The sequence below is a fragment of the Sorghum bicolor genome, chromosome 2 (assembly GCF_000003195.3).
Source record: "Sorghum bicolor cultivar BTx623 chromosome 2, Sorghum_bicolor_NCBIv3, whole genome shotgun sequence".
NCBI lineage: Eukaryota > Viridiplantae > Streptophyta > Magnoliopsida > Poales > Poaceae > Sorghum > Sorghum bicolor.
In genome coordinates, this window is record NC_012871.2 from 5,418,528 (window position 1) to 5,527,045 (window position 108,518).

The 108,518-nt window shown below is 43.1% G+C and overlaps 7 protein-coding genes and 2 long non-coding RNA genes across 11 annotated transcripts; 4 read left to right on the top strand and 5 right to left on the bottom strand.

Moving 5' to 3' along the window:
* Positions 21,375 to 24,140, top strand: LOC8056630. The gene is made up of 4 exons (XR_002450375.1): positions 21,375 to 21,531; positions 22,900 to 22,972; positions 23,076 to 23,232; positions 23,762 to 24,140. It is a non-coding gene; the product is annotated as an uncharacterized LOC8056630 (long non-coding RNA).
* LOC8060758 (40S ribosomal protein S15) lies at positions 25,119 to 27,088 on the bottom strand. Its single transcript, XM_002461515.2, has 4 exons — positions 26,975 to 27,088; positions 26,736 to 26,887; positions 26,598 to 26,655; positions 25,119 to 25,573 (listed from the first exon to the last, which is right to left on the bottom strand). Exons 1-4 carry the CDS (start codon positions 26,975 to 26,977, stop codon positions 25,325 to 25,327), a joined length of 462 nt encoding a protein of 153 aa, XP_002461560.1. The 5' UTR covers positions 26,978 to 27,088; the 3' UTR covers positions 25,119 to 25,324.
* LOC8056631 (histone H1) lies at positions 43,927 to 45,303 on the top strand. The gene is made up of 2 exons (XM_002459400.2): positions 43,927 to 44,219; positions 44,407 to 45,303. Exons 1-2 carry the CDS (start codon positions 44,037 to 44,039, stop codon positions 45,004 to 45,006), a joined length of 783 nt encoding a protein of 260 aa, XP_002459445.1. The 5' UTR covers positions 43,927 to 44,036; the 3' UTR covers positions 45,007 to 45,303.
* LOC8060759 (ATP-dependent DNA helicase 2 subunit KU70) lies at positions 46,674 to 59,190 on the top strand. Its single transcript, XM_002459401.2, has 19 exons — positions 46,674 to 46,901; positions 47,048 to 47,125; positions 47,481 to 47,597; positions 48,365 to 48,479; positions 51,464 to 51,569; positions 51,881 to 51,998; positions 52,093 to 52,176; positions 52,242 to 52,300; positions 53,320 to 53,453; positions 53,539 to 53,582; positions 54,766 to 54,842; positions 55,385 to 55,532; positions 56,192 to 56,253; positions 56,790 to 56,850; positions 56,955 to 57,047; positions 57,114 to 57,231; positions 57,998 to 58,100; positions 58,344 to 58,536; positions 58,822 to 59,190. The coding sequence occupies exons 1-19, from the start codon at positions 46,839 to 46,841 to the stop codon at positions 58,933 to 58,935; spliced, it is 1,887 nt and encodes a 628-aa protein (XP_002459446.1). The 5' UTR covers positions 46,674 to 46,838; the 3' UTR covers positions 58,936 to 59,190.
* LOC110432842 lies at positions 67,190 to 68,714 on the top strand. Its single transcript, XR_002450111.1, has 2 exons — positions 67,190 to 68,276; positions 68,375 to 68,714. It is a non-coding gene; the product is annotated as an uncharacterized LOC110432842 (long non-coding RNA).
* On the bottom strand, positions 69,028 to 72,461 carry LOC8060760 (probable serine/threonine-protein kinase WNK3). 2 transcript variants are annotated; one of them, XM_002461516.2, is made up of 5 exons: positions 71,868 to 72,461; positions 71,667 to 71,704; positions 70,883 to 71,540; positions 70,293 to 70,788; positions 69,028 to 70,137 (listed from the first exon to the last, which is right to left on the bottom strand). In XM_002461516.2, exons 1-5 carry the CDS (start codon positions 71,994 to 71,996, stop codon positions 69,611 to 69,613), a joined length of 1,848 nt encoding a protein of 615 aa, XP_002461561.2. In that variant the 5' UTR covers positions 71,997 to 72,461; the 3' UTR covers positions 69,028 to 69,610. The 2 variants fall into 2 exon arrangements, with proteins under 2 accessions (XP_002461561.2, XP_021309451.1); XM_021453776.1 differs by having other exon boundaries at positions 71,863 to 72,003.
* Positions 78,586 to 82,624, bottom strand: LOC8056632. 2 transcript variants are annotated; one of them, XM_021453056.1, is made up of 6 exons: positions 82,068 to 82,624; positions 81,449 to 81,611; positions 80,849 to 81,025; positions 80,692 to 80,775; positions 79,660 to 79,741; positions 78,586 to 79,523 (listed from the first exon to the last, which is right to left on the bottom strand). In XM_021453056.1, exons 1-6 carry the CDS (start codon positions 82,466 to 82,468, stop codon positions 79,087 to 79,089), a joined length of 1,344 nt encoding a protein of 447 aa, XP_021308731.1. In that variant the 5' UTR covers positions 82,469 to 82,624; the 3' UTR covers positions 78,586 to 79,086. The 2 variants fall into 2 exon arrangements, with proteins under 2 accessions (XP_021308731.1, XP_002461562.1); XM_002461517.2 differs by having other exon boundaries at positions 81,449 to 81,608; positions 82,068 to 82,617.
* On the bottom strand, positions 83,390 to 90,692 carry LOC8056633 (actin-related protein 2/3 complex subunit 2A). The gene is made up of 11 exons (XM_002461518.2): positions 90,354 to 90,692; positions 89,853 to 89,976; positions 89,665 to 89,731; positions 88,681 to 88,888; positions 87,624 to 87,793; positions 87,450 to 87,527; positions 85,908 to 86,040; positions 85,741 to 85,832; positions 84,568 to 84,624; positions 83,944 to 84,015; positions 83,390 to 83,865 (listed from the first exon to the last, which is right to left on the bottom strand). Exons 2-11 carry the CDS (start codon positions 89,912 to 89,914, stop codon positions 83,833 to 83,835), a joined length of 972 nt encoding a protein of 323 aa, XP_002461563.1. The 5' UTR covers positions 89,915 to 89,976; positions 90,354 to 90,692; the 3' UTR covers positions 83,390 to 83,832.
* LOC8056634 (ylmG homolog protein 1-2, chloroplastic) lies at positions 92,862 to 98,129 on the bottom strand. Its single transcript, XM_002461519.2, has 2 exons — positions 97,450 to 98,129; positions 92,862 to 93,291 (listed from the first exon to the last, which is right to left on the bottom strand). The coding sequence occupies exon 1, from the start codon at positions 97,996 to 97,998 to the stop codon at positions 97,468 to 97,470; it is 531 nt and encodes a 176-aa protein (XP_002461564.1). The 5' UTR covers positions 97,999 to 98,129; the 3' UTR covers positions 92,862 to 93,291; positions 97,450 to 97,467.

The window sequence follows — 108,518 nt, forward strand, 5'->3', positions numbered from 1 at the left end:
TTTCTTCTTTAGATACGACTACACTAATAGCGTGAATTATATGTTATTCACATGTATTAACAAGATGAGAATCTATAACATTCAAAATCGTGAAAGTTCAAAACTGGGTTCAAGTATGTAAGATAACACTAACAAAGACAGAAAAATCAATATTTTCCACCAATTATTAGCCCAACAAGAATTGCTTAGACTAAACCTAGCTCTAGTTTTGAGTTGTTAGCGAGGTTTAGGAATAAAAATAATAGAACGATAGAAATTCTACATGCATGAGACCGAGATAATAAATCTAAATGCTAGTACTTCAAGCTATGGCTAGATGTATACAAAGTTTAGGTAACAATTATGCAAATGTAACCTACTCATCTTAATGATAGACATATTAGTGGTAGCTGTTAATTATAGAAAACATGTTACTTGATGTTATTAAGTGTAAAACCCTTGCTCTCACCACTGCTATTTTTTTAACAAAAGCAATAAAGCCTTGTCAAAAAAATGTGGGTTACTTGTTTGTATTAGAGCGCAAGATGGCCGCTCACCGGATCCACTGCGGCCGCACGAGCACCACTGGATCTGAGCTCCTCCTTGCCAGACCCGCTGCTGCCACACGAGCACCGCCAGATCTGAGCTCCTCCTCGCTGCATCCGGGCTCGTCCTCGCGGGATTTGGAGGAGTTGTTGTTGTTGCTGCTGCCGGAGGAGGGCTCGTCCTCGCTGGATCTGGAGGAGCTGCTACTACCAGTTCTAGAGGAGCCGCTCGGAGAAGAAGAGGGCTAGCCGCACCTCCAGCAGCAGGGGAGGAGGAGGGCAGGAGGAGGAGGAGCGAGGCCGCACCGCCGAATAGCCAGGCCACCGCGCCCGTGACCTCTTCCTTTTAGCCTCCAGATCCGTCCAGTGAAAGAGAGGAAGAGGGAGGGGAGGGGTGGTGCCACCGGAAGAGGCGAGGGCCGATGAGGGAGGGAGAGAGTGGAGGAAGGGTCTCAAGCCATGCGACCGATGGTGGAGAGAGTTGTGCCATGCGCCGCTCCTTTGGGGGCATGAGAGAGGCTGAGAGAGTGAGGGGTTGGTGGAGAAACCCTAACTCCTCAATTTATATAAGCCTGGTAGAGAGCTGGATAGGGCTTTGGTTGGGCCTCAGGAATATTAACCGAAGCGGGCCTTATAAGAGATCTGCCTCCGAAGATGAGGGTATTTTTGGAGGCGGGCCCCTTATAAGGTTTGTCTCCGTTAAAGGATTTTAGGTGGCAGTTATTTTTTAACCGTGATTTTGTGAGGTGATTGATTTTGACTGTCTCAGTTAATAAAAAATAACTGCCTCGACTAATCCCAGGTATATTAACTAAGGCGATTCAAATGCCTGTCCACCTCCAAGGCCATTTATCAAACGCCTCGTTAAGTTTTTCTGTAGTAGTGACTATAACTTCCATCAAAGTCCACATCATGCAGCTCCTTTCCTTCTGGCCTGGTTGCAACAGAGAGGGGATAGCATATTCTTGTCCAGCGCAAGAAAGTGAAGGCGGCGATGGTTGCCTGCATCTCCATCTCTAGGTGGGCTAGCTAGGAGAGGACGACACGGGGTGTGTACACCACCTCATCCTCATGCTGCACGTTATGAGGATGAGGATGAGGTGGTGTACAAGACGAACAAGTTCTTGGTGATGTCCTCCGACGGGCTCAACCAATACATCATAATCTGTATGTTCTAAATGTTTCTGGTAAATTGTGGATGTATTTTATCTAGATGTTACATATAGTGCCGTGATTATACACATATATTGTAAGTGTGTATTCCACATGTTGACGCAAGGGTATGCGCGTGAAAGCCCTAGTTTGGTTTTGGATAATTGATGAAACCCTAGTACTAACCTCTATGCTAAAGTGTGTGTAGACTTAATGAGGTTGGTACATGCCAAGTGATGGAGCAAGTGATGATCATGGTGATGATGGTGATGACCACAAGGTGATCAAGTGCTCAACTTGGAAAAGAAGAAAGAGAAAAACAAAACCCTATGGAGATCAAGGCAAAGGTATTGCTTAGGGTTTTGCTTTTCGAGAAAATGAAGTGCATATTTTCTATTGCGCCGGTGGGAAATTTGGAGAAGTCGCGGGAGTGTTTCTCTCTGAGAAAACACTCACCGGACGCTGGCTTCTGGAGCACCGGACGCTGAGTCTGAGCGTCCGGTGCAGACAGTGCCTGGCCCAGTTAGGGTAAGGCACCGGACGATAGGCACCGGACGCTGGCTTGAGCGTCCGGTGGTGTGCGTCCGGTGTGCGGACGTTTTGCGACCCTCTCTGCGCATGGGTCCGGTGAGCACCGGACGCTGAGGGTGCGTCCGGTGGCTTGCGTCCGGTGACCCTGCGAGTTTGCGGAGCTCTCTGCGCATGAGTCCGGTGTGCACCGGACGCGTCCGGTGCCAACCTGCTCAGCGTCCGGTGCTCTGCAGGTTACCGTTAGACTCTGACACGCGGCTGACGTTGGAGCACCGGACGCTGGTGTTGAGCGTCCGGTGACCCCGAGTTTTGCCTAGTGAAAGAGCCAACGGCTCTATTTGTTTGAGGGGCTATATATACGTGTTTGGCCGGCTTAGGACTCATACGCTTGGCATTCTAACATACTTGACATCCTTGTGAGCCTAAGCAAACCCCTCCCACTCATCTCCTTCATAGATTAAACATCTTTGTGAGATTGGGAGTGATTCCAAGTGCATTTGCTTGAGTGATTGCATCTAGTGGCACTTGGGGATCGTTCTAGCTGCGGTTTTCTTGTTACTCTTGGTGGTTGCCGCCACCTAGACGGCTTGGAGCAGCGGAGGAGGATTGGCACGAGTTGGTGATTGTTCGTGGCCATCTCCCGGTGATTGTGAGAGGTTTGTGCCTACCTCGGCGGAGTGCCAAAGGCAACATTAGTGGATTGCTCGTGTCATTGAGTTACCTCACTTGTGGGTAGGTTCTTGTGGTGTCCTAGTGAGGACGAGGTTCGTGCAACATCTCTTAGCCACCGAACCACCAAGTGTTGGTCGACACAACGGGGACGTAGCGTGCCGGCAAGCACGTGAACCTCGGGAGAAAAATTGTGTGTCTCCATTGTGATTGTTCATTGGATTTCTCCCGGTGATTGGACTTCATATTATTGATTGGTTCATCCCCTCTACGCGGCGGTATAAAGACCAAACTATCTCTTTTTACATTCCCGCAAACTAGAGTAGCTTACTTGTATAGAAACTTTTAGGTAGCTTTCTAGTGTAAGTAGTGACATAGCTCTTGTGTGTCTAGTGATTATATCAACTAGAATTGTTGGATAGGTGGCTTGCAAACACCCCATTAGAGCTAGAGCAAAAAGCTTCGCTTTGTTATTAACTAACCTCTTGCTCTAGTGAGTTTGTAGATTTTTTAAATAGACTATTCACCCCCCTCTAGCCATATTAGGACCTTTCAGCGCGTTGTGCTCCCTCTCTCTGTGTGTCTCATGCACGCACATCCTCTCTCATGCAGGCACGGGTAGGCGTAGTAACAGCACGTGTGGACCCAACAACAATAGCAGGCATGGGGCGTAACGGAAGCAGCACGCTAGTACACGGGCGTCCAGATGCATGCATATGTCCAGAACGTCCGGGCACTAGCATGGCCCATTAAAAAACATGTATAGCATATTAGTAAAATATGTTATAGGATACAAATAGCAAATATTCTGAGACATCCGGCTCCGAGTCCGCCACCTCAGACTCACCATTAATGTAAGGTCCAATTAACTGCTCCTTGTCTGTGCCACGCACTCGCGCCTCTATGATGAGCGATCTCTGCTATAGTTCTTTGTCGGAACTGCCTCCAAACTCCAACTCGGGTCACCACGCTATGGCCGCCAGCCACAAGAACCTATTGAGCCGATAAAGGTCTCCTTCAGCGGTCGGGATTACTGCTCACCGCCAAACAACAAGGTGGAGTGGGCTCACGGCATGGTTGGCGAGGTCCGATTCCATGTCGTGGTGTCCGAGGAGCATGGCTAGGTGTTCCTCAGAATCTACGACGGGTTCAATGGTCCCAAGGTGACCGATTACCTCTTCGCCAACCTCTATGTTGTCGTGGACAGCGAGCTCAATGGCATGCTCTAGGACGACATCCAAGCCGGAGACAATGCCAGGTGCGGTCAGCAAGAAGTGGGCGTAGGCAATGCCGAACGCCTCTGTCTTGTTGGGGCCAACAGTGACAACGTGGAGGCTAAGTACAGACGGAAAGAAGTGTCCAAGCCAGGCAATAATGCCACGTCAGTGCACCACGACGTCCTAAGGACGCTGGCGCAGGCATTGAAGACGACGGAGGAGGCGTTCTTTGCTGCGGCGAGAAAACATGCGGTCGAGAGCCTCAAGCTAGGGATAATGGGCTCCTGCATGCTCGTCATGGTGATGAAGGGCAAGGATGTTTATGTCATGAATGTCGGGGATAGCCGCACCGTGCTAGTGCAGAGGCTGCAGCCTGACCTGAAGAACGTCTTCGGCAAGGCATCGTAGGACATGCAGCAGTTCAAGGCTGAGATCATATACGAGATAGAGGCGCACGACATTGACGTCTGGCAGGCCGTGCAGCTCACCGCAGAGCACAGCACCATGGTCCAGGAGGGGTACTTCACACATCAAGTATGATGTGGTGTTTACACAATTTACATTTTCTTATTATTTTGTGAGATTCCTCATAGGTAACATGCTATATAATGATGACAAATGTAGATGTAGGTAAGTGTAATTGCATATCTTAAATTAAACATCTAGGAAAATACCCACCACTCATCTTGTAACGTGTCATCCATAACACTACTTTATAACACGAGGGGCACTTCACACATCAGTTATGATGTGGTATATACACAATTTACATTTTCTTATTAGTGATATATTCCTAAAAAATTGGTACATAATTGCATATCTTATATTAACCATCTACGAAAATACTCACCTATGAACTTGTAACGTGTCATCCATATCTTTTCTTTGGATACAACTACACAAATAGTGTGAATTATACGTTTTTCATATGTATGAACAAAATGAGAATCATATCTATAACTGTCAAAATCGTGAAAGTTTAAAATGGCCGGGTCAAGTAGGTAAAAGAACAGAAAAACCAATATTTTCCACCAAGTATGAGCCCAACAAGAATAATTGCTTAGACCAAAGCCAACCCCAACAAGAATAATTGCTTAGACCAAAGCCAACCGTACTTTTAGGTTCTTTGTGGGGTTTATAAATAAAGATTAAAATTGAATGATAGCAATTCTAGATGCTAAAGATCCAAATAATAAACCTTAATTGCTATTACTTCAAGCTATGGCTACATGCATACAGAGTTTATTTAACAGTCACGCATATGTATCCCCCCATCTTAGTGATAGTCATGTTAGTGGTAACTGTTAATTAAAGAAAACATGTTACTTGATGTAAAACATTTGCGGTTGCCTAGAGCCAGATGGCATATCTCCTACCGATCGAACATATGAGTTATCGTCCTAACCACCAAACTTTGTCGTGTAATAAGTTCCTAAGAATTGAATCGACGTGCCTACACCTAGATATAAATGTGCCACTCATCATTATACCCCCAAGATAAGCTTCAATATTGTGTCATAGTAAATTAAACATATTTGTTCTTTGGAATACAACTAAACTAATAGTGTGAATTATACGTTATTCACATGTATTAACAAGATGAGAATCTATAACATTCAAAATCGTGAAAGTTCAAAATCGGGTTCAAATACGTAAGATAACACTAACAAGGACAGAAAAACAATATTTTCCACCAAGTATGAGTCCAACAAGAATTGCTTAGACTAAAGCTAGCTCTAGTTTTGAGTTGTTAGCGGGGTTTAGAAATAAAGATAAAAATTGAATCATAGCAATTCTAGATGCTTTAAACCTAAATAATAAACCTAAATGTTAGTACTTCAAGCTATGGAAGTTTAGGTACAATTATGCAAATGTAACCCGCTCATCTTAATGATAGCCATATTAGTGGCAACCATTAATAATAGAAAAGTAATCATGCCAATTGCTAATTTTTTAATAAAAGTAATAATGCCTTGTCATAAAAATGTGGGTTACTTGTTAGCATTAGAGCACAAGATGGCCGCTCACCAAATCCATTGTGGCCGCACTAGCACCGTCGGATCTGAGCTCGTCCTCGCCAGATCCACCGCCGCACAAGCACCGCTGGATCCGAGCTCCTCCTCGCCGGATCTGGGCTTGTCCTAGCTAGATTTGGAGGAGCTATTGTTGCTGCTACTTGAGGTGAGATCGTCCTCGTTGGATCTGGAGAAGCTGCTACTGTCGGTTCAGGAGGAGCCACCCAGAGTAGGAGAGGGCCAGCCGCGCCTCCACTAGCAGGGGAGGAGGGGTGAGGTCGTGCCGCAGGACGGCCAGGCCATCATGCCTGTGAGCTCTTCCTTCCAGCCTCCAGATTCCCCGGTGAGGGAGAGGGAGAGGGAGGGGAGGGGTGGCGTAGCTGGCAGAGGCGAGCTCCTCGGAGCGAGCGTCGACGAGGGAGAGAGAGAGAGAGAGAGAGAGAGAGAGAGAGAGAGAGAGAGAAAGAGAGTGGAGGGTCTCGTGTTGTGCGGCCGGTGGCGGAGGGAGTCACGCAGTGCGCCGCTGCTTTGGGGGTGTGAGAGAGAGCTGAGTGAGGGGTTGGTGGAGAAACCCTAACAGCTCAAATGCTCAATTTATATAATCCCAATAGAGAGCTAGATTTTGCTTTGGCTGGGCCTCGAGAATATTAACCGAGAGCAAACCTTATAAGAGAACCGCCTCTGAAAATTGAGGGTGTTTTTGGAGGAACGCCTCCATTTATGGATTTTTGGAGGTGGTTACCATAAATTGATTTTGTAAGGCGGATGATTTTGACCGCCTCCCACCCGCCTCCGAGACCATTTCTCAAACGCCTTGCATAAGTTTTCTCCGTAGTAGTGGCTGTAACTTCCATCAAAGTCCACATCATCCAGCTCCTTTTCTTCTGTCCCCTGGTTGCAACAGACGAACCGGGCAAGGAAGTGGGAAAAAAATGGGTGTGGATGGTCCTTACCCGGCATCGTGCGGACATGTCTAGTTAAATGGCGACACGTGGACGTGTATATCTATGGCTCGATGTCTCAGCGCTGGCTTGCAATCAAACTCCTTGGCTCGTACCCCTGGGCCTAGATGGATGGCGGTTGGCTCACAGCCGCAGGCTCGTAGGGATATCTGACGGGCTCCAGAAACTCTTCTTTCTTACGGGAGAAGGATCACGCCATCACGGCTGCCACCATCACACGGATGACGGATCGAATGTTTCTCTGAAGGCTGAAGCTGCTGCATCTGTGAGCTGTTTTGTATCTGTGGCAACATCGAATCGGGCGAAGTGAACAGGCATGCACGAGGATAGCTGTTGCAGACACGAGACACAGGACGAGGACGCGTCATCGGAGGATAGCGAGCAGCAGTTTCTGGTGGGAGGCGGATGATGACGACGTAGCAGCGCAGCTGTGGCGGAGGCGGGCTTTCTTAACTTGTGCCCTTCTTGGATGCGACAATGAGCTTGGCATTGGACGACCATGTGGGCGGCGCCGCCAGGGGCTCTCATGGGGCAGACATTCATCGTCACGACTCACGAGAGGAGAAAGGGCATGTAACATGGAGGAGAGAGAGATAGAGCAGGTGAATGGAGGAGAGAACGGCTAGCGGTGGCTGATCGAAACACAGCGGTGTTTCGATAAAAAGAAACGAAAGGCAACGGCGTTGGGATGAGGAGACAGGCGAGATTAGGCCGAGCCATCAGCCGCGGGCGTCGCCTCAGAGCAAGTATTATAATACAGTCAGCTGCTTGGTATAAGATTTCTTTACAGCCTTCTTGCAGTCCACTCATATAATGGTTAGCTCATCACTATTAATACATGGTCCACTTGTATGTCTCACAGATTTTCTTTGTTTTTGTGTCTGAGCCGGCTGTAAGCTTACATACAGCCCGTTTTTACTCTCTTTCCTCTTCTCTCTCCTCCACCTCAGCATTTAGCTGACTTATAGCCTGCTATAATACTTTGCTCTCAAGCCGAGTTCGACAGCAAGCCAGCGAGCGGTGCTGGGAGGGGAGGCGGAGTCAGTCGTTTCCATACGTCCACGTGTTGCAATTTGACTGGACGTCCGCACAATGCCGTGTAAGGACCATCCGCACCCTTTTTTTTCCAACAGGAAGTGTGAGACGCCCTATGCCGTTTTCCACCAGATGAAATAGGGGCAGTTGCCTTATTGGAAGAACTGCCATGCAGGGTGTTGGTCCCAGATGCACCCCTCACATTCAAAAGCGCTTCTCGTCTCAATCCATCAGGCTTCATCTTAATGCTTTGCGGTGAAGCTTGAAGAATTGTGACGGAGCGCTTTTGCCGGATCTCTGCTTGCTTTCGACTCGGCAAGCTCTTGCAATACCAAATCCTAACTGAAAAGGCAGATAGGCAGCAAGGACGGTGATCTCGTTGAGATGCTGCCTCTGTCTTTATAGACCCAAGAGGATCATCTTTGTCGATACAATTAAAGATGAAATCAACAGCTTACCGCAGAAAGCACGGGCTGTTCCGCGAGTTGCGCCGGTGTTTAGGAGACTTGCATGGCCCGTGAATAATGCAAGCCTGTACGTGTACTGTTAGCTTCTTCCCTGAAAGCTAGCAATACACTCAACATACATCTCTTGAGCTGGCTTATACCTGTACGTACCGCTGCGGCAGTATATGCTTTTTTTTAACGGGGATAGAACTTGGACGCCCACAATCCACACACTTCAGGCTTTGTTTGGATGTTGTCGGATTCACTTCAATCCATATGTGTTGGTGTGGATTGGGGTGGAATTTAGTTCAAATTCCACTACAATCCACTTCAATACATGTGGATTGAGGTGAATCCAACTACATCCAAACAAAGCCTCATAGTTCATACACACACGAGTGTGTCGTACACATGCGTGCGCGTCGTACACACTCATAGAAGGCTCTCTAGCCTAAAGTTTTGATCTGTAAACAGCTTGAAATGTTTTCTAATCGCTGAAGAAGGGAAGCACTGCTACTGCCAACCTGAAGTCCGGCCAGAAGCACCTATTATACAGAGCCAACCTTATTGTTGACGTGAGGAAAAAAGCAAAAGGAAAATAGGAAAGGAAATGCATGGTTATTTGCTTCGGCAAAAGAACTTGTAGGCCTTGCTCGGTCAATGCATTGCAGATCGGATAATGAAAGAATCTACAGGATTGAGAAGATCAACGTGGCCGACAAGTTATACGTGCCAACGTATCCATTTAGGCCTTGTTTGGTTGTTTAAAAATCAAAAGGATTGATAAAGGGGAATGGAGGGTGTTGAAGTGGATTTTGACTTGTAGGGAATTTGATCCCCCGGGATCCCTCCCGGCCCAATCCCCATGGTTCTGGGATTAAATGAACAGGGCCTTAGGTTTCTCACGTGCCTGCATTGCATTGATGGGATATCACGTATCCATTTAGGATTTCCCATTATAAGGTTTGATGCAGGACAACCACGGAATCAATTGGATAGTTTCCGATGAAAGACTAACCATCCTATAAATATAAATGGTGACGACCGAATGAGGCATCCAACAACCAATCCTCATTTTATATCGGCAACTCCGTTTTGTCCTTTTCGACCTCATTGTTTCTAGATAACCTCATTACAAGTTTAAGAGCAACTCCAATAGAGTTGGTAAAAATAGATGGCTAAACTCATGATTTAGCTAACCTTTAAAATAGAAACTCGAGCCAAAAAAACACAAAACTCCAACAGTCTTTCCAATAGGGTGAAGTGAATGGCTAGTGGCACATGCAAGTTATATCTAGCATGCAAGAATTCTGGGATACATAACTTGCTATTTTAGAAAACCAGATACGATATTATAGTTGTTTGACTCTCTCTTTTTTTCTAACATAGCTAAATATAGATTACACAACATGGATAACTCTTCTTTTAAAATTGCTCTAAGATGTAATAACTATTAAAGAAAAGATAATGCTCTCGTGAGGATGTTCGGACGGACGGACCTGGCTTCCCACTCGTCGCCGCTTCCCACTGGCCTGCACAGGTCAACGTCTGTAGACACACTCTCGTCCAAAAAAAAAACGTCTGTAGAGTGTAGACACGCACACACATGCCTCCCCAATACGGTACCATTACCCTCTATCCTACTTCCTCTGTCTCAAAATAAGATTTTCGTGTCATAAGTTTAAGTAGATTTATATAAAATATGTGTAACATTTGTATCTTTCAAAAAAAATATAAAAATACTAGATTTAAAGATCTGGTGATACTAATTATGTGTCATAAGTATTAATATTTTTTTAATATATATTAGTCAAAGTTGTTTCTTGAGAAACAAGAATGATAGTTATTTTAGGACAGAGGAGTACGTGAAAGGACGGTGCAGTAACCATGCATATGCACACCCAAGTCGTGCGGCCCCGGCCCACACTAACCTGCTACCGGTCGGCTCCACATGTTGCAATGGCTACACGTGTATGTTGCTAGAGAGCCTCCTAAACTCTTATTTACCTTGTTTACGGATGTGCACGCGTGTGTGTGCATACGGTACAATGTGAGTGTAGAGTGTGTGGTTGTGCGCATCCAAGTTGTATCTGATTAAAAAGCATCAAAATTCGCTTCGCAGGACAAGTTCCTAGTGCTGTCCTCCAACGGGCTCTAACAATACTTCATTTGTATATTCTAAATGTTTCAGTTGTTTTTCCAAAGCATATTGAAGTAGTTCTTTCATCTGAATATATTGCATATGTTTCATCTAGATATTGCAAATTATGTAGTGACTATACACGTGCGTGCATTACAAGTGTGTGTTGTTGACACAAGGGTACGCGCGTTGGAGCACCACACGGAGACCCAGCAGCAGCAGCCACATGCGTGCGCGCGGCATTCAGCCGCGCACATCCGTCCAAACATCCAGGCACTAGTATACCCATTAAAAAACATATATAGCATATTAATAATTAAAATATGCTATATCAATGATAGTGGTACCTATAAATATAGTAGGTTCTTCATCAGGGTCACCTCCAAACTTCGGCTTGGGTCGCCGCGCTATGGCTGCTGGCCACAGGAACCTGCTGAGCTGAGAAAGGTCTCCTTCAGCGATGGGGACTACCGCTCACCGCCAAACGGCAATGGAGAGTGGGCTCAAGGCATATATGGCCAGCGAGGACCGGTTCCACGTCATGGTGTCCTGAGGAGCACGGTTGGGTGTTCATCGGAATCTATGATGGGTTCAACGGCTCCGACGTGACCGACTACCTCTTCGTCAACCTCTACATCGCCGTGCACATCAAGTTCAAAGGCGTGCTCTGGGACAACATCCAAGCCAGCGACAGCACCAGGTGCAGTCAACAAGAAGCGGTCGCAGGCAATGCTGAACGCCTCTGTCTCGCTGGGGCCAATGGCGATAGTGTGGAGGCCAAGCGTAGATGGACAGAAGTGCCCATGCTAGGCAACAATACCATGCCAGTGCACCACGACATCCTAAGGACGCTGGCGTGGGCGTTGAAGAAGACGGAGGAGGCATTCTTTACTGCTGCGAGGGAACACACGACCGAGAGCCCGAAGCCAGGGATTATGGTTTCCTGTGTGCTCGTCATGGTGATGAAGGGGCAAGAACATTTATGTCATGAATGTCGGGGATAGCCACACCGTGTGCTGGCGCGGAGGCCGGAGCCTGACCTGAAGAACGTCCGCGGCAAAAGCATTGCAGGACCTGCAGCAATGGGTTGAGATCATGCACGAGCTATAGACGCATGGCCATGCCGCTCACCGCAGATCACAGCACCGCGGACTGCGGTCCAGGAAGGGCACTTCACACATCAAGTGTGATGTGGTGTTTACACAATTTACATTTTCTTATTATTTGTGTGAGATTTCTCATAGGTAACATTTGCTTTGTAATGATAACATATATAGATGTAGGTAGGCCTAATTGCATATCTTATATTAACCATCAACGAAAATACCCACCACTCTCATCTTTTTTTCGCTCTCATGCATGTTGTAACATACTCCCTCCATCTTAAATATAAGTCATTCCAAAAATCTTGGAGAGACAAAGGATTTCAAATGTGCGTTTCCTTTACTAAATTTGTTCTCTCTATGTCAACCTCCTCACTTTCTCGTAAGAATGAGATATAGATAGGGCTAAAAAAGAACAAGTCAATTATCACACCATCTCTATAGTAAATGCCCTTTTTCGCAGAGGTTGTTGAAATTATTTGCAATAAAATATTGGCTACAATCAAGAAAGTCTTATCAATGAAATTTCTATTTATACGGGATCCAAATGTAAAGATTTGTTGAGTGGGCTCATTACTTTTTTTGTGTGACTTTGGGCTCGTACTTCCGACTCTTGAAAATCTTACATTGAGAGAATTGAATGCATGCAACTCTATATGCATGCTATGCAACGTTCATGTGAGAAGAATCATTAAATTTATGTGGACTGCTACCTGGCAATTTCGCATGAACAGGATAAAATGGGAAATAAACTAAATCAAGGCCTTGTTTAGTTCCAAAAAAATTCTGCAAAATCGACATTGTAGCACTTTCGTTTGTATTTGACAAAAATGGTCCAATCATGGACTAACTAGGCTCAAAAGATTCGTCTCGTCAATTTCGACCAAACTGTGTAATTAGTTTTTATTTTCATCTATATTTAATACTTCATACATGCGTCTAAAGAAAATATATGGTGATGCTCAATCTGAAAATGTGGTCACGCTTAATCTTGTCAATCTATATTTGATATACTCCCTCCATCCCAAATTGTAAGTCATTCCAAAAATCTTGAAGAGTCAAAGCATTTTCACGTTTGACCAAAATTATAAAGAAAAATACTAAGATTTGTAACGTAAAGTGAGTATACTATGAAAATATAATCAAGAAAAAATCTAATGATACTTAGTTAGTACCATAATAATTATTATTTTATAATATAAATTTGGTCAAATTTAGAAAAGTTTGACTCTTCAAGATTCTTGGAATGACTTACAATTTGGGATGGAGAGAGTACATTTTTGCATGTGCAGCCACACCTACAATGAGGGGAAATTCTCACGAAGTAGTAGTGGAAACTAGTGATAAAGAGGGAGAGAGGGAGGAAGGTGTCCTCACACTATCATGTGGCCGATGCCTCCGCAGCAACGACCTTCAGCTGAAGGCATGCAACTATAATTTGATGATCTACTCTGTATAGCAAATGTGATCTGGCCCCTTCTTGATCTTATCCTCTGTTGTACAATTGACAGGGCTACAAACATTCAAACAAGGGAGCACTTAATTAACTCCATATATGTTGTAGGGTAGCTGATACATAGGAAAGATATGAGAACATAACATCGACCAATGACCTAAAGCAGAAATTATGAAAAGTATAGACATTCCATTGCGAAAAATCAAAACCGAAATTAGAAAGGAATCTAGAAGGCAAGAATGGATACCCAAAAAATATAAAGGTACAGTAGATGGTTGCTAGAGCAGACAATTGGATTCAGGTGGTTGTTTCAAAGCAGAGGAATATGTGGGGCCTATATTAATAAAAATCTAGTGGATCCGATAGCATCCAAAATGTTTGACATTTTGGTTTTCCTCTTTTTTCCATTTTTATGTGATTTACTTCTATTTCAATCTAGCTAGTTTCGGAAATACCATTACCATTAGAGCAAGAATTTATATTTGTCTACTTCACTTGGTTGATAATTCATGGCTGAAAGTATTGTTCGGTGATTTATTGTGAGAGAAAAATATTATTAAATGGCTATCAAATTAAGGGGTGTTTAGTTCTCCTTCTATTTCAAAAAAAATGGTTTGATTCATTATTTTTGCATAATAAAACTAAACACCATACAAAAATTTTGGAAAAAAAATATGGCTATTCTCTATTTTAGATTTTGGTCTCATGAGGCCAAAAAAAAGCCCAAAAAAGCCTCATGGGGACAACAAATTCTGTATTTTAGATAGAACTAAACATGAACCTGAAAATTTTAGCATTTTGCATCCCATCATTTCAAAGAAGTTGGCATTTTGTATTTGGCATTTTAGGCCTTGTTTACTTCCAAAAAATTTTGCAAAATAGAAATAGTAGCACTTTCGTTTGTGTCGACGAAAGCTGGTCGGCAGTCTACCTTGGGGTATACCCACGGTAGTAGTTTATCGGTAGACGGTGCGCAAACTACGAACTCGATGGTGACGCAAGACACGGACAAGCTTTTTATCCAGGTTCGGCCGCCGAGTTGGCGTAATACCTACGTCCTGCGTCTGGTTGTATTGATTTGTGTTGAGAGAATATGATGTATGATCTGTCCTCTAGGGGACCCCTGCCCCTCCTTATATATCCTGAAGGGACAGAGTTACAAGCAAAGTATCCTATTTGGTACAATATCTTGTAGCCTTGCGGTGCACGCCGACCAGTCGTGCGCCGCACGTCTTCATCTTGTGGGCCGAGCCACCTCTGACGGTGCGGCCCATATAGGCCCACGAGGGTATAGGGGTTTATACCCCCACAGCTAGTCCCCGAGCACCATGTATTGTGATGTGACACGCCGTCTTGAGCTTCTTCGATTAGTGAGGCTTGACGTCTTCAATAAGCAGGAAAGTCGCCCAAACAGTTGCAACGGTATTTTGACCAACTCAAAAGACAGTTGATCAACATTGACATCGAAGAAGCAGGTTGTTCGAAGAATGCATGGTGCTCTTAATTAAAAAAGATTTCTTTCCTGGTGAAGTGTGCCCACTTTACTTTTCTGAAAAGTATAGACCTCAAAATAGCAAGCATATTCACCGCAAGGTGAAGTGTGCCCACTTAGTCCCCGAGCCTGGTAGTAGGTGACGTAGGCACGTGGTGCCAGGGTCAAAAGAAAATTCCCCAAAGTAGTTTTGAGACTGAGATGCATCGCTAGATGCATCGTACCGATGTAGTCCCCGAGCTTGCTGGAAGGCGAAGTATGAGCCTTGTAGCAAGGTCTAAAAAATTGAATTTACCAGTCCCCGAGCATATCATGCTCGTCTGCAATTGAATAGACTAATCGACCAGTCTCCGAGCATATAACGCTCGGTGGTCGGTACAGTCCCCGAATTCTCAAATTGGTGGGCTGGTCGACCAGTCCCCGAGCGTATAGTGCTCGGTGGTCGGTGCAGTCCCCAAGTTCTTAAATTGGTGAGCTGGTCGACCAGTCCCCGAGCGTATAGTGCTCGGTAGTCGGCACAGTCCCCGAGCACGGCGTAGGGACCGGTGGACAAGTCCCCGAGCGTGGTTGGGAACGTAAACGTGCTCGGTGGTCGGCACAGTCTTCGAGCACAGCATAGAGAGTAGTCGACAAGTCCCCGAGCGTGGTTGGGAACGTAAACGTGCTCGGTGGTCGGAGCAGTCCCCGGGCACAGCGTAGGGAATAGTCGACGAGTCCCCGAGCGTAGCTTGTCGACTGGGCCAAACCCCTGAAAAATAAATATAAAGAATAGGTAGTACATGATGTATAAATAAACTTTAGATAAAAATCAGTACTGAGATAAGTTTTAGATTTTTTGTTATAAAATTAGCACAAGTAGTTAATTCATCCTAGAGCTTGTACCAGCTCTGGTCTAGCCAACAATCAGCATGAGGTGCGGAACCTAGACACGCGTGGGATTGCCAGCCTCGCCAGAGAGCTACTGCCGACCACCCGGAACGCAGAGGGCGGATCTCGTGCACGTGTAGGGAGGAGTCGGAGACAGTACCGGCTCTGGAAAGCTCGTGTAGGAGAAAAAACTAGTGTGGCTAAACAAAAAGTTGTTTTTGAAGTATAATAAAAAATATTATGCCAAAAATAAATAAGATATTAGAAGTGTACTTATCTTTGGATGAAAGTCTGGTCGGTGACGACAAAATTGTCTGGCCCTCGAGCTTTTGGACTTGTTATCGTGACGGTGGTCGCGGTTGTCGTAGCGCCGTTCTTCGCGGCGATTATTATTGCGACTCGTGGTCAGAGCAAGTAGGCCAAACAACTTGGTTGATAGGCTGAGCAGGTCGGTGTCGTCGATCTGCCTCCCTTTGTAGCAGAGAAGCGGCGACGCGTTGTCGGCGTGGTCGGAGACGCTGCTGGTGTGGTCGAAACCGTAGCCAGCGTGGTTGAAGCCGCCGCCGACGTCGATGAAGAAGTGGTTGGCGCAGATCGGATCAACACCTCCTCCGTGGTCATGGCGGTGAAGTTGTTGAAGCTGACGGTGAACGTGAAGTCGCCCGCCAAGACCGCGAAGTCGGGGATGATGGCCATCTTGTTCGTCGGGAGAGCTGTACGCACACCCCCTACCTGGCGCGCCACTGTCGACGAAAGCTGGTCGGCAGTCTACCTTGGGGTATACCCACGGTAGTAGTTTATCGGTAGACGGTGCGCAAACTACGAACTCGATGGTGACGCAAGACACGGACAAGCTTTTTATCCAGGTTCGGCCGCCGAGTTGGCGTAATACCTACGTCCTGCGTCTGGTTGTATTGATTTGTGTTGAGAGAATATGATGTATGATCTGTCCTCTAGGGGACCCCTGCCCCTCCTTATATATCCTGAAGGGACAGAGTTACAAGCAAAGTATCCTATTTGGTACAATATCTTGTAGCCTTGCGGTGCACGCCGACCAGTCGTGCGCCGCACGTCTTCATCTTGTGGGCCGAGCCACCTCTGACGGTGCGGCCCATATAGGCCCACGAGGGTATAGGGGTTTATACCCCCACAGTTTGTATTTGACAAATATTGTTCGATTATGGACTAACTAGGCTTAAAAGATTATTCTCGTCAATTCCGACCAAACTGTGCAATTAGTTTTTATTTTTACCTATATTTAATACTCCATGCATACGTCTAAAGATTCGATGTGACGGGAAATCTAAAAATTTTTGCAAAATTTTTGGGAACTAAACAAGACCTTATAGGGAAAAACACCCCCTAAAGCATCTCCAAGAGTATCCTATTTTTTCCTCCTAAAAATTATGTAGTTTAGCAACTTCTAAAAAGATATTGAGAAGAGAAAACAAGGTCATCTTTAAGTGTTTCTAAGAAATGACTTCTAAAATATCAAATTAGCCATATAAAGTTTTTTTTTTCGCGGCAACATGGTCGTGGTCGTCTCCTTCCATGCCGCGGCCGGCCGGCTCGCACTCAAGCTCTCTCTGCCGGCCACAAGAAGCGAGTATCACTGTCTAGAAGAAAGCAAAGCTAGCGGATCTCAGTTGCTTTGGAGTCATCATCTTGTTGCTTTGGAGTCGGTCGGGCATGGTGAAGATCTGTTGCATTAGCACCGGCTACGTCGATGGGTCGTCCATGGCCGTTTTTTTAGATCAAAGCGTAACAAACACTCCGATCCGAAACTGGGTTTTCCAGTTTTACAGGATAAAGTGCCAACCAGAACAGAACCAGCTCTAGAAAGAGCAACAGAGAAACAAAAGACTCTAACCAGTTTCTCACAAACCAACTCAACAAAACTTAAGAACTCTACTACGAGACAACTAAAACGCAGCGGATGTGTTCGACGAAATTAAGTTCATCATATCATCTGCCATTGGCTTCATTTTGGACTTCAGCAATGGGCGCCAGGACTTGATCAGCATCAGCGTCTTGTGGATCAATGCAGCCGGTGACGCCATGACTTTCTTGTTGAAGACTAAATCATTCCTGGACTTCCAGACAGACCACAAAGCACCTGCAGATATAAAAAGGGTTAACACTTGTTTCTTACCTCGACTCTTTTCCACAATCTCTAAAAACAGTGCCACGCAGCTTGTTGGAGCCACTTCCCATCCAAGACATTCTCGCAAGAATGTCCAGAGAAAAATAGCTAAGGGACATTGGAAGAGTATATGATCAGAAGTTTCAAGTTTATCAGAAACAAAACATTTTTCAGGGCCAGACCATTTTTTCTTTTTCAGCTGAACTCCACATTGAATCCTATCGTGCAAAGCCATCCAGAAGAAGATCTTAACCTTTAAAGGTATTGGACTATTCCAAATCAGCATAGCTCTAGTATCTTTCACACCACCAAACGTCAGTGCTTTATACAAGGAGCTCGTACTATATTTACCAGATTTTTCCAATGCCCAGCGAACTACATCAGTCCCATTTGACAGCTGAACCTCCTCTAACAAAGCTAGTAATTCTTGCCACTCAACACTGAAACTGTCATTGAGTTGTCTCCTGAATGAAATATTTCATTGACCCTGTTCAAAAGCCCTATCAACCTCTATATCCTGATCTGAAGCAATTCTAAACAGGTTGTGGAATCTGATCTTTAAGAGACACTCACCCAACCAGCAATCATGCCAGAATCTTGTTTGGTGACCTGCTCTGATCTCAACTATTCTCCCCTTTTGATACCATTGTCTCATGTCCAGCAATGATCTCCAGAATTGGGAGCCCTTTCTATTTTTGATTTGGAAAATGCTTTTCTGTCCCAAATATTTCTTTCTTAACAGTGAACAGCACAAACTATCATTCCCCCTTTCTAACTTATCAATCCATTTTGCCAACAAGCACTTGTTCATCACTCTCACATCTAAAAAACCCAAACCTCCAAACTCTTTAGGTCTACTAAGAGCTGGCCACTTAACCATATGATATTTTCTCTTCTTACCCGTACCTTACCAAAAGAATCTAGCTCTAATAGTTGTCCATGGCCGTGATCACGCTCAAGTGCCCAGCCATCGAGGTGACCATCGTGGACATCTCCCGATTGACCACGCATCAATGCATGGAAAAGCAATCGTCTCTCAGTCCTAGAGCCAAGCCTAGATGCCATCGTTAGAGTTGGTACAATAATGGATTTCTAGTCAAGCTAATGTTGATGTAGAGGAGACGAGAGATCCAAATAGCAAGTGCTGTGAGAAGAAATAGAAAAGAAAATGTGTTTTAGAGATAAGTATGAGACAACTTAGGGTTTGTTTGGCACAGCTCAACTTCACTAGTAAAGCTATTTTTTTATAAAATAGCTTCATGAGTGATTTTCTAAATGAAGTTGAGCTGTTTTGAGAAAAGTGTTTGGCAAAATAGCTTCACCAACTACTTCATGCATAGTTGAGAGAAATGAGAGAGATGCAATAAGCTACTTTTTTCAGCTTTATCCCAACTTATATCTTTGTGAGAGGAGAAAAACAGCTTCACCCATAAAGCTGTTTTGGAAATAAGTGTTTACCAAACAGGCCCTTATTACATAACTTGTCTCTAATTATTTAGCTTATATCCAAGCACTTGGCTCTATTATTGACTTTGCTCTTAGAGCCTGCCGCGGCCACGACCTCACCTTCAGCGCCGACGACGACATCATCTTCATGTCCGACGGACCTCGCCTAGTGGGAGAGCACGCTGCACGTGGTCGCTGCCGCTGCGCCCTCCTCCTGCCCTAGCACGGCGCAAGATCGTCGTTGATAAATCCTCTGTCTCTGTCCGGACCGTCAAGGTCATGGAGAGGATCCTACAAGCGTCGCCTGTGGAGGTCCGGGAAACCTGCCGAGCAGATCCGCACGATGCCCGTGCGCGTAAAGTTATGCGGTAGTTTTTACCAAGTGTTAAAATTTTAGGAGGTTGGATTGGGAGTTGTTGAAGAGGGTTTTTTCCAATCTTGTTAAAAAAACAAGGATTAGGAGGAGATTTAGGATACGAACAAGCAACAAGCGAGCAGGCCTAGCGCACTTCCTAAAGCTAGTACCATCCGAAGCGCCCACTTTAGGGGCCGTTCGGTTAGGGAGATTTTCGGCCAGGAATCATTCCACTCGTTTACGGATATATAAATTTGAATATCATTCCTGACCGGAATGGTTCCTGGCCTCTGTTCCAGGTCAAACGAACGAGCCCTTAGTAAGGCTTGTTTGCCAAGTTCAGGGCGCGTGCTGCGGCGCTCCATGCCTCTGTGTCTGCAAGACTGCAACACAGCGCAAGGACCTAACAATGAACACTGTCCTTCTCGGTGAATTGAAAGAAAATCGTAGGATTGTTCTTCCTTGTCTCGCTTGCTTCCTTGCGCTCTCGCTGTCATGTCCAAATGTCCCATCTGATTAAGTTAGCCGCAGCTTGGACTTTTGAGGATGCCATCTATGGGCTCGTCTTGGAATTTCTTTTTCTTTTTCTTTTCTTTTGGGTACTATTTATTTTACATTCACTGATCTTCCTGCACAGAAACAGGAGTAAATGGAGATGAGAGGAAAATAGGTTGAAACAGCATTGCTGCATATATGGAACATTTTTCTTTTTTCTGGGGCCTTATTTAGTTCCAAAAAATTTTGGGAAAATTAACACTGTAGCACTTTCGTTTGTATTTGACAAATATTGTCCAATCATGAACTAACTAGGCTCAAAAGATTTGTCTCGTCAATTCTGACTAAATTGTATAATTAGTTTTTATTTTTATCTATATTTAATACTTCATGTATACGTCTAAAGATTCGATGTGACGGAGAATCTGAATTGCAAAATTTTTTGGGAACTAAACAAGGTCTATCGGACGTGCCTTCTACTTCTGCATGCCTTAGAGCATCTCCAAAGGCTTTGACAAATTGACTTGGCATTTGTTGTTATTTGCAAACTCCCATAACAAAATACAAAGGACAAAAATAGGTCATCTCCAAGGAAATTGGCATTTGGACTTGGCAAAGGATAAAAATATGAGGTCTCCGGGCGCGCGCCCTTTCCTCGCGCGTGACTTTGCTCGCGTGATCGGATTTGCAAAGCCGTCCACAGCTTGGCATTTTTGCCAAGTTTGCTCCCTCATTTGCCAAGTTGCCCAAATTGCAAACTCCAAATGCAAAACCGTTGGATACCTCTTTTGGAGCTTTTTGGCAAATTACTCAAATGCAAACCTCAAACCCTTGGAGATGCTCTTAGTAGTCTTTTGATTTGCTTCTCTTCTCAGAATGTACATTCCTCTAGCTCTGATTCTTCTCCAGTTCTCCTGTAAATGGCTCTTCTGATTCTTCTCCAGTTCTCCTGTAAATGGCTCTTCTTGCCAAGAGAGGAGCAAATCGAGTACATTGACTGATTGCTTGGACATTTTTTGGTGGAATGTTTTCAGCCAGTGAGGCCTCATGTTTTCAGCCAGGGCCATCCGCTGTCGGCTCGAAGCGAACTGCACAATCGGGGTGAAGAGATTGACAGCTATTTAAGGCCTCGTTCGTTTCGGCCGGAATGGCCCGTTTCGCTGCTCAATCCGTGTGGATTGCCACCGGCCCGTTTTGAAACCAGATCCGCCTCAACTTGTCGTTCGGTTTGAGCTGGCCCAGGAAAGAAATCTGGCCTGGTTTGGCCATTCCACCCCTTTCCACGTCTGGAACAAAGCCCGACCTCCTACCCTCCGGAACGGAGTCAGGCCTGAGACGGCGCAGTCGAGCACCACGAGCAGTCGAGACCCCGCAGCTGCAGGCCGTAGTGGAGGCGACGGCGGCGACGGCGGGGCGGTGCGAGACAACGGCGACGCGACCGACTCCAACCCTACGTCCTTCCCCTTCTTCGTCCTTCTCGCCGGTGATCCCTCGCTCTCCCCTTCGTCCTCGTCTTCTCTCCCTCCTCTAGGGTTCTTGGATCTTGGGCATGGTGGTTGCGATTGATCGCTGGGCGACGACGCGCGCGTCGGCGACTCTTGGTGCGTTCGCGCTGAGGTCGAGCACCCGCAGGCTCCACAGGCGGGCCAGCTCCTTCGGCGCGGCACCGCGAAGTGCGTTCCGGTAGTTGTGGTACACGGGGTCGAATGCCGACTCCACCACGAACGCGCCGTCGTGGAAGTAGACGAGCACGGGGAGCCTCCTCCCGCCTCCGCCTCCGCCACTGGCGGCCACGGGGCGACGGCTCGGCCGGTACAGCCGCACCGCGAGGCCCGTCCTGTGGTCCACGACGACGTCCCTGGAGGCCACCCCGGTGCGCGAGTCCATGGACGCCGGGACGAACGTCGTGCCCATTAACCGCTGCACGCGGCCGCTCTTGTACTGGATTAGGAACGGCGAGAAGTCGAACTTCACCTCCATGTTTGGGTCCGTCGCCCTGCTGCGGAATGCCGACGACGCTGCTGCTTCCACCACCGCTGCTCCTCCCCTCGTCGCCGCCTCCCCTGCTCTGAGCAACAACGCGCAGAGGCAGAGCCCAGCGGTGACGAGCAGGACAGGGGAAGCAGCCATGGCCTCCGAACAACAACATATATACTGGTCCTCCGGATCGGATTTGTTTATCTTTCCCTCTGTTTCTTTATTCAGAGAGATCCAATTTCTGTTCTAATAACTAAGAGAGGAGCGGATGTGGCCTTGCTGTGTCAAATTCTTGAGATCGAGAGCATTAGTTGGGGCATCACCATTCAGGCATTCACCAATCACACCGCTAGTAGTAGTTTAACTCTCAAAACTGTTACCAGTCGTAGCAGTGTTTCAGCTTGACAGCATCTTCCTAATCCGTGTGGTCAGTGAAAAGTGAGATGCCTTTTCCCAATTTCCCTGGCCAATGAGCTTATCAGCCTGCTTACGTACAGCATATAATAGTGTGTGGTTACCTCTGACTGCACTACTACGTAGCAGCATGTTTATTTACCATTGGCGTGTTTTTGTTAGGAGTGTACAGTACCTACTTGCAGTTTGCATGCATCAGCACAACATGTTACAACAACTTGGCTTAAGAATGTTTTACTGTTCTATACTCCTATGTGATTGTAATATTATCAGCAATTTCAGCGTTGGTTTCTTGTAGAGAAGTGTGGCGTAGCTCCCTGCAGCGTCGCTTCAATTATCAGCTATTTCAACTTGGCTTAGCACGTCGCTTCAATTATCAGCTATTTCAGCGTTGGTTTCTTGTTATTTGGCTCAGAATAAACTCTTATTTGACTCAAAAATTGTTTCTTGTCATTTGTAGATCTCTCCTCCACCATTTAGAGTTGGGGAAGGTGAACCTCCGCCTTCTTGGGATCCAGTACCAACTCCAGAAGGTACTCCTTAATATTTATCTTCTATACGACATTGTCAAAATATTTAGCTTTTATATAACATGGTTAATAATATTTAGCTTTTTTATAAAATTATATGCTTCAGTTCTACAATGAGTCTATCACTGCGAGATCGCATTAGAAAGAGGAGGGAGGAGGAAGATGATGACATGATGCTATTTATTTTCCCTGCCTTATATCTTATGAGTTCTGTTAGAGGGGGAGAAAGGAGGAAACGCCATACTTCGGAAGAAACAGGCGAGGTTAAAGTTCGTAGACTCCTCGAGGGACATGTCAAGAACTGTCAAGTTGCATTTAGGATGGAACCATACATCTTTAGAGATTTGGCAACTTACCTTAGAAGGAAAAGGCTTGTTGTTGAAACTAGGATCACTATGGAGGAGAAATTGGGTTTCTTCTATACATGTTGTCACAAATTAAGGACAGTACTACTTTCTAGCCCTGTTCAACCCTTAGAGATGAGAATATTTTGATAGTTGAGTTGCTAGTAAGAGGATTTGGACTATAGAGATGTATTTCTAGTCAGGGATATGTTTGTTGTTAGCCAATTATGCTGTCCTTCCATAGTAAGATCGAAAGCTGAGATATGCTCCTGTCATAAATAAAGACTTCACTTGTGCTAAGACCAATACTTGTTCTTATATTTAGCTAAAAATAGTCGGTCAGCAGCACAAGTAAATGGATGAGTTTTACTAAATTACTACTCTATTTGCAAAACATCTGTCCTATAAGTCATTTGGTCAATTAAGTTAATACATTTGGTTTCTGCAGGCACATGGCTTTGACAGTTCTTAAAAGATATTGCTGGGAGCTTGTTGTTTTGCTTCATACGATTAAGTGGAGTATTGGAAGGCTAGATTACGTTCTTTTTTTATTTTTGCATTTAATGGAGTTTTGATCTGGTTGATGTTGTCTTTGGGTATTTTTGTAATTTATATTTTGGATCTAGGAAGCATTTCAAGTTTAAACATGATATTAGCACTTTGAGTCTGAGTGACCGTAGACATTTTTTGGAAAAAGATGAGTGGTCATGCACATGTGTGCGCCTTTGAGCCGGTGATCACGCCGTGCAAGTAGCCAGGAAAAATTTTGCTTTTACCATCTTGACAGTTTGCAAATGTAAGGCTAAAGTCAGCTGAGATTTTGACAAGGTTTTCATCAATTGTCCTTGAATGGAAGTCAATTCTAAAAAAAAAATTATCAATTATTGTTTTTTATGATCATAACTTTGTTAGTGCAGAAATTGTTATTAAGAGTCAGATGTTAGTTTTGAATATTAAAGTCATATTGTGCTTATCTATTGAACATGTTATGAATCTTGGCTGGCTGTTTCACTGTATCCCAGTTTTCAATCCTGGCCGATTGAACCGAACAGTGCATTTGAAACAGCCGGTTTAATTCCTAGAGAGAAAACGGAGGAAGCATCGGGTTCTAGTGACTGACCAGGATCCACTCGATCCTGGCCTGGATGAGATACTGGTCTGACACCAATACGGTGGTGCCGAACGAGGCCTAAGGGGGTGAAGAGATTGACATAGATTTCATAGTTGTTTTAACCAAGCAGCTACAGATTTTCACAACACATTGCAGCTTTTTCATATTTCATATAGCTCTAAAACCTACAAATCACGACAGACAACTGAGGCTCAAAAAGTTCAGTGGTTGCTGGTTGCTAACAAGGGTCTTGTTTACTTGCAAAAAGAAATGCAAAATAGACATTGTAGCAAATTCATTTGTATTTTGACAAATATTGTCTAAACATAGACTAACTAGACTCAAAAAATTCATCTCACAAATTACAAGCAAACTATGCAATTAGTTATTTCTTTAACCTATATTGAATGCTCCATGCATGTGCCACAAGATTCATACGAGGAATCTGAAAAATTTTGCAAAATTTCCTACGAACTTAAACAAGGCCAATGTTTACAATGTTACACCTGGTCAAGATAACATGTTTGGGGCAGCCAATAAATTGAGAGCGTCAAATTTAAATCCGATCAGGCCACTCACGGCACAACACCTGAATTGTCACATTTAAATCCAATCAAGCCTCTCACGGCACACCATCAAAATTTTAAGCCTCGTCTTCAGAATTTCATCAGAAGTAAAACAACCCAAAATCAAGTAAACAACAAAGAACATAGCATCACAGCTTAAATATATAACTCACATACTTCCAACAAAACAGCATAATTGTGCAATGCTTAGCTTTGAATTCTAGGGCTGGAACAGAACAAAATGTCTTGGGTATGTAACTTGTTCAAAACAAGTAGAAAAGCTGAAAGAACAATGCCACTGAACCCTTGGGACACTACAGATCTGGGTAACAACTCATTTCAGAGGGATAAACCGCGACGAGTGGGTGGCACCGATACCGGGCCTACCGTGCTTGACTGGCTTGTAGGAGATGGAGAACTCTGCAAGATAGTGGCCAATCATCTCAGGCTTGATCTCAACCTGGTTGAAGGTCTTGCCATTGTAGACACCAACAATGCTTCCAATCATCTCAGGGACAATGATCATGTTGCGGAGATGGGTCTTCACTGGCTCTGGCTTCTCACCAGCTGGAGCATCCTTTTTCTGTTCAAGGCAGTGAGATAACCAGTGAAAAAAGTGTGTATCAGGTATAAGTAAATGAACTTCCACATGCCATAAGATGAATCAACACAGAACATTGACCGTGTCTTACTGGCACAGAACAGAACTGCAGCAAAAAATACTGTATATTCAGGATAGAATATTTTATCTATCATCATCCCAATAGCCTTCAACAGAAACAACAATACTATAATTGGGGCAAGGCAGGTTGTAAGACAGTAGGCCAACAAAAAAAATGAAAACTATGCACCATACAGCAAGCAATTCAAAAGTTAGTTACTTGCAATCACCAAGCTTATTTGTCTACAATCCCAGTAATAAAAACAACAGAACAAATGATATAAGAGCTCTAAAATACAATAATTAACCCTGCTAGATATAATAAGATTCATGATCAAAACACTCAGCGCTAGCAACCTCATTTGCAACACAATTCCAGCTACAGTGTAAGTCATCAGAAAACCCAGGGGCACATGAGTTTATCAGATCTGCGAGTAATCATGAATTTCCTTTATAATAGAGAGTTATTTGATGCATCCCCCAATTCCCCCAGCACCCATTTCGGCCAAAGCCTAAAACAGAGAAAACAGGCATCCTGATTCAATCAACTGCCTAAGTGCCTATCTTCCAAATGCAAATTTACAGTGAAAGAAACACTACAGGCAAAAAGAAAATCTACAGCCATAGCCACTGGAATTTACTGAAAGTACAACTTGTGAAACCAAGTAGACAAAAAAAGCATGCTACACCACAATCAAACAGATCGAAAGTTCAGAAACATAAATCTAACTCATTCGAGCAGGACACATTTCTACTTTCTCGAATACTTCTAGCTAAATAAAAAAACACAATCATGCAAAAAAGTACGAGAATAATCCAATATAAGCATCATATAATCATGAGAGCATAACAGATCCATGCAGTAGCATAACACATCCACGCAATTATGTGGATCGGACCACGCTAGCAAAAAGTGGTGATGACAATTAAGTGGTTGGAAACTGACCGCCTTGCGCAGCTTCTTGATGAGCGCCATCGGTTTCCTCTTCAAACCCCTCTGGAACCTACCAAAACAAACACATCACATCAGATCTCCGCAAACCAAAATCCCACGGAAACAAACGGATCGCGGCACGAAAGGTACCTTCTCCTGGCGCGCGCGGGGAAGAGCTGGACGAGGTCGTCGGTGGACATGTCGAGCAGCGCATCGAGGTCGACGCCACGGTAGCTGTACTTGCGGAACGTCCTCTTCTTGGGAGCGCCGGCGGCGACCTCAGGCTCCACATCGACGTCCGCCTGCGCAGCACAAATTAGTCCTCGTGCGAGTCATAGGGACGCGCTGGATCTTGGAGCTGGATACAACAGTTTCAGCGGGGAACTCACCATGGTTGAAGTTGAAGCTGGTCGGCGAGGTCGCGGGACGCGGCGGCGGCGGCGGCGGGCGAGGCGCGGAGGCGGCGCGGCGGCTGAGGCGTGTAGGGTTTAGAGAGAGGTGCGCGTGGGAGTGGGAGCTTGTATATATATAGCTGCGCACGGTGGTGGGGCCGTGAAGAGCATTCGTCCAGTTTCGTGGGCTGGCCTGGATGGATTTTGGGCCGGATGGTATTCAAGAGTGGGCTGAAAAATACATTTCTTGTTGAGCCTAACTCTACCGGGCTCCTTATGGTTATCTGGGCTGGGCATACCAGTGCCTGTCGCATTCTGCAGGCCTAGCCTGTTTTTATAAAACTGCAAACATGGATTCATTTAACTATATATCCCCTAAAAGAAGATAACTATATCGCGCATAAACCATCATTATTAGACGCTTATCATTCTATACTCCATCTGGTCCATTTTATCTAACGTAAATTATAATGCTATGGTTTTTAAAATTATACTTTGACTATTTATTTGCTTTATTATATTATATTATTTATGTGTATAAACTTATAATCATTAGATAGTATACTTTCTTGCAAATTTAATCATATAAAATTTGTATTATAATAACTAAAAATTATTAGCTTAATTATTGATTAAAAATTTTAAAGTATAAATTTTGATAAGCGTGTGCTTGGGGTAAAATGGATAGGATGTAGTAAATTATATGAGCATAAACTACATAAATCCATAACTATAACTCTTATAAAGCTAAACTCCACTAGATGAATTCTCTCTTCATGCAAGGTGTCCACATCATTCCCCACTAAGTGACCCACTAAATCTTTTATCTCTTCATGCAAGATGTCCACATCATTTTCCACTAAGTCCATATCATTCCATATTAATTATAAAAAATAACCATGTCATCTATATCATGTGAAATACTTTAAATGTTTAATATATCCACATACAAGTCATGTACATACACTATTTATTTCATCACCAATTAATTCCTCTATAATGTAACCAAATATTAGTTTTTGTTTTATTAGCTTAGCAATTTTTTACTAGATCTAATACAATAAAATACATGCATGTCAAATTCATATATGTACATACATAATAGACTAAATACCATATAGTAATATTATGTATATAATGATTTATTTTTAAGAAAATTCCGCAGCAACGCGCGGGGAATTCACCTAGTATCAAGAACAAGATAGGAAGCTATATGAAGACATTATGGGAAGTAAAAACATTGTTGAAAAATTGTGTTAATGACTTCCATATCAGCGATAGAATCGTATAAAAACTATATAGAGGATCATTTAGCCTAAGTAAATGGATATTTAGCTAGGCTCTGTTTGCTTAAACTTATGTGCTAAGTTTGTCAGCCATTTGGCAGTATTTTTCTCTCACAACAAATTAGCAAATAGTACTTTTAGCCAAAACTTTTCAGACAAGCAAATGGACTCTATCTAATATAATATTAAAAGAATTTTTTCCTATTTTTAATTTATTTCTCTACAGACTAACAAAAGAACAGATAGAATGGGAGATGGAAAGTACTCCCTCTACTAAAGATGGCAACGGGTACAGATTACCCGCGTGCTCGCGGGTAAAAACCTGGTAGAGTGAAGGTACGGGTACAATTTTGTGCCCGCGGGTGTGGGTGCGGGTTTGTAGTTCAACCCAACGGGTAAAAACTTATGAGCATAGAAAACTTATACTCGTGCCCACTTCACCCATAAACCCGCTCTAACCTCGTGATATATAGGTCCCTTCTTATACTATATATAAAGGAAACAACATAGTTTTATGATTTCTTCCATGTATCTATTTATATATAAGAGAACTATTTTAATGTTGGTACAATGCTAGGTAGTTTTGATTTTCATACATAAACTCCTTTCTATAATCTATGCATGTATTATTAATTTATTATTATGCAGATTCACGAGTACGTCTATGGATATTCTGTGCTCGTGGGTACGGGCGTGGGTGTAAACTTCTACCCGTGGCGGGTTGCGGATGCAGGTGCGGGTTTGGTATTCAACCCACGAGTGTGGGTCTATATATCTTCCACCCGCGGGTAATATGCCTGTTGCCGTCTATACCCTCTACGACTCTACAAGCCACATGAGAAGAGCAGATGTGGGCAACATTGATGAGAAAAATATATTTAGATAGTCCACTTAAACAAAGTAAAAATGCACTCGGTGTTCTTAAACTTTTATGGATTATTACTTAGGTTTTCTAACTAAAAAGTGATAATTTATGTTTGACTAAAGATGATCATCTAGATCTTCAATATACTATTGTGATTGACTAAAGGTCCAAACCTGTCACACCGTCGCCAGCTTTCTATGTGACCATGTCACACCACTCTTTGTTTGTTCCATTGGTACTGAGCATGTGCCTCTAGAGCACAAGCATAGTCGCAAGGCCGATGCTCGATGGGTAGTGCAGGTGAAAGGTCCTAATATGGCTAGAGGGGGGTGAATAGCCTATTTAAAAATTCTACAAACACACTAGAGCAAGAGGTTAGTAAATAACAAAGCGAAACTTTTTGCTCTAGCTCTAAAGGGGTGTTTGCAAGCCACTTATCCAACAATTCTAGTTGATATGATCACTAGGCACACAAGAGCTATGTCACTACAAGCTACACTAGTGAACTAGGCTACACAAGGCAAGACTATCAAATAAACTAGTTACACTACAATGCGGTAAGTAAATGGAGAGGAAGAGATATTTATACCGCTGTGTAGGGGATGAACCAATCACAATAATATAAATTTCAATCACCGGAAGAAATCCAAAGAACAATCACAATAGAGACACATGATTTTCTCCCGAGGTTCACGTGCTTGTCGGCACGCTACATCCCCGTTGTGTCGACCAACACTTGGTGGTTCGGTGGCTAAGAGGTGTAGCACGAACCTCGTCCTCACTAGGACACCACAAGAACCTACCCACAAGTGAGGTAGCTCAATGACATGAGCAATCCACTAATGTTGCCTTTGGCTCTCCGCCGAGGTAGGCACAAACCTCTCACAATCGCCGGAAGATGGTCACGAACAATCACCAACTCGTGTCAATCCTCCTCCGCTGTTCCAAGCCATCTAGGTGGCGGCAACCACCAAGAGTAACAAGAAAACCGCAGCTAGAACGATCCCCAAGTGCCACTAGATGCAATCACTCAAGCAAATGCACTTCGAATCACTTCCAATCTCACAAAGATGAATAATCTATGAAGAAGATGAGTGGGAGGTGTTTGCTTAGGCTCACAAGTATGTCAAGTATGCTAAAATGCCAAGAGAGTGAGCCCCAAACCGGCCAACATGTATTTATAAGCCCCTCAAACAAATAGAGTCGTTGGCTCTTTCACTAGGCAAAACACGGGGTCACCGGACTCACTGAAAGCCCAAGTTTGGTTTTGGTAATTAATGACACCAAGTTGCTAATGCTTTGTGTTTAAGTGATTTGAGTTAGGCATAGCAACACATGTGATGAAGGTGCATGGTGGCATGGAAAGGTGGCCACATAATCATAAAGGGATGAAGCATGAAGTGGAGATCATGGTGATAGACGAGGAGCAAAGTTATCAAGGCAAAGGTATAAACATAGGGTTTTACTTTTGCCGGTCTAAGATGAGTAGAGAAGTAATTGACCGGGTTTTGAATAGACAGCCGACTATCAAGAGGGGAAATCATGGTTATCTCTCGAATCAAGTGCTACTAGGTTCATATCCTGAGCATATGCATTAGGATCTAGTAAAGTGCTAACTTAACTCCTTTGTGAAAATGTTTGTGAAAAGCTAACACACATGCACTTTGGTGGTGGACACTTGTTGGTGTTAGCACATTTGCAAAGGAGGTGGTTTTCCTAGGGTTGAGAGGGGTGTGGATTCAGCGCTTTTGAGAAAAATAAGTGTATATTTTCTATTGCGCCCGTGGGAAATTTGGAGAAGTCGCGGGAGTGTTTTCTCTTTGAGAAACACTCACCGGATGCTGAGTGCGGAGGCACCGGACGCTGGCCTCAGCGTCCGGTGTGCTTGACCCTGCTAGGGTTGAGCACCGGACGCACTCTGAGAACGTCCGGTGGTAAGCGTCCGGTGTGAGGGGTTTTTGCAACCCTCTCTGCGCACGAGTCCGGTGAGCACCGGACCGTCCGGTGCCCAGCGTCCGGTGAGGTCGCGAGTTTGACACCCTCTCTGCGCACGAGTCCGGTGAGCACCGGACCGTCCGGTGTGGACTTGCAGAGCGTCCGGTGTGTTGCAGGTAGCCGTTAGAAACTGTCGTGCGAGATTCAAGTTCGACACGTGGCCAACTCCAGTGCACCGGACGCTGGGGGTCGAGCGTCCGGTGCTCACTTAGTAGCATCCGGTGCCCCCGTTTCAGCCCAGTGAAAGTGGCCAACGGCTAGTTTCTTTGAGGGGCTTATAAATAGTTGGTGGCCGGCTTTGGGAGGTTCTCTCTTGCACATTTTGATTACCTGAGACATACTTTGAGCTAGAGAACACTCCCTCCACTCATCTCCTTGCTTGATTGCTAACCCTAGTGAGATTGAGTGAGATTCAAGTGCATTGCTTTGAGAGTTGCATTTAGTGGCACTTGATTCTTGAGTTTGCTGCGGATTTCTTGTTACTCTTGGGTGTTTCCCGACGCCCTAGACGGCTTGGAGCAGCGGTGGTGTTGAGCTCGTGATTGGAGATTGTTTCGAGCCTCACCAAGTGACTTGTGAGGGGTTTTTGAGCCTTCCCCGCGGGAGATCGCAATTGGCTACTCTAGTGGATTGCTCGTGGCTTGGAGGATCCCCATCTTGTGAGTGGATGTGCGGCACCCGCTGAGGGTTTGGCTTTGGATTGCCAATTAGCTCGTGATCCATCAAGTGGGTGTATCGCCACAACGAGGAGTAGCTTGCCGGGAAGCAAGTGAACCTCGGTAAAAAATCTTGTGTCATCTCTTGCCGAGGTTTCTCTTGTGATTGTACACGTGATTGATTGGATATATTTCTACTCTACAACGTAGGTATAACAATCACTCCCCTCTCTTTTACCTTTGTGTATACCTTGCTAGTTGTGTAGCTTGTTTAGCTTAGCTTTCTTGTTTAGAAGTGTAGCAAGCTTCTAGTTGTGCTTTCTTGTTGTAACTAGTGTTTAACTTTCTTGCTAGACTTGTGTAGGTGGCTTGCATAGCTTAGTTGTGCTAGTGCTAGAATAGCTTCGCGTTTTGTTTTACTAATCAACTTGTCTAGTTGAAGTTTGTAGAATTTTTAAATAGGCTATTCACCCCCCCTCTAGCCATTTGGACCTTACACTCACTACAGGTGAGGCACCGGACGTTGGAATAGAGCGTCCGGTGCTCCAAAAGCAGCCACGTGTTAGCTCTTTGAATCTCACGCGTTGAACTCTAACGGTCACCTGCATAGCACCAGACGCAGTCAAGTGAGCACCGGACGCGTTCGGTACTCACCGAACCCGTGCGCAGAGAGGTCTACAGAGATGCTCGATCAACGGACGCTGAGCACCGGACCATCCGGTGCTCACCGGTTTCATACGCAGGGAGGTTCACAAACAGTCCGCACATCGAACTCGTACCACCAGACGCACCCTGAGCGTCCGGTGCTCTCAGTCGGAGATGCCCACCGAGGTCAGACCACACCGGACGCACAAATAGGGTCACACCTGCGTCCGGTGTCTAGCGTATGGTGCCTAACCCTAGCTAAGCCAGGCACTGACAGCACATCGGACACACAGACACAGCGTCCGGTGCTTCCGCGGCTAGCGTACGGCACTCCCGCGACTTCTCCAAATTTTCCACCGGCGCAATAGAAAATATGCATTTCATTTTCTTAAAAAGCGAGAGAAACCGATCCTCTCTCTACCCTTCAAACTCCACCTCCTTCTCAAAGTGTGCCAAAACCACAGAGTGTGTACCAACATGTGTACGTGTGTTAGCATTTTCACAATCATTTTCTTCGAAGGAGTTAAGTTAGCTCACTAGGTTCTAAATGCATGCACAAGAACAATGACACCTAGTGGCACTTGATAATCGCTTAGCCAAAGAATTCTCCTCTTTATAGTATGGCTATCTATCCTAAATGTGATCACACCCTCTATGGTGTCTTGATCACCAAAACTAAAACCCTAAGCAATACCTTTGCCTCGAACTTCATAGGGTTTTGTTTTTCTCTTTCTTCTTTTCCAAGTTGAGCACTTGATTATTTTGTGGTCATCACCATGATCATCTCTTGCTCCATCACTTGGCATGTACCAACCTCATTAAGTCTACACACACTTAGTATAGAGGTTAGTGCTAGGGTTTCATCAATTATCCAAAACAAAACTAGGGCTTTCAGCAGGCCAGTATGTGGGCACAGACTCAAGGCAGACTCAGGACGAGAGAGTGAAAGTGGAGGAGAAAAGGAGTGAGGAAGGTTTTTTTCTCTAAATTTCACCTATCCTCGTCTACACTGGAACAACCACGTAGGTATATAGAGGTGACGTGGTAGGATTTGAACCTCTGCTCGATTGTGGCTTTAGTTGAAAGACCCTATAGAAATTTTTTAGTTCAAGGACTCAGGTAAGAATCCATAATAGATTGAGGATCCAAATAGTTTAAGGACCCACGTGGGAACTATATAGATGTTGTTGTAATACGCTATTGTTTTGGAGATTTTTTTATTTTGAAGATCCTCTAAATCTAGGTTTTTAGATATCAAGTCTTAAACTCAATCTTTAAAACTTAGTTTGGATTATAAGATGATGGAATGACAAAACAAACAGCATGTTGTGCAACAATTATCTTTGTGTAGATTGAAAATAGGGTAATTGCACTTAGTGGGTGATGATGTGGATAGCTTTTACACATGACTGATGATGTGGAGAATTTTAGCATTGAGTGGGGATGACATAGATAGCTTTCACTAAATCAGAAGTTAGTAGGGGATTATGTGGATAGCTTGTAGTTGAGATTGAAAGCTAGTGGGTGGATGACGTGGCTATTAGTGAGGAATGACATTGATAATTTACATGATATGGTCGAAATCTAATGGTTTTTGTTTTTATAAGTTGCTAGAAGGATAACCCATGCGTTCCTATGGGGATAAAAAGTTTGGAATAAAACTTGGACAATCAATGGTTATTGGCTTATGCGTGATTCATTAGCACGAATAGTGTCCATGAAGTTGTACACTGTTATAAGTGTATGTTAGCGTATCATATGCTCACTGATGTAGGCATTGTGTCTTGCTAATGTGTAGGTAGCTTGCATGAAGATATAGCCAACCAAAGAAATCATGCTTTCTATTGCATGGTAACATATCTCCCCCTTTATTCATAGAATTATTGGCAAACGACACCTAAGATGTTGGGACAACCAAGCAAATAACATGATGTAAATGCCTTGTATTTTGATATATTGAAGATAATAATTGCATTAGTGGGGATAACATAGAATGCTTTTGCACTTATTAGTGGGTTGGTGTGGACAGTTCTAGCATTTAGTAGAATATGAGTGGATTACTTGCATGAAGAGATTCAAAATGAGCGGGGACATGATGTGGCATTTAGTGATAAATGACGTGGATAGCTTGCATGTTGAGATTAAAAGTTAATGTGGATTTTCTTTTATAGATATAGATATAGATATAGATATAGATATAGATATAGATATAGATATAGATATAGATATAGATATAGATATAGATATAGATATAGATATAGATATAGATATAGATATAACAGATATAGATACATATATATACGATACGGATACGCATACAGATATAGATACAGATACAGATACAAATACAGATATAGATATAGATAAAATTAGTCCATACTCAAATTTGATTGGTAAATGTTCTGTCATTAATTCACCAAAACTTACTTAGGGGAGCATAGATGAACTTTCACACCTTCCCTCCATCCATATCATATCATATCATATCATATCATATCATATCATATCATATCATATCATATCATATCATATCATATCATATCATATCATATCATATCATATCATATCATATCATATCATATCATATCATATCATATCATATCATATCATATCATATCATATCATATCATATCATATCATATCATATCATATCATATCATATCATATCATATCATATCATATACTCTTATAAAGCTAAACTTCACTAGATAATTTCTCTCTTCATACAAGGTGTCTACATCATTCTCCACTAAGTGACCCACTAAATGTTTTTTCTCTTCATACAAGGTGTTCACATCATTCTCCACTAAGTTTATGTTATCTCATATTAATTACTAAAAATATTCATGTCATCTATATCATGTTATAATCTTATAAAGCAACCCCACTAGATGATTTCTCTCTTCATACAAGGTGTCCACATTATTCTCCACTAAGTGACCCACTAAATGTTTTATTTCTTCATATAAGGTGTTCACATCATTTACCACTATAAGTCTATGTTATCTTATATTAATTACTAAAAATATATATCATTTATATCATATTATACTCTTATAAAGCTAAATCTCACTAGATGATTTCTCTCTTCATGCAAGACGTCCACATTATTCTCCACCAAGTGACCCACTAAATGTTTTATCTCTTCATGCAAGGTGTTAACATCATTCCTCACTAAGTCTACGTCATTTATATCATGTGAAATACTTTAAATATTTAATCTATTAATATACAAGTCATCTGCGTACACTATTTATTTCATCACTTATTCCTTTATAATGTAATCAAATAATCTATATTTTTTCTTCTATTACCTTTGTGATTGTTTACCAGATCTAATATAATAAAATAACATGCAAGTCAAAATCATATATATGTATACACAATATACTGAATATCGTATCAATGCTATGTATGCAATGACTTACTTTTAAAAAAATCTCGTAGCAACACGGGGGATTCACCTAGTTCCTATTGTTTTGGTGTACCATCTTGACATCCACTTGTTGCCTCCTCCTCTGCACTTCCGGACTAAGTGACCAATGTGATGCCCTCTAGGCCCAGGCCTAGGCCCACCTCATCACCCCAACCATGCACTGTTAAGTTGACCTTCAATTCCATTGTGGATTATATGACAAGAGAAATATAAACCTATAGAGCTTGAAAGCCCTTTAACCCTTAGCTTAACAATTGTGTTCCTGTATGAGTTGCACTAGCAAAATCACACATATGCTCGTCTAAGCACACTATCACCGCCATTAATTTCTTTGAAGTTCATACAATGTGTGTGTAAATAGTTGAATTGGCCATAAAAAGTCTCATATAATTTTAGTATAATTTTGTTTTTCCAAACAACATTACAAATTGTATTATTATATGATGTTTACATAAGTTTCTACTAATAATTCACTAAGACTACTATCAAATCAAAGTCACAACTTATTCTATAGTAATACTTTTAAATTTTAGTTTGATACACTATTGCTTCATAAAGTGCTACTAGACATATAAACATAAATTGCTACTCTCTCTAACTCCAAGTGTAGATCACTTTAGTCTTCTATTTTTTCTATATAAGTCATCCTAGAATTTTTGTACATCTTTTAACCTTTTATCTCCCCTATCCTTGGTTAAAAAATTCTACTACACCCACAAATATATGAGTTCCCTTTCACAATGAAGTATAAATCAAGGAGAATGCACACACCTTATCTTCCAGTGCCATTAGACTTGTCCCCTATCCTTGGAGCTTAGGTACTGTCGTATCAGGTTAATGAGAGATTCAAATAAAGGAATTGGAGCTCTTCGGTGAGGCACCGGAGCTACGCAGTAGAGGGTTCATCTAGTAGGGAGCCTTTGGGTTCCATCACGCACCAAAGAGCACACATAAGAGAAACACAACTAGTTGATTGAAAGCCCTAGCTTAGTTTTGATGTGCTAACCATATGGACTAATGCTTTCAATGAGTTTGATAAGTTAGGGTCCACTTGATGGTGATGAAAAAGGCTTAAGAGATGGTGGAGATGGAAGTTCATAAACATATCAAGCTAAGTGCTCAACCATGGAGAGAAGGAGTTGGAAAGCAAGCCCAAAGGCAAAGGTATAATGTTAGGCCTTTGCTTTTGCCAGCCAATCTGAAATAGAGTGCACAGTTGGGTTTAGGATAGATATAGCGCAAAGAGGCATGACAGCTCTAAAGTGATAAGAGTTATCTAATGCCTCTTTTTTTCTAGTCTTGAGGTCAGTAGGGGAATGACTAGAATTGAATTACAAATCGTTCCTCTTTTTTCACTTTCTTTATAGGTATGTGTAGTTGGCATACTGAAAGCCCTAGTTTGGTTTTGGATAATTGATGAAACCCTAATACTAACCTCTATACTAAGTGTGTGTAGACTTAATGAGGTTGGTACATGCCAAGTGATGGAGCAAGTGATGATCATGGTGATGATGGTGACGACCACAAGATGATCAAGTGCTCAACTTTGAAAAGAAGAAAGAGAAAAACAAAACCCTATGGAGATCAAGGCAAAGGTATTGCTTAGGGTTTTGGTTTTGGTGATCAAGACACCATAGAGGGTGTGATCACATTTAGGATAGATAGCCGTACTATAAAGAGGGGAATTCTTTGGCTAAGCAGTTATCCAGTGCCACTAGGTGTCATTGTTCATGTGCATGCATTTAGAACCTAGTGAGCTAACTTAACTCCTTCGAAGAAAATGGTTGTGAAAATGCTAACACACGTGCACAAGTTGGTTTACACTTTGTGGTGTTGGCACACTTTGAGAAGGAGGTGGAGTTTGAAAGGTAGAGAGAGGATGGGTTCCTCTCTCCCTCCCGTCGAGCTTGCGAGGCGGGATTCGGCGCTTTTCGAGAAAATGAAGTGCATATTTTCTATTGCGCCGGTGGGAAATTTGGAGAAGTCGCGGGAGTGTTTCTCGCTGAGAAAACACTCACCGGACGCTGGCTTCTGGAGCACCGGACGCTGCGTCTGAGCGTCCGGTGCAGACAGTGCCTGGCCCAGCTAGGGTAAGGCACCGGACGATAGGCACCGGACGCTGGCTTGAGCGTCCGGTGGTTAGCGTCCGGTGTGCGGGCGTTTTGCGACCCTCTCTGCGCGTGGGTCCGGTGAGCACCGGACGCTGAGGGTGCGTCCGGTGGCTTGCGTCCGGTGATCCTGCGAGTTTGCGGAACTCTCTGCGCATGAGTCCGGTGTGCATCGGACGCGTCCGGTGCTAACTTGCTCAGCGTCCGGTGCTCTGCAGGTTACCGTTAGACTCTGACACGCGGCTGACGTTGGAGCACCGGACGCTGGTGTTGAGCGTCCGGTGCCCCTTTAAGAGCGTCCGGTGACCCCGCAGTTTGCCCAGTGAAAGAGCCAACGGCTCTATTTGCTTGAGGGGTTATAAATACGTGTTTGGCCGGCTTGGGGCTCACACTCTTGGCATTCTAACATACTTGACATCCTTGTGAGCCTAAGAAAACACCTCACACTCATCTCCTTCATAGATTATACATCTTTGTGAGATTGGGAGTGATTTCAAGTACATTTGCTTGAGTGATTGCATCTAGTGGCACTTGGGGATCGTTCTAGCTGCGTTTTTCTTGTTACTCTTGGTGGTTGCCGCCACCTAGACGGCTTGGAGCAGCGGAGGAGCATTGGCACGAGTTGGTGATTGTTCGTGGCCATCTCCCGGTGATTGTGAGAGGTTTGTGCCTACCTCGGCGGAGAGCCAAAGGCAACATTAGTGGATTGCTCGTGTCATTGAGCTACCTCACTTGTGGATAGGTTCTTGTGGTGTCCTAGTGAGGACGAGGTTCGTGCAACACCTCTTAGCCACCGAACCACCAAGTGTTGGTCGACACAACGGGGACGTAGCGTGCCGGCAAGCACGTGAACCTCGGGAGAAAAATTGTGTGTCTCCATTGTGATTGTTCATTGGTTTTCTCCCGGTGTTTGGACTTCATATTATTGATTGGTTCATCCCCTCTACGCGGTGGTATAAAGATCAAACCTTCTCTCTTACTTTCTTGCAAACTAGAGTAGCTTACTTACTTGTATAGAAACTTTAGGTAGCTCTCTAGTGTGAGTAGTGACATAGCTCTTGTGTGCTTAGTGATCATATCAACTAGAATTGTTGGATAGGTGGCTTGCAAACACCCCATTAGAGCTAGAGCAAAAAGCTTCGCTTTGTTATTTACTAACCACTTGCTCTAGTAAGTTTTGTAGATTTTTTAAATAGGCTATTCACCCCCCTCTAGCCATATTAGGACCTTTCACATACCTACATCTTTTCTCTCTCACAAAGTAATTGAAAGGTCCTAATATGACTAGAGGGGGGTGAATAGCCTATTTAAAAATTCTACAAACTCATTAGAGCAAGAGGTTAGTAAATAACAAAGCGAAGCTTTTTGCTCTAGCTCTAAAGGGGTGTTTGCAAGCCACCTACCCAACAATTCTAGTTGCTATGATCACTATGCATACAAGAACTAAGTCTCTACAAGGAACACTAGTGAACTAGGCTACACAAGACAAAGTAAGCAACTAAACTAATTACACTACTTTGCGGTAAGTAAAGGATAGGATGAGATATGTATACCACCATGTAGAAGGGATGAACCAATCAATAATATGACGTCCAATCACCAGGAGAAATCCAAAGAACAAACACAATGGAGACAAACAATTTTCTCCCGAGGTTCACGTGCTTGCCGGCATGCTACGTCCCTGTTGTGTCGACCAACACTTGGTGGTTCGGTGGCTAAGAGGTGTAGCACGAACCTCGTTCTCACTAGGACACCACAAGAACCTACCCACAAGTGAGGTAGCTCAATGACAAGAGCAATCCACTAATGTTGCCTTTGGCTCTCCGCCGAGGTAGGCACAAACCTCTCACAATCACAGGGAGATGGCCACGAACAATCACCAACTCGTGTCAATCCTCCTCCGCTGCTCCAAGCCGTCTAGGTGGCGGCAACCATCAAGAGTAACAAGAAAACCGCAGCCAAAACGATCCCCATGTGCCACTAGATGCAATCACTCAAGCAAATACACCTGGAATCACTCCTAATCTCACAAAGATGAATAATCTATGAAGGAGATGAGTGGGAGGTGTTTGCTTAGGCTCACAAGTATGTCAAGTATGCTAGAATGCCAAGAGAGTAAGCCCTAAGTCGGCCAACACGTATTTATAAGCCACTCAAACAAATAGAGTTGTTGGCTTTCTTCACTGGGCAAAACTCGGGGTCACCGGACGCTCTTCAGGGGGCACCGGACGCTCAACCCCTACGTCCGGTGCTCCAGAAACGGCCACGTGTCGCCTTTTGAAAAACTCGCGTCAGAGTCTAATGGTAACCTGCAAAGCACCGGACGCTCCTAAACGCGTCCGGTGCACACCAGTCTTAAACGCAGGGAGGTTCGTAATATGCGCAGGGCACCGGAAGCTGAGCACCGGACCGTCCGGTGCTCATCGGACTTAAACCCAGGGAGCATTGCAAAACGGACCTCACACCGGACACGTACCACCGGACGCACAAGCCTGCGTACGGTGCGTGTCGTCCGGTGCCTTACCCTAGCTGGGCCAGGCACTGACTACACCGGCGCATAGACTCAGCGTCCGGTGCCTCAGTGGCCAGCGTCCGGTACACTCCCGCGACATCTCCAAATTTCCCATCGACGCAATAGAAAATATGCACTTCGTTTTCTCAAAAAGCGCCGAATCCCTCCTCGCAAGCTCGGCGGGAGGGAGAGAGGAACCCATCCTCTCTCTACCCTTCAAACTCCACCTCCTTCTCAAAGTGTGCCAAAACCACAAAGTGTGTACCAACATGTGTACGTGTGTTAGCATTTTCACAATCATTTTCTTCGAAGGAGTTAAGTTAGCTCACTAGGTTCTAAATGCATGCACAAGAACAATGACACCTAGTGGCACTTGATAATCGTTTAGCCAAAGAATTCTCCTCTTTATAGTACGGCTATCTATCCTAAATGTGATCACACCCTCTATGGTGTCTTGATCACCAAAACTAAAACCCTAAGCAATATCTTTGCGTCAAACTCCATAGGGTTTTGTTTTTCTCTTTCTTCTTTTCCAAGTTGAGCACTTGATTATTTTGTGGTCATCACCATCATCACCATGATCATCTCTTGCTCCATCACTTGGCATGTACCAACCTCATTAAGTCTACACACACTTAGTATAGAAGTTAGTACTAGAGTTTTATCAATTATCCAAAACCAAACTAGGGCTTTCAGTAATCTACACAGAAACAACTCAATTTTACTGGAACATCTCCCCATGTCACCCTAGCTTGCTTAAAAAGGAGCAAAAAAGGTAAGAAAAGGAGCAAATATGTTGAACGCTTTACATGGGACACCTACATGAATGCTTGGAGTTTTCCTAATAAGATGCCACTGCTCACTACCTTTTAGCATTGGAAAACTTTGAACATTGTCGACTCCTATTTTGGCGAGCACTACAGACTTCAGGACCAATGTGCTTATATTAGCATCGATATGCCTAGTTAACCACTCGAGCATTCCATCAGAAAGGAACATGGAGGTTTTTCTTTTTACATTTGAAAATTCTATACTTTGCTACATTCACTTAATTCCTCTGAGATTATCAAACTTGTGTGCCGATGCCACATCCATCACTGATAGTCGAAAATCTTGTCTTTGGTAGGAGTAAGTAGGATTCAATTTTGGTGGTTACACGAAAGCATCTGATGAGGAGCTGGAAATGCCAACTTTGCCATGGAAATCTGTTGTCTTCGCCAAGCATGCCCGAAAGAAACTCTGATGCACTTCTTTAAAAACAAGCCTTGAGTGATAGATCTAATTCCCATTATATATTTATGCTGTTTTCAATTTGAAATCACGTTGCCAATTTATAAATTTTCTATTTGAAAAGTGTGGCCATTTAGAAGAACAATTATATGCTTATATAACTTGATCACTGTTTCCCTTTGTTGAATCTACAAGTCACTAGTATCTTATTTGATTCGATAATGGTGCCTAGATACTAGTACGTGACAGGTCTCAATCTATTTCTTTTGGGCGGTATATGTAACCGAACCTACACTCTATGTGCATTAAAGGGCAAAGAAAATCGTGCAAATTATATCGTGATAGCCGCACACACTAGAATCACCGCCCAAACTAGCCAACACTTGATCGACTATTTCTCATCCGATTCTCAACCAAATTGTTCGAGACCATTATTATTCGAAAGGTATTTTTGGGATCCATGTTCGTATAAATTTTGGTTCGAAATGATCGATCCTATCGGGAGAACTCGTGCCCTAAAGTCAGAAGAGAAGCACACTTGCAATGGAGATTCCCCCAAACGGACCTATCCGCACCGAACTCCCAATTTCTCCCTAAATTTTGAACCAAATTAGACAAAACAACTTGCACTTGAAAGAAAATTTAATCGCCTACAAACACACTAAGTTTCATTGGAAACGATGGATCACCTTGCGAGAGAGGAGCTCGAGGATTCGTGAGAGAAGCACAGATGCAACGACCTAGCAGGGTAGCATTCGAGCCACCACACGACGAGCGTCCCCACCCGTCAGATCTCGGCGGATCTAACGGCCCACGGTGAGCTGCAGCCACAGCGGGGTAGCAATCCGCGTATGATCCGCTCGGCCAATCGGCTCGGTGCGACGTCTTTGAGCGTTTCTAGTCGCCACTGCTATTTAAGCGGCCTCGTCCTTACCTCCGCTCTCATCACCTACATGAATGTCTAAAGTTTCCCTAATATGATGTCACTGCTTGCTACCTTTCAACATTAGCAAAATTTGACTCCTATTTTGGTGAGCACTGTAGGCTCTAGGACCAACGTGCTTGTATAGCAAATTAAATGACCTTTCGACATTCTATATCTAGCATCGATATGCCTAGTTAATCACTCGAGCATTTCATCATAAATGAATATGGATGTTTTTCCGTTATACTTTGATATGTTCACTTAATTCCTCCCGCGTTATCAAACTTGCGTGCTTGTGTGCCGATATCACATCCATCGTTCCTGACTAGTCAAAAATCTTGTCTTTGGTAGGAGTAAGTAGGATTCAACTATGGTGGTTACACGAAAACATCCGACGAAGAGAACGAGGTGCCAGCTTTGCGATGGAAATCTGCTATCTTCAGCAAGCATGCCCAAAGTAAGAAACTCCGATCCACTTCTTTAAAAAACAAGTTCTTGATCGATATAGATCTAATTTCCATTCTAGTATTCTCTTATTTGATTTTGATATACGGAGTATATGATATAAAATGGTGCCTAGCTGCTACGTGGCGGGCCTTAATTTTTTTTTGGCGACATGCAATGCACCTGCACTCTAGGTGTGGTACACGGCAAAAGTGAGCTCGAGCACGCTGTATCGTGACACACGCAGGAGAATCACCGTTTAGACCAGCCATCACTTGATCGACTATTCCTCGTCCGATTCTCAACCAAATTGTTCGAGACCACTTCCATTCGAAAGATAATTTTAGGACCCACGTCCGTATAAAATTTTGTTCGAAACGATCGATCCTGCCAGGAGAATTCGTGCCCCAAAGTCGGAAGAGAAACACACTTGCACGGAGATTCCCCCAAACAGACCTGTCCCCACCGAATCCCCAATTTCTCCCTGAATTCTCAACCAAATTAGAGGAAACCACTCGCATTTGAAAGACAATTTAGTCCCCTACAAACACACCGAGTTTCATCGGAAACGATGGATCACGTCGCGAGAGGTCAGCTCGGGGATTTGGAAGAGAAGCACAGATGCAACAGGTTCGCGTCCGCTGGCGTCGACCCAGCAGGCCAGCATCCGAGCCACCGCGCGGCGAGCGTCCCCACCCGTTGGATCCGGGCGGATCCGACGGCCCGCGGGGAGCTGCAGACACGGCGGGGTAGCGATCCGCGAGTGAACCCGCTCGGCCAATCGCAGCGCGGGGCTACGTCCCTGAGCCTTTCCACTCGCCACCCGCTATTTAAACGGCCTCGTCCTCGCCTCCGGTCTCTTCACCCACCGCCGCCGCCGACGACGCAGCGAGCGAACGCACCAGCGCACGCGCAGTCCCGGAGAGTTGAGAGAGAGTAGTTGTAGCAGTAGTCGCGATGTCGACGGAGGAGGCTGTTGTTGCCGAGGTCCCGGTGACCGAGGTGGAGGCCGAGGCACCGGCGGCCCAGGAGGCGGAGAAGGACAAGGCGAAGAAGACGGCACCGAAGGAGAAGAAGGCGGCGCCGAAAGAGAAGAAGGACACGGCAAAGAAGCCGGCGGCGCACCCTCCCTACGCTGAGGTGAGACCGCCGGTGGTTCAGTCCGTTACGATCGAGTTGATTCGTTGTTCCGCTGGATTGGTGCTTTCGATTGCTTGTTTCTTGGTGTGGAATCTGTTGGATCGGTCTTGGCGCTGGCTTCTGTTCATGTTCGCGAATTCGATCCTGAATCTGAGATGCAAATTTTTATTTTTGGGTTTGGTTGCAGATGATTTCAGAGGCAATCGCTGCCCTGAAGGAGCGGACCGGGTCGAGCTCGGTGGCCATAGCCAAGTACGTGGAGGAGAAGCACGGCGGCAAGCTCCCCACCAACTTCCGCAAGCAGCTGACCTCGCAGCTGAAGAAGCTCGCCGCCGCCGGGAAGCTGACGAGGGTGAAGAACTCGTTCAAGCTGCCGGTCACCGCCCGCCCTGCCGCCGACGCCAAGCCCAAGGCGGCCGCCAAGCCCAAGGCACCCAAGGCCGCCAAGACCGCGGCCAAGCCCAAGGCCTCGCCGAAGGCGAAGGCTAAGACGGCGGCGTCGCCCAAGCCCAAGGCGAAGGCCAAGCCTGCCGGTCCCACGCCTGCTGCCCTGCCGAAGCCCCGCGGGCGCCCTCCCAAGGTTGCCAAGACCTCCGCCAAGTCCTCCCCCGCCAAGGGAGCAGCCAAGAAGGCTGCTGCTTCTGCTGCTGCTGCCAAGAAGGAGAAGGCAGTGGCATCGTCTAAGAAGGCGGTGGGATCGCCCAAGAAGAAGGCGGCGACCCCAAAGAAGGCCGCCGCCGCTGCTGCTCCAGCCAGGAAGGGCGCGGCCAGGAAGGCCAAGAAGTAGGCTGCTTGCCTTGGCGCCGGCGATCCCTTGCGTCCCTCCATTCCGCCTATAGTATAGATTTCCCCCTCCTATCTGGATTTTGATCCATTCGTAGTCTTGTCATTAGCTCTAGAGTCTAGATTCGCCAGTAGCTACTCTCTGCGTGTATGATGAACATCAAGTTAAGCTATAATGGATTCAGAGGTAGTAGTCTGTTGTCTGTAAAAAACTTTGCGATGGTTGATTGTGTGCGATGCTCCTCTCTGCCTGTATGATGAACATCAAGTTAATCTATAATAGTATTATTATGCTATCTCATGATTCCTGGACTCTTGCCTTGATTTTGCATCGTGTCGCAGCAGTTGGATTGTTGCATTGGTGGATTTTGTTGGATTTAGATTTTAGAGAAGGGTCCTGCATTTAACGGTAATTCCAATAGTGTTGCATTGGACTGTAATTGTAATCGGGTTCGTTCAATTGTTGGATAAAGAGAAGGATCTTAGCATCATATACGGTGAGAAAAGGCCGGGATTTGTTCGAAAATAACGCTGGAATCTTGGCGAAATCACTAGAATCATGCTTTGCTTACAGTGCTTTCCAAAACCAAAAGGCATTCTGGTTTGCGTGATTTGGATTCCAGAACGCAGAGCGGCCAGCGGCGCCGTTGTTTCCAAAATTATTCTTTGGGTTTGCGCGACTGGGATTTGGCAACCCGCGTGGTGCGCGTGGCGTGGACGGGGAGGCGCGCTTGCCGAAAATGAGAAGCAGGCGGGATGAGCTGGAGCGGATTGCGGTTTCGCTGCGCGGTGGCGGCCGTCGGCGGAGCAGGTGCGCTCGTTGCGGGTGTTTTGGGTGCCAGGGCGGGGCGGGAGATTTCCGTTTGGGGGAGCGTGTTTTGCCATTGCCTCTCTGGGCATTCGAAATTTCGGGGCAATGGACAGGTGGCCACGTACGGACCGAAATGGTTTCTATTTCTGGCTGCTGCTGGCTTTGTGTTTCGAGCCCACCTATCCGTGGTAACTCGACCCGTCGGCACACGGTGCGCCTCAAGTGGGCCTGTTGCGTTGTTGTTTCAGCCTGGTTGGACGGTAAAATCCATCTTTTCTGAATGAGTAGCATTTCCTCTTTTTTTAAAGGTATCTCCCCAGTCAAAAAACGTTTTTTTAGAAAATAAAGATATATTAAATATAATATTTTTTGAGTAGTATATTATTTATTACGCATTTGGCTACTCCACTGTTTTTTTACGCTTTGTTCGTTTGACTAATAAATCATAATAAAAAATATTATTCGTTAATTTATTAAAGATAGAATCGATTTAAGCTTAAGTTTAAGTAAATGTACTATTTCTTTTAGGGATCTGCTCCTTCCGTCGTGGGCTCACTCATGGCCTCCGTCATCGTCCTCAAGCGCCTCTCGTCGGCTGTTTTGGCGGCCGAGAGCCTCTCCACCGATGAGGGTCGTCTCGCCGGCTACCGCGAATGCCAATGCCTGCCCGTCTGCTCATCGACCGCCTTCCCACCGACGCTCATCCCCGTCGAGTCGCGTGCCTTCGCCGTTGCCGTTGCCGTTGCCGTCGTCGTCGGCGTGCCTGACCCCCGGTCACCCCCAATCGTGTCGTTTGGCCCATGGCCCATATCCACAGCTTCTGGCCCGCGCCGTAGGCCCAGCTGGGTTTCCCTTCCTTTTCCTTCTTTCTTCCCCGAGAAGTCGCGCCGTAGGCCCGAGCCGAGTTTCGCTTTGTTTCTTCCTCGAGAAGACAGAGCAAGCGCGGAAGCCTTAAACCCTAGCGAGTTTCTAGAACCTTCCAGTCCCACCAGAAGCCTGACCCCTCGCTCGGAAGCCGCGGCGCCATGGACCTGGACCCAGAGGGCATCTTCCGCGACGACAGCGATGAGGACGAAGACAACGTCCAGGTTCGTACCGGTTCTTCCCTGCGTTTTTTCCCCCTTCTCTCTTTTCCACTTTTATTGGACCAGTATTCTAAAATGTAATTTGACACTGCTGCCTGCTGCGGCGCCGCATCCTTCGCGGGTGCTGGATTGCTTGCTCGGTGAATCAGGAGAGGGAGGCGAACAAGGAGATGGTTGTCTACCTTGTCGATGCCTCGCCCAAAATGTTCACCCCTGCTACCACCCAGGTGAGGCACGATTACTCTACGCGACTACGCCACTGAAGTTGACAATCTGTGTATCAGTTTTTTATGTCTCTATTTGGAAATTAAAACCTAGTGTGAAGTTGGGTCATTAAGTTTGTTCTGGATTTTTTTCGAGTAGTTTTGTCTATTATAATCCATAGCCATATAAGATTTTAAAGAGAAGGCAACTGGTGAGTACTGGCCTAACCTTTAGGTAATGCAATGCTAAATGTACTACTTTGTCGGTTTGTCGTTTTGCCTGTACCAGATTATCTGCTATTTGGCCAAGTTCTACCCTGACATTCTTGTAGGGGTTTACAGCATTACTAAATAACAATGTAACAAATTTTTTTTCCAGGACAATGAAAAGCAGGAGACACATTTTCGTACCATTGTTAGCTGCATCACTGAGTCTCTCAAGACGCAAATTATTGGTAGATCTTATGATGAAGTCGCAATATGTTTCTTTAACACTGTAAGCTCTTTCTCAAATCAGTAAGCATACACCTCTGCTTCTAGCAATTTTCGTAGTTTGCAGTTTTGTTTTTCCTATTTGAGTCACTTTGGTTTATCGCAAGCATCTGGGGGCGTAAGAGTGCAAGAAGGAAAGAGCATGTTGGCAACTCTTCTTTGCATTATGTTAGAACTCTATGTTGCACATTTCCAGTTTTACTCAATATATCATTACTACCACCTGTCACAAATAATTGGATTTTTTTAGGAAACAGGAGGGGTAGCCCCCCTACTGGTTAATAGTAGAAAAAGCAACAAAATGGTATCCATAGGGCCATAAGCTCATAACACAAAGTTGATCACTAGTTTCTATTGTAACTTTAATTTATAAACCTAAAAAAAAATATTAATATAGTTTGTTGTGAGACGAATGAAACAAAGTTTTAGATTTCAATTAAATATCAACAGAAAACATCGATAGGTAAAATTTGAAAGCTTCACTGCATGTATGAGTGCTCCCCCAACATTACTTATTGTTTACTGCATAGAGCGCACTAAGGCACCAAACAAATATTTTGCTTATTTAAAAGTGAAACAATGAGCTAACTATGCAACTGTCCTTTTTGTATCAGTTATTAGTCATTTCTCAACAAATATTCAACTTTGCCTGCTTAGGTCCCTTGCACTGTTCATGAACTTTGTGTTGATAGCATTTAAAGTAGAACCATTGCACAGATATGGCTTAGCATAGTGCCCAGTTCCTTGATCCGGTTTGCTCACAACTTGCAGAAAGAGAAGAAGAATTTACAGGACTCAGCTGGTGTTTATGTTTATAATGTTGGAGACAGAGAAGAACTTGATAGACCCACTGCAAAACTCATCAAAGATTTTTCTTCAATAGAAGGTAATACCCACTATATGAATTGTTCCTTGGTGACACATGGTCAAAGTTTGATGGATATGCATGCTCAACTTTTTTCAGTAGAATGTGGTTCGTGGATAATATTTTTGGCTATAGTTATTTATCGTCCAGTAGAATCCTTGATTTCGTTTGGTTGCAGTGATGTTGTCTTCGTCATACAAGTGTCTTTGTATTGGACTTTGGAATTAGGGTTTCATTCAATGGGCTAACCCTAACCAGGGTAGCCATATAATTAGGGATACATGGGCCTCATGGGCCTAGCCTCATGGGCCTCATACTCATATACTCTAACATCCCCCCGCAGTCTGAACTACCGTCTATGGTATCAGATAGCTTCCTCCCTCCCTCCAGCCGCCAGGCGTCCACCTGCGCCGCCGCCGGCCGGTGAGCCTCCCCTGGGCCGCCGCCGCCGCGGGCGCCATGGCTGGCCAGCGGCCTCCCCACTTCCCTCCTCTCTCTTGGGCACACATCACAGCCATGGCCGCCCCTCCTCCTCCCCGTCAAGTCGCGGGCGCGGGCGCGGCCGCGCTCGCGCAGCCCCCTGTGCGGGCTCGGGCGCGGGCGCGGGCGCAGCCCCCTGCGCGGGCGCAGCCCCCTGCGCGGGCGCGAGCGCAGCCCCCTGCGCGGGCTCGGGCGCGGGCGCGGGCGCGAGCGCAGCCCCCTGCTCGGGCGCGGGCGCGGGCGCAGCCCCCTGCGCGGGCGCGAGCGCAGCCCCCTGCGCGGGCTCGGGCGCGGGCGCGGGCGCGAGCGCAGCCCCCTGCGCGGGCTCGGGCGCAGGCGTGGGCGCAGCCCCCTGCGCGGGCGCGGTCAGCCGTCGTGCAGCCGACAGCGTGGGCCAAGCACGGCCTGCAGCGGTTTTCCCAGGCGCTGCTGTGGACTTTTCCAGCACCGACTCCGCAGGGCGCCACCAGAACCAGCAGCATCTCCACCATGGCGCGGGCGACGCCGCCCCGCCTCCTGTGCCGCCCGACTCTCTTCTACACGCAGCGGCCTCCGCCCTCGCTGCCGCCCTCATCACCGCCCGGGCTGAGCGGGTGTTGGGGGGGCCGCTTGCCACATGCCCGGGGCTCAATGCTCCCCTCCCTGGTGCTGCTGCCGCCGCCTGCATCGCTGCCTGTCCCGCTCCTCCGCTGCCGTCGTCTCCTCTTGGCCCTCCTCCCTCCGAGCCGAGCGAGGGTGGGGGGGGCCGAAGTGGCAGCCATCGCCGTCGACGTGGAAACAGTGAGCCTCACCCACCGGCGGCGGTGCTCACTCCTCCGGGGGCCCGACCTGTTGGTGGGGACCCGGCGGCATGGGCATCTTTCCACAACCCGTGGTCGCGGGCCATGTGGCCTCTCCAGGCCCCCGGCGGTGCAACTCCTCGCCCGGCGGCGGCCATGCTCGCTTGTGCTCCTCCAGGGTCTCTTTCCGCATCTCCTGGGGCCCCACCTCCCGCCGTATTGCCCAGGCCTGTCGGTTGGGGCCCGACGGCCTTGGCCAACTCTTTCAGCGCCATGACTCCGACTCCTCCTGTCGGGCCATACTGGGTCGCCGACTCGGGAGCCACTTACCACACCACTCCCGACCCGAGTATCCTCTCCTCTGTTCGGCACCCCTCCTCGGTATGACCACCTTCGTGTCTTCGGGTGTGCGTGCTACCCTAACACCACGGCCACTGCTCCCCACAAGCTGGCACCCCGTTCGACTCTCTGTGTCTTCCTCGGGTACTCCCCGGACCACAAGGGGTACCGGTGCTATGATCTTACCTCTCGTCGCGTCCTCATCTCTCGCCATGTGGTGTTTGATGAGTTTGCTTTCCCCACTCTTCTCCACTTTTTCGCCTGGGTGTCTACTCAGTTCGGTCTCACCATCAAGGCCGTCCAGTGTGACAATGGCCGGGAGTTCGATAACTCCACCTCCCGTGCCTTCTTTCTCTCACACGGTGTCCACTTGCGCATGTCTTGTCCGTATACCTCCTCCCAGAACGGCAAGGCTGAGCGCATGATTCGCACCACCAACGACACCATCCGCACCCTTCTACTGCAGGCGTCCCTACCCGCTCGCTTTTGGGCTGAGAGCCTGCACACCTCCACCTATCTCCTTAACCGCCTTCCTTCCACTGCCTGTCCCGCTCCTACCCCTCACCATGCTCTGATACCATATTGGACTTTGGAATTAGGGTTTCATTCAATGGGCTAACCCTAACCAGGGTAGCCATATAATTAGGGATACATGGGCCTCATGGGCCTAGCCTCATGGGCCTCATACTCATATAACACTTTGTTTGGGTCTCCCTGTTTTTCCCATGTCACTAATACTGCTTCCAAGTTCCACCCACTTTAAGTACAGAAAGTCTACCGCCTTTTATGTTGTAACTTTAGTTCATAACTCGCGAGCAAAACTTCACATGTCTAAACATAAGACGTATAGACTTAATTAAAAAATAAATCTCAAATCTCACTATAGTTTCTCATCAGGCTGGTTTCATGTTCTCAAATTTGACGCAGTGTAGTGTGTAACAGTATATACTGCCTAGATTATCATACTTTCTTGTTAACTAGGAGGATACCCTGCACACTGCTGTGGGAATCGCAAATGGTTTGGAATGAAAATGGGACGGTCTATAGTTATTGGCTTATGTGACTTATTGGTATGGAAGCTTGCATGGAGGGGTAGATTATCATAAATGGATGTTGCTGTATGATGTGGCTCGCTGATGTGGACAACTAAATGCATGTTAATAGGTGTTGTGGCTAGCTGATGTGGGTATATTGCATTGCATGGAGAGAGAGTTTTCATAATTGCATGCTAGCTCTGCAAACGTGGATGGTTTGCATGGAGAGATAGATATGTAGTGTGGACCGCTTTTATTAGATATATAGATATAAATTTCGTTTTGGCCTGGATTGATAGATATGTATAGGGGGAAAAGTTAGCAATCCTGTTTTCTTTTCTGGTTATAAACCTTTGTTTCTGACTAACTGCAGATTCTTTTATGAGCACCATTGGAAGTCGATATGGGATAACATCTGGATCTCGGGAGAATACCCTGTATAATGCTCTTTGGGTTGCTCAGGCTTTGCTGCGCAAGGGGTATGACACTTCCCTTCTTTTGGCCTTTGAGCAGTGTCATGTAATTTGCATCCAATAACAAATTGCTGTTTAGTGGGGGCTATTGCCTATTGGCTTGTTATGTAGCCTTTGTACATCAACCTTTCATGTAGGATCACTCAGTGAAGCTAAAATTTGTTCACATTATACAAACTAGACTGCATCAATTTGTGTAGGTATTTGATTGATGAAGTGAATGTAGCATGCATATAGTGCTTTGTCTTCCTTCAATCGCACCACTTAATGCCTCTCTGAATCTAGTCATTCCATGTTTCTCATTTGAAACTTTTCAGATCTGTGAAGACTGTCAGTAAACGAATTCTTATATTCACCAATGAAGATGATCCTTTTGGTACTATTACAGGAGCAGTGAAAACTGATATGATTAGGACAACAGTTCAACGTGCAAAGGCAATTCTTCTATTTAAAACTGCACACTGCCAGCACATCTCAAAATGTTTTTTTTTGTCCTTTGTTTACCATAACAATACTTTCTTTTCTCCAGGATGCACAAGATCTTGGCCTGTCTATTGAACTTCTTCCACTGAGCCGGCCTGATGAACAGTTCGACATGTCCCTATTTTATGCAGTAAGTCTCCATAATTGCTTTTTTCTCTTCTCTATGTGCATTGCTGAACGGCTCCAATTGCCCAGGATTTAATTGGTCTGGACGGGGATGAGATAACCGAGTATTTGCCATCTGCTGGTGTTAGGTACTATTCTTGAAACATCAATATTACTTCTTGAAACATCAATATTACTTATGTATTTTTTGGATTTAGATGATATTTATTTAATGGTACTTTATTCTTACAATCCTAGCACAAATAAATCATACATTCACACTTGAGTTATAAAAGGAGATAGCAGGGCTGTTTGGATTGTGACCTGGTAGATAGGGTGCAGGCGAGGTGCTTAAAAGTTAAAATCGACGGCCTGGGTTGCTGCCAGGCCAAGCAACTATGCCTGGAGGCACAACCAAACAGGCCCGCCCGAGCATGTTTTATGAAATCACAGTTGCCTCTTGTTTCCATTTGGACTTGTCTTTCCTTCTTTGAACAGAGGGCAAGAGCTTTGCAATTAATTGAACACACCCACCCCTCTACACACGGGAATAAACACCAACCACACACCACTATGCACCACAGCTTCATAGCAGTATCTCATGTAGACATGTCCTTGACCTCTTATCAAAAATTCTGTCATGGAGGGCACTTTTGCACAGAGTTTTGTGTATGGGCTGGTCTTCTTTCGTGGGACGCTCCTTACCCCCCCTCCCTTTTTTCTCATCTTCTCTTATTATAAAAACATGCAGCTCTAGGTTTGAGAAAAAATGGACAGAGTTATCCATGTATTTGATGTTATATGATATAATATTTTGTGGGTTTCTTGTGTTACTATCCACTATCCAATAATAGAACATGAATTACTTATTTGTGTTTAGTGCATCTATTAAAATTGATTGTTTTATATTATAGAGGTTTTGTAGACTCCAACTATAGAGCTGTTGGAGTATGCTAAAAATTATACTACCATATATTTGTGTCTTGCTTGGTCTTTTATGCTTTGCTATGCTGCTGGTCTGTTGATCTCTAATCATTTGGGAAGTTTGTATTTTCTCTGAATGGATGTTTAATTTAAATTCTCTCTTTCCACATTTTTATATTGATGTCTTTAAAGGATATGACTAATCAATTGGGGAAACCACAATTTTTCATTTATGTCTTTAAAGGCTAGAGGATATGTCTAATCAACTGAGAAAACGAATAATGAAGAAGCGCAGAGTCAAAACTCTTTCATTTGCGATTACAAATGATGTGTGCATAGAAGTGAATACATATGCGCTGGTCCGTCCTACTACTCCAGGCATGCTATGACTTTGGTTTATTTCATGCTTTGTTACAAACTATTGGTGTTGAAACATCTAAGTATACGCTGGTTATTTTTTCAGGGACAATCACATGGCTTGATTCACTAAGTAACCTTCCATTAAAGGTGAGCATATGATTAAAATCAGTTCCATGTTGCGCTTCTTTGGTTAAACTTTAACCTGTGAACAAGTTTTGTTAGTTTTGTTTACTGTCTTTCATGAAAGAAGTTATTGTTAATTCATACATGATACATAAGTTGTAAACCACCTCATCGGTCACAGCAACACAGACCATAATGATCATGCATACTTCTGGCCTAATACTCTTGTTTTGACTTTTGAGATTTGTTGACATTAAAGGGTCATCGATAATACAAATATATATCAGGTTGTTTGCAAACCCATATTATGAATGGCATTACCTTGTACCCTGGGGGGGGGGGGGGGGTCTCTATAATGGTACCCTTGATAGATTTTGGTCATCCTTTTTTTCAACCTTCAAATGTTGCATTAGTGCTTACCAAAGTATTGAACTGCATGGGGCAAAATCGCCTCAGGAGCTTTACGTTGCAGGTGGACTCTCTTATGTTAATGTCTCTATGGCTTTGAGTATATAGTGTCCCAGTCCCCCTGCTGCAAAATGGATTCGCTCTGGTCTCCTCACAGTTTATCGCTTATCACAGATATGGGTATAGAATTGCTGAATAATTGGCCATACTTCATACACGTTGAGAAAGGAATGAAAAAATACTTGTAAATTATTTTATTATTATTATTCTACAGTATAATATACATTATCATAACTTGCAAGTGCTGGGATACTCTACAATACATTTTTGTGTTTTTTCTTAAAAAACTGTGGATCTGTGTTTCTTTCACAACCAGATAATAACATGCAAAAACCAGTAACAACCAAACTCAAAAATCTACAGGCACATATGTTAGTGTCCAATTCCCTTGACTAATGGATGAGACAAGACTGCAAAGGAATAGCTAAGCCACATGAATATATGATTGTGGAGCTAAAGTTTATCAGTGATCTGATCTGATTGAATATGTAAGGCTAATTCTTGTTGAGATGAGAGGTATCTACCGCACCAAAAAATTTTTTTGCCCATAATTCAAAGTCTTTTTTGTGAACTATTGTAGTGCCTAGAAACTTTTAACATGGCACAGAAGTCTATTCATGTGATTGCTTGGATGCGCAACCATATACAATTGTTTAGTTGGGTTTGATTTATTTAGTGACCAGTGTTGCTTTTATGATTCTTCCACATATAAGATATAATAACTAGTATGTTTATGCAGGCTGAGAGGTCTTTCATATGCAATGATACTGGGGCTCTACTTCAGGATGCACAGACACGTTTCCAGATGTACAATGAGTAAGCACACATGACACTGGCACTCTCGTGTATGATCTTTGGGTGATGGTTTACAGACCTGTATATCTTTTTGCTATCTATATCGTGGTTGAAAAGGAGGATCCTTATAACTGCACTCTTGCACAAAACAATTTCATTTCAAACACCTTTTAGAATATATATATATATATCATTATGAAACATTATATTGAGAAAAGCCTTGGGAGCTGGCATGTGAGCATGTTTTCAGATGGAGGAAATGAATTCCTATGGAGCACTGAGAATTCGCAGACATGGATGGCTCTGAAACCACTTCTAAGTTTCAAATCGCAAACTAACCTCACTTGTGAACTGATAACCCCTTTTTTATGTTTTAGAAAGTCTATTGCATATTGCAGGATCATGAAGCTTATTTTTGCATGCATGCCTTGCAAGATAGTTTTGGCTGCACTAGTATTTTGATGGATTTCATTGTGTTGGATTACACTGTTATATATTAGTTTCACTTTTAATATCCATTCTTTTTTGTTTTGTTTTATTTTGTTTCGTTTTGTGTTGTGCAGCACAACTGTCAAATTTTCTGTACGTGAACTCTCTGAGGTTAAAAGGGTTGCAAGCCATCATCTTCGCCTTTTAGGTTTCAAGCCATTGGATTGCTTGAAAGATTATCATAACTTAAGACCATCGACATTTGTTTATCCGAGTGATCAGGTAACTGTGTTCTTCTGGGCTTGCTTCAGCAGTTGTAGTTTGCTGCTGTACTGCAACTATCCACTTAATGCTGAGAATGTCGTTATTTTTTCCATGTCATCTTGCTTCTGAGCTTTTGGCAGATAATATAAGTTCAAAATTTAAAGAATTTCTTCATGAATATATATTTTCATTGTAGAAGGATGAGGTGAACACAGTATCCAACTTGATGTAGTATTTAGGTGCATACTAAACCAAATTTAGTGATTTTTTTCTCATATAAAATTTCATATTTTGTTTCAACAATGAGGCAGCACTTTGTCTGCATCTTTTTAGTTATTATTAAAGTAAATAAATTGTTACTCAGTTTAGGCAAACAGTGGGTTACTGCACAAGAGGGCTGCAATACCAAAACTACAAGAATGTCCAAGGGACATAAGAGCTGATTACACTATAGAACTAAGGCTATGCATCAACAAATAGTTCAAACTTAAAGCAGTTTTCTAGGTGAGGTAGATTTTTTTTATTTTTTTATTTTTTTTAACCTGAGGTAGAAATTTCTTTGAGGCTCTTCCATAGGATTCTATGTGTTATTTCTTTTAGGCTCTTCCATAGAATGTGTTCTTTTCTTTTTTTGTGCATTTATCAGATAGTTGGCTCACCCTTATGCTCTGATGCAGCGTATATTTGGAAGCACTCGTGTTTTCGTTGCTTTACATAGCTCAATGTTACGTCTTGGAAGGTTAGCCACTATTATTTTCACATCAGCCTTTTTTCGCAACTGTATAAGGAAATTCTGAATCAAGAAAACTAAATACTCTGAAAGTCTGAATGTGGATAAAGCTGGCCTGAATCATCTTTGTGCATTGTAAATTGTTATTATGCTCTTATGTGACATTTTTGCAGTAGCTTTGAATTATGCAATACACGCACAGTAAAACATATCACATCACCAGCTGTGGTTAACTGGTTGGTACTGTGACATGCAATTGCATGCCACTGTTAGTCTGGAAGTTTGAGTCTCAGGAAGTAAGTCGTTGGCCATAATTTGTTTCCATGCCTTGCTTAACCAACCTTTGGCAGTGAGCAAGGAAATCCTTGTTAGGGAGAGTAAATTTGTCTCTCTCAAAGTCAAGAAACTCTTAGATGGGCAAGGTAAGGTAGCCGAACTTTATGCTAGGCCCGTTGAGACAAGAGAGCCAAACATGGCGAGGTGATCTATAACAAAATGAACTTAAACAGTCATATATGTAAATTATAGCATGTGTATGGTTTCAGGTTTGCACTTGCATTTTATGGGAATCCAACTCGACCACAGCTCGTAGCCCTTGTTGCTCAAGTGAGGGATTCTGTCCTACCGTGTCTATTTAACATTTTGATATTAATGTATATCCTAATATATGCTTTTCAAAATTAACTCTGGTCTATTGGTCAATAAAACAGGAAGAGGTTACTTCCTCTGGTGGCCAGTTTGAACCACCTGGCATGCACATGATCTATCTTCCATACTCCGATGATATTAGATATCCTGAAGAAGTAAGGACTGGCGTTGTATTTAACCTTACCATCAGCGTAAGCTAATTTTCTTACTTTGGTTTGCAGGTTCATGTGACTTTTGATGATGCACCGCGCGCAACAGATGAACAAATAAAGAAAGCTTCAAATCTATTCAAACGTATTGATCTGAAAAATTTCTCTACATGCCAATTAGCTAACCCAGGTAAATACTCAATCCATCCCAAATTGTAAGTCATTTGACTTTTTTAATATCAAATTTGACCATTTGTCTTATTCAAAGTTTTGTACAAAATATCACTTTTTTGTTGTGTATTGGTTTATTAATAAAAGTTCTTCAAGAATGACTTAAATTTGACTATATTTGCACAATTTTTTTAAATAAGAAGAGTGGTCAAACTTGGGGTAAAAAAGTCAAACGACTTACAATTTGGGATGGAGGGAGTAGCTATGAAGTCATTATCGAGAATGCTACTCTTAAGCTATCTTTTTGACTCCTGCATTTGACCCTATCTTATTAGTTCATATTAAAGCTGAGTGCAAAATGAAGAACAAGAATGAATTGTGTCCTCTCAAATGTTTCATTCCCTAAGTGATTGAAAAGGTCTTCTTAACCTGGACATAAACTTCAGAAATTTACCTTTAGAGTCTAGGCCTCTAGGGTCAACTATAAGCCCACAACATCTAGAATCATCTACTTTACTATAGGCTCCACTATGAACATGCTCCATAGCTTTGAAAAGTATTTATCGGGAGACCTATTGCAGGCACTTTTTTTTTTTGGTGGATTACATAAATATTCAATATTTGGTGAGTGCTTGTTGCACATGCGATGTTGCTTGTTGGGCTAAAATGTCATTGATGTATATTATTACAATCATTTTATTCACTTGTGAATCACTTCCGTAATTACACAAAATTCAGTCACATCTGCATGCTCTGATACGGCTTCTGTTGTCCAACATCAACAGCTTTGCAAAGACACTATGGGATCTTGGAGGCCTTAGCTTTAGGCGAAGATGAGATGCCTGATATAAAGGATGAGACCCTGCCTCACGAAGAAGGCTTGTCTAGGTACTTCTTTTGCTTGTCTATTTATGCATGCTAAACTATATACTCCCTTTTTCTCTGAAATAAATAGGCAATCTTGTTGGTGATGTCACTCTTCCCGAACAGGGCATAGATAGATGGAAGCGTAACTTATTGAATGCTTGAACAAGCTGAATTCCTGTTGGTTATATAAAAGCAATTTGCAATGGTTATCTCTTTATCTTATTTGTGCCTTGTGTGGGATGTTCCTTGCTATTCTTATCTCAGGCCAGGGGTAGTCAAAGCTATTGAGGAATTCAAGACATCAGTATATGGTGAAAATTATGACCAAGAGGAGGCAGAAGCAGCAGCAGGGAAAGCTTCCCGTGGTGATGCTTCAAAAAAGCGGAAGGAAATCACTGATGCAGCTGCGCAGATGAGTGCTGTTTATGATTGGGCAGAACTTGCAGACAATGGAAAAGTGAGTAGTCAGATCCTTTTAGCAAGATCCATATCCATAAATGGGGAGGCAGTGGATTTATTCTGCAGACACTAAATGCCATAAAATTCTTCTTAACCGACAAGCTAAAGTTAATTAAAAATGTCTCCCGACTACCTGCAACTGGAATTCAGCATACCACTTCTCTGAAATATGCCAATGAATTTAGAGCTGAAGTTTCTGCAGTTGCAAATAATCATTGGCATGTTCTACAATGTTGTTTGGTTACCATGATTGTTCTCTAAATTCCAAGGTTGTCATTTGCAGCTGAAGGAAATGACGGCGGCGGAATTGAAATGCTACCTGACCGCGCATGACCTCCCGGTTTCTGGTAAGAAAGACGTACTTGTCAGCAGGATCTTGACTCATCTGGGCAAGTGAAGCCGCGTACTCAGAACTGTTAAGCTTTCTCAGACCGGCTGTCATCTGTAGTGCTGTCTGACGGCTAGCTTGCGCTAAGCCCGTAACCCTCCCCTGTTTAGGCTACGTGCCAATTTTTTGTATAGCGAAATAGACGGCACCAGTTGCCAATTAACATGTGTTAAATTTTATCTTGGTATCATCTGCTTTTGTCGTGTCGTTCGGAATAGTTGGAGAGCCACTAGATAGTGCCCTCTCTGGCACGACTCCCGCGGCTTCAGCTTCTCTGCTTGTGTGAACTAATGAACTAGAGCCGGGGGGAAACGACTTCGTCTTCACTTCAAATGAGATTATGGGTCAAAAGCTATGGCTTGAGCTTACTTGCTGCACTGATTCTTTAAACATGATTTTAACCCAAAATATCCGACCTATGTTTTTAATGCGCCCAAAGTTCTAGCTCGCTCTAGAAACTCTTGAGCTAACATCTCTCTGTTGTATTGAAAAAAAGGAATAAAAAGGAGAAGTATTTGTCATCTGTGTCTTTTGTTGTGAAGAATAGGGATTAAAAGGAGGAAACAAAAGGCTTAAGACCATTTTGTTTTAAACCTGGCGGTTTAGCCATTATACCAAAGCAAAGACCACATGATAAGTAATTGACTACTACTAGCAGATGTGTTGGATGCACGTGCAAGGAATTCAACCGCATCTGACCTTGTTTTGTCAGTTCCTCCGGTCTTTGTTTTGAGCTGGGTGCTGTGTACCTGGAAAGTTTTGCAAAGTTTTCAAAATTTCTTGTCACAAATCTTGCATGCATATGGAACATTAAATATAAATAAAAAATAACTAATTGTATAGTTTGTTTGTAATTTGTGAGACGAATCTTTTGAGCCTGTTAGCCCATGATTGAACAATAATTGTCGAATACAAATAAAAATGCTATAGTAGCCAAAACTAACATTTTTCAACTAAATAGGCCCAGTAGATCAAACTATCAAACTGATGTCCACCCTCACATGTAGAAGTGTGTATATAAAAGTCAAGAGATATGGGGCGTGTATGATGCCAGGCTCAGACCGGCCTGGCTATGGCGAGCCACGGCCTGGTGCAAATCGTGCACGTGACCATGTTTGGTTGCGGGCCATGTAGAACCAAACAAAGTAGAGATTGTGTTTGTTTATCAGCTAAGTAGAGGATAGGAAGAGGAGGTGGGCAGCGTAGAACAACCTGCTCCCTTTATCGGACCAGTTCCTTGCTCAATCTAGCCCGACTCTCAAAAAAACGATCTCCCATCGACCATGTTTGGTTGCGGGCCACGTAGAACCAAACAAAGTAGAGATTGTGTTTGTTTACCAGTTAAGTAGAGGATAGGAAGAGGATAGGAAGAGGAGGTGGGCAGCGTAGAACAACCTGCTCCCTTTATCGAACCAGTTCCTTGCTCAATCTAGCCCGACTCTCAAAAAACGATCTCCCATCGTTTTTTTGGGGTCTGACCCAAAGTGCTTTCAAGTTAATTCATCCTAGAGCTTGTACCAGCTCTGGTCTAGCCAACAATCAGCATGAGGTGCGGAACCTAGACACGCGTGGGATTGCCAGCCTCGCCAGAGAGCTACTGCCGACCACCCGGAACGCAGAGGGCGGATCTCGTGCACGTGTAGGGAGGAGTCGGAGACAGTACCGGCTCTAGAAAGCTCGTGTAGGAGAAAAAACTAGTGTGGCTAAACAAAAAGTTGTTTTTGAAGGATAATAAAAAATATTATGCCAAAAATAAATAAGATATTAGAAGTGTACTTATCTTTGGATGAAAGTCTGGTCGGTGACGACAAAATTGTTTGGCCCTCGAGCTTTTGGACTTATTATCGTGACAGTGGTCGCGGTTGTCGTAGCGCCGTTCTTCGCGGCGATTATTATTGCGACTCGTGGTCAGAGCAAGTAGGCCAAACAACTTGGTTGATAGGCTGAGCAGGTCGGTGTCGTCGATCTGCCTCCCTTTGTAGCAGAGAAGCGGCGACGCGTTGTCGGCGTGGTCGGAGGCGCTGCTGGTGTGGTCGAAACCGTAGCCAGCGTGGTTGAAGCCGCCGCCGACGTCGATGAAGAAGTGGTTGGCGCAGATCGGATCAACACCTGCTCCGTGGTCATGGCGGTGAAGTTGTTGAAGCTGACGGTGAACGTGAAGTCGCCCGCCATGGCCGCGAAGTCGGGGATGATGGCCATCTTGTTCGTCGGGAGAGCTATACGCACACCCCCTACCTGGCGCGCCACTGTCGACGAAAGCTGGTCGGCAGTCTACCTTGGGGTATACCCACGGTAGTAGTTTATCGGTAGACGGTGCGCAAACTACGAACTCGATGGTGACGCAAGACACGGACAAGCTTTTTATCCAGGTTCGGCCGCCGAGTTGGCGTAATACCTACGTCCTGCGTCTGGTTGTATTGATTTGTGTCGAGAGAATATGATCCTCCTAGGGGGGTCCCTTGCCCCTCCTTATATAGTCCGGAGGGCAGGGTTACAGATCTGGAAACTAATCCTAGTCGGTTACAATTGCCATAGATAATTCGATATCAATTCCTATTCTAACCGACTAGAATCCTGCTTGATCTCCACGTCTTGTTTCCTTGCACGAAACTCGAGCTGTCGGATCAAGCCTTGAACTCGTCTCGTGGTGGGCCAAGCTTCCTGGCTGAAGTCTAGCCGTAAGGGTATAGGGGTTTATACCCCCACAAAGCCGGCATAACCAAACATGGGCTGCTGCAGCTGGGGAGCTCAGGCCATCCCCTAGGCCCTTTAGCAAACACGCCGATGGTGGTTATAACTTGAGGTCTTCTCTAGCATGAGTATAGTATAATATACCACAACAAACCGATGTAGGTTCACGTTCACGGTTCACACACCAAAAGGAAAACAATAATCAACATTGCTATATATATGTGTATATGTACATAGGGTACTATATAAAGTTCAAAGGATTCAAATGGTCAAAATTATTCTAGAAACGATCTGATTTTTATATATAAAATAACTTTGAGGGGGTGTTTAGATTTTTTTTTCATTTTAGAGGAATTGGAATCTACTTAATATATTAGGCTATTTGGCTTGAAATTTAACATTCCACAACTTTCCTAAACTGACAAATATGCTTATCTCAAATTTATAGGATGAGAGTTGGAAATTGATTCTATAGATTATCATATTATATTTCTACTTTGCAATTTATAGCATGATCTTCAACTCACTTCTCTACCGAAATATTTCCCTTATGGCTACCAATAATATATAAATATATTTCATATACAACAATATTTGCTTAATCAATCTAAGCCTAAATTATAATTATTAAAATATTCCGCTGAGGTTTATCGGTCGAATCTGTCCGCCATTCAGCAATGTTTTTCTCTCTCAATAAATCAACTAACAGTTCTTTCTGCCATGACTTATCAGCCAAACGAACAAGGTGGTGGAATCAAGCACAAGCGTTTATTAGTTCTGTGGCATTTTTTTGGGTTTCAAATATGAATTGCTTTCACTTCCAAAAGTTGGGTTAATCCCTCTAGAATTCTGGCAGTAAATAAGCTCCTCTGCCTAGCATTAGCATGGAAGGCCGGCAGTGCTGCGTGACCTCCAGTCCCAATCAAATCTTCTGTGATCCAGAAAAAGGTAGTCCCCCAAACTAGGGATGGCCTTTATCTTCTGGGCTACACCATGTGGTGTTGATCTTTGAACATGAAAGGTATAGGGATGGCCTTTATCTTCTGGGCATGCCATGGTCGTCGTATCTATTTTTGCAGAAAAGTATACTAGCTCTAGCTAAGAATTAGGTTACTTACCATCCTGAGGAATAAGAATTAGGTTATATAATAAAATGCTATAAATGTGCACGTAACACACGTTAAGTACATGTTAAACTATCTTAAGTTTGATCAATTTTATAGGAAAAATAGCATTGTTTATAATACCAAAGAAAGAAATAGATTATGAAGATATATTTCATGATTATCTAGTTATACTCCCTCCGTATCCTGTTTAGAGTACGTCCTGGAGCCGCACCCGGTTGCACATTTAGTAGACGTTCAGGACTACGAGGCTGGAGATGGACGCGTTTGCCCCTCCACACAAATCGTGACTCCTCGGGAACTCGCGGCGTCGGCTCGGCTTCCCTCACACGCCGCCGTTGTCTTTAACACACGCATGGCCGCATGGTTCAAACGATGCATGGCTGCATGTATGGGTTCAAACGAGTGCCGCACTGGAGCCTCGCCCACAAATCTGCTATATTAGCTTCTCCTATCTCACTGCTAGCTTCTCCTACCTCGCGTCTACTTGTCGACACTGGCGGCGCTATGGAGACCGGAGGAGCGAAGAAGAGGAGTGTGGAGAAGAGAAATGGCGTTGTCTGCAGAAGCAAGGAGGTCTGTTAAATAGCCACAAGCAGTGTCCAGATACTCAAGCGTTACCCAGGCATGCTCAAGCGCGCAAGGGAAAAAAATGCTGCAAAAAAACGCGCCCAAACGCGCCATGCAAATGCTGAAAAAATTTATTTTCGAATCCTTGTAAAAAGGCGCCATGCAGCGGCGGCCAATTGAACTCGGTTTGTTTCACATCTAGTATCCACCCACGGCTCTATTTAATATGGGCAAAGAAGGAAAAATACCCTCTAATTAATGACTCTTTGGTAATCACACTTATGTCCTAAACGTCCTCTAGTTCAGATACGGAGGGAGTACTAATTTGAGGGTCATAAATATGGCTTTTTTCTATACAAATTTGATTGAACTTAAAATTGTTTTACTTATGATCACTCTAAAAGTTATTTTTTTTATTTTGAGATGGAGGTAATAAGTTATGATTATGCAAATAGGCTTGTTTCATCTTATATTTTGGCATTATTAATAAGGCTGCTATATACAAGGTCCCATACGTGTAGTGCAACAGCATCAAAGGCTGGCAATGTTGGGCGAGGTATAGTCCCAATCATATCTTCTCCACGACAAAGAGGCCCAGAAAAGGTAGTCCCGGTCGATGTCATGGCTTGCAAGATGTGTTGATCTTACAACAGGAAGGCATCTAGAGCTAGGTCCACTCTAGCGATCTAGATCGAGATGGCCTTGATTTATCGTCTGGACATACATGGTGTGGACAAATTCTAAGCAATGAGTTGTTGTGGTCTAACTTTGAAGTTGAAAAGGTAAGTTTTTATCCGTGAGTGGTAGGGCTTGTGCTGATCAATTCGTGTTTTCCAGTTTAACTATGTATCTCTCTTTCTTCTAGAAACTTCGAGAATTCTCAAGAAAAATAGAATACTATAGATTAAGTTTTTTTTGGCAAAATGATCCGCACAAGGAAAAAGTAAATATAAACTTGTAAAATGGGGTTTAGCATGCCAATCTAGGGAACAAAGAGGTTTGAGAATTTAAAATCTAGATTTACAGAGTAAGTGCTCCTCAGTAAATGGTTATACAAACTTTGTCATGAAAATGGAATGTGGCAGGAATTACTATAAAATAAATATCTAAAAGAAATAAAAGACTTTCTCAAGTTAACAAGAAAAGGCTACTATTCACTTTTGGATGAGCTTAACAACAATGAAGGATTAAATTTTGGATTTGGTGAGGGAGGGTTCTCAATTTTTTTAGTTTTTGAGACAGATGGTTCTCAAATTAAGATCTAAGGAAGATACTTGGTTAGGGAACCAACCCTTAAGCTACAAGTTCTAAAACTTGTTCAACATAGTTCACAAAAAAAAAACATGCAACATCCAACAGTCGCCGAAGTATACAACACTGTTCCCCTTAATGCAACTTTTAGGAGGGCATGGATATGAGAAAGAAATTGCTGGAATGGAATAATCTGAATGCAAGTATTGTGAATGTAAACTTACAAGCATGGAACAATAGTATCGTATGGACCTTAGGTAAAAGTGGTAGTTTACCTAATTACTAATGACATCACACTAACATAAGAAATTTGGCGAGTAAAACTTTGTTCTAGAAAAGGATGTAATACTAACTAAAGATAATCTGACTAAAAAAATTGGCAACGAAGCAAATATTGTTGCTTCTGTAGTAATGTTGAGAATATTCAACATCTCTATTTTGAGTGTAAATATGTTAAATTTCTCTGGTGTGAGTTGTATATGGTGTTTGGTATTCATCTATACATGGTCCCAGTGGTGGAGCTACAATACTCCAGTGTATATGGTTACATGTATACGGTATACCCGTTTGCTTATCTTATAATATGTATTTTTTCTGTCAGCTAATAATATTTTTCTCTCACGATAAATTAGCGAACAGTATTTTCAACCATGAATTTTCAGATTAGCTAACCGGCTCAAAGTAATAATGTTTGTAATAAAAAGGATAAAAATTTGCCTGGAAAATGTCCAACGGAGGAAGGATGCTGCGCCAGCGCCGGCCTTGTAGCTTGCGGTCCCTTTGCGTTCAGGCCCACAGCCCCACCAGGCTGCTGAGTCGAGTGGCCCGGGTGGGACCCTACGGCCTACGCGCACCTGTTGACGCCTTGCCGGCCAAACAACAATTAAGACTCAGAATCGATCGCTTTCAATCAAAAAGAAAAAAAAAAGACTCAGAATCGATCAATCGGCTCACCGTGAGATTCAATCTCTCTCCTTTTCTTTGTATAAAAAGAAATCCCTATCTACTTGAATTGCTAACATTGACAAGTCATCCCTATCCCTTTGTGCAGCGAGATCAGAGATTTGCCCAACATCAAAACGATCGAGATTGATCAATAACTCAATAGACATCATGTGAGTGTTTGTGTAATCACATTTGAGGGCTGAGGATTTAATACGTGCAAGTGCAATTTATTTAGTTGTTTGGTATTATGTTTTTTCCTGTGAAGTGGACGAAGACGATATAATCATGACATTCATCATGTCTCTGAAAGCCTCGGCTAAAAGAGTCAAGATAAGTAGTGGTGTAAGACTTATTAGCATGGCGTTGATCTATTCATATTGTAATTTATGCATCTTTTTAATTTAATCTTCAAATTGAAGACTTTATAGTGTATGCATACCAATTACGTTCAAATTTTACAACTATTACCAAATTGCTAAATGATTTTACCGAATTGTATATGAATTTTTTTGGATGTCATATATATCTTAATCTAAAATCCTGGATTCGTAATTGTATGGTCCCATACGTGCAGTACAACAACATCAAAGGCCCAAGCATGTTCGCTGGTCTGAAAAGCCATGATGAAAATACCGTTCGCTGATTTATCATGAGAGAAAAAAACTGTTGGAAGCACGACTTATAAGACAAGCAAACGGGTAGTCCCAACCAATTCTTTTCCACGACCAAGGGACCCGAAAGGTAGTCCAGGTCAACGTCATGGCTTGCAAGATGTGTTGATCTTAGAACACGATAGCAGCTAGAGCTAAGTCCAATCTAGCGAAATCGAGATGGCCTTGATTTATATTTTGGACATACATAGTGTGGACAAATTCTAAGCAATAAGTCATCGTCATCTAATTTTCAAGTTGAAAAAGTAAGTTTTTATCGGTCGGTGGTAGACTTGTGCTTTTAGTGCTTTCCAATTTATATGTATGTTATTTTCTTCGAGGTACCTCGAGGATTCTTAAGAAAATATGAAAAAAAATAGCTTGCCAACCTAAGGAACAAGGAGGATTGAGGATGTAAGATCTAGAATTACTGACTAAGTGCCTCCTCAATAAATGGTCATACGAACTTTGTTGTAAAGATGAAATGTCGCATGAATTATTACAAAATAAGTATCTAAAAAAATAAAACACTTTCTCAAGTTAATAAAAAAAGCTAGAGATCCTCACTTTTGGATGGGCTTAATGGCAATCAAAGTTCACGTTTTGGATTTGGTGAGGGATGGTTGTAAAATCAAGGTCTAGATACCTGGTTAGGGAACCAACCATTAAGCTACAAATTCTCAAACTTATTCAACATAGTTCGCAAAAGACATGTAACAGTAGCTGAAGTATTTAGCACCGTTCCCCTTGATGTCTCTTTTAGGAGGGACTGATTTGGGAAGAAGTTGTTGGAATAGAATAATTTGATTGCAATTATTGCGAATGTAAATTTATAAGCAGGGAAGGATAAAATCGCATGGACCTTAAGTAAAAGCGGTAGTTTTACAGTTAGGTCGATATACAGGTATCTAATTATTACCTCTTAAAATTAAAATATTTCTTTAATTCATTGAAAATAACGTAATACTAATTAAAGACAACCTAAACTAAAAGAAATTGGCACTTCCTATGACCATCTTTTGTACCCAACTTTATCATAGATATAAGATATCACTTATGTTTTTCTAGGTTTTTCTGCCGGTGCCCAATTATTTGTGGCAATCAGGTCAAGAGCAGCGCAACCTAGACTGACGACAGATTTTTGTCATGAGAAATAATCCAGCAACAACTGAATAATTCCTGCAACTTTTCTGATAAATGAGAATCTCCAGAACATGCAGTTCCTCGCTGTAGTAGTTTATATCCACCAGCCTCCCACAAATAATTGGGCACCGGCAGCAAAACCTAGACCACCAAGTCTGAATTTTTGCGATGTCGTCATGAAAGCCAAAACAGTGACCTTCAGTTCACACGTGGCCATGGATGGATGAGCTGAGTTATTCAGCCAGTAGGCATGGATGGATGCATCTCTGCCTTTCATCTCCTACCACCGGAACCTAACACGCATCACGCATGCATGCCTGGTGCTGCCTTGATTCTTATCTGAAAGCGATGCCTGCCTACCATAGCAAAGCAACGTTGTTCTCAGTTGCCTAATCATTCAAGTACACACGGTGGACCTTCAGAACTGTTACTACCAAGTCATTCTTAGCTATAGCTGATTTGCAGTCAAGCAGTGTCACTTCAAATCTTTGATGAACTCAAGAATCATTGGGCTGTGTGATGTACGAGTAGCCTATTCATTGGGTTTCCTCTGCAGAATTATCATGGTTCACATGTTTAATTCACAACTTGTCTGTTCAAAAAATAATTCACAACATGTGAAGGAGAAATAAATAATAAAAAGATATGGGAGAAATTTCAGGAAAGTGACCACCACATCTTTCATTATTTGCCAATGATGCATGCACCTTGTGCCTTCATGGATTTACAGGCACTGCATCTGCAGATCTCCACCCATGAAAGATCACCGACCTGTCAACCATACAGTATCTCTGGATGGGGACCCATTACTCCTGCTTCTAGAAGCCCCTTAGATTGTGGCAGGCCTGCAGGCTGCAGATCTGGATGCCAATGCCATCATATCGTTAGATTTTAGGCTATGGTAAGTGACTTAAAATATTCTCAGGAAACTAGGAGTATCTACAGAAGGGATGTGCACTTCAGAAAGATGTTAAAGGTGTGTAACTAACTTGTCTTTGTCCTGTTTGGTTTGATGCCCAAGAGTGGTGCCACATGCCCACATGTGACATGTTGTCAGTTTCGATTTTGTTTCAGCGCCAAGATGTTGGGAAGGGGCCCCTTATGTCCATCCAGTTCATTTTGAAGCCAAAGTTTGGTTAAAACATATGCAACTGAACTAACCTATGCAACTACCTTGGCACTGCCTTCATGTGCTAGTGCTACTACATTTGAGCACAAACCAAACATGCCAAAAGTATCCTATGTAGAAGATGACCATCTTTGTTTTGGTTCAAGCTAGTGATGAAACAATAGTATATCCCTTTGTGTATCATTGGGCTTCCAACTGAACAAATTGGAATTTTGTGTGAGAAAAGCATCAGTGGGTACCTCCCCCCCAATAGCTGGCAATTTGCAAGTTTGCATGGTTGGTATCTTTTATCTTGGCATAGATGTCTCGATCATATCTTGGCTTCCTTCCATTAGGCTGTACAGGGGGAAGAGTTCAGCTTCCAGTTTGGTCCTGGGATGCAGCTTTGGACAGGACCTTTGTGTTTCTCTAGCTTTTCCTGCCTAATCTAGTGCATAAAGGCATCCAACTTGACATCTTTCATATGTCAGCTCAGGAAACTTTTTCTGCATAATAATACTGGATGCTTTTTCTGCATCCCAGCTAAGCATGCATGTCCCTCTCCATGCTGCTTTTTGGGATGGATCACTGAATAGGATCATGGATACATCATCTCGAATATGCAACTTTCTTGATTACTTATTCATATATATATATATTCTTTATGAACTCCACAAAACTGGTTTACAGTGAAAAACAAAGGGCTAGATTCAGATTAGTGAAGCACCTGCCTGTTAAAACTTCAAGCTATACCCATCTTAACCACTGTATACTCAACCAAAGCTACAAACAAGCAGTGAGGCTGCCCTGATGACATTTCAGATTTTTTTTTCCAGATTCTTGCCTACCAAATTCGCCTTTGAATTTGAAACAGGAGAACCAAGCAAACGAAACCAATTTGGGAACTGTAGATTTACGCGGTCATAAGGGCACATCAAACATCAACACCATTGCTCATCAGTCATCAGTACAGAATTTGCTCTTGGAAGGTTTCAGTGAGCAATACAGCTCTGTGCCTCTGTCACAGTAACTTTGGCTTGCTAACTGCTGGTGAAGATATCCCTGATCATGGTGGCGGCACCGACATGAGCAATTCTCGTTCAGTACCAGCAAGCAAATTAGTGCTCTGATCCCATGCCGACACGTGACGATCGGTGGTGATATTTTCAGTAAACAGGATTCGCTCCTGTGAGAGAACCAGGTCAAGGCTGGTCTGAACGTTCCGTGGTGCCATCCAGCGTGACGCCATTGACGATGTCCTCGAGCTTACCGTCTCCGGCGGCACACTGCTCAGCCTGGCCGCCTCCATCGTCGGAGCTGCACCCAGAGCCCTGGAACCGGACCTGCTCTTCGTCGGCCTGGAACGTGATCTCCTCAAACCGGCCGTGCATCTCCGCGCACCGGCAGCCACGCCGCGCCGCCGCCGCCGCCGACATGTAGTCGTCCAGTGACCCGGCCGAGGACGCGCTGGACCGGCAGTTCTTGCAACGGCCAGCGGCGCCTGACGCGTCCGTACCGCCGCCGCCGTCATAGTCGTCGTCCTCGTCGTCGTCCATGCCAGGGCCTGGCCTCCAGTGCGGCAGCAGCGCGGCGACGGCGCCGTCGATCATCTCGGCGATGTGGGTGACCTCGTGGTCGGTGATGTCCAGCTCCGCCACCATCTCGGTGGCCACGCTCAGCGCCGTGTCCGCGTCCGCGTCGAACGGGAAGTAGATGTTCCGGACCCTCCCTGTACGCGGCACCACATGAAATGAAATTCCGTAGAACCCAATTTGTATAATATAGTGAGAAGTGAGAACAAGAAGAAAATTAAGGTCTCGCGTTGAAAACAGGATCCTAAAAATTTCAACTTTCAATGGTCAGAGATGGAGTGTCATCACGTACCTGTGCCATCTTTGTCGGCGATGCGCAGCCGGAGGAAGATGCTTCCGTCCTCCAACCTCTTGCCCTTGATGGTGATGTCGACGCCAGCGACGTGCAGCTCGTCGTCGTCGTCCTCGTGCTCGTTGAACAGCTGGTCGATGCCTTGGAACATGCTGCCATCGTCGTCGTCGTCCTCAGAGTCGTCGTCGTCGTCCCATCTGTCGCCGCCGCCGACGCCATTGGACACCACCCCGTTGCTCGCCGTGGAGCCATTGCTGCCGGAGTTGTGGTGGTGGTGGTCCAGGCACGCCGGCTGGTGCAGGTAGTTGTACATGGTGCTGTAGTCCGCGCCGTCGTCGTCGTCACCGTACCAGAGTCCGTCGTCTTCCAGCTGCAGGAACGGGTCGCCGAGCAGCTCCGCCGCGCTCGGCCGCCACGACGCCGGCGCCAGGCACTTGTCGATGAACCGCCTCACCGCGGGGTCTTTCACCTTGTACAGCGCCGCCGGCTTGATCCCCTGACCGACCACAGACAGACAGACATCAGAGACGCCGGCCGGCCAGCCACCATGAATCCATCGATGAAGAAAAGCTTGGGATTTTCTTTCTTACGGAGGTGACTTTCTTGTAGATGTGCACGGGGTGGACGCACTCGCTGTAAGGGTACTCGAGGGTGACCATCTCCAGGACGCACATGCCGAAGGAGTAGACGTCGGCGCGCTCGTCGTAGTCCTCGGCGTACACCTCGGGCGCCATGAACTCCGGCGTGCCCACCACGCAGCTCGCCGCGTTACCGCGGCGGCGGCGGCGGGTGACGACGGCGGCGAGGCCGAGGTCGCCGATCTTGACCTGCCCCTGGCTGCCGTTAACGAAGATGTTGTCGCACTTGAGGTCGCGGTGGATGATGCCGCGCGCGTGGAGGTACGCGAGGCCCTCGAGGATCTGGCGGCACCAGCGCCGGACCGCGGCGGCGCTGGCCCGCGGGTGTCTCCGGCGGTACTGCCGCAGCGTGCCGGAGGTGAAGAGCTCGGTGACGAAGTTGACGGCGGCGCGGCGGGGCCGGGTGGGCGCGGTAGTCGCGGGCGCGTCGGCGGCGTTGGCGTCGACCCAGGAGGCGTGGAGGCGCATGACGGCGCGGTGGCGGAGCGACTTGAGCAGGTGGATCTCGCCGTAGAGACGCTCTAGCTCCCCCGGCGAGCGAAGGAAGTCGTGCAGCTGGACCTGGTTCCACGCCACCTCCATGCCCCGGTGCTCGTCGAAGGCACGGTACCTGGTTGCATGGTCGCCATGGACAGAGAGAGAGAGAGAAGCAATCAATCCCTCGAAGCTAGCAGTGATCGACGACGACGGTTGTTACAGTTAGGATCGATGATGATGATGATGGCGATGATCTTACACAGTCTTTGAGGATCCCTTGCCAAGAATCTCGTCGTACTGCAGTCAGCCGGTGATCGGAGCAGAGCAGAGGAGGGAAAGAAGAATTATTAGTTCCACGACACGACGGAGCACGGCGGCAGAGGAAGAAGACGAAGACGAAGACGAGCAAGGAAGGAGGAAGGAAGAAGAGGAGCAGCGATATGAATATGATCGACCTTACCCTGCCATACCTCCCGGTAGGATCAACCTCGACGTAGCCCGGGTCCGGGAAGAGCTCGTCAGCAGCAGCAGCAGCAGCAGCGCCGTCGCCATTGTTGCTCCTCCTCTGCACCTGCAGAGCTCCCATCATCCTCTTCCTCTGCTACACTGCTGCACGGCACGGCACCTGAAGCAAGCAAAAGTCGCCGTGCTCTCACCTCACCTCCCTCAACATCCCGTGCATTGAATCCAGTTCATCCTCCTCCCCCGACGAACCTCGAAGCAAGCAGCGATGCATGCACCTCACTCACTCAACAAGGCCCGGCCCCCCTGCTCCACCAGCTCCAGGCTACTTATACTAGTATAGTCTCCTTCTCCTTCTTGCGCGGAGGAGGAAGAAGATGACGTGGCACGCGGTGTGGGATCTCGAGGTCGACGAGGGCATGGCATGCGATGCCGATGCGAGAGGACGAAGAGGAGGAAGGAGGAAGGAGGAGGCAGAGGCACACCCCCTCTCTGTCTCTAGGCTTTTTAAACAAGTGTATCCCGGGTAGTGGTAGTGATGAGGAGCAGTGAGTGATCCGTTCCGCGGTGGCGGACGGATGCGCGCGGCGGCCGCGCGCGAGATGGCGACGAGGAAGAAGAGGAAGAGGAAGCTTTGGCTCTAGCCGCCACAGCCGATAAGGTTTTGTTTGGATGTAGTCAGATTTTGTATCAATTCGTATGTGTTGGTGTGGATTAGGGTAGAATTTAGTTCAAGTTTTATTCCAATCCATTCCAACACATGTGGATTGATACAAAATCTGACTGCATTCAAACAAGACCTAAGACATTGTTTAGTTCGCAAAAATTTTCAAGATTTCCCGTCACATCGAATCTTTGGTCGCATGCATGGAGCATTAAATAAAGACAAAAATAAAAACTAATTACACAGTTTATCTGAAATTTGTGAGATGAATTTTTTGAGCCTAGTTACTCCGTAATTGAACAATGTTTGTCAAATAAAAACAAAAGTCCTACACTAACAAAAACTAAAATTTTACTAACTAAACAAGGCCTAAGTGGTCGGCTCACGGCATGGAATCCCGTAGCCGGCCGGCCGAGACCAGCCTCGTGCAGGTGGCAGGCAGGCAGGCAGGCAGGTGCAGTAACAAGAAGAATCTACTAGCTTTGGATTGGTTCGATTGGGTACGCCGTAGACAATTGTTTTTTTACTGAGAATTGGGTGTAGATCTCCATGGTCAGCTCCTCTGCAATTCACTAGTTTATTCATTCAACTTATTTGTTTATATAAACACCGTACGTACCAAAAACTAGCTAACAAAGGGTAAAGCCAATTAATTACACTTTGTCATTTACATTACTTTGGTCTCATTGATATATATGATATTCGGTTGAGCAACCAAAAGTCATATAGTGTACCAAATAATTATGCTACGCATGCAGATGAGTTGACAGAAATTTTGCTACGGCCTTGTTTAGTTCACCCTGAAAATCAAAAAAATTTCAAAATTTTCCGTCACATCGAATCTTGTGACACATGCATGAAACATTAAATATAGACGAAAACAAAAACTAATTACACAGTCTAGCTGTAAATCACAAGACGAATCTTTTTGATCCTAGTTAGTCTATAATTGGATAATATTTGTCGCAAACAAACGAAAGTGCTACAGTACCGAAAACTTTTTACTTTTCAGAACTAAACAAGGCCTACGTTTCTCTGCCGTGCTCCGACTTAGGGTGACACAAAGAGCTCCGGAATTGACCCGATGATGTACCGTGGTAGGCATACGCTAGGTCGCTACCGGCCTCTGCCTGCCTGGGCGCGGGGCGGGCGGCTACTCGTCTGTGCTGCTGGCTGCTGCACGTATTATGTGATATTGACATGAGACAATTAAGGTCTGGTTTGGTTCAATTTTTTTAAAAAAATATTCGTCACATCGAATCTTTAACAGTATGTATAGAGCATTAATAAATATAAACGAAAACAAAAACTAATTATATAATTTGTCTATAATTTACGAGACAAGTCTTTTGAACCTAGTTAGTATGTGGATTGGATAATAGTTGTTAAATACAAATAAAAATGCTACAGAAACTAAAGCTTTTTCGCGAACTAAACACGGCCTAAGAGGAAGGAAACTAGGCAAGGCGGGCGTGTGAGCGACAATCCGCTGACAGTTCCTTTCGATACCACCCCTCTTTCGGCCGGGTCTCAAAAACGACAGTATGCGCATACATCACGACACGAAATGCCAGTCGCTGTGACACAGTCTTTTTTTTTTTTTTGTGGAATGTCATTGTACGTGACACAGATTTCGCGCGGTGGATGAACCAGCACTTCTTTATTAGATAATAATATAAGATGGCTTATTTGGTAAGATGTTATTTTTCGGTCATCAAAGAAGCTGGTGCTTCAGACATCTCCCTTGTCTGAATTGAACAACTGTGGAAGATGGTGATGTCATAGTCGGCCTCATATCCAAACACGAGCAACTTTAAGTGGTTATTTTTTAAAAAAATTATTTACAGAAGCAGTTGGCTTAATCGTTTACCCTCTAGAACTAGGTATTTTCAGATATGGTCATTTAACCATTTTCCTTTTGAAATGCTCGTTTTTATGTGCGAGACTGAGACTTGGTCTAAATCCACCTGGCATAATCAATGGCCACAACCCATTTATTCGCAGAAAGATATGACGTCTAGAAAAGCTATTTTTATAGTAGTGGGCTAGTGGTACCTCTTGAAGTCTACTATATTTGTCCTAATAAACTGTAACTCTAGGATTTAAAAATTCACCCAAAAAGATTGCACCTTGTAGGGATCAGGTGGATCCACTTGATTAAAAAAAATCAGCTCAAAGCTCACGCCCATCTATCTCGCTTCTACACGACCACAAACTATTGCACGCACGCACAAAAAATCAATTGCATAGATCTTCTCTTGAGCTTCATCCATGCTGCACGATCACATAGCAGTCTTTTTAACCCTAAGCACGCACTTTTGATCGTTTGGGTTTATCAGCCGAATCTACCAGCCATTTAACATTATTTTTTTCTCACAATAAATCAGCCAACAATACTTTCTGTCATGCAAATGAACAAGAGTGGTCCAATCCTTAGATTGCATTCTTTGTGGGGCACGAGATTAGACAACCGAACAAACATAGGCCTTGGTTGACCTGAATGATTTTTGTTTATTTATTCATTACTTCCCCTGTTTGAACTATATCGTTGTTCCACAGCCAGGGAGCAAGTGGGTATCCAGTGATGGTTCTCAGTCACCGCACCACCACTTTAGCTCATTTTAGTTCTATTTTCATGCTTATTTGATCTGATTAAATTAGTTCAACTCGAGAAGTTTGGGTCAGCTTAATAGCCTAGAGATATCAAAACTTGCATCAAAATGATATCTATGTCACATTTAAGTAAGGCTACCACGCGGCTTTATTTTCAAACTTGGTATTGATGTGCCTTGTGGTATCCAAGCCACTTTTATTATCCAAAGGAAGCGGCAGCAGGAGTTAGGCAATGCTAATAGCTTAGGTCTTATTTAGTTCATCTCAAAAATCAAAAACTTTTCAAGATTCCTCATCACATCGAATCTTACGACACATGCATGGAGAATTAAATATAGAGGAAAACAAAAACTAATTGCACAGTTCGCCTGTAAATCATGAGATAAATCTTTTAAGCCTAGTTAATCTATGATTAGACAATAATTATCAAATAAAAATAAAAGTGCTACAATATCCAAAACCAAAAAAAATTCAGAACTAAACAAGGCCTTAGTCACTAATATCTAGCCAGCTAGAACATTGCTTGTTACTCCCTCTCTTCTAAACTAGAAGACGATGTTGCTTTCCTAAATATATTACTTTAACTACGTAACTTGATATAGTATCTTGAGTGCATAGTAAAACCTATGTATTTGAAAAAAACCAAAATTTCTTATACTTTTGAAGGGGAGGAATACAATCCATACTAGCAAACAACTTCAACATTCTTGCCACGAACAATCAACCTCAACGTACAATGATTCTGAGTAATTGACTATATTACCAAAACCGTTAGTGAATGTCAACAACGGCGGCAACCAGTCAGTGTGAGTTTGATTGCTGACAAATACAACAGTGCGAAGGGAACATATATAGCCAGTGCTGTACTACAACAGCAACGAGTGCAACAACAGCATCATTACAAAAAGATTAACCAAACAATTGACAACAGTGCGATAGGTTCCTTTCAAAGTACATACCCTCTTTTTTTTCTAAATCCAAACTTCCTCCGTGACGACAAGCCTCCTTTGAAATGCAGATTTTTTTTTTTAAAAAAAAAAACTTCTCCCAATCATGTCGAAAATGGGGATTCAGACTGATTATTAATTGTGCCGTTATTTCCTGTATTCCTGAGAGAGAAACAGACTGAATTCTTCATCTCACCACCGCGTCTCTGTACTTAGTGCAGACTAACGTTATGTAGAAGTAGAGGAGCAAGCAATTCCACGTATTGCCAAAATTCCCTACACTGTCATTCTTTAAAAAAAAACCTCCACTGTCACATAAAGGAAGAATTTTCTCATGTACAAGTAAATTTGAGCACTGCAAAATCTTTAATAATTGATATATGCTAGCAGTTCATTGATATATACCAACCACGGAATCTGCTATGGTGACAGATACGTGCACTGCCACTGCCAGTGACTGATGATGGCTGTCTTTGTGGTTGCTCTGAACTCTGAAGAGAGGGTAATTAATAGTCGGTGCTCTCGATCAGGGCGTAGAACTCAGCAGAGCTGGTATGGTTATATATTTATATTAGGGCAACAAGAAATCCAACTTCGATCGGTTCGGTTGCAGATGAATTTGCTGGTGAGTTAATTTCCATAGTCAGCTGCACCAAGGGTAATTTAGTCAACATTAGTTACATCCGTTAGTTGGTTTGGGGTCTATCATCAAGGGGCGCTCTCACTCTCTCTCTCACAGTGAGGTTAGTCTTAACGGAGAGTTTCATAACGTAGTTATCAAGAGCTTTTGCATTGCTAACTATGACAACAAGTTTCATCTAAATAGAACTTTATGAAAGTCTCTTTGTATCCCTTCTAAATAAGCTGCCAAATCAACAAATTTGCTAATGTGTCAATACATTATATGAAAATAAAATTCCTTTAAAATCTCCACTGAGACTATCTAAGAAACAAAGAGTTGGCATTGGGTGTTGTTTTTCCATTTTTTTAGTCGGTTATGGTTCACCCAACCAAGGTAACGTAAAATTTCAGACAAATGCGTTGGCTCCCTGATCTTGTGTCTGGTGCTGCCTGACACATCTTAATCGCGGTGACGTAAGGAATTGCGAAACCTGGCCTAGGGCTTGCCATCCGGCAAGCTAGCTGAGTCCGAGGTGCTTCCTTTTCCTGCTTCGTACAAGGGATAAGACAAAGAGAAAGAGCCCAACGATGCACCAAAGATTTCCTTGTCCCGTTGATTTTACCCTTTTGCGAGATCTAGAAAGTTCTGCATAGTAATCAAAGCTCTAATCATTGTTCGGTACTGCATCCACCCATTTTAGGCTTCTTTGATTATATAAACATCAAATTAGTGAGTTTGGATTAAGGATTAGTCAAATTATATGCATGGCAAAGTTGTACCCCCTCCATCCCAAATTATAAGACGTTTGATTTTTTAAATCCAAGTTTGACCACTCGCCTTATTCAAAATTTTTGTGCAAACATAGTAAAATTTAAGTCATTCTTGAAGAACTTTTATTAATAAACCAAACCACGATAAAAAAAGTAATATTTTGCATAATTTTTTAAATAAGATGAGTAGTCAAATTTAGTGTTAAAAAAATCAAACATTTTATAATTTAGGATGGATAGAGCAGTAACTAATACTTTATTGTAATAGAAATTAAAATCCAATACATGCACATAAAAATACTTGTCTGGGTTAATCATCAGGAGACATGTCTCCTAAAATCTTTTGTTAATAGCGTTGGATACGTTATGAAATATATTTTCGTAATTTACATCTTTAATGTTATGATGTTAATAGTTTTGTTTATAAATCCGATTAAACTTAGCATAGTTTAAATTAGGACAAACTCGGATCCTTCATATTTCAAGATAGAGGAGTAGCAACCAAGAATTAGAAAGAGTGAATCCAAACTGATATATGCTAAGGGCGGGCTTTTTAGTTATTTGCCACCACATGCCATCGTTATTGGTGGGTTCTTACAGATTTGTCATTCATGACCTACATGTCAGTGACTCATATGGTCCCTCATGTCATTGACATACACAGGGTTGGCACACTTAACGGTGGCAAACAAATAAAAAAACCGCTAAGGGGATCGACCAGTTTAGCTAAAACCAGGCCAGGAACAATTACGGTTGACAAAGCTTATTCAAATTTGATAACGGATCCAGCTCGTCACCATCAACCGAACGTGCCCTAAAGGGTATGCTAACTTCTAGCAAAAATAGCAATGTAGAGATTGCTTTGCTAAAACTTACTTCACACGGTAATTTTAATGGATCCAAACAAGGCTCTGCTACTTGCCATATTCCCTATTATCTGATGTTACCTGTAACAACAGGGCGTCAGTTGAACATCAACAATGATGGCACCAGCAAAGTTGATTGCTTGCAGTGCGCGAGGATGCAAAAGAGTTGGTGCACGCGTATGGACCATTGTAAATGTGGATTCGCAAACATTCTATAAGAGTACTTAAAACAACTGGACCAATGTACTTGCATCCTTATTAAGTACTTGATCGAGTAGGCAAAGGATAAGTAGACAGCCTAGTTAGTGGTGGATAATTGGATATCAAACCAGCTTGACTCGTACGAGATTGAAATTAAAAAAAAAGTTTGCTAATCTTTCATCCAAGCAAATGGCAACATAAACCCATGTCTGTCGCCAGAGGTCGGCCAGGTGGGGGACGGACAGACGGAGTTGGGCTCCCGGCCTGCTGACTGCCCTGGCTCTAACAGCTAAAACTTCTAACTTGGCTTGTTCAGAAAATACAACGAGCCGCGGAATCTGTTATGCTAACAAAGTAACAAGCATGCTTATATCTACTGTGTAAATGCACGATCCAAAATTACCGCATTGTATTAATTATCTGTGTCAGACCCCACCTATTTTCTCGTCATGTTCGCCTGCACGGTTGCAGCTACAGCCTGATTGTTGAATGCCTTCTTCTGTAGAGTCTGGAAGGTTGCTCCTCACATCACTTCTACTTCTTTGCCTGCCTTCTCGCTGCTCCAAGCAAGAGGACCTTGCCTACCAGTCCGGTGTTGAGCACACAAACCGCAGCAACCGCACCACCAACCACGACCCACTTCCAGTCGAAACCATGCTGAACTGTCTGGGACCTGTCGTCCCCATCACTGGTTTCATCTACGACGGAGAGGTCATGATCCAACGGACCATTTGAATCCGAGATGGATATCTTGGTGGTCACTCGAGCCATGATGGCTCTGTGTGACAGGGTGTTTTCTGTGCCTCTCATTTGCTGATACGCTCTGAATCCAGACTGGAGTTTCTTCACAGCACCCCACATGCCGTGACGGACAGCAACCCTGGCAACATCCTTTGGTATGCCCATGTCTTCATAGTGGACCAAAGTTACTTCACACGCAGATTGCTGACCCGCATGTTTTGGTGATTGAACTGCATTTCACAAACAAACAATATGATTATAGCGTCAAAGGTCTAAGCCTTTGTGTCCATGATTGACTGCAAACCTTTCATGTTCAGAAAAAAACACAGCTCAAGGCAACATAATGATACTAAGAAAAAGAGTTACCAGCTTTAATACGCCAACTTGAGAAGTACAGCTCCACACGCCTCGGTTTTTCTTTCTTGGGCAATGATGGATATGGGACACCCTGCCAAATGGAGGTTGCTGAGCACTCAGATATATGCACTTACGTAGGATGTTGGCAAACACTTTCAACAGACAGCAATATTAATTAATGTATTGAAATCCCTGGAATCTTATCCACATTTCTCAAACATGCCAGACAAGGCAGCATATTGCTCCAATATACGGAGACCTGAGTTTGATTTCTCAGCAAGATGTATGTGTGAGTTTAAACAATAATAGCTAGAAAAAATGTTTGTGCTATGTTGGTTCAATCTTGACTCTCATCAGTTAAATCCATCTTCAAATACTAAGATGTGCTCCAATCAGCTAATATCAATAGTAAATGACCCAGTGTAATGTTCTCTTCATGTGGTACAAGTCCATAGGAACATAGCTATTAATCTAGGAGTATGTTCATCTCCTCCTAGACCTAGAAACCTCATAACCTGATATCCCATAAAACTTAAAGATGCTGATGAAATTATGCAAGCAGTTCAATTTTAAAAGACACTGATAGGTAACTTCAACACATCATGCAGTCAGATAATAAAACGGTTTACTATCTGAGTAGTTGATAATTTTGGGTTACTGTTTTATGGATGGCAAAAAGAAAAAAAAAACTCATGAAAATTATCATGTTTTTGGAAAACAAGCATTTATATTAATTACAAAACCGCTTCTGAAAATTTTCTGCAGACTAAGTTCAAACAATAGAGAAGTACAAAACAAGAATGTTATATTAAATAAAAGTAAGCAATCTCTTGGAGAAAAAAGGGGTAGAAAAGGAACATAAATTTCATGCAGTAGGTACGCGGCTAAAAGTAAAGCATAACCATTGAGCAGGAAAATGTAAGGGGACAAAACGCTTCATCTTTGTCAGTTATAAAATTATATGAATCTTTTTCAGATAATGGAGGGAGCATAACATTACATGAGTAAAAGTATCTGTTAATAAATACTGTGTGTACACACCTTTGTAACACAATAGTAAGTCTTCCCCGATTCCCATATGCGTCCTCCAAAGATGTATTCACGGTCACTGCAAAAGAATGGGAACTGGAAAACAAACAGCATGTTGGAATTGAGATTTTAACATGAAGGTACACAGGGAACAACAGAAGCTGGACACCTTTTTTATCCAGTGGACAATTGTTGCTCCACTCTGAGGGAACTCATCCAAAGTTTTGGAGTATCCAAGCATTGGATCCCACTTTAGACGAAAATCACCATCCCAGAAGAAATCTCTAACTAGTTCAGGAGTAGCATCCTCAAAAATAGTGCGGCTGCAGTACATAATAGGTCCCTCCTAATAAATACATTTAAAATAAACTCAGGAGATGTACACAAAGATATTATGGTAAAATATTTGATTATGACACAGATTTTACAGCAATTTTCTAATTGCTCATGTCATTTTTATATACATTAAATAATAAAAATAAGATGCTCAAACAATCGAGTCTCAGAATTCCTGTTTCAGTTGAAAAGGCTAATATTACCGCCTCTCATTTGTATTTCTTAGTCTGTTTAATTTCAGATTATGTAGATTCAGTAAAGAAAATGCTAGAATCTAACAAGGAGTACACTAAACACTTGTGTAATCCACTGGCCAATGAAATGATAGTATGTACCATGAGGGGAACTGACAATCGTGGTAGCAGTACCTTTATAATATCCTTATTATTATTAGCATTTAATTCTCTTTCCACAATCCACTGGAAAGACTAACCTCAGGTTCACGCCGCCAGGCCTTGTAGGTCATGTTGGAGGTTGTGCGCTCCATCAAATTCTGCCAAGCCGTATCCCCACTTTCCTTGTTATCTAAAAGTTGCAGGAGATGTTCTAGGTCCCTCTCAGTGACAGTATCTTGTTCGCCCTCAAAAATTGTCCTGCTGATAAGAAAATTTTAAAAACTGAACTAAGTTTTCACTGCAGAAGAATATAGGAAAATTGAGGTGCATTCTTATGTCTAAAAAGAACAAGTCGTGTGGTTCTGTTCTGCTAGCATCTACTGCCACAAGTTCCTAACGTCACTCTATGTCACCAATTCAAAACACAAACCCTATGGACATGTGTCAGTTCATCAAGTCAGCTGGCATAGAGTAATTCTCATGAGTAAGGGGCGGCGGCGGGGGCGGTGGAAATCAAATCTCCTAAACCGCCTTCAACACAAGGACAGGGTCGCCCCTGAATAAATTTCTAGAGCACTCAATGCAATTCCGAACTGAAAAACGCCTCCTCCAAGAGAGATAATTAGACTGACAGGCGCTGCATTTCCGCCACCAACCCCGGCCAACCCCGCCAGCCACAGGAGAAAACAGACTGAACCCCTAGACGCAGACGCTGACCTGCCAACGGCGCAACCTCCGTCGTCCGGGGCCGCGGCGGCATGATCCTCGGGGGAGGCCTTGTCCTGGTGCTTGCCTCTTCGGTGGCGGCGGAATGCGGAGGAGAGGAGCCTGGGCGCGACGGAGCAGGCGGAGAGCGCGGTGCAGGCGAGCCAGAGCCTCCGGGCCCCGAGGCCCGGCGGCACCCAGAGCCAGAGGACGCGGAGGCGGCTGCGGAGGCCGAGGAAGAGCAGCCCCGTCCAGCGCGGGCGCCAGGACCAGCCGACGGCGAGGCCGATCATGACGGCGGCCCAGATCGGCACCGCGCAGAGCAGCACGTCCACGGCCATCTCCGCCACCGCGGGGCCGGGGCGCAGCAGCAGCGCAACCGCCTCCTCGCACCACCACCACCCCGCTGCCATTGCTGCGAAGGCTGCTGGAAGCTTCCGCCCCCCCTTGATCCCTTTTCCTTCGTCGACGAGACGGGGCAGACGAGCTGGGAGGAGGTTCGGATTCCTGCCTGCGCCGCGTGTGACGTGTCAAAAGCGGCGGAAGAGGACAGGTGGCGGGCGGACCCACGTGTCGGTGGGCACCGCGTCTCCAGCCGTGTTTTTCTTCTTCTTATCCGCTAGCGAAGTTGGGAAGCTACCCTACAACTACACTCCGTACTTCGCCGTTTTTCATTTTTTTTTTCCATATAAAACGGTTAATTAGATCATGCCATGATAACAGGTGTGTGTTGTTTTCCAGCAATATTTTAGGTAATTAGTGTATTTTTGTTAGCAAAGTTTGCACGTAGGAATTTTCAGGCTTCCAAACTTGGTCCTCTAGATTTTAAGAATCTGGATAGAAAAAATCCCACAATTCTAGATTCTCATCAAATCTAGATTTCATAGTAAATTAACTAATATATTTTCAGAATCTCGAAATCCAATAAAACTGTTGTGAATCTTATTATTTGGATTTTCAAAAAAAAATCCGCTAGGATCCAAACGGCACCTGAATGTGTTGAAAATTATAGCCGTAGCCCGTAGTCAACATGGACCAACTGAATGTGTTCAAAATCGAAGCCGTAGCCACTAGCCAAGCAATGGTTCTTGAGGCCAGTCAAAAAACAACACTGTTGTCACATCTGATTCCGGGCTAGTTTAGGGGTTGCCTGCGTTTGATAGCGGGAACTGCCAGATCACCCCAGATTTCTATTCATTTTAATTTCTCAAACATATCCGCAGGAGGCCCAGGAAGGCAACAGCTAACGGCATGCTTTATAAAATGGATGCGGCTGTTCGACATTACTGCTCAGCCAAAGCTGAACCGTGAGTGATTCAATCATGCCTCAACTCTCAACTACATCATGTGATTCAACAAGAACCACATTTATTTAATGTTAAAAGGAAGATCAGACTCAGACACCTCATGAATGAAACATGAAAAAAAAAAACACGTGAAAAGATAGGGCAAAAACTTCCCCAGCACACCGATACCTACTACTTGCACCAAGAGGCAGGCAACGCAGAGCCTGGGAAAGACTTGTCCGGCTGGTTCGTGCAGGAGAAGATGGGATCATGGAACTGATAAGGATTTCTGGCTAGTAATAAATATGTAAAATACTAAAAGCAATGCGAATTTACACTAAATTTCCATGCCATGGATTTAACCGGTTCCGGTTCCGAGCCTTTGCTCCCAAAACTGAACGGAAGTAAGCTTCCCACAACAGAATTCATTAACCAAATAGCACGGAGAGTATCCATCGGGTACAGTTGAACAACATCATTTGCAATTCCCTTCAGGAACGTGAGTCGCCCTCATTCTTCAGGCTCTGCGAGGATGGTAGGAATCAATGATCGATAAGATAATATATGTGCATAAATGATAGCTATTCGCATGAAGTACAAACCAGTCTTTGGAAAGATCCACCATGTACCAACTTCTTCAATTTCTCTGCATCCGACTTCGCTCGGTCCAACGCCTGCAGTAAAAAGCAGGTCAGGAAAACATTGCATGGTGCAGTAGCAATCATGATTTCAATTAGTTTCTTTCATATAAGTTATTTCCTAGCCATTTTTGTTTCAGATCATTGTATCCATCCATTAGATGATACTGAATTTATGTGATCCCTTTCAACTCCCTTCCTTATGAGTAGCTTCCATCAGACCACCGTCGTATGCTTACATTAAACTACCACCTGCTGCTAAAACAACTCATCCTGAAAGGATACTAAGAGTTACGATTTATGAATGAACTATGTGAGGTTAGTGGAGATATTGAAGTATTTACTTCCTCCAAACACAATATAAGTCTACATAAGTTTGTCCTAGGTCAAACTTTTTTTTTAACTTTGACTAGAAATGTTTATAAAATATTTTCCTCCTCCTGTCCTGAAATATGAGTTGCCAAGCATTCATAATTTGTCCCAAACTATAAAGACAAGCCTAGATGCACATGTACTAATATTTATGACCATAGGAAGTACAAGATCTCTAGAATGACCTAATCTGATAAAAGAATGTTTTAAGTCTACCTGGATCAGCGACTCAACCCTGCGCCTCATCCTGGTATGCATGAATCCTTCAGAACACTGATACAAGAAACCATATTAATTGAGAACTTGCAAAATTATAAGTAACAAATTAGTGTAAATCTAATAACAAAAGATCATAGAAGACTATTAGTAACTGCGAGCAGAATTGCTTCCAAAAGATTAATAGAATCAAAAGAGAGAACAACAACGACGAAGGTATGCGTTTGTTTATATTAATAATATAAGTATAGTTTGACACATGATAATGTATGCTCCTCTGCATCTCGGTAATAGTGCAAGATGGGGTTGTTAGAACAAAGATTTTAGACAGCTTGATTTGCATACATGGGGTTGTGTGTTGGGAGGGATTAAGGAACCCTCCTCCCCTCCCTTTTGTACCTTTTCTTCTTTATTAATGATAATGAGATGGCACGCACCTCTCCTACGTTGTTCAAGAACACCCATCCTTAGATGCACATAAAAAGACTTAGTATGAGGCAACGGTAGTCAAGATGCATAGTATTGAATGCTTACTGGTAAGCAGCCAAGAACCAACACAATGCACAAGCAACACGAATATCAAATGTTCCCAAATATAGTGCTGTTCAAACATTGAGACTGCTAGGTATGGTTAAGGAAACTATTCCCAATTGCTCCCACGATAGCCATCTGCAATTACAGATTGATCCAGAAGTAGGTTGTATTGCCACTAAAGCCTGCTGGCAATATGGGATCAAGGAAGAGCCACCTTTGGTTCTATTGTTCTCAGAAGCTCAAGTGTATGCTGTAAAAATAGACTGCCCCCCAAAATTTCCCTTTTCTGCCCACATCTGTAACAATTTTTCTCTAGATGATTTGTCCAAATCCCAGGAGTTCTTTCAATATTTGTATTTTCATGTATGGCACAATCATGATCAAGAGACAGTGTTCTGTGTTTCTTTGGGTAAATTCGAGGCATGGAAAGAGGAGTGTCACATATTACTTGGAATGGGCCACAATGATGTCATTTGAAGCACATAAATCAATTTTCAGTTCCTGTCAGTCAAATCCAGCCATTCATATGAAACGTTCCAATTCACCATGACTAGTAAATTCCCAAATATTCAAGGGAAACTGCTGGTCGTAACTCAGTAATTCTATATAAACAAATGACACCAGATTAAAGGGCCTTACCTTTACATGATAGCTTACATAAGCATGAAATGTCAACAAATTCCAAACTGTTCTATCTAGCTTTTTACCCTCAACATGCCGAGGGTAAACAACTGCACAAATCAAAAGTCTGTGAGGCAAAATAGTTTCATGGAGGAACGAGGGATACTAGGAAAAGTGTAAATTACCGAAAGTAACAAAGCCAGCATTTGCATTCAGTGCATCAGCAGATACTCCTTTTAACTCATGAGGTGGTGCCGGAGACCACATACAAGAAGGAACATTATTAAGTGCAGCCGTTCGTCTTGCCTCCACAAATTCCTAAATTTAAACAACAGCAAGAAAAGGAGTAAGCAAGATGCTCCCATCGATTGCATCATAACGGAAGGAGCTTTGCCGGGATAGTAATGCCAAGGCTTTAGCAGGGTAGCTATGCCAACAAAAAGTTTTTTTTCTCGAACACACAGAAAAACACCCAAACACTACGCACCCTCCCCCCAACCCCACCCCAACCCACACAAACCACTACAGCACGGACTTTAAAAGATCAGAACAGAAGCACCATTGCCGATAGAACATGATCACGACACTCAAAGTAGGGAGGCCTAAAACAGTGCTATGACCAAGTTCCTGAGGTCCACAGCCACCAGGCAGCCCTTTCATCAATCACCGTCCTGACCACCGCTGAACAGTGAACACACAATCATTGCAATGCTTCCATAGCTCCCAAGCAACAAGGATGATGAGGGTGTTGAATCCTTTCCTAGATTGTTTGTCAACTCTTTAATTGCTTTGCACCAGTTAGAGAAGGGGGGGAGAGTCTAACAGAGGGATCAAAGCCTGCAGCCCAAGTTTCTGAGTAAAAGATGAACTACAGTTGTCTTGCAAAAACGCATGAAGTTAAGAGATGCTGGATGGTTTCCTCAGCCTGGTCACAAAAGGGGCAGGAACTTGGGTGTGGCAAGACTCTTTTCTCGAGCCTATTTCCAGTCTAACATCAGTCTGCTACACATATGAAGAAATTACAATGGTGCAGAGCCTAATACTTGCAAATGCGCTTCCAAGGCACAAATCTGATAGAACCCATGAACTAAACATTGCCAGCTGAGCTAATGGAATAATTGCCAGATTTTTATGAGTTTCCAAGAGTGTTGGTCCTACCAACCATCTTGTAGATGAAAATTTTCCAAAAGATCCCATAGTTTAAGATACTCATCAGTGGTGCGAACTGAGAGAACACCCTTGACATCCCCTATCTATTGCCTATTTTCCAAAGCTTAGCTCATTGTTCTTTGGTTCCGTGCATGAAAAAGGACAAGGAGGATGAGATTGGGAGCTATTTCAGCCATCATTTTGCTTTGCACCCAACGATCTGTCCAGAATTTGGACGTTGTCCCATCCCAGGGCCATACCAAACATAGCTTTCGCATTTGGATGAATCTGTACATTGAGTCCTGCCCAAGGCTGAGTAGGATTGGTCTTTTGGATCTACAACTAACAGATACAGAAGTGCCCACAGAAAGTAAGAGTTCTGTTTGGGCATGGAAAACTCCTTAATTGATGGATTGCTGCATGTATACATTGCAGCATGGATTGTAGCATATAATGATAGGTTAAATTGGTCTTTAGTGTCAAATGTAGTTGATATGATAAACATAAAAGACAAAAGACCATGAAGAACACTAGGCCAGGAAGCTGATCAGAGAAACAAAAGGAAGCATCCAAAATACCTGCAGGAAGGAAGTTGCCAAAACAATATCAATGGAGTCCTGGAATCTCATTGGGTACATGATAGTAACTTTATCTGCCTGAAAAACTAGCAGTGAATCCCATTTGTTGCAGACGAATAAAATTAGTACAGCACCTTAAGTGATAATGTGATATTGTTCTTCCTAAAGTTATACCTGGGGAGCAAGGAAAAAAGATTCATTAGGACGGTGAACAAGAGCAACAAGCTTGTCAACATTAGGTGCAACTGTCCTTGAGGCTAAATGTTTCAGCAGGAGCTTCAGTGGTGCACCCAGCACAACCTCTCTAATAGATGCAATTTGTGTCAAGATAGCATTCCTTTGCTCTGGAATATAGTAAAGAAACAAATGGTTAGAAGCTACAAATACAGAGAAGAACATGACTTAAATAGAAAATTGATACATTTCAGGAGATGTCTATGGCTTTGGCAGGCTTATCATAAACGGATACACCACAGATCAAGTACACACTGACTGAATTCTATGTCCTGAAGATAAATACACGGCCCTAAATGCAAATGCAATGGATAAAAAATAGAAATATGAAAACTCCCACATCATCATCAAATAGATGTAACGAAATGGACATCGATGAAACCTTTTATGATGGCCTGGAAAAGCACTACAACGCTTCAGCAGTGCAAAGCCACTTTTATTCCAAAAAACAGAAAAACATTTTAGTTCAACTGCAATAATAAATTAAGAATAACGATTGATGAACAAAAAATGTTTAGGTAATTGGGATGGCATTGTGTAACAAATCCAAAGATGCAATTAACTTTAAATAAAACAAGCATCTATAAATAAAATGTAAAGAACAAACTGAATAGATCTATCTGGAGCTCTTTGTTACCTTTTTTTTCCTTTGAGGTAACAGTTACTTAATCTAGTCAAAGGACACTTGAATCAATGCAAATCTTAGACAACTAACCGCATCGTACAATCGCATGACATCAGAAGCATCTACTCATATACAGAGGAAGATGTTTCCAACTAACTAGTAAGGAAATTTTGCTGATGAATGGCATCTAAAGATACACAAACCATCAGCAAGTTTGAACATGTTGTTCAGCAAGACGGCTATAACCCTGGAAATGTTACACTAAATTGAAATTGACTATCGGAAACACTTAAAGATACAAGGAAGCATCAACCAATTTGATCATGCAGCACAACAAGACAATTAATAACCTTGAGAAGGGAACTCTAGAACCTTCATCTGGTGGAAGTTTTGTCAAATTTATCTTCATCGTGAGATCAAACCCATCCTTTGGAGGATCAAGAATCTGCACAACTGGCCCATAAGCTGCTTTTATAGCTTCAATGGCACCAAGTGGAAGCCCATCATACAGAATCGCTTCAGGAGGTGGCAGAGGCAAAGCAACTGACAACACCATTGCCTTTGGATTCCTCATAGAAAACTGAAATCAAAGCCCAGATTCATTAGATTTGTGATATTGAGCATGAGACAGGTGATAATCCTAATGTAGGTGTACATGACAGAGTGATGCTCATTTCAGAAAATAAGAAAATACCCACACCCAAGAACTTTAAAATTAGATGAAAACCTGCTTAAAGTAGAACAATACCAACCTATAAATTTGAACACACTTTCAGATGAAATAGCAATGCTCAAACACTAGCAAGTCCATATTTGTTATAATACGAAACACAGAAGAAACCTTTATTTGCACCATTAACTAAGTGCTTGTGACAAATTACATGGTTAGTATGTAGTGTCATGGCAACCATTCAGTATATGAAAGAACTCAAGAAGTAAGAAGGTAACAGCATCCTATTCATTGCTCTTGTTGTTACTGTTCTTGTGAAGAAATAGGTAACTAGAGGTTAAAAGGGAAATGCTATCAAATGGCACATATCAAACTGGGAAGAATAGACCCAATTAACTAGTGACTATTGTTATATTCTGCAAGATTAAGGCTGCAAGATGTATATATATTTTTGGACCGAAACATCAAGTAGATAGCCACCTTAGGATCAACTGTTTAATTTGTACCAAAACCAACCTCGCCAAAAGTTAGCTACCCTAAGAATTTGACACTGATTAGGATTGATGCCAAAATCTGTCAAGCCATTGCCACCATGGTGGTATACGTATTACCATCCATTTGTTGCCGAGACTTGGCACAGTAGCCACTGCTTTTGACGCAAATCTATGCGACAATATAGAACTCACCTGAATATGATACCGGACATCGTCAAACTCTACTGTGTGACAGTCGATGTCCATACCCTTCTCGCCACTGCATCGTACCGACATCGCATGAAATGAAATTAAATGAGATATTGCAAACAACCATGCCACCAGAAGCAAGATGTGGTTCTGTTCTCTAAGCAAAAGCAAGGTGGCAGCCAGCGACATACCTGAGAACACGGTCTTGCAGGATCTGGAGCAGGAACCTCGATGGGGACTGGAGCAGTATCATCTTCCACGGTTCTTCTCTCCCCTCCTCCTGTCAACCAGCCTTGCACCTCAGCCCCCCTCAACCTGACAAAATTCTCTCAGTTCCAGAAGCGTGCAGCAGTAGTATAATGATAAGCTGCGTTGTAGCACTGAGGCTGAAATTTCATTTACTGATCATTTAGATGGATCCAAACTTTAGAAAATTCCAACATTTAAACGCTACCTCAAAATAAACATTAACAAACAAACATTATTGCAGTGACCGATCCCAAGTGAAATGTATCCCATTCCTACCTTTATAGGAAGGAACATTAACAATTTGAATCTGTTGGTATGCCAAACTTGACAAAAATTTAGCTATTGTGACACAATTGACAAGAAATATACCATCTCATGCAAACAACAGCACACATATCGAATAATAGAATCAAATACTGGAGTTGCTACTTGCTAGGGTCTACCTTTGGTAAAGGAAGCCCAGATCTGGACGCCGACGATGCCGAGGGTCGGGTACGAGCAGTAGCCGACGCAGAGAAGGGCGCGGGGCGACTTCGCTGGGCGCTGCCGGCTTCTCTCCCCTCCGCCGCGGGCAGTTCTTCTCTACACTCCCAAGCCTGATGCAGAAACGGCGGCTGCAATGGATGGTGGTGCGCCTGCACAGCGGAGGGAAGAGGGAGGAGGGAGGAGAGAGAAGAGTCGCCGGCGCTGGCTCGGTCACGGTCGCCTCCCGTGCTCCGACGCGCTCCACGGTGAGGAAGGCACGGATGGAGGGGCACACGTTCCCACACGTGCGAGTCACGTGGACGCCTACTTGATACTTTTAAATTATTTAATAACTAAATTTATAAAAAAAATAGTATCAATATTTATATATTTAAATAGTTTTACTATTAAAATATATTACATAATTAATTTAATGATACCATTTAATATTATAAAAGTTAGTTTTTAAATATATTTAGTTAAATTTAAAATTATTTGATTCCTTAAAAAGAGAGGATTGTACTTTTTATGGAGGGAGTATATTTGTCTCCAAACCAAACACCTCTTCTAAAGTCTAAAAAGAAGATCAACCTAAATATCCAATCGATTCTAATTGACTAGCTCAAGATTCAAGCATGTGTTCTAGATTTTTATTACTTTTAAATTTCTTTATTTTATCATATATGTCTTGTCGTCATTAGATATGGTCATAAAAAGTATATGTGACCACGAGTGTGATAGCTGATAAACCTCTTTCATTGGTGTTTTCTTCTCCAACCTAGCATCAGCTGAGATGACGACAATGGCCTAGATCTTGTGCCTCGTATCCGATGCCACCATGACTAGATCCCGCGACTCTATGTCAAGCTTGGATGGTTATGTGATTGGGCATGCTGCCTTGGTCTCGACAATAGCGGAGATGTCTCATAAGTGAGGATGTGATTTTAATGAGCAATGGGTTTAGTGAATGGGGCATCACATTGGCGCAACACATGGTGGGGTTGTGTGCATTAGTTGCTTGAGCTGCGCAAGCGCTGCAACAATCATTGTAAAACACATGGACGGCGTGCTAGCTGTGATCAAGCATGCCTGTGGAAGGCACGTTAATGCCAGTGGAGGTAGGGTTGCAACGAGAGCAAGATTATGGCCGACTCCTAACCATAGGTGATACAAATGGTTGAGACTTCCTTGAGCGGATAACATGCTCGTAGAGACCCTTCTCTGCAAGAGATTGGTGATGGCTATGGTATGTGTGGACAAGACACCATGGTTATTGGTTGAGCATGTGGCTAGATTGTGTGTCAAAGCTTACTGAATGTGATATGTTTGTTTGAGTTATGCTCGAAACTTGGAAGGGCAAGCCTTGCTTGGCACCCCACTAAGTCTACAATTGATGTCTTTGATGCTACATCCCTCGTTGCAGGATTTGTCATAAGATCCTCACCTTCTAGGGTTATATATATCGGTTGAAAAACATAGGACCAATCTTTTAGAGCCAAAGATGCATTTATAAACATTATATTCTTTCTTGGGGGGCGTTGTTGTGGAGAATCCCACTCTCCTTGTTCCCTATCTTTAGCAGTAGGGTGATGTTTTGTCATCAGAGTTGAGGCTTCACTAGTTTTTGTGGTGTTGGTTTATCTTATTGGTTCCATATGAGTTTTGTTTGGTTGTTTTGTTGGACATTAGTTGTTACAAGTTGCTCTCTTTTTATTGATATATGCCACGCAAAGGTATTATCAATTGCCTTTAAAAAAACACATGCAATCGTAAGAGCATTTTGTGTCCCATGAAGATGCACAAAGATACCCAATGATGGATATGAATTGGAAAAGTGTCCACTAGGATCAATTTGTTTCCATCAAAACTATCCCATCCTATGAGCCCAACCAAGTTGTTGAAGACTATATGTCTAACTCGCCATGCTCTCCAGGAAGGCAAACTTTGGTCTAGGCTACAAGACAGTGTCCTAGGCTCCTAGCCATGCCAAGATAAAGCCAACATTTAAGGGGGGCACAAGTTAGGCCGTGAAGGGAAAAATTTCGCGACACTATATCACTTTTGTTTGTTTGTGGTAATTATTGTCCAATTATGGACTAACTAGGCTCAAAAGATTTATCTCATAAATTCTGACTAAACTGTCCATCCAGGCAAGCAATCAACATTCTTGTCAATGAAGGACCACACTTGGGGGGTTTAATGTCTGTTTAGATCGGCTAAAGCTAATTATCAGCCATAACTAAAAATTGGATAAAAAAAATAGCCAGCTACTGTTGTGTTTCAGATCCCCATATAAGAATAGACTATTAGCTCTTGCTGGCTATTACTTGCAGAGAAAATCAAGCAGCTCGCGGGGTAGACAGCCTTGTACAACATAATGGCTCAAGATCACGAAAATGAAGCGCAACAGCGACAGCGGATCAGCTTGCTGCAGCCCACACGCCCTCAGGAGTAACCATTTAGGACGACTCTGTGACAGAGATCCCTTTCAATTCAAGGAGAGGCCGTTCATCTTTATCCTCGAGAAGATCCAATTCTCAGGATCACATCAAAAGACGCGACTATGCCATACAATATAAGAGATTAACAGAGTGATTCAATGTGAGAGCACAGACCTAAACTGTGATTACCAATACGTATACGTAGCCAACATATATATTACTACAGCAACCACCAAACACTGTAAAAAGAAGGAAGAAGTTCTGCCAATGAAGCCACCTCAAAATCATTTATATTGCATGACAACCTTCATAACCGCTATGCTAAGATCGCAAAACTAATCCATCCAACCACCACTTCTGTACTGATAGAGGTGAGCAGCACAGCACCTTTCTTTGCCATCTCATGACCGAATACAGCCTTAGATGCTTGTTCTTGCAGTCAGAGCCTTACATACCAACCAAACATTCTCCAACCCTGTAATATAATTCACCACTGTAAATACAACAGATAAGAATAATCTTATTTTTAAAAAAGAGTAATTCAAGTCCATTGAATTGCCTTATGGAAATTAAAAAATGCACTGTATTCGGTATGATTTCAACAGTATAGTTTGTATAGACATACAACAGTATAGTTTGTGAATGGACAACAGTATGATTTCGACAGAAAGGTGCACTGTATTTTTAAAAAGAGTAATTCAAGTCCACTGTATTTTCTCAAACTATACTGTTGTATGTCTGCACTCTGCAGATACTCATCGGAGCAATATCACCAGCCGAACCTTACTAGGGATTTGATAGCAAAATTTAATGTTGTTATATCTCATAAAAGGAATCACAGCCACCATATCATTTAGTACTATCTTAAGTCTTAACCCATCCTGCGGCGTTCATAATGGAAAGAAAGACACCACTCTCATGTGAAGGTTCAGGTTCAACATACATTCAGTATTTCTGACCAACCAATAATGTGTTCATCATTTACGTACGGTCAGGAATAAGATAATAGTACTAGATTTGATTTTCCACCACCAGTGCAAATGCAAAATGAAAAACATACAGATCAATCATCAATGAAATCATTTCGGCTGCCACACTGCAATAGCAATCAAAATATTGCTTGTGCTCTTTATAAGTACCCTAATTATCTTTCTAAATTCTTGTGCACAACTAAGAGTATGATTGTGTTATTTTTGTTGGCTGATGTGCATCACTGTATCCTTTACAAGGCAAGAACAAGAGTGCAGCCACCACACGACTAGTCCGAATCAACTGCAATAGTCCAGTGCTGCCATGGCCCACGAGCCCACGACTGCCCTGCTGAATTGCCATGTCATGTGATGCTTAATATATTTAGTGTTAGCTCATGTTACCCTCCCATAGTCCCATGCAGCAGTAACCATAATCATAATGAGATGGGAACAATGAAGGAAAGGTTGGGTGTCTTGAAGGAAGTTATGCCTCTAAGATTTTTGCCAAATGTCATCATCTAGAAACAGTCCAGTTGATGGGCCCAAACACTACCCAAAATCAAATAGGCTTCCTTCCTCACAGGCGCTTCTACTATCGAAGTGGTGAATTGAAGGCCCCCTCTACATCCAAAAATCCAAATGTCTAATGAATGAAAATTAATACCAGAAATTTCTCTTTTCTATTACATTGGCACTTTATGTATATGTTTACTACAATTTCTAAGGATCAGCAGACGCATAAAATTGCAGTGTATGCCAAGGGCAACAAATAGGCTAAGGGAACAGGAAATATTTTGTCATTCACAAAAGTGATGATAAATTTGGTCACATATCAATACACCTTCATTCTTGAAAGAACATGAGTAGGGATGGCCATGGATCGATCCATTAATCCACTCTAGTTGTACCTAGCAACTAATTATTTTGTTTGTCCAAGACAAATGAAAAAAAAAAATAGTTAACTAAGTTAAACTAGAGTGGACCCATATTTAACCATATGGATTTCTCTATGCCCCATACTTGAACATGAGATACTCTATCCCAGCATTGGCAAACCAGGACCACATATGACAGGAGGTAACACCATCGGGTTATGGCAATAGACACATGTTGGTCCAGATATAAAGCAGTACATGGCATTTATGTTACCAATTGATAAATGTAGCACCTATGTTCTATATTTAGCCTTTACTAAACTTTTTTTTGGGGGGGGGGGGGGGGGGGGGGCGCTAAGGATAGGGGCGGTGCTCCAAATGGATTCCCACGGTTCTTCTTTAGTGTAACTACTTAGTTCATTTAGTTACACTAGAGAAGAACCGCGGGAATCCATTTGGAGGGCCATCCCCATCTTTAGGGGGGGGGGGGGGGGGGGCTAATTGCCTAAAGACCTTCTCTGCATTAGCCACTATTCATACTTCAACTAACCATTAGAGCAACTCCAAGAGCTTGGCTAAATTTATTAGTCAAATTCCATTGTTTAGCCATTTTGTAAATATAAACCTCTTTAAAAAAGAAGAGGTCCCCAACAGCATTGCTAGTTTACAAAATCTCATAGCAAGTGCCCGTGGTTAGTTATATATGACCACCGAAAATCAAAGGGTAGCCAACTTCTTATTTTATAAAGTCAGATAGCACATCTGTTGGAGGCTAGATTTTGCTATACAAATTCTAAAATTGCCTCCACAACAAAAATAGCCAAGCTGTTGGAGTTGCTCTTAGCATTTGCTCTCAAACTAGCCTCTACCAGAATTCACAAATAAGATCTGCTATCTAATTAGTCTCTAACACAGTTACTTTGAGATGTAAACACTGATTATATGTAGAATTTGCAGACATTTAATTATCTAATCATGAATGGATAGAAAAGAGGTGTAACAGAATTTGTCGAAAATGTAGATTGCAGTAGTGGATTTAAATTAACCATGCATGGGTCTGCTTTCAGCTTTCCAAAAAACCAACATGGTTCCAAACTGAAATAAAAAAAAAGCTTTCATGGTCCTATTTACTACTCCCTCCATTCCAAATTGGAAGTCGGTTCTAGCCTTTCCTGGTACATATTTTTGCTATACATCCAGATATACACTGTCTAGATACATCTAGAAGACTTGAAAAGAAAAAATGGCTTACTATTTGGAACGGAGGGAATACATGTCAATGTATAGATCACATCAACTAGGAAGATGAAATAGGAATGAACAACATTATCACTCTACCAGTAGAAACATTTCCTAACATATTCATATGGGATAATATGCTGCCAAGTTTCACTCCTTAAACTAGTGAACCAGAATATACAAACTATTTCATTTCCAAAAGTCATATGACATTTTTTTTAATACACAGGAAAGCTGCCTATTTTTGTATTAAGAGAGGAAAAAAACGGCCCCATACATAGATCACCACCTCACTCCAGGCCGAGCCATGAGGGGTGAGAAAAACAAGTTAGGAGACTTAGAAGAGAAAAAATACTCTGAACCTAGACCAAAAAGGACAAGCAAGGCTAATCTAACCAAGCTCGTCACCGTGATCAATACGACGGAAATTATTACTAAGAATCAATGTTTTCTGATCGTCCGATTAATCGCGATTAATCATCCTTATTGGTACTTAGCACTCGATTAGGGCCTCCGATTCAATCAGAGCGATCAGAAACCTGATCGTCCGATTAATCGTGATTAATCGTCCGATCAGGCCTCTTGACCGATCAGAGCTAAATTGGCAGATGGGCTGCTTTTGACCTAGGCTATATTTATTTGGGCCAAGCCCATTAGGTTTTCTCTTATATACCTCACCCCCACTCTCTCTCCTCAGTCCTCACTCCCAACTCCAGCCTTCAGCTGCTGAGCTTGCTGCTCGTGCATCTGCTCAGCTGCTGAGCCTCCTCCCTCCCTTCCAGTTCCAATCCAAGCAGCCCGCTGCTGCTTGCTGCTTCCTCCTCCCTCTTCCCTACTGCAAGTCTGCAACTATATACATATATGATATATAGTCCTGCTATATGTTGGACGATTATATGAACGATTAGTTCTATCAAAGGTCAATTAATCGTCCTGATCGGTACCAGACCGATTAGAAACGATAAGCCGATCAGAAAACATCGCTAAGAATATATCAAGCATTTTAATACAACCCATCAGCCAATGGGTAAAATTCCACTTAGTTGCATTTCCCTAAACCTACAAGCTATTATGTACAACATGAAAGTGAGGTTATTCACATGCAGGATCAAGAAACAAATTTTACCACAAGACCTAACCAAATTCACTGCATATGCACAACTCATAAACACCCATATATCAATCCAATTTACATTGCATTCTCAAATACTTAGCATTGTACAAGAAAGCTAATTTACACAATCAAGATATATAATTGGTATAGTTGTCACTTTATCATGAACTAAATGACATGTTCCCTGTTGTAGCATTAAGAAATGCAACCAGGCATAACAAGACAAATTCATGTTATATCATTGCGCACGCAATCAGCAAGTTAATATCCATATACATAGCATGATCGATCAAACTCACTGTTAATGCAAAATGCAAAGATATTGACAATAACAGAGTCACCATAACACAGCCGATTGCTCTAATTAAGCTTTTTCACACCATAACTTGTGCACTTGTACTCAAATGTAATCATCAGAGCAAGTGAACCCGTACCAATGCTGCAGAGAGTCATCACATGCGTGGCTGTGGGCGCAGGATCATGATGATGATGTCAATAGCCATGAACGCAACAAGCGGGCTGAGGTCGAGCTTGCGGCCAAACACAGGGGGCATGACCTCGCGGCAGAGGGCGAGGAAGGGGTCGCAGAGGTCGCGCAACGCCGAGAAGGGCTGGCGGTCCCAGGGGATGTTGGGGAACCAGGAGAGCAGCACGCCGACGAGCAGCACCTCCCGGTACACTCCCAGCCACCGCACGGCCGCCGACATCGCCGCCGCCACGGGGGCGCGGAGGGGCGCGAGGTTGAGGCCCCGCAGGGCGGCCTCCAGCGTCGACAGCGGCGACGCCAGCAGCCCGCCCAGCGCCGTGGCTGCCGCCGACGCCGACGCCTCCGTGGCAGCGCGCGGAGGAGGGGTCAGGCGGAGGCCGCGGGAGAGGGGCCTCGCGGGGAAGGCTAGGGTTCTGGGGAATGCGCGGGCGGATGGGCTCGGGAGAGCGCGGAGAAACGGGGCCCGAGGGCAAGGGGAGGTCAGGATGCCGTACATATCGCCGCTTCTCCGGAGACGCGGGAGTGGAGAGTCCTTGAAGGGCTTGGGGAGGAAGAGGGTCGGGGCGGCGGCGGAGGAGGGCGGCAGCCGCAAGGCGAAGTGGCCGTGGCACGGGAAGAACAGGATAGCTTTAGCGTTTCGTGTGGGCCCCGCTTGTAAGTGAAAGATCTGCGATAGGTGGACTTGATAACACGGTAAATGGGCCATCAAGGCCGGGCCATATGCGATGGAGTAGCAGCACGAACCTAGTTTAGGCCTTTGGAATGCACGAATTTTGTAGAACTTAGGCCTTGATTAATTTCAAAAAAAATTCATCGTCACATCAAATTTTACGATATATACATGGAGTATTAAATATATATAAAAAATAAAAATTAATTATATATTTTACCTGTAATTTACGAGATGAATCTTTTGAATCTAGTTAATCTATGATTAGATAATAATTATCAAATACAAATGAAAATACTACAGTACCCAAAATCCAAAAAAATGCCAGCTGAACAAGGTCTAGGATAGAAAATTTTGGAAGGAAGCAGAATTTCGTTTTTTCCCTACGTTCCAATGGAGCTTATAGAGGATAAAAGGATATATTATAAATGAAATGTGGGTTTATAAGTCTATAGGTGCAATTTTTATGTGGTTTATTTATGGCCCTCATAAGTCAGTATGTTTGCCCGGCTCTGCATGCCGCTAACCATTTTTTCCAATTAAGTTATTTTTTAACTACTACTGATCCTTCAATATCAAAAATAAGTGATCCAAACTAACCTCGTTTTAATATTACATTCATCCTCATTCTAAATCAAATTGTGCTAAGTTTGACCAAACTTTTTACCCAAAGTTCCGTTCTACGCGGATCGGACGTTCGGGCGCTAGCAGTTTCGAATTAGCCTGGGTCCTGGGTAAGAGGCCTGCCCATATGCGGCTGAGTAAAACAGCGTCACAACGGATTAACAAGGGGGAAAAAGATGCAATTCCCATAAATAATCCCGAACGGCTAGTATAATCTCGATCAAACAAGCCTAAAAAGGTACATGAGCCTCTAAAACGCCAGCCGGTTTTGGTTGCCCGAGCCTATAACTCTAGCTTCGTGGGATGGTCAGTCTTATTTGGCACTCATGAATGCCATGATCTGGTGATGAAAACGTCCTGCAAACGCCCAGCGATGGTCCCTTGACTACCGCCAACCATTTTTGTTTTTGTTTTTTTGCTATTTATTTATTACTATCTTTCTCAATCTACATTTCTATCTATACCATAGTGTCCATCTCAATCTATATAGCAACATATATTTCTATCTATATCTATCAAATTCTTTTTTTAAACTATTTATTACCATATTACAATGTTCTAAGTAGCAATGCACGTGCCATACAAAATGTTGACATCAAATTTCCTTCCTACAAACAGTATTAATTCAATATTAGTTGACTTTTTTAAGAAATAGTTGTTATTTTATTTATATTTTGTATTCCTGTAGCAATGCACAGGACATACACATAAATGTTGGCATCCAATTTCCTTCCTACAAGTAGTATAATTTCAATTAAACCAACATTCGATTTCTTGTGGTTCCCGAATAATCAATGGCACCGTACGAGCATTAGAGACGGGGGAAAGCACAATCGCATAATCAATGGCACCGTACGAGCATTGTGGTAGTTACCAATATTGTGGTAGTTATTAATATAATAGAGTAAAATCCACTAGCGGTTCCCGAATTTGTTCGACTGTATGTGTCATTCTGATCTCTAAACTCGTAAATCGATCGTTTAGATCTTTAAACATGTTCACCAGTGTCATTATGGTCCCTAAACTTATAAGTCGCTCATTTAGGTCCTCAAACTTGTTCGACAAACATCTAGTTCCTCAAACATGTTCAGTTATGTTATCCTAATCTCTAAATGTTATAAATACTGCAAACTTATAAATTCAATATATATTTTTAGAATTGACTAAAATTTATAAATCTAGTTTTGTTAAACTCCTGGTAACATGTACTTTAAATTAGAATAAAGTAAATCACCATGTATTTTTTATTTTTAACTCTATAACTAAGGCCTTATTTAGTTCTAAAAAAATTTGTAAAATTTTTCAAATTTCCCTCACATCGAATCTTGCAGGACATGTTTGAAGCATTAAATATAGATAAAAAAAGTAATTGCAAAGTTTGCCTATAATTTGCGAGATGAATCTTTTGAGGCTAGTTAGTGTATGAATGGACAATATTTGTCAAATACAAATAAAAGTGCTACAGTGCCCATTTTGTAAAAAAAAAGTTAGAACTAAATAAGGCCTAAATGACAAAATACGCATGTATACTTTTATAAATCCTAAAAATGTATGTGCCTATTTAGTTATTGAACTATAGTTTTAAAAATAGAAGTACATGGTTATTTGTTTTATTATAGTTTGAAGTACTCCCTCCATGAAAGAATCAATTTTTAGAGTTGTCCTAAGTCAAACTTTCTAGAAAAATGCTAAGATTTATGATATCAAATTAGTATCATTAGATTCATTATAGAATATATTTTCATATGATGCGTATTTTATGTCATATATGTTGTTACTCTTTTCTATAAAATTATTTAAACTTAAAAAAGTTTGACTGACACGGATTCTAGGAATTGATTCTTTCATAGACGGAGGGAGTACATGTTAGTAGAAGTCTTACAAATCTAGATTTATAATTTTTGGATAGTTTTATAAATAAACATTGAATTTACAAGTTTACAGTATTTGAGACGGAATGACACAGTTGAATAAGTTTGAGAACATAAAGGGATGATTTGAATGTTTAGGAATCTAGATGATACAACCGAACAAATTTGAGGACCTAAATGATCGATTTGAGAGTTTAGAGAACGTGATAACACAGTGAACAAGTTTAAGAATTTGAACGGTCGATCTGATGAGTTTTGGGATGACATAGCCAAACAAGTTTGAGGGACTGCCGGTGCATTTTCTTCTAATCTAATGTCTTGTTTAGTTCACCTAAAAAAACCAAAAACCTTTCAAAATTTCCTATCACATCGAATCTTGCGGCACATGCATTGAGTATTAAATATAGATGAAAACAAAAACTAATTATACAGTTTACCTGTAAATCGCGAGATGAATATTTTAAGCTTAGTTAGTCCATGATTGGACAATATTTGCCAAATAAAAATGAAAGTGTTACGGTACTCGAAACCAAAAAATTTTAGAAAGACCTAAACATACAAGACAATAATCATCCTGGATCTTATTGTCCATGTATATATGGAGCTGATTGGGTTCCACGAGTCCGAGACGAGGGCGCAGGTTGCAGACCCAAACCCGTTTGTCGTCATGGGCTTACGGACGGACCACCGCCTCCGTGGCCTGACCGGGCGAGCCTGGGCTCGCTTTCAAGGTTTGGGCCAGGCTCGAATTCTGATTGGGCTTGAGCCGAAGACGGGATACTAATCCATGTTTAGTTTCCCTTTCATCCAAAAGATTTTGATTTTTGGTCTCTCATCTTGCATAATGGAACTAAACAGCATATAAAATTTTTAGAAAAATAGTTCTCATTCTCTATTTTGGATTTTGGTCTCAAAAGGCCAAAAAAAGCTAAAAAGAGTCTCAAAAGATCATAATAAGGACAATAAATTCTATATTTTGGATGAAACTAAACATAATACTAAAAATTTTATCATTTTGCATTTCGTCGTTCTAAAGTACTTGACATTAACGTTTTTTTCCCTAATAAAAAAAGAGCTAATTTTTTCCATCAAGATATACAGGGATATCTGGTTGGTTGTGTTTGGATGGTTTGCTTTTGCTTGTCATCAGACTATGGGAGTGTTTGGGACTGTTTTGCTCCATGTTTTTTAACTCCGCTCCACGTTTTTTAGCCAAACAGTTTCAGCTCCACGCACTTAGTTCGAGAAAAAATGATGGAGTTGTGAGAGCATCTAAAGAGGTACTCCACGAACTCCAGTTTTTTGTGGAGCTGCTTCATGGTAGAGTTTGTGGAGCAGAGTTCGTGCAGCAGCGTCAAACACCCTTATATACATACGACAAGGACACAAATTCTTTGTTTCCGACGCATGTATACGTAGTATATGCTTTTATTTGCCTTGGCAATCTGCCAATCCATGTCATGCATGCGGCACACCACACGCAAGATCGGATCGGTACTTGCAAGCTGTATCTCTCCATGATCGAAATGAACCGGCCGGAGGGACGATACAGAGACGTGCCAGCACAAACCACGCATCTTGACGTCTTGTATTATTTCTTTCTTCGCCCAACAGCAAACTTTTTGATTCAGATGATGATTATGAATAATCAACTTAACAGAGAGCGACTGTCCACTGCATATATATACTGCCCCATCGATCGAGTCAAGTTAATTAACCATATAAATTTTTCGTACAAATAAGGCCTTGTTTAGTTATAAATTTTTTTGGGAAATCGACATTGTAGCACTTTCGTTTGTATTTGACAAATATTGTCCAATCATGGACTAACTAGGCTTAAAAGATTCGTCTCGTCAATTTCGATCAAATTGTGCAATTAGTTTTTATTTTCGTCTATATTTAATACTCTATGCATGCGTCTAAAGATTCGATATGACGGGGAATCTGAAAAATTTTGCAAAATTTTCTCAGAACTAAATAAGGCCAACTATATTTTACCGTACCGGTTGGTGTGTAGATCGATGTTTAGTGAAGATTATATATATGCAACCAGTAGTGTTGTCTCCACGACTCCACGCATGCATGGTGTGGTATGGACGATGATGCTTGCTTTATTTCACTTCCGTGTGTACTAAATCCAAGTCACTATTCACCTGCAATTCAATCATTAGATGACTCTACTTTTTTTTTTCAAACACGCAGCAGGTACGGATCAATATGGATTTGATGAGTGGGACGGACGGACATATATCAACTGTTGAAGTTGCTCTAAGCCACGGGACTAGGTAAAGCAAAAGTTAATTTTACAGATCGATCGTTAAGTACTTGATCCTTCTGTTTTAAAAGCTTCAATTTTTAACATCCGTGTGAGTCAAACATTTTAAAAGTTTGACCAACTTTATAGAAAATAGCATCAATATCTATATTATAAAATAAATATCTTATAAAAATATATTTTTTGATAAATCTAATGATACTAATTTGTTACTATAAATCTTAGCGTTTTTTGTTGAAATTTGGTCAAAGTTTAAAAAGTTTGATTTAAGATAACTCTAGGAATTGAAGTTTTTAGGGATAGAGAGAGTGGCTACTTTGAGCATATATATACTTTGGAGTATGGAAGGGTACGTAAAATATACTATACAAATATATGTAACAAAAGGTTGCATTTTAATTTTGGTGACGATCGATGACCATGGTGATGATGTCAGAAATATTAATTTTTTTTACTAGAGTTAGCATCCGTATGTACATTTTGAAGCTTTCCTAACAACCTACATGCAGTTCCTTCAGCTTGTGTGAAAAGATCAACAACAATATATATGCTGCAGACTTGATTAGATGTACTTGAGGAGTTGTGTGGTGTAGCAATCCAGCAAAGACGATATTGTACTAACACAACTTCCCATTACTAATATCGTGATTAGTTGTTGCTTGAATGCATTGCGTTGCACACCTTTAGTTGTACTAGAGATGAGTACATGCACGGGCAGCACGGCTATATATATATATAGCTTAGCTATAAATTGAAGCATGCATCTGCTCCGGAATTATTGCTCGCACTAGGGCCGTGCGTGCAGGGGTATATTTCAAGTCCCCAAACCGAGGCAGGGCAAATAATTCAAGTAGAAGTCGTCACTGCATGCACACTGCACAGTGCACACAACACACGCCAGTTCAGACAACAACAATGGACAGAAAACTTTGAAAGATTATTCCAATTTCAATTTTATGTACTACTACCAGCCATTTCGTAACATCCTTGAAATTTGTGCGCTCTAATTCCAAAGAAGATGCGCTACATATGTGTGTTTTTTTCTTTTTTTTTGAACTTTTTTTTTCCATTTTTTTGAGGATGACGGTAAGGTACATCTTCGCTTGAGCTTATCAGCCGAATTTGTCAGTCATTCAGCAGTGTTTTTCTCTTAAAACAAATCAGCTAACAGTACTTTTTGTCATGGCTTATCAGGTAAAATTTATTTTACCCTTGAAGGCATGTGCCCTCACTATCCCACCCGTTAGATTCGCGTTAAGAAATGTGTTTACACACTTGTCAGAATAAACCTAATGGATAAGAGAGCGAGGACATGTGCAGTTAAAGATTAAAAGTCGCCTTCGTCTAGAAATAGACCAGTCATGGTAGTAGGTAGGATTTTATTAGCCATTCTTGCGCAAAGCTCGAGGGTAACCACACCCAACCTAGCTATTTTACGGGAGAGAAAGAAAAGGAGGGCTGACCCCACCAAATGATTGTAATCATCATCAGTACTATAGCGCATATGGTTTCCATTGCATGGCATGGTGCAGGATCTCCATCATGTGGCCGATCATCATCTCTGATCCACACAGGCCATTGCCGAAGCAGCTGCAACATATCTCTCCTGGGCTGGGAAAAGAAGCCGCAACCAACAGGCCACAGTGAGTGAGCCGACGATGCCGACGCACATGCGACGACCCATCAGCATGCAGCCGCGCGCGCACACAAGACAAGACAAGACAAGACAATGGGACTGGGTGATGGACGAACTAATAGCGGGATCAGCGGGCTAATCACGTACTACTATACGCTTGCTAGCTATGCCGCCTGCATGCCTCTGGGTTAAGGAAGCTAGCTACTAGGAGTAAGGCCTTCTTTAGTTTGTGAAAATTTTTGGTTATGGCTAAAAAATGTATCTTGCAAATTACAGACAAACTATGTAAGGTCTTGTTTGGATGTTGTCGTATTCACCTCAATCCACATGTGTTGAGATGGATTGGGACTTCGACCCACCCCAACACATGTGGATTGATGTGAATCCGAGTACATCCAAACAAGCCCTAATTAGTTTTTATTTTTATCTATATTTAATGTTATATATATATATATATATCTAAAAATTTGATGTAACAGGAAATCTTGAAAATTTTTGTAAACTAGTGGTGGGCCGTACTCTGTCACAAGCGCAGGACAGCATGCAAGCGATGGGTTGGGTGGGAGCGAGAGAGGACTGTGACACGACGACGGCACGATGCATATCATCGATGGCAGGCCGGCCGGCAATTAGCGTGGCCTGGCCTCATTAGCGTCTTGCTTCTGGCTAAAGCGTTGGTGGCCGTGCTAATCGATCGGTCGATGTGGATTAGTCGCCGGCCGGCGGCGGATGGGACTGCCCGCCGATCAGTCCCGTCTGTCCGTCCATCATTAATTACTGTACTGAAGATGGCAACCCCTGGATCTCCGGTGATTATGCTCTGACGAGGTGGCAGCAGGATTCCTCTCAGGTTCTGTCCGTCTGTGCCCGTACACCTCGCTGAAAACCGACGGCTCATGGAATAGAAGTCATGGTCATGTGGGCACCACAAGAGGACGGCACGCCATGTTTGTGACACTGACACCTTCAATTATACGCTGCATGAGGTACTCCTATAGATACTACTAGTACGTAACGTACGCGTCGATCACGGGAATGTACGTACCCGGCCCAATTCATACCGCTGTCTCGTTTGCCTGCGCCTGCGTACGTAGGCCTTGTTTAGATACACCAAAAAATCCAAAACTTTACAAGATTCTCCGTCACATTGAATCTTGCGGCACATGCATGAAGTATTAAATATAGATAAAAAAATAACTAATTGCACAGTTTACCTGTAAATCACGAGACGAATCTTTTAAGCCTAGTTACTCCATAATTAGACAATATTTGTCAAATAAAAACAAAATTGCTACAGTGCCAAAATCCAAAAACTATTTGCATCTAAACAAGACCGTAGACAAACGCATTTAAGCATGTTTAGCCCTTGTTTAGATCAAAAAGGTTTTGGATTTTGACACTATAGTACTTTTGTTTTTATTTGACAAACATTGTCGAATCATAAAATAACTAGACTTAAAAAATTCGTCTCGTGATTTACAGACAAACTGTACAATTAGTTTTTATTTTTATCTATATTTAATGCTCCATGCATGTGCCGCAGGATTCGATCTGACGGAAAATCTTGAATTTTTTTTTGGTTTTTAGGGTGAACTAAACAAGGCTTGAAGACAAATATTAGGAATGGCTCAATTGTCGTAGAGGTGGTGATACATACTAATTCATTCCATTTCGTAAACAAAGCAAAACAAAAAGAATCGAATAAATAGAGTGGTCCATATTTGGATTTTGTTACTTAATTATATTCAGTTAAGGGTAAAACTATTGTTTTATTATCTTCAGTGAGGGATACAACACTAATTTCTTAAACCATCATCCTCAAACTCTTCTCACCGTGGCAACTGCCCCTCACTGGCAAGGTGGCCCAGCCATCGCAAACCCACCACTTTCCCCATTCCGCAGTGTTTTTGTCGCAGCAACACTCCCTCTCCCAAGGGTGGGAGGGTCGTGTCTCGTCAAACATGGTCTCCATGCACCACATTAGCTGCTGTGGTGACATGCCACTATTCTCGCCACCCAGGAAGATGTAGAGCGAGAAGATGTAGAGCGCCTGCAGCTACATGGATGTGACCTCACCATTGACATTGGTGAGTGCATCAGTGGTCTAGTTGATAGCCAGTGTATTGTCGTTGTGGCTCACGCGCGTTCGTGTGTGCGAAGCTGAGCTGCTAGGTGAATGTGGTGGTGAATCTACCGCACGACGAGCTCATCCACCACGCATGGTCGTGATGTTGCGACTCGCTAACAAATGTTGGTGATGGGGTGTCAGATGATGGGGCTAATACCACCGATGTAGATCACTAGGAACAGCCAGACGACACCCCAACAGGTGGTCAAGCAATATCATGACCTTGCATAATGGTCTATTCTGAGCATGTTCATGTACAAAAGTCTCTAGGGGTAGTAGGATGAGATGTAGACCTCAAAGATGGTGTGGTAGGCCGTATGTCTTGGGCAATTAGGGATGGGTGGCTTTAGGGATCTGAATGGAGTGGAAAGTCAGCAGCATCTGGAGCACATAGAAGTTGGTGCCATCAAAAAGAAAACTATAACTCCATGCGAGAGAACATAGTGTGGTGCTTAATGAGATAAAGGAAGAAAAGAATATACCTAAGATAACAAAAAAAAAAGTAAATTTTATATATTATTATAGTGTTCGTGTTATCGTTGCGGTTTCATTTCAGAGATACACATTAAAAAACCTGAATAACAATATTTTTCCCCTAGTTTAAGTTTCACACAATTCTAAATAGAAATCAAGATAAAAAAAATATAAAACTTGAGGCTACAATTGTGAAACAATAATAAAAAATAAATAAAAATACCTGGAAGGACCAATGGTTGTGACTCGTAGGAAGTCCTGCTGCGTACATGTGCAAAGTTTCACGTCCCTAGCCCAAGCTCCACCACACTCATCATTAACTTTGGGTTGCCTTAGGGACGTCTTTTATTTGGATTTGTGGGGTTTGATACCTGGTTTAGAAAATGTTTGGTTGGAGGGATTAAAGTTTAATAAGTATCATATCGGATGTTACATGGAGTGGTTTATGGGGTTTTCGGATACCAATAAAAAAATAAATTATAGAATTCGTCAGTAAACCACCACGAGACAAATTTATTAAGTCTAATTAATCTATTATTAGCACATTTTTACTATAGTAATTAGGGATTAACTTGTTATTAATTAGAGACTAATTTGGCTTAAAACCTGTCTCGAAAATCAGTCTTAATTCATAGTTTTTAGTTTTATAAATAATTTATATTTAATACTTTATATATATGTTTAAATTTTCGATGTGACATAAACTAAAGTTTAATTCGTGAACGGGGCCTTAAGCTCTTGTTGAACTCAATTAAAATACCCTATCGTATCCCCTACGATCCCATGCCGACACTGGCTTTGCAAAGAGGAGCAAAGTTTCAAATTTGTTTCCAATTCTGATCTAATCAACTCCGTGCAGGCGTGCACAAATTAAAGATGAGAGATTTTCTTTTGACCGACAAGTACAAAAAGATTACTCATCCATATATTTGGCGCGCAAGGACAGCCAACGTATCCACGTTTGACATGTGGGGCCCCCTCGGGCTGTTGGGGGTCTCCATCAACGGACCAACCTGACGTCATCTCGCAGAAGGATCGATCCTTCCAGAATCTGCTCCTTAAGAATTGTGCACGCGCCATTGATCAAACCCAAGTGAATTTCGAATTCATACTCATATCTCTCGGCTATCGCTACCAAGCCAATGCAACGTCACCTTAGGGATACTTTAGAGAGGGATAACATCCCGATTTCTTAGATCCAAATGTTACAGTTGATTATAATTAATAGATGCTATTGAGATAATGATGATATCTCCATGGCAACTAAAAATATTTTTTATATTATTCATTTTCTAATTTTCTAATAAACTGGCACAAATCTTAGCCATGTTGATGATA

Bases quoted from the DNA above. Each gene is read 5' to 3' on its own strand.
- LOC8060758 (XM_002461515.2), bottom strand. The intron at 26,656-26,735 runs GTACCTTTCGTG...TTGTTTTGGTAG, and splicing joins CCCGCGCGCGCCAGGAGAAG to GTTCCAGAGGGGTTTGAAGA. The intron at 25,574-26,597 runs GTCAGTTTCCAA...TGCCTTGAACAG, and splicing joins TCAAGAAGCTGCGCAAGGCG to AAAAAGGATGCTCCAGCTGG.
- LOC8056631 (XM_002459400.2), top strand. From the start codon at position 44,037: ATGTCGACGGAGGAGGCTGTTGTTGCCGAGGTCCCGGTGACCGAGGTG. The intron at 44,220-44,406 runs GTGAGACCGCCG...GTTTGGTTGCAG, and splicing joins CGCACCCTCCCTACGCTGAG to ATGATTTCAGAGGCAATCGC.
- LOC8060759 (XM_002459401.2), top strand. From the start codon at position 46,839: ATGGACCTGGACCCAGAGGGCATCTTCCGCGACGACAGCGATGAGGAC. The intron at 47,598-48,364 runs GTAAGCTCTTTC...CACAACTTGCAG, and splicing joins CAATATGTTTCTTTAACACT to AAAGAGAAGAAGAATTTACA. The intron at 56,851-56,954 runs GTGAGGGATTCT...TCAATAAAACAG, and splicing joins TCGTAGCCCTTGTTGCTCAA to GAAGAGGTTACTTCCTCTGG.
- LOC8060760 (XM_002461516.2), bottom strand. From the start codon at position 71,996: ATGATGGGAGCTCTGCAGGTGCAGAGGAGGAGCAACAATGGCGACGGC. The intron at 71,705-71,867 runs GTAAGGTCGATC...GGCTGACTGCAG, and splicing joins CTACCGGGAGGTATGGCAGG to TACGACGAGATTCTTGGCAA. The intron at 70,138-70,292 runs GTACGTGATGAC...TGCCGCGTACAG, and splicing joins CGCCGACAAAGATGGCACAG to GGAGGGTCCGGAACATCTAC.
- LOC8056632 (XM_021453056.1), bottom strand. From the start codon at position 82,468: ATGGCAGCGGGGTGGTGGTGGTGCGAGGAGGCGGTTGCGCTGCTGCTG. The intron at 81,612-82,067 runs GTCAGCGTCTGC...TTTTCTTATCAG, and splicing joins GGAGGTTGCGCCGTTGGCAG to CAGGACAATTTTTGAGGGCG. The intron at 79,742-80,691 runs GTGTGTACACAC...TCCATTTGGCAG, and splicing joins CTTACTATTGTGTTACAAAG to GGTGTCCCATATCCATCATT.
- LOC8056633 (XM_002461518.2), bottom strand. From the start codon at position 89,914: ATGATACTGCTCCAGTCCCCATCGAGGTTCCTGCTCCAGATCCTGCAA. The intron at 87,528-87,623 runs GTATAACTTTAG...CTAGTTTTTCAG, and splicing joins CTTTTTTCCTTGCTCCCCAG to GCAGATAAAGTTACTATCAT. The intron at 85,833-85,907 runs GTAATTTACACT...TGATTTGTGCAG, and splicing joins TGCTGGCTTTGTTACTTTCG to TTGTTTACCCTCGGCATGTT.
- LOC8056634 (XM_002461519.2), bottom strand. From the start codon at position 97,998: ATGTACGGCATCCTGACCTCCCCTTGCCCTCGGGCCCCGTTTCTCCGC.